This window comes from Haemaphysalis longicornis, unplaced genomic scaffold (genome assembly GCF_048455015.1).
Source record: "Haemaphysalis longicornis isolate Haplotype H1 unplaced genomic scaffold, Haemaphysalis longicornis Haplotype H1 scaffold_5, whole genome shotgun sequence".
Lineage (NCBI taxonomy): Eukaryota > Metazoa > Arthropoda > Arachnida > Ixodida > Ixodidae > Haemaphysalis > Haemaphysalis longicornis.
In genome coordinates this window covers 163,849,125-163,991,583 of record NW_027526385.1, presented here as the reverse complement: position 1 = coordinate 163,991,583, position 142,459 = coordinate 163,849,125, and the positions used below count along the sequence as shown (strand labels likewise).

General features: G+C 47.2%; 4 protein-coding genes and 1 long non-coding RNA gene across 14 annotated transcripts in view; 3 read left to right on the top strand and 2 right to left on the bottom strand.

Moving 5' to 3' along the window:
• LOC144138808 (uncharacterized) overlaps positions 1-1,794 on the top strand; it is a 17,904-nt gene extending 16,110 nt beyond the window's left edge. Inside the window, exon 4 of the mRNA XM_077671284.1 lies at positions 1-1,794. This exon is cut by the window's left edge and continues 596 nt beyond it. Within this exon, the coding sequence (XP_077527410.1) occupies positions 1-665 (665 nt within the window). The 3' untranslated portion in view covers positions 666-1,794.
• A 7,792-nt stretch (positions 1,795-9,586) lies between these two features.
• Positions 9,587-11,475, bottom strand: LOC144139498 (uncharacterized). 2 transcript variants are annotated; one of them, XR_013316233.1, is made up of 5 exons: positions 11,239-11,475; positions 10,171-10,297; positions 10,015-10,094; positions 9,873-9,959; positions 9,587-9,803 (listed from the first exon to the last, which is right to left on the bottom strand). It is a non-coding gene; the product is annotated as an uncharacterized LOC144139498 (long non-coding RNA). The 2 variants fall into 2 exon arrangements; XR_013316232.1 differs by having other exon boundaries at positions 9,873-10,094.
• A 9,159-nt stretch (positions 11,476-20,634) lies between these two features.
• LOC144138806 (uncharacterized) lies at positions 20,635-26,678 on the top strand. The gene is made up of 3 exons (XM_077671283.1): positions 20,635-20,848; positions 22,956-23,063; positions 26,263-26,678. Exons 1-3 carry the CDS (start codon positions 20,751-20,753, stop codon positions 26,471-26,473), a joined length of 417 nt encoding a protein of 138 aa, XP_077527409.1. The 5' UTR covers positions 20,635-20,750; the 3' UTR covers positions 26,474-26,678.
• Positions 26,679-47,587: 20,909 nt separating this feature from the next.
• LOC144138805 (histone H3.3A) lies at positions 47,588-52,397 on the bottom strand. 3 transcript variants are annotated; one of them, XM_077671281.1, is made up of 3 exons: positions 52,261-52,397; positions 50,303-50,616; positions 47,588-48,941 (listed from the first exon to the last, which is right to left on the bottom strand). In XM_077671281.1, the coding sequence occupies exons 2-3, from the start codon at positions 50,582-50,584 to the stop codon at positions 48,813-48,815; spliced, it is 411 nt and encodes a 136-aa protein (XP_077527407.1). In that variant the 5' UTR covers positions 50,585-50,616; positions 52,261-52,397; the 3' UTR covers positions 47,588-48,812. The 3 variants fall into 3 exon arrangements, with proteins under 3 accessions (XP_077527407.1, XP_077527406.1, XP_077527408.1); XM_077671280.1 differs by lacking the exon at positions 52,261-52,397 and adding an exon at positions 51,498-51,653; XM_077671282.1 differs by lacking the exon at positions 52,261-52,397 and adding an exon at positions 51,296-51,410.
• Positions 52,398-52,531: 134 nt separating this feature from the next.
• Cp110 (Centriolar coiled coil protein 110kDa) lies at positions 52,532-141,650 on the top strand. 7 transcript variants are annotated; one of them, XM_077671277.1, is made up of 16 exons: positions 52,667-52,856; positions 53,367-53,576; positions 55,353-55,444; positions 60,570-60,655; positions 65,322-65,396; positions 68,995-69,097; positions 83,395-83,610; positions 87,104-88,361; positions 89,903-90,102; positions 102,539-102,687; positions 108,639-108,755; positions 110,840-110,941; positions 119,777-119,905; positions 127,316-127,377; positions 130,483-130,610; positions 139,200-141,650. In XM_077671277.1, exons 4-16 carry the CDS (start codon positions 60,584-60,586, stop codon positions 139,241-139,243), a joined length of 2,655 nt encoding a protein of 884 aa, XP_077527403.1. In that variant the 5' UTR covers positions 52,667-52,856; positions 53,367-53,576; positions 55,353-55,444; positions 60,570-60,583; the 3' UTR covers positions 139,244-141,650. The 7 variants fall into 7 exon arrangements, with proteins under 7 accessions (XP_077527402.1, XP_077527405.1, XP_077527403.1 ...); XM_077671276.1 differs by lacking the exons at positions 52,667-52,856; positions 53,367-53,576 and adding an exon at positions 52,532-52,615; XM_077671279.1 differs by having other exon boundaries at positions 52,666-53,576; positions 68,998-69,097.
• Positions 141,651-142,459: the final 809 nt, after the last annotated feature.

The following is a 142,459-nucleotide window of genomic DNA, read 5'->3' as shown; positions in this document are numbered from 1 at the left end:
TCTCCCAAAAGAAACACCTCAGAAATCATGTACGGATGCACACTGGTGAGGAACCGTACTCCTGCAGCTTTTGCCAGAAGCGCTTCAGGCATAGATCTTCCCTGACCGTGCACGAAAGAATACACACTGGTGAAAAGCCATATACGTGCAATTTCTGCCCCAAAGCATTTGTGGCCACTCGTGACCTGGCCACACATGAGAGGACGCACAGCGGGGAGAAACCGTACTCATGCAACATATGTCAAAAGCGTTTCAGTAAGAAGGCTTCCATGACTCGCCATACCAGAGTTCACACCAGTGAGCAGCCATTTGAATGCAGTGTTTGTAAGAGGCGCTTCGCTTTCCTAAGCAATTTGAGACACCACGAAAGGGTGCACATAGGGGGGGTGCTTTACGCTTGCGATGTCTGCCCAAAAAAGTTTGTGCGACATCAGACACTGCTTATCCACAGGACAGTGCACAGCGGAGAGATGCCACACAAGTGTGGTGTCTGTCAAAAAGGGTTCTCTCATATAAGGTATCTGCAGAGTCACTGGAGATATCACGCTCAAGAACTGAAATTCCAGTGCACAGCGTGCAAGAAGTGCTTTTGTACCAGCCTTGGCTTGAAGCGTCATCAACTCAAGTGCCACCTCTTCAATACTCCTGCACCATCTAAGTGTTGAAAGTGATGTACCAACATGGCTTCCTTGAGTGCTCGTTTAGACAGTGTTCATGTGGATCTTTGAGAACCCTTGAATTTGAAAGCTTGTTTTCAAGGCCTTGGAAGTCCTGGAATTTCTAGAGAACCAAGAAAGTTCTTGAATTTCAGTAATTTTTCTTTAAAAAAGCAACTTGAAGAAGCTACATAAGGACTGAGTTGAGATTTTTGCTAGGTTCATCTTCTCTAGTGAATAAAGATTTGGATTTTACAACATACTGAAAGGGCTTATCCGTGTAGAAATTTCTCATTGTTTCAAGCCCATATTTTATGTTGCACATCTACCGTAGTTATTTTTGACATTTGAGCTGTTCAAGCTTGAGTTACAGCCGTGCCAAGTGTCACTGAGAAATCGGTGCAGCAAAGTGAAGCGGAGTGAAATGTTGAGGCAAGCAGTGTGAGTGGCGAGGAAGCAGGGAGCCAACGAACAGGTGTGGGGGAGGGGGTGCGCCCTCACTAGCCACACAGGAAAGCTCAAAAAATGGTTTGCTGTGGAAGAAATCCTGCGCTCGCCATGTGTGTTGCTTATGGTGTGGAACGAATTGCTACTGAACCAGCTCACCTTCCCCCCACACGTCTACCTGAGGATGCAGCAGTTGAAACTGATGTCCATAGGCTGCGCCTGTTATGTAGAGGAACGTTTGAGGGGAAAGTAAAGGACCTGTGTTGCTTATTGTTCAGTTATGCTACTTTGTTTTTTTTTTGTTCATGGTACGGATGTGAGTTTTGTTGTATTGGATGTGTTTTATCGTGTATTATTGCTGCAAACTTGCCTCTGTCTCTTAATCTTGCTTTCTTTGCCGAAACGTGGGGCTAGCATTATCCCGCATTTGGTTGTGGCTCATTGTAGGTAGGTTCATTGGCCATCGTTTAGTGAATGCATCAATGGTTTTACATTCCTACCTGTGTGCACCACTCCCTAAAGTCAACTCCTCTTGTATGAAGTTCCTCCCTTTTTTATTTTCACCACAGCACCTGGTAGTGATGAATGCTGCAAGGCTTGTACGAGTGCTAAGTTTTCAAGAAGTCGCTTGGAAGTGTTAGTCATGGTTTCTCCTACTGTACATAAATGCTGTTGGCCACTTTCCTTTTAATGAAGGTAGTCTTCTTGGGCTACTTAAACGCAGAAATTTTGGTCTGTCTGTCTGCAACTCGATTCAGCCACCCGGCCAAAGTGAAACAGAAGCTGGGCAATAGTCATACACACCCATAGCAAAATGTTAACGTCTAAGTCCGGTGTCAATGCTCATGTTGAACAAGAACAAAACATCATGCAAATATAAGGCAGAAAGTCAATACGTAAGTAATATTTGCAGTGTTTTTATTAAAAAATTCATGGATGCTTGGTTTTTGCGATACCAAATGAACCACTACATCAACTTCAGCGAACCGTCGCCTGCAGTTGCCAGCGCTACTGTAGCTCTTGGCAGCATTTAAGAAATTAAATTCAAACTCAATGAAAGGTTCCACTAGATAGGTTCCACGGTCGGCTTGGCACGCCCATGCAGTAGGGTAACGTGGTTCTATACACGTAGTAGGGTGCCTCAATTCACGCTCGTCTCCGCCGTACTACAGTGCTGGCATCGGGGGAGCAGTGGAACATGGTATATTTATGCTGACTTGAGCAAACCTCTAGCATGTTATCTTTGGACGAACGAGACGGGAGAGGAACAGCATGAGAGGTGAGCGGGAAAGATAAGGGAGGCATTTAGTTGGAAGGCATGCCAATTGACTATCGTCTGTTGTCGACATTTGCAACGAGACCATTTTTTTCTCTGTATGTTGTGCATTTGGAGAGTGCCTTTGACTATCCCTTGTTTTAATAAAGACGTTGTGCATTTGCCAGTGTGTCATAATTATAGGTGCACAATTGATTGATTAACCTAAATATTGATGCATTGTTTGCAATTGAGTTTTTTAACCCATGAATCGGTTGAACTCACTTTAGGTGAGTAGTGACAGTGAGGCACCGGCCTCACTACTTCGAGAAATAGCACCAGTTAAATATGCCTTCTTGCCACGTCTGTGCCACACAAGGGTCTGTTCAGCCCACCTGGACACATGCACAATATTGCCTTAGAATGTGAGAATGTATGTGATTTTAACTCGTGTGCTGATGGCCTGATGAGCGGTAACGACATGGAGTGATTTTTGTGAGTGATGCGGCGGGGATCCACAGTTGCTCATCCCAGCCGCTCACTTAGGCAGCCACGTGTGAGCAATCGGTTGAGTGATGGCGAATTGTGATCTCAATATTGCCTAGCAGCGCACAGAGGATTATCAAAGTGCACATGGCCACAAGGTTTTTTTTATGTGTGCATTGTTGCAAATACGAGATCCATTGTATTACTTTTGGATCCCAATCCGTATGGACGTGTGACGCTGCTGTTACCGTGGAGGAAAGGTTGTTGCACAGGCTATTACAGTAATAAATTATGCTAATTTATTACGAGTGAGGTACAAAACAACCCCCGCTTGTAGAAAATGTTCAGTCCACCCGTGTAAACAGGTACAAAATGTCTTCAAAGTTGGAGGTCTTTTCACCTTTTTTCTCAGTTGGTGGTCTTTTCTTACACTCTTTTTCTTTACACCCTTTTCCTTAGTTTCGAACACCCTAATTTGTAGCTTTATACCCTTCTGGGAAAAAAGGTGTTGAAATAATGAACACCCTTTTTGAAGGGTGTTAGGTGGCGGGGAATATTTGTTGGAATTTAATAAAATTCTATAAGATTAGGGAACACAAAAACTACCTCGTAATCAAAAAGCTTTTGCAAATCCACGTGTTAATTTGTACGTTCTCATACTAAAATCCATAGTTCCAAAATTAGCACTAAAATGTCTGTTTTTCGCGACAATCCCACCGACTCGGTCGGGGGGGCTTTCCTCTGCTGGAAAATTCATCATAGAGGGGGACCATAAAAAAGCAAGAAGAGCACATGTACGTATTACTAAGTATGCGCTCGCTGTTCCGCTTGCATCCCCTTGGTTTTCTTGCTCATTCATTTGTGTTCCAAGTGTAACTTGTGCGTATTGACTGTGTTCACATTGCCGCGCGTAGCTGCTGCCCTGGTGGCACCCTTTTTTTAGGGTGTTCACACGGGCACCCTTTTTTCATCCATACACCTTTTTTTTTGCCAAAACACGTTTTGAAGGTGTTCGCCAGGGACAAGATTCCTTTTCGGCCAAAAAGAGTGCAAGAAAGTTTAGTGTGTTGTGAGGCCTGTTGCCTTAGCTCGTAGGTAACTTCAGACTAAGGAAAAAGAACATTAGTTTGTATCCTGGAAGTGTACGAAAATTGTCCAGCGGTGGCATCATATTGACGACGTTCTGAGGATGTACGCTGGACACACAAATGGACCCCGATTGGACTGGCTGAGGATAAGATCTGGACAACCTGAGGATGCTGAAATGTCCAGAGTTGGACATCCTGAGGATTTATGCAGGTTTGTTTTGCGTTATCTGGGCGTGGACCGCCGAGATAAACATGACGCTTCTCAGAGCCGACCGTATGCGCACTGTCTGTCCGAGAGCACCTGGGACCTCACAATCGACGATATTACCGACTCGATACAACAATTTACGTGATATGACAGCACTGAAGGCACGAGCACGGCAGAGAGACAATATCCTTGAGCTAAGTTGTGCTGTGAAACCTTCGTCGTGGTACAATCTCCTGCACCCTCCCAGCTCGCTTGAGCGCGTACACCGAGAGAGAGAGAGACAGAGAGAAAACCTTTATTGGCTGAGGAAGCGACCAAGGAGAATCGAAGTCCTTATGTTGGCGACAGGTAAGGGCTGAACGTCCACCCCGCCAGGACGTCTTCTCCTTGAGTTAGGTGGGCGAGCACGCGGCGACCTCTTCCGCCCTCTTGACCAGGCGTACCTGTAGGTCCGGGTCGGGGCTGCGAAGCGAGGCCTCCCACCTCTCCTCAGAAAGGATTTCGCGGAAAGGGTCTTGGGGGCATGCCCAGATGATGTGGGCCAGGTTGGCATGAGCGCCACGTAAGGGGCACGCCAAGGCTGGGGTGGATATGCGTCATAACGGCCGGATTTGGGAAGACTCCCGTCTGGAGTTGGCGCCAGACGTGGCTTTGTTCTAATGTGAGAGAATTTGCTGCCTGAGGGTAGATCCGGCGGGAGAGAAGATAATAGGTGGTGATGTCGTGGTAACCGATCAGACCTGGCTCCGTGGTAGGGATACGGACTCTGCCCAGCCCGGATGGTAAGTCCTCGGGCTAGGTCATGGGCCGCCTCGTTTCCCTCGAGCCCTGAATGCGCGGGGGTCCAGATCAGTTGTACAGGGGATTTAGGGGGGTTCCTGAGCAAACTTTGGAGCGCCGTTGGGGATATGCGTCCAGCGGCAAAATTTTGGAGAGCGGTTTTAGAATCTAATGATTGTTGCGGGGGTAGGGTTGAGTGAAGGGCCAGCCTCTTCCGCCGGTTCTGGGATGGGCGTCTGGACATCAATGATGCTGCTTTGGGGGTAATTGCAAACAGCAATTGCGGTTAAAGCCTCGTGGTGCCTGTATTCCACTGCATCTACGTACACTACTAACGGGTCGTTTTTGTATGTATTTCTTGTGCAGGGCGCGGGCTCGTTCCCTCCGATCAGTGTGGTACGTGGGATTCATGTTGCGGGGGAGTGGTTTGGCTATGATGTTAGCGTGAATATTATGGGGAATAGTTGTTGCATCCTGATACAGGGTGTGGTATCCTATTCCTAGGTTTTGGAGGATGTGCCTTCCTGTGGGACTGCAAGCGAGGCGTTCGTATTGTCCCATCAGGTGCACTTCGACAAGTTCGCTGGCCTTACTGTGAAGGCCTAACCCTTCCAGTCTGGCAGTTGACGTGCCGGGGGGGAGGCATAGCGCCGCCTTGTAGACGCGTCTAATGAGGACGTCTATTTTGTCCGTTTCTGCCGTTGTAAGCTTAAGGTATGGAATGGAATAAACTATTCGGCTCACGATGAAGGCTTGGAGGAGGCGGACCCTGTCCTGCTCGGTGAGGCCCGAGTGCTTATTGGTGACTCTCTTCAAGAGACTAGTATTTTGGTTTACGTGCCGTTCTATCGTTTTGAGAAAGTTGTTATTCAGTCTGGATGATTGTATCTGAAGCCCAAGGACTTTGAGGGAAGTGACTTCTGGAATCTCTCTCCCTTCGATGTGAACTAGCTTTGATGTTGGGTCTGATTTGATTGATTGATTGTAGGGTTTTAACGCGCCGACGCAGCGCAGGCGATGAGGCGCGCCGTAGTGGAGGGCTCCGGATTAACTTTGACCACCTGCAGGGGATCTTAAACGTGCGCCGAAATCTCGAACACGTGGGCGTTTTTGCTTTTCGCCTCCATCAGGAAAGCAGCCTGAGTTGGGTCTGATTTGTTTTTGTGGCTCAAGGGAATACATAGTAGCTCAGACTTGACCGGGGCGCAGGTCAAGCCCGCTTTCCTCGCCTCCTCCCCACCACTTCTACGCGGCCTCTTTGAAGCGTTTCTTCGATGTGGCCATCACTCCCCCGGTTCATCCAGAGGGTGATGTCGTCTGCGTAGAGGCTATGGTAGAGGTGGGGAATCTGTGCTAGCTTTAGGGGAATATTTATTATTGCTAGATTGAAAAGTAATGGTGACAGGACGACTCCTTGTGGAGTGCCTCGACTGCCTAGCGGGATAGTGTCAGAGACGAGGCTGTAGATGTACGGCGGCTGTCCTGTTCGACAAGAAGTCCTTAATGTAATTGCACGTTCTTTCGAATCGCCTGGATTGACCGATCCTAGACCCGACATTATGGCCTCGTGCGCAACGTTGTCAAATGCTTTGGTCAGGTTCAGGGCCAGTATGGCCGCCGTGTCTAGGCCGCTGGGTTTGATGATTTGATCTGATAATTGTAGTTCTGAAGCCAATCATACTGTAGGGGAATTGTTCAGTGTCGTTCAGGTATGTTGTGAGACAAGCTAAGATTACGTGCTCCATGAGTTTTCCTAAGCATGACGTCAGGGAAATGGGGTGGAGGTGTTCAATCGTGAGTGGTTTGTTTAATGAGGATAACCTTGGCATGTTTCCATGATTCCGGTAATTGCTCTGTTATCCAACATGTGTTGAGAAAAGCTGTTATTGCGGTGATTGATAAGTCGTCGAGGTTTCTTAGTGCCCGGTTCGAGATCTGGTCAGGACCAGGCGCCGAGTTAGATCTAAGTTTGCGAATTGCCAGTCGGACCTCTGCCTCGGTTATATCTCTATCCAATTCAGGATTAGGATGCCCACTGTATGGGGGCAGCGCGATCTTGGGACCTATTGGGAGGTACATGTCTCGGATTCGGGCCGTGAGTTCGTCGTCGGAGCCGAGTACGAGTGAAGGATTTTAGATATGCGGTGTTTCTGTTCTGTTTTGCTCTGATCTGGATCGAGGAGGTGTACGTCTTATAAGCAGCTGCCATGTCTTCTTCATTCCAAGGTTTCCTTTCATCTCGTCGCAAATGTGGCTCCACTGGTTGCGCGCGAGCGATCGCGTGCGTTCCAATCTCCGTTTCCAGTCTGGCCAGTTTCGGCCGCAGTTTTTGGTTGCTCTTGTTTCTACGCCATCGTTTTTGGATCCCTCGTTATGCCTCCCAAAGGTGGTTGAGGCGGGAGTCTACCATATCGGAAGGGATTTCAGGGTCTAGGTCTTTAGTGGCTGCTTTTATGTCTGCAATTAATTGTTGTGTCCATACGTTTATGTCCTTAATGCACTCCGGACTTTCGCGTTCGTCGCCATGTTTGCTGGTGATTTGCCAGAGTGCCCTGAACTCATCCCAGTCGGTCAGAGTTTGCTGTCTGAGGTTTCGATTGAGTTTAAAATTGATTTGGTGTCATCACAATCTCAATTATTATGTGGCCACTGCCAAGCGTTTGTTCAGTGACCCCCCATCTTAGTCTGTTTACGTGTAGGGAGAGGGTGAGGTCTGGGGTAGTGTCGCATTGTGTGCTGTTTCCGATGCGTGTAGGGGCATGCATGCCTGTTTCTAGCGTCAGATGGTGTGTCTGTATTCGTTAATTCCCATAGGTATCTTCCCTTGGCCCGCATTTTGGGTATCCCCAGGCCGTGTGAGGCGCATTGAAGTCGCCAAGTATGAGCAGAGTGTGCGGGCCCACCTCCTTCCTCGTGAGCGAGAATAGTTGATTGAATCGGTCGGCTTTAGATTTGGGGGCGCTGTAGATGTTCAGTATATAAAGTCTTTGCACTCCCCTTTTACGTGGGAGGACAGTAATTAGGTCATGGGGAATTGCAGTGCTGTCGAATTGGCTCCTACTGGCTGGTATATGTCTCTGTACAAGGGCCGCGCCGTTTTGAGGTCCGTCGCACTTTGAAAGGCCTTATAACCGGGTAATTTGACAACGGCATTTGTCTCTTGCAGCGCTATAATTTCTGGGGGGGAGTCTATGCTTTGAAGGTACATGTGTAAATTACGTTTTTTTGCGTTTGTACCCTCGGCAATTCCATGGCCTTAATAGGGTTGTCCTTGCTATTGTTGCTGTAAGCCATTATGTGTTTCGGGTTGAGGAATTAGATTGGGAGCAATACCGAGCCGGCTCATTATATCTTGCATGAAGGCATGCAAACGTTCTGATCTGTAGAGGTTCATTTCCGATCGGAAGGATTCTATGCTGTTCTGCATGGTGTTGATATTTTCGTGCAGGGCACCATTGCTTTTCCCGAGAGCGTCTATTTTACGTTCTAGTTCTTGTTGTTGAGGGGATTCTTCTACTGGGTTGGGGCTTTGTACGGAGGCTACCGCAATCACTCGCTTTTTGGTGCGGGTGAGGTAGATTCTTAGTCTGTGGAATTTGTCTGCGAGCTTGCTGCGTTTTGACTGCGGAGTTTAATAAGTTCTAGCTTGAGGTCATTGTTTTCTCTCCTACCCTAGTAGCACAGAATGTTGCCCGAACATTTCCACAACGTTTCCCCTTAACGTTGCCAAAACGTGGCTAATGTCCGCTTTTTTTAACGTTAGTGCAATGTTTCCCAGAAACATTGCGTCAACATGATTTTAGCATTGCTCCAACATGGGGGCAACGTTTTAAGGGTGTTGTTTTAATGTTTGGATAACGTTGTTTCTGATGTTCGTCAACGTTGCTACACTCTTGGAGCAACCTTCCAGCCACGTGCGGGACACATTTGAACAACGTTATGAGACGTTTTCTGATGACATTGCAGCAACTTTTCAGCTACATTTTCGCAACGTGCATACCACATTTAAGCATATCCCTGTACCATTCGGACGTTGTGATAACATTGCTACAATCTTGCAGCAACTTTAGATCCACACTTTTAACATGAAGTTAGCATACAAAGAACGTTGCTGCAACGTTCAAGCAATGTTTTTATGAAGTTGCAATAACATTCCTACAATTTTGCGGTAACTTGCCAGCTATATTTTTCCAACGTGCGGGTAACATTTAGAAAACGTCGCTGTCATGTTCGAGCGATGCTTCCTACAACGTTACCGCGACTTTACAGATACGTTTTTTCCCCACGAGGGCCGCATCCGCGCACTGTTGATATGACGTTCAAGCAATGTTTCTCTTACGAAGCGATGATATTGCAGCAATGTACAGGTAACTTACAGTTACATGTATCTAATATACATGCAACAATAACTAGATGAAAATATTATAAGTTAACTTTTTCCTAGACAGACGATTGTTGACTGCATGATAAGCGAGCACTTCAAACGTCGTTCTCATAAACTCCTGAAAGGTATAAACTGGCATTTTAGACTGCATGTTTATACATTTGATCCCTACACTGACCAACACACACAATTAAGGCAGTCCGGCAAAATAACAAACTAAGAAATGGCGGAATTTTAAAGCAAGGAACATGCCAGCTAGCGTAAATAACAACACTGACACTCTTTAAGATGAAAGAACATGTGCGTTTTATTTTACCATTAACAATCGATCCGAATACGTATTGTGTTAAAGCAATTGAATTTCGCAAGTACGCTGTTTCAGCCGTTGTCTTCGTTTTTCTCCTCCTGGGCTTGCTTGTTCTTCTGCCTTGACAAGTCAGTTTGATGACATACTTGACGGCCATGAACCCAGTAACATGGGGTTGTTACTGCCACGCTTCTGCGAAATGAAAAAAAGCTGTAGTTTAGGAGAAGTTGCAAAGTTGTTACAGCATAGACTATGTCTCACCTCTCAGAACACCAGGACTTTTGGAATACAATATGGCCTCATCAATTTTCTTGTACTGGCACTTCAAATGAGGTTTGACTGCCATTCCTGGAAAACAAACAAAATGGCATTGCTCTAACACACAGGGTGCTCAGAAGCTCACCTGCAGTTTGGATGACGCTTGCTGCCAGATGAGCTTATTCGTGTGTCAATGTTGTGGTGCTGGTAAATCATAAGGTATTTCTGAAACAAAACAGTGTATAGAAGTGGTTCAGAAAACTGAAGTGAAGCAAATTTTAGCTAATAGAGAAAACCTTACCTTTAGGAAGGAATATTATAGCAAAACAGGCCTCTTCACTTTTCACTTTGTCTTGCTTGTTTAACTTTTTCTAATGCCCGTGCCAACTTTATGACGCACATCGCTTGAGTTGGTTTCTCAAGCATCCCTGGAAAACAGAAAAGGACAAAATACTGAATTATATAAAATACCTTACAGCTTTCTTTCCAGGCCATTGAGTAATTAAGTGAAAAGACTTCGATCAGACAGCTTGCCAGATAATTTTCAATTAAAAAGAGGACGTGGTACGTCGGCAATCCTTGAAAGAGGACGATAATTACCTCAATGGCCATAAACATAAAAACGCAACGAACAAAAATTAGTAAACAGGCAAATGTAAAGAAGGGAAACATTACATGTACAACTAGATGAAATTACAACCGTGTATTTTCTTGGTTGCCTAATTTTACCTTTTGCTCTCGAAAAATGTGCTAAAAACTGGCTTGAGCTGTTTTATTTTCTTATTTTTATTTATTTTTGATCATTTTATTTATTTATTTTTATTTGTCATTTATTTTCTTTATAGTTATAAGCATCGGACGTAGACCAGCCTTTCACATGGAAAATATGTGAATACTACAAAGACGTCAGGCGTTGTTTTACATCGTAAGATGGTTCGCATAAGCAGCTGATAACATATGGCTTAACTGCAACGCTAAATTGTGTTCCGTTACAGCATGCCGCCGAAACTCGCGTGAAATTAAACATAACAAAGTTATATTTATTAGTTGTATTTTTCGCGTTCGTGAGCAGCTGCGGCGAGAAGTAAATTAAAAGCCAATCGTACATATCAAGGTTCTTGCAGAACATATATACACTCGATTTCAGCATCATAACAAAAAATCTACTACTGAGCGCCCACCTGATTTCTCATTATACTCTTTCCATAAAATTTAAGTGAATACGTGTTCCCCTTTTACAACCGTACGCATTCACAAAAGCAAGGATATGCTTAGAAGTTAGAAACGGGAGGGCAATCCTGTTCCCGCTCTTTTACGAAGTAAACTGCATTCGAAAGAACGAGGCGAGCTCAGAAAATCGAGCGCTTACCTTCACTGGTCGGTTGCTATGAACTTTCCGGCCCGCAAATATTCGCCGTAACATGCGGCCACACAACAATATTTCGTATGACGTGGTTCCTTCTCCATTCCGTTTGATTGTCACTATGGCTGCTCCTTTCTGAAAAAAGCGCGCGCATTTCGTCTACTCTTCCCAACCCACCGCCGGCTGCCAGTCGCAAAGGAGCATGAGGGGAGGACCCCTCTGCGAGGGGCGCGCACGTGTGCGCGTGTGAGAGGAGGGTAAGACGCTGGCCAAGGACGAAAGCGTTTTCTTTCTGTCTTTTTTTTTTTTTCGGCCATCCCCAACTCGCGCTCGGCTGCTGAAACTTCCTTCGCGACACACAGAAGGGACGGGACGGGACGGGACGGAGCGTCGACGAAAACAAAAAATAAGGCATGCAGGAAGAAAGGAATGCGCGAGACAGCGTGCCTGATTCCCAGCTGAAGTCTCGGAAAAAGGCGGGGTTCCGAGAACGCCTGGCGCCCTGCTGTATTTCGTTTCGCGCCAAGCAGAACGGGACAAGTGTTCGATGCATTGGAACCTCTTACGAATAAAAATTACACCAGGAAAAATCTGAAGATAGTGTGTGCAATGCTATTGGAAGGGAACAAGAGCAAAAATTTTCAGGTTACTTGGAAGGTTCGTTTGTATAATAAGAAAAGATCCTTGAAATAGGCCAATGAGCTTTCGTACAGGCAGTATCTCCTGGAAAATGGGTGTCACACCAGGGTTAGGTCTTTGTTTTGTTTTATTGTTTCATATATGTTACAATATCATGGCGCTCTGACTTTGGCGCTCGAGGTAGGTGGAATGTCTATGGGGAAGTTGAAATATAAAACAGCCCACTTCATGTTGTCTATTTCAAACAAAGGTGCAAGGTGTGGACTAGTTGGAACGTTCGCTGATCAGAGGGGCTATAACAGTGACTAAATGTCACAAGAAGGGGGCAATTTAAAGTACATGAACTTTGGGCTTGAATCTATTTCATAAATCAACCGTAATTACTGCGGCAATGTATATATGAAGGGAAAACACACGATTGTAATTAGCTGGCGACATGTATACGGCTCGCACACCCATATGATGCACAGAACTTTATATAGCTTGCATATAAAATTTCTCCAGTAAATTAATTTTTTCGAGCAATTATGAGGATCCAGCAACAAGGCAATGTTTGAGCCTTCTATCTAGATTATTTTTGTTTAAGGATATACTGGCGGCAACATAAAACAACCCGGCCATGCATGCTTTAAAGGGGCCATAAATAGGCTTCCGAAGGTCGCCATTGTAATCGCGCAATCGCTAGAATACCCATTCACGGCAACATTTACCAAATATTACACCTATTACACCTAACGAATAAAAACATGAAGCAAAAATTTGGTGTCAGTACTCCTTTAAGAGAGAAACAGTGCGAGTCGCTTGTGAAAACTTAGCAAAATGGAACTGGAAATTTTCCTTGTCGATGCACGATTACCTTTTTATAATGCAACCGTTTACTACCAAAGTAAGGCGCGCAATGTTTTAACAATAGGAAAGGAAAGTTGGGAAGTCATTTCTGGATGCTGTTTTCAGGCAGTTATGAAAGAAATGTGCGCGAACTTCTTAAAGATACGGCCAACACGTCGAATGAAAAACACGGCGTATACCCGATCACTTTGTCTTTCCATATGGTGCACGTTTCCCAAAAGAACACATCTCCATTGTAAAGAGGCCGCGTTAAATTTCGGTATGATGTAATGGTGAAGTGAGCGGCTATGGAACGTAAATGAAGCCAAGTCGGAGTAGATACCATTTGACGATGGCATAAAAAGCTATTTTCTTGTTGAAATTCCAGTTTGTTTATTTATTCAGCAAATAATGATTGCAAGATAACACACGGCAATGAAACCCAAGTTCTCATTCGTGCCTCACGACGTCGAAATGCTGCGCCGTCCGTTTCACGCGCGCGTTGGGTTAATTAGCAGGCGCTGTGCATTTGGTCAGTTTCCTGGATATATGCGGCATGCACATGGACAAAAACGCACCCGAGTGGCATTTGTAAAAGACTCACGAAAACAGCCCGATAGTTGGCCATACGTGACAACGCACAGTTGAGGGTGAAAGCTGCGCGGCTTTATCGGTGCTCAGCAGCTGTGTTTTGCTCTTTAAGTTTAATGATGTGTTAAAATCGCCCTAAAATATCTGATTTGACTGATTATGAGGTTTCATGCGCCGACGCTATACACAGGCGATGAGGCGCACCGTAGTAGAGGGCTCCGGATTAATTTTGACTACCTGGGGATCTAATTAACGTGTACCGAAATCCCGAACACACGGGCATTTCCGCTTCTCGCCTCCACACACACACACACAAAAAGCGGCTGCCGCGGCCTGCAATCGAGCCCGCGTCCTCGGGCTCAATCCTTGGACTCAGCGCTAGCACAACAGCCACTGTGGTGGGTTTCTAGAATAACTAAATCACACTATAAGATGAGACAATCGGTATACCAATTGCATGAGCGACACGGCCTGCAGGGGCTGGTGCGAACCGTTGAGCGCACGGATGTTCCAATAAGAGCGCATTCGCAAAATGGAAAAGTTGGTTTCGTACATCAGTGAAATTCTGCTTAAAACACGTCATTATTTGGGTGTCATTTACACGGATCTAAGTTGATTTACACTGCAGGTATTGATTTTTCAGAGCGTGACTGTCGTGCCTAATTGATTGGCTTTTTACTAGGTGTGGCACAGCGACGCTTCATTGCACACGTTCACAAATTTCGCGGGGACTGGACTTCACGGAAACGCGTCCATAGCCAACAAAAGCGGCCGCTTAGAGTTATTGTAAGTCCAATCTGTCCTCAAGAAACTCATGTGTCAGATGCACGCCGCCAAGAAATTTTTGCGTGTATACGTCGTATGCGTATATACCTTTAGGAAAAGTGAATGAAAAAAAAAAAAAAACGGGTATAGAAATAAGGTGCTTCGTTGTTGAGTCATATCTTCAAATTATTGTGGGCACCTCACCGTAAAAAAGTAAAAATTTGTTCATCAACTCCATAAGAAAAGTGCGACTAGCACGACGAGTATAGAAAAGTCATGATTGCTTTTGAAAGTGACTGTTTTTGAGCGATATTACGAAGGCTGAAGTTCAAATGGGACACATAAATGGAGCAGGGATAAGCAACAAGTAGGGGGCGAGGGGGAACACAAACGTCTTGTTATTGCATGTTTACTGATAAAAACAAATAACGCGCTGCAAAGATTGGCTTAAACTGAGCTTGCTATTCCGTAAAACTAAGAGGAAACATGTAGAATACAGATACAGTAATCCCTCGTTATAGCAAAGTCAGCAAGACGGCGAAAAATTTCGTTATAAGCGGTATATTGATATAAGCAACCACTCGAGAAAAGCTAAACCAGTTTAGCTTATTATACGCCACAGCTGCGAGGAATCAAACCATAATGTATTCACTGAAGCAAAACGTTATTCAGAATAAGCTGTGGTGGCTGTTTCATGTTCTTGCCGGGCGAGAGCAACCCCTGCTACAATTTGACCATTTGACCAAGCAATGCAGGAGGCTATGGTCGCCGCCCACAAAAATTGGCAGCGGCAGTGCCCCTTTTATAGGGGGCGTGCGGGCGTCACGAAACGCTATACGAGAGTTTTGCGCTGAAAAGCGCCGCAGATGCCGTGGCTCGAGACGGAGGTTGTTTGTTGAGCTCAAAAAAAAAAAATAGTAATAATAAAAAGATTAACCGCTAATTGGGCGTACAAAGCACAATCATGAAAACTGATCGGTTTCGCATTAGGGGCATTGCATGATCACTGGGAATTGTTTTCCCGAGTTGTGCAGCCGTGAAGTTTGCAACACAAGAGTTCTTCGGCGCCTCGTTGTCGGCGACACTGCCAATTCTACGGTTCGATTGCCAGTGTTCGCGCACCGTCGTGTCCACGCCCTTGACCAATGTGTTGCGACGAAGTTCAATGACCCTACCACGCATTTGGACCGTTTTGCCCAAAATGGGGGTCACCTGAATCGAGCATGACCGGCTCGAGAAAACCGCCGGCGAAGTACCAGCTTGTGTTGACCTGCCATGTTGACAGCCTGACTCGCCACTGGGTCACCGCGGCACGGCGACGCCTCCGCTCGCCACTTAACCCACACCCGCCATGTTGGAATTAGCTCTTCTGGCGCTTCGAGTAATGCGGCCTAAAATGCATCCGTTTGGGTTGGGACCAGAATAAATTTCGAATGAAGTGATATTTCGAATAAAGCGATTTCGTTATAACGAGTGACTACTGTATTTATATTTATTGGACGTAGTTTTTCGATGATTATAATAATTACGCCTGCGTGACTAATAATAGAAGTTCGATTTCTTACACGTGGAGGAAATCGCCGCGGGCCCATGTGCAACACAAAGAAATGCCACTGCCAACACGATCATTGCGGGGGAATTTGCGGATGACGCGAGCTCACGCACGACACTGATAACTTAGTGAGGCTAGAAAGTATTGGCTATGATCGGGAATCTGCCTGCCTGACCTGTTAAAATTCTGTTCTCCAACGTAAACGAAGCCTGTTAGTGTATTTTTTTAGCTTTACAAAATGATACAGCAATAAATGAGTGTTTTTGTAAGTTTTTCCTGAACAAAAAAATATTTTGTTCGCGCTCAACCTTCAATCGAAGGTGCCATATTTGTGGTATATTTTCATTAACACCAAGAACGGCGATGAGATTTACCCGCTTACTAAAAAAAATGAAATAAAAACGAATTTCATTCATGGAACAGCCGGCGGCCATCTTGAAAAAAATGACCGTCTTAGAACGGTGCAGCACCTGGCTTGTAACGCACGATGCGCGGAATGGCGGTATTATTTTATTCGAGGCTGCATCCACTCTAAGATAATATTGTGTGATCATCCAACAAATGAGGGATAAAATAAACGGATCTGCCGCCGAGTTTGGCTACGCCATCCGTCGGACCGGCACCACGCGTTTCTTTCGTTTTGAGAAACGTTCAAACGTTCACGGTTCCTTTAAGATTTCATGGGGCAATCTACACGCTCAGCGTGACACTTCTCCACATGCATTTCTGCAGTTTTTCGAGAGCTGTGTTTCTAAATGATCACACATCGATGTAGGGTTTTTGCGGTCTGCCTCTGAATTCCCAGCAAACCACGAAAGTCCATAGGATATCCACAAATGGTCACAATATCCAATGTCATTTCAGGACATTCATGTGATGTCCATACAATATGTTTCACCCAAGATCATCTGCTTGTGGACATCCATGCGATATCACTGCAAGTGTGTTATAACATCATTACGCGATATCACTAGGACGTCCACAAATTTACATTTTTTCTTACACTGAGAATTCGCATTCATAGCGTGGTGTATAGGGGCCCCAGCCACACAAAGTGTGTCTTAGTTCAAATCTCCCCTCATCCCCGTCTTTCCAGCTCCAAAATATTTTCTGGCCTGTTTGTAACTCATATTTTAAATGAAGAGCGGGTAGTTATTTGATTTGGAATTTGAGCGACATCTGGTTTGCCTGTATGTTTGATTCGCGAATTGGATTCTATATTTTAGGCTGCTTGATTTATGTGGATGAAGAACAAGTGGGACTGTTGATTTTCTCATTCAGTTGTAGGTGAGCACTGGTACGGAGGCTGCAGTACGGAGCCAGTTACGGAGCCTGCTGAGTAGGCAGGATTCTTGTCACCCAAATTTGATGCTTGGGATGCGAGCGGGTGCATTGCATGATGCAACCCACGCGTATGGGTATTGCTTGTTTGGTTCTTGCGCGATGGAGTGGCGGGCCTCGTCCAGTCTTGTAACGTGGGGGGAGATGAGGGTGACGGCCGAGTAATTTTGCAGCGTTTTACTGCATCGTGAATAGCCTCGTGGCGTAAGCGGTCGAAGGCTTTGCGAATGTTCAAAAGGACGAGAAAGGCCACGGTTTTTGGTAGCCTTCGCGTTTTCTAGTGCAGAGACAAGGTCGGCAATTGAATCCAATGGCACTGCGCTGGCGAGGAAAACCCGTCTGTGGCCCAGGGTTCAAGTTGCAGATTCGTGCATACTTGTAATTCGAGGCGTGCGAGCGCCATGGATTCGAGAATTTTGGAGGCAACGCTCGTGAATGAAATAGGACGAAAAGAGGAGAAAAGTTTGGGAGATTTGTTCTTTTTTAGGATGGGAGGGAGGGACAAGTTGGAGGCTAAATTGAGCAGGGAGGGTGCCGGAAGACAAGTGGAAGTTGCAAAGTCAAGAAGGTGCGAGTGCTGCCTCTCGGCTACGGGCGCACTTTTCCTTTTTGCATTTTGAATGACCCGCACCAGCTCGGCCGCCATGAAAGGAGCTTCAAAAGCCGTGCTCAGGGCGAAGGAGGGAGCCAGCGCGGGGGCGTCAGATTCTTCGTTTTGGGCTGCGGCAGGGTTTGCGCGAGAAGAGAAAGCTCGGCCACGTTTTTTCCCCTTGCGATGGAGCGGGCGAGGAGGGAGGGGGGGGGGGGGGAGGTTGTATGTCGGGGCAGGTCGGGGTCGCGGAGATGGCGCGAAGCAAGTGCCGTGCAAGGAGGAAAGAATACTTTTCTTTCCTGCATGGGTGAGGCCCTCGTCCTGCAGTAGACAGGCTGACGATGGGGATTTCATTTATGTGCGTGCGTGTGCGTGTAAGTGCCGTATTATATGCAGCTAAAGTACAGTAATTAAAGTACACGAGGCGATGGTACAGTGAACCAACATTTTCTAAACCAACCTAATCTAAAAACGTTGCAGTGAACTGTGGCTAAGACGTCCATTGGGCATAACCATTTGAACTTTTATAGGCGACGTAATTTCTCCAAAACATGGGTTAGTGTGGCGTTTCACATAATAAATAAATGGAAAGCTGCTATACATTCAACATTCCTCAATATTGCGGCAACCTAGATAAACATGTACACAGACAATGTTAATTTGAAGGTTTTTCGTGAGCATTGCTAGATATGTAGAAACTCTACGTACGCGTTGATCACTTTTAACCACACTCCCGAAATTAACGTATCCTGTAACTATATCGCAAACATTCAAGTGTGCTGTACGGGATCATTTGAATTTTTAGGCAGCTTATGTAACTCCACGTGAAATCATTTATCATCATAAATATGACATTTGCCGACATTCGGCAACATTGCTGCAACGCGAAAAAAGCGTGTAAATGGCAGTTTCTCATGCGTTGTTTTTAAACGTTACATGAATGTATCCAACGTTGGCCCACATTTGGCAACATTGCTGCAACGCAAGAAAATGTGCATGTGGGCAACATTGCCTATGCGTTAAACGTTGCGTGAATGTTGTTGGATGCGTCCAACACTGATTTTACGTTGGCCCACATTTGGCAACATTGCTGGAACGTGAAAACACGTGCATACGGGCAACGTTGCCCATCCGTTGTTTGTAAACGTTGCATGAATGTTTTTGAATGGGTCCAACGTTGGCCCACGTACATTTGGCAACATTGCTGAAACGTGAAAAAATGTGCATACGGGCAACGTTGCGCATCCGTTGTTTGTAAACGTTGCGTGCATGTTGTTGAATGTCTCCAAAGTTGGCCCACATTTGGCAACATTGCTGTAACGTGAAAAAACGTGCATACGGGCAACATTGCCTATACGTTGTTTGTAAACGTTGCGTGCATGTTGTTGAATGTCTCCAACGTTGGCCCACATTTGGCAACATTGCTGCAACGTGAAAAATGTGCATACGGGCAACGTTGCCTATACGTGGTTTGTAAACGTTGCGGGAATGTTGCTGAATGTGTCCAATGTTGGCCCACATTCGGCAACATTGTCACCACGTTGTGTAACGTTGCCTAACGTTACACAACATTGGCAACACGGCAGAAACGTTGCGGCAACAATTTGTGCTACTAGGGTAGGGGCAGCCATTTCCGCTGTAATGTTAGCTAGCTCAGTTAGTAGTTCTTTGACAGGGGTTTGAGGGGTTGGGTGCGAGGCGCAGGGGTGGGAGGCCCCGCCATCGAAGCTTACCGATTTTCCATTATCGGCTGTTTTCTGTGACGTGATCAGGGGGGGGGGAGGGGGGGGGGGGAGTGGCGCCCCATCTCGTGGCGTTGGCTTTGGCGCTTGGCGCTGCTGGCCGTTGGGGATCTCGACTTGTGCTTCGATTGCGACCTCGACGGGGCTCTTCCTCTTGCTGGGGTCTGGGTCGTGGGAGAGCTGCGTTCTGGCAGGGCGGGCCACTCTTGGTGGTTTTGAGTGCTCGGCGGAGTTCCTCCTTTCGCCTCTCCGCCCCTCGTTGTTTTTGGCGGCGGGCGTAGGGGGCGACAGTTTGCTGTTAGCATGGAGATTGGAACTGCTTTTCCCCGGCAGCTCCGAGGAGCCATGGCTGCACGCACTGGGCATTGCAAAAAGTATCCGCCTAGTCTGGCTGGCACATAGTGTGTTGCGACGGTAATTGGGAGCACTTTAAAAATTTTTCCTGAGCGAACCGCCGCTCTGTTCGTGCTCAAACTTGCCACGAAGATAATTTGGTTGAAACCGGGAACAACGGTAGTACGTACCTGTTTATTCTGAAAATAAATAAAAACGATTTTCGCCTATGGGAAAATGGCGGCGATTTGGACGTGCGAGCCCGAAAACCGGGTTTTCTGATCGTCTGCTAGCTCATTTCTAGGTGCATTTTCTGATCGTATGTTGCACCATTTGGCTCCGTACGTGAATCCCAAACGTGCGTTTCACTCTGCAGGTGGTTCCGTCGTCCCTACATCAACTTGCGCTGGCTCGCACGTGCAAATCAGCCGCCATTTTCCCATAGGCGAAAATCGTTTTTATTTATTTTCAGAATACACAGGTAAGTACCGTCGCTGTTCCCGGTATCAAACAAAATAGACCACAAATTGCGACCTTCGTGGCAAGTTTGAGCGCGAACAGAGCGGCGGTTCGCTCAGAAAAAATTTTTTAAAGTGTTCCAATTATCGTCGCAACAGCCTGTATTTCCCGATGAGCTTGGGCAGTTTATTTCATATGCTATCAACGAAGGCTGCTCTTCTGTGACATGGAGAAACTTCTAATTCGCGAAAACTTTGAAGGTTCATTCCCAGATGTTTATGTTGCTGTTAGATTTTTTCGTGCTTGTGGGTCCCAAATTTCACTGGTGAAGGTCATTCAGCAAGCTGAAATCGATCAAAAACAGCTTTGATCAGCGATGTTTGACAGCTGCCTCAGCGATTTTTCGCTGCTCAGCGTGGGGACGGTAAACCCCGGATAAACGTCTGGAAAGCGGACAAGCGGCGCCACGACGCCTATAGCGGCAGTTTTGTCAAGTAGGGGCGACAGCGCTCACGCGGCTCACGCAGTCAAAATGAACCGATTTAGCCGGCATTGTATATATTGGAGGCTTTGGTACGTGCACGCACATGCATGCATGGCGGCGCCCAGAGAAACGGTGCGTGAAGTGCGCGGTCTGTAGCTCGCAACAACAGTAAACAACTTTCCCGAGTAAACGATGGCCGTCTCGAACTTAAAAAGTGTCCTTCCAAAGGTGCTTCTACTTGAAAACGTCGCCAGGAGAGCCACACCGCCATTGGCGACAAGACTTCAAAGGTATATTACCGGCTCAAAGTCACTTTCTGTTCACTCTGTCGGGAAGGTCAAGCGCATTAGTTTGCCTGGAATCGATAGTTTACGAGCTATTCTCAAATATATACCTCCGTAACGGCACGCTGGTTTCATTAGTAAATGCTGTGCGTAAAGTCATTCAGTAGTAAGTAAACGTTTTCCTGCTTTCAAAGTTGAATGGTTAACTACAGAAACTACATTGAATTTTGGCATAACTGCGTATAACTGAACTTGACTGCATCGTTATTCTCGTGTTATCGTGTAGATTGAGATATGGTGGCCTTATTATGATGAACTGGACGATATGTAGCGCGCCCACAACTGCCAAACGTACTAAAAACATTTGACGCATAACTTCTCTATGCGCGTAACGACGGAGCTGGTCTGGACCAGTGAAACAAACGATTTCTTTTATTCGTCTGTCCAAAACAGTCTGGGCAATCCAAAGTAGCTGTCGGAATTGAAATTCTGTGGCAAAAATAATTGAGCTGCTTCGAAGTTCAAAGTACTCCGAAATGAGAAATAGAAGTGCGTAGCATATACAGCGTGTTACATCGATAAATAGTACACTTTCAAAAATTTTCCTGAGCGAACCGCTGCTCCATTCGCGCTGAAACTTCACAAGAAGGTCGAATTTTGTAGTCTTATTTGTTTGACATTAGGAACAATGATACTTACCTGTTTATTCTGAAAATAAATTAAAAACGACTTTTGTCTATGGAAAACCAGCCGATTTGGACGTGCAAGCTGATCTTGGAACGACGGCGCCACCTGGGATATGCAAAACGAAATGCCCGATGGCGATTCACGGTAGGAAGAATCCAAATTAGGTAGCAGACGATCAGAAAACCTCTTTTTTCGATACTTTATGATGATTGCAAATTAAAATAAAACATCCTCACGGTTAATTACCATCAATACCAGTCATCTGGTTTCAGATTGTCTGTCGTCTGCTCTTCCAGGTTACCCCGCTTTCCGAAATAGCAACAAATGTGAACAAAGAGCCTTATTTCGGAAAGCGGGGTTACCTGGCACAGCAGACAATAGACAATTTGAAACCAGATGACTGGTATTGATGGTAATGAACCGCGAGGATACTTTACAGTGATTCTGTGAGGTCTTGTGCAACTAATTGTGGCCATCATAAACTATCGACAAAAAAGGTTTTCTGATCATAGCAGCGTACACTATTGTGGGGCGGCCTCGCATAGGGTCGTTTTGTGTGCGTTGTAACGAAAAACAACTCACGGGTATCAAGACGTGAGGCGGAGGCAAGTTGAAAAGGGAACATCAACAATAACAAGAAATGCTGGAAACGCAGATGGGCACAGAAAAAACAACAAAAACACGGTTGTCGGTTGTTGCAGCTCTGGCACAGTGCATGCCGGTTTCGGGATTCTGCTGGTCACATGCTGGGAAAAAAAAAAAACGGAAGAAAAAAATTAGAAGTGTTCTTCACAGGTTCAAAAGTGGCCAGGCCAAGATTCAATGCACAAAGCCAAGTGCACCACTCACTGTAGCACTTTATGCCCCACTGTACTCGTAGCTCTAGTGTCTGTGAAGCTCACTGATAATCTTTGAATTTCTGGGCTTCATTTCACGGCTTTGTGCACATTTTTTCATTCCATAGTGTCTTGAGAGTGTATGTTGCGCAAGCATTTCCCCCTCTGAAAATGTTCTGATTGAAAAATACTGACCGTGGGTGTTATTTTTTTTAGATGAGACGCATCTCATTCACTCGCCTTGTCCCTGCATCCATCCGGCGTTGTTGTCGGCATTGTCGGCGTCCACCCCTCCCCCATTCTCCTTGCCACACCAGCTGCGCTCTCCGCCGCTCACCCCCTCTCCTCTCTGATAGCGAACACTCTCTCACGAGGGCCATTGGATTGGATTCGATTGGATTGGCTTGGATTGGAACTCTGCGATGCTTCGCATCACCTCAGGGTTCCTCTCGGGAAGATGGTGTAATTTTATTTGGAGCGCGCAATTGGTACAGAATGATGCAGGCAATCACGGCTGGCTCGTGCCGTGAGCTCCCATTTCAAGCAGCTTAGCCCAATTGTGGGCTCAGTCTTAACTGTCTGCTTCGCAGGCGCTCTGCGACGGGGGAGGCTGGTTCGAGCAAGGACGACGACAAGCCCGTTGCCTACAGCACCAGCAGAGCGGCCACCTGGAAAGCCGAGCAGAGCTTCCGTTCCCCGTACGTATAACGGAACCTTGGGGTGTGGGCTGCGCATGTGACACTCCATTTTTAAAGTGAAGCCTTGTATGTCTAGGCAAAGTGTAAATTTGGCGGTTCTGTGTACGGACAAAACTCCCCCGGTGCAACCACGTGTGCGTGCGTGAAAAAAAAAAAAAAGCAGGTCGGAGAGGAGTTAGACGTAAAAGAAGAGAAATTGGCTCGGTTCATCGATGACATAGCTACCACACTCTCGCATTTATTGACACTGTTTTGAGGGAATTGCGCATCGGAGGGAGCGGAACACACTTGTAAAGATCGGCTGCATGTTGCAGCTTAGCTGCTGGGTAGTCATTTGTACACAGTGCATGTTTTGTAGTAGTAGTTTGTCTTGCCTTGAACCTCTGGCGGAAGATTATTGGTAAGCGCTGGTGGTTTTCGCCGTACTCCACATCGTGTAGCGCAGAGTGTTGTGTCACATCTTTTAAGGGGGCGGCACCTGGGTCCTCTTGCGACCAAAAAAATTGCCCAAAAAAAGCGTTTTTTTAGTGTCACTTTTCACCTGATTTGCACAGTTTTTTCCTCCGAAAATTTCACACGTGGAACAGTACCGGGTACTTAAAAAAGCCACGGAGGCCCGATTTCAACAAAGAAATAATTGTTTTCCCGTAATTCTCCACTTTTTCGCCACCAGTGGTGTGGCAGTGATACGAAGTTCTTCGACAGGTACATCCCAACGTGTAGTGCAGCTAGGAAGATCATTTATTTCGCACTGTGAAGCTGAATGTTTAAAATGTGCGACATGGGAAACAGATTTTGCATTTTGTGTTTCAGTAGTTGTTTAATTGGCGTTATTTTTAATTGGTTAGCAGGAGTACTTCAAACTTAGAAGTTAGCACTGATGTAAACGTGTGTGTGATCGCAAAACAAAAAAAAGACTGCTTCCCATATTTCCTTCTGCACAACTTCTGGTATCTATTCATGTCTTGCTGTTAATCTTTTTTCGAAGTTTTTTTTTTCCTATTGTTCTCAAGAAAAGTCAAGATTGTTTTAATTAACTCAGAAACTAGTTACCTCACATCAAAACTAGTTAGATATTTAAAAGAGCTAAAAAAATTGAACAAGCTCATAAAGTTTCGCCAAAATTGGTTCGAAAGCAAAAAAAAGAAAGTCTAAGACCAGTGTGCCCCCTCAATTACCGATTTGAGTGAGTTGGGAAGAACATCAAATTTGACACCAGGTGGCATTAATGCAAATGCAACTGTTTCGTGGCATGCATGCCTTTGTGTTCGTGCGTGTGTCTGTTGATACTGCTAAAAACAGGCCATAACTCAACAGTCCTTCTTATGTCGATTTCCATTCGATGACATTCCACTGCATGTGTGTATACAAAGCCTTCTGCGGAGCTTCTTATTTCATATAGGACAGGCGATACCAACAATCCATGCTGCGAATTTTTTCGCCATGGTTACCATTGTCTTGTGGACGAAATTCTTTGGTTGGGTATCTCAATGATGGGTCATCACCTATCTCGGCGTTGAAATGAGACCATTAACTCGGTGGTGATGCGGGCAGGGGCAGGGGAGGAAGTGCGGCTCCAATCCGCTTTTCTTGCTCCATCCTGCTCCAAAAGGCAGAATTGCGCCAAAACTGCTCCAAAGCGGCGCCACAAGGTGTGACGCAACTGTGAGATGACGTTCACTGCCAGTCGCATTGAGCATGGAGCCGTAGGCACTCATTCGCTCAGCTGTCATTCACGACGTGGCACACTCCGGTGGACTCCCTAAAGGATCCTCAGAGCTTGGAGTTACTCGGCACGGTTTCTCGGTCGCCAAACGGCGGCGCGGTCTCTCATGACTTGGAGTGACCTTAGGGCGCAGGTGATGCGCGAACTTTGTCCTGAAATGCAACTTCACCACAGAGCGCGCTGCGCCGTGATGCCTGCGTCGGCACCAGCCGTCACTGCAATCTTTCCGTTTACTGTAAAAACCAAAAAGTGAAATAGTTTTATTGTTCAGTTGGACCGTCACACACTCTATCTTATCGAAGACCGCTGGCCATTCTGTAGGTTAGATGCTACCGTGTCCTGTCCACCAGGATGAGATAACAGGCGATGCCATGGCACAAGCGAGAGGGGAGATTCTATTAAGCTAGCTACTGTCTGCAAGTAATCAGCTTTGTAGGTGTTGCCCAACGCTGCCTGTTTCTTGTGGGGGTGGAAGGGGGGGGGGGGGCACGTCCTCACCCCTACTCTCCCTTTGAAAAGCCTGCTGTTTAAGTTAAAAAAAAACAAAAAACAAGTTGATAAACATTGGTACATTCATTTGAATAAACCACAACACTGTCTAAAGTATCGCTTATCTCTAGTTGTTTCTTGGTGATTGTTCTGTCAGCTATGATGCTTTAATTCTGGGAAAGTTTATTTTTCCAACAGTGGTCTGCTCGGTATTAATCAAATATTCAGTAAAAGCCATTTGATTATTTTTTACGCTACCAAAAATGACCCTAAAAATCTGCTCCAAAACAGACTTAAACTGCTCCAATATTCGCCTTTTTGGTGCTCCAAAGCTGCTCCGAAACAGCATTATCTCTGCTCCCTGGGCTGCCCCAAAAGGCTCAAGCCCGCTTCCACCCTTGCAGGGGGGAATTGAAAATTCAGGGGTCAAAGATGGACCCATGCAGCACAGGATAAAAGCGGTTGGACACCTGTGAAGGAGCCCTTCATCCTGGAGTGCACATAGAAATGGAGGTGACGATGATGATGATGACATGCAACCTTTTGAAGCTTTCCTGGGCACTGTGACGTAGCATTACGTTTACAAGTCACTGTAAGCAGGGCACTTCTGGTTTGATGCAGCATAAAACGTGGCGATAGGCTGCTCTCCTAGCTTAAGCTGACGTCAACGATACTAAACCACCCTTATTTATGAAAATAATGTGTAGAACTGATCTAAGGAAGCATATTTCCAATAAGAAAAGCCCAGAAGTTATAAACAAACAGTATAACTGCTTAGGCTCGAGCCCAGGAGGCAAGCGCTAAAAGCTGCGATGCTACCACTAGTCCACTCATTTTAGCAGTTGATCGAGATGATTGCAGCCGTATTCAAAGCTAGCCACTAGACGGCATTGGGTGTAACAGGAAGTGCCCAGCCTGCAGTGCCTTGGAAGCGGAATGTCGCTGCAGCACTTTCAACACCCACGTCGACCGCTTTCCATGCAGGAACTATGACAAAATTCCCGAGGCCCAGCGCTGGTCGGTGCTGGCGAGTCTGTCGGCCTTTCTGCTCTACTTTTTGGTGCTGCGGGAGGAGAACGACTTTGACGAGTACCTAGCGCGACCGCTGACTGAGACGGTGCCGGACATTGAGAAGGTGACCGGCAAGCTGCAGTCGCCACCCCCCGAGTGGGTGCCCCCGGCATGGCGCTCCTAAAGGCACTGCTCTGTTCACCCCCCTTTTCGACTTTTTCACTAAAACCGAAAGAGTTTTGTGGGACGGGCACTCCTAAAAGGAATACCTTGCCCATCTTTTATTTCACTCCCTGTTCACTCTTTTTTTTCACCCCCCCCTTTGCTGACACCCACCAGTTGTGTGGGACAACCTGAAACCAGCAGTACTTCCCTTCTTTTTTTCTTTTTTTGCACAACACAAGCTTTGTCATCTGCAGCGCCTTGCTCTAGTCCTCTGCAAATGCCGACGGGTGTTTGTTGAAATGGAGAAATGTGGTGGTGTGTGTAGCGTGGCAGAAAGGAGAACGAAAAGGTAGTCTGCCTGCAGGCGTGCGTGTTTAAAACGACCGGAGTGTTTCAAGGTGTGAACTGGAGAACGGTGTCCCGTAGGTATTACGCTGACTATCTAGCTAGCTGTAGGAAATTTTGAGCCAGCTGGGGTTCCCAGGGCCTTGGGAAGAGGTTTGGGCAGTTGCAGACCAGTCGGAAGGCTCGGGCATTTCACAAACAAATATCTTGTGTTGTCCAAAGAGCAGTGCAGTTGGAAAAAGGAAAGCAGAGTTCCGTGTAAACAAAATTCAGGTTTTAATAAAGATTGATTGAACATAGAACTGCCTTGCTCGGTTTTCTTTTCTTTCTGCTTACATCTTATGCATGCTTACTTCTGCCATTGTCTCTGCTAAATGCGTGCTTCAAGAAAAGCGGTATGTCTTCCTCGCACTTCAGAAGCTTGGTAACAGTCACTGGTAGTGGTTCTTTAAACTAAGTGAATCTACGGTGTATTTAAGGGGCTGCGAAGGTGAAATGCAAGGTTGGTTCATGAAAAGAGGTGCTTTGCACCAGTAGTGATGCCAATTTTAACCCTTTCAGGCGCTATGTACACAACTGTGTGCATTTCAACCGTGCGGTTTTTTACAAAAAGGAATACCAAAGCTGAAAGTTTTCGCTAGTTCAGCACAATTTTGTATCCTTCGTCTAACAGTGAAGATTTAGGGGTGATCTGGCGGCTAGTAGGACTACTAAGAGCGTAGACAAACAAAAAATGGCGACGCACGCGACAGCTTCAGCGGCGGAGCTTTTTCAACTCTTTCTCCTCGCTTTCTCACAACTTGTGGCCACAAAAAAAAACATTGAAACGATGCATATCACACACATACATGCGTATTTGGAAATACTAAGCGCTACTTGACGCTCCTGACCTCTGTGACGCTATGTACGCAATTCCGTACAAGTCTGGAAAAAAACTGAGATTGTGTTGGGGTCGGTAACCTGCCAATTAATCTAATTTGGTGTGATACAGAGCATAGAAACAACAACAAAAAATTTTTTAGGGGGAAACAGCGAACGGCGTCTGAAAGGGCTAATGCAAACTTCGAAAGAACAATCTAGATATTAGGGAAGACAGATGAAGCAGTAATGACTTCTTGGCCAGTTTCTCGTCCAGCCAAAGCCGCAGCCAATAATTGCGACTGGGCATTTGTAGTATTGCCTTGTAACCCTCAAAACTTTCTTAGTGTTCCTCCTGTTGTGCCAGTGCTGACGTATTGAAAAAATTTTAAAATTTTCCAGTATTTCGTGTCATTTTTTGGTGAAAACCTCTTTGAGGGCTGGAGTGGAGTTATTAAGTGAGTCACCAAAGGCTGGTGTTTTAAAATGGAATCTTTGTTATTGGAGCCACTTTCAGGTGATGGTAGTTTTTTAACCCGAGATGTGATAAGTAGTGTTGCAGTAGGTCACTTAACAGGTATTGTTTGGGAAGAGTGTTACAGCGAAGCTATGTACTGCTAGGCTCTGCTGATTAAACCTGCGTCCGTCAACAGAGCCACTAAAAGACAAATTTCCGCCTCCAGAGCTGCTGTAGGCTGCCCTGTAGCTCCCAGGCTTACGTAGGCATCTCGGAAAAATTATTGTAATGGGCCGCTAGTACGGCACTGTCATTACAACCCACCGCGGTGGCTCGGTGGCTAAGGCGTTGTGCTGCTGAGCACGAGGACGCGGGTTCGATTCCCAGCCGCGGCGGCCGCTTTTCTGATGGAAGCGAAAAGCAAAAACGCCCGTGTGTACGAGATTTCGGCGCACGTTAAAGATCCCCAGGTGGTCGAAATTAATCCGGAGCCCTCCAATATGGCGTGCCTGCATTGGTTCGACGCGCCTACAGGGTGCATTGCGTCGGCGAGTTAAACCCTAGAATCAATCAAATCACTGTCATTACACCCAGTTTAATTTACTTGTCATAGTGAGTCCCCAGTGAAGCTGTAAATGTTACTGAATTCCCATTTGCTGACCTGACCACACAAGGCCACCTACACAGAGAGTATGGTCACAGAAAATGGCTGTAACCCTTGTTTCATCGAAACTATCACGAAAGAAACTACGTGAGAGTTAGTTTAGAATCAATCCTTATTCGATCGATATAGTGCAGCACCATACGTCAGTCAGAGTGGGTTATCCACCAACACCCCTAGTTAGCGTTGCCACCTGACCGGTTTTGGACTGGCCCGACCGGTTTTTTTAGACAGCGGGCCGGTTGCCGGTCTGTACCTAAAACTGGCCAACATTGGCTGGTTTTTTTTGGCCATCGGCCGTGGTTATTTCTTTTTTGGTCTTTTTTAAGCGCCAATACAGCAACTGCAGCGGTAAAGATGCGTCGAGAAGCTGTGCAAAGTTACGCGAGCAGAGAAAATACGCGGCCGAGTGCGATTCCCGAGATGGAAGGGGACCAGAGGGAGGAAGAACACAACGAAATGCCGCCGGCGCGGTCAGAAAGTGAGGTTACTTTTCAGTGAAGCACATTCTTTGAATCTCAATCACTTATAGTACAAACGTTATGTTGATTTTTCTGTATGCAAACGCTACAATAAATGACACTGCATGTCAAAAAAGAAAACGTGGCGCCATTTTTTTAACCCAAATCCAACCTTCTATATAACACGCCCCCCCCCCCCCCCCCCCCCTCTCTCCCTCCACCCGCCCTCGAAGGGCCGGTTTTTTCTCTTCGGGGAAAGGTGGCAACCCTACCTCTAGTCTTCAAAGGGACCGACAACCAATTTTCGTCGAGTATATGTCTTCTGTCCCAAATGAAAGGGCATCCCTTAAAACACCTTAACACGAAACGATTTCGCTGATAGCGCCCTAGAACTTTTTAAATCGAAATTTTAGGGCTACGAGCCATACACGTCCTCCCAAAATAATGCTGGCAACCATGACACACAGTAGTGTGGTAACATACTTTTGTCTGTATGCGAGATGAAAAGCGATACTAAAAAACTTGTCCCCAGCTAAAAAAATGTGAATTGCAGGCTTTCTCATTCCTTTATGTGTTTTAGGCGCCGTAGGAGCTGGGGCTGCCAGCGTCTAATGTCGTCGTCATAACCGTTGTCTCATGTAGTCACAATACTGAATCACCGGGATGCTCTTCAAAGACGCGAGAATTGTACAGCAAAGCTCTCTATAGCTCTACCTCCAAACGGTTTCATCTCCGTGGGCAAACGACGCCAAGGCGCCAAGAATACACTTACGCACTGCATGCTTCGCCCCTTGTCAGGTTTCACATTGGTGTTGATGGCCCGGGATTTTATTTTGATCACCAGAAGCACCCAGTTGCATGTATCGATGGCCTAGTACGACATACTGTATTTTGCACAAAAAGGTGCTGTTGGAATGGATGAGAGGTAGAATGCTGGCTTCGTGTTCAGGAGGTCAGCAGTTCAGGGGGTGTGCTTTTTTTTTTTTTTTTTAAGCTGCGGTTGGCATTTCTCAAAACTGAAGACGAATATTTCGGCAGAAGAAACACCCCTCACTCAGGCCAAATCGTCAAACAACATACAAGACAAGCAGGAAGTTTCTTCACTGGGTCTGTTTACTGAACGCTGCCGTTGATTCTGGGCATGGAGGCTCAGTTAGCCACGCTGAAAGCAACCCAGCGACGGCGGGCAGCGTGTCTTTAAAATTTTTAAAAGAATGTTTAAAAATACATATAGTGTAATCCTTCGTTAAGTCGAACTTGGATATCTCAAAATATCGGTCAAGTCGAAACTCTCTTTCGCCATCCCTCCCATAGGTGCCATGTATTTTCCCCCCCTTTAACTCGAAACTCCGCTTATCTCGGAAGTTTCAGCTGACTTTAGGACTTCGAGTTAACGAGGGGTTACTGTACAATTTAAACTTAAACACATGCTTGTGTTGAAACGTTTTCGATAAGTGAATAAACGTTTCAGCAGTTTCAGCAGCTGCGAGGTTTGCAGGTCACGCGACCAGGACACGTAACGTAGTGTCCCGTCTACACTACATAGTTTCCACGTGTACACTACGAACCGCCGCCTTTCAGGTTTCGGAAAGTTTGGTGCCAAATTAAAATTATTTCCCCCAATTTGTTTATAAATTGCTTGTGGTTGCCCTATCGTATGAAACGCTGGCTTTCGTATGAGCTAGAGAACATATACTCGACAAAAATCGATTGTCTGTCCCTTTGAGCATTTGTTTTGCCGTACGGCATAGGAAAAGCGCTATGATCAGATGATGACTAGGAAAGGTGGCTAGATGAACATGAAGAGGTCGCTTCGCAAATAAAGTCTGGGCGGGAGCGATGATGCGGTCCGTTTATGCATACAATGTAAGCAGAAGCGTCATATACGTGGAGGCCCGTTGCCGCGAGATGTCGCGTCCTTATCGCCAGGCGCGGAGGCTACAACAGAAGGGCCTTCACCGTTCCCACTCCAGCGCTGCATTGAGAGCACCTATGCGGCACCGGAAGTGTTGCTCTCCTGTCAGCAGGACAGTGGCACCATCCAGCTCGAAGGGGGAAGCTGGGGGTGGAACAGCAGCTGGTAAAGAGACTAAGGATGGTGACAGGACAAATACGTGCACAAGTAGTGAAAGTGTTTCGTTATTTTGCACCCAAATCAACCACTTCTTGCATTTTGCAAGCACATGCGGTCAAGACAAGATCACTTGTTATCCGAGTACAGTGCATACACTACTTGCGTGGAGGAGGCGAAAATGTATGTTTTTTTTTTTTCTACCTGGATTATTGAACCAGAAATTCCTTCTGGTTAGAAATATTCTAGCTAGAAATGGCAGAATTTCCAGTTCATTTCCGGCTGGATTGAGATTTGCTTCCAGCTAGCATTTGGCGATCCAGCTAGAAGACAAAAAAACCCCGCAAGCTGGAAATACTCGTATCTAGCTAGACTGAGAATTTGTCTAGTTAGAAGCTGTCGATTCCAGCAAGAATCTAATAATCTGGTCAGAAATGAAGCCGGAAATCGCGATTTCTTGCTAGAAATGCTCTTTCCAATTTTCACGGGGGCGTCAGTACAACCGGTGCAAACATCGGCTCTTCCAAATGAATCTCAAATGCTTGCGATGTCTCTGCATTGTGTAGAGCAGCAAATTTCGGTGCTATCATGGTTTCCAGGAACACACAGTTGGAGTAAGTAGTATCACACTGCCTTTGTGAGAACACACAGACGTGCAAACCAGAGCAACCTTCTCGCATTATAGTTTTTGAGAGGGGAACGTGGCAGCTGGTGGTCTCCACATTTTTGCAGAAGCAACTCAAAAGGTTAACAGTGGAAGACCCGTATAAATTTGAGAATTCGGAAGAAATCGTTGAAGATATGCGGCTTGGGAAGGTTGACGGATGCACGCCATTCGGTGTTGATGTTGTTAACCTGTATTACTCCCTTCCAGAGTGCGAGTTAATGAATTGCGTAAAAGAATGCATAAAAGACAGCAACGGTAAGTTAAAGTTCCAAAACAACTGCGTTCTGGTGTAGAGGCTTTTAGGGAGCTGTTGATGTTTTGTTTGCGGCCGATTCCTATCATGTTGGAGCAAAAAGTGCTGCTACGAAACGTGGGCGTCTGATTGGGTCGAGAGTTGCATCTGTTCTGAGTGATATTGTTATGGGGAAAGAGGACGTTAGGTTGAAAAAGGTGCTTGGAAGCAGGGTGGTCCGTGTTGCCAGATACGTGGACAGTCATTTGGTTCTCGTTCACCAGAATGAAGCGTAACTGAATTGTGAAGTTTTCCTAAGGGCATTTGAAGACAATGGAGCGGGGCTGAAGTTGATCAAAGAGCTTCCCACTGCAGGCAGCCCACAGTTTTAGATGCGACTGCATCTCATTCACTCGCCTTGTCCCTCCATACGGCGTTGTCCGCACCTCCCCCTACACTATAAAAAAAATAATACTTACCGGCGCCCGGTTTCGATCCCACGACCCTGCGGGCGGAACGCGAGGTACATGGTGCTCTTCCCAGACTTACCCATAACGCCGCGTGGAATTCGGTTCTTACCTGAAAAAAATGAGGGCGGTGTGCCGTACGATTTGATCATGCTCCTCAGCCTTCATAGTATATGGAGGACGAGAATGGCGGTGAGGAATGCGGATATAAATGCCCGGCCTGTCAGGGAAAATTTCATTGAAAGCGTACAGTATATACGGGAAGTGTTTCGTGCTGAGGATGATCCCCCTGAGTGGTTGCCTGTGCTTGACGATTTAGTGTGTCTTAGAAAGTTTTAAAGCCAAGTAGTCAGCCAAGTAGGGTTGACAGATCATTACATGACATGATGTGTAATGTACAAATGTCAAAGCAGGCAATAAAAAAAAAAAAAAAAGTGCCACAAAACCGACACAGAATGGAATGCTACGAACGCGCCTTATATCCTTGACTCATTCAAACTACGTCAAGAAGCTACTGATACAACGCATGATGGGGCAATGATTAACACTTGCAATAAAAGAAAAGAAGCTCCCACTTACAGCAACAATGATGGAGTAAAGGTCGTTCCGACAGCGAAGCCCCAAGCATACCACTTAGAGAGATTGACCAAGATTGGCCAATAAAACATAATAATAATCATAAAACATAATAATCATACGCGTTCCCGACACGTTTCACGCGATTTCAGAATCAATCCAACAGAAACACCAAGTGAACCCCACGATGCGTCGCATCTACACAGGGTTCCCCTCGCGGGGAGGTGGGCGCAATTTTTTCTGGACCTAACCATAACGTTGTCGGATAACCACACTTGTTGCAGATACAAACCTGGGTCTGCAAAGCCGCTCCTTAATTACACATCTGGGCTCTCCAGAATAGTTAACAGGGCCATCGCCATGCCTATCTTGGATCCGCAGTGAAGAAGTCGATGGACCTCCACCTTGCCGAAAAGAGATTTCTTGATCAGGTATGCTGCCTTCATGCAGCCGGGTTTCTGAACTCGGTTATTATTTCTCTGCGTAAGAGCTTGGTACGACCGATTAAGCACAGAAAAAAAAAGCAAGCTACAAAAAAGAAAAGAAAAATGGGGGGAAAAGAAATCCCGGGCAATCTCCACTAACCTGAGACCTGGGGAGGGGCAAAGCACGCGGTGTATAAGTGTATTCCTGGAGCCTTGCCGTTTTTTGCCAATGGAGATGAAACCATTGGGGGGTAGAGGTGTACAGCTTTGTTGTAAAAGTCTGTGGTCTTTGAAGCACGAAGCTCTCTAGCGCGAAGTGTAATGGAGTTTCCCGGTGTTTTAGTACCGTGACTACATGAGACGACGATTACGACGACGACAGGAGATGCCAACAGCCCCAGCCCCAAAGGGGTTTTGCCCCTAAAACAGGCGGTCGTGCCCTACATGCACAAAATGGCGCATGGGCTAACAAATGTGGAGTCCCCGTATGGTGGGAGTCCTTTTCTCAGATAAAAAACAAAGTAGGCAGGCTTCGTGTGTTGGTGAACAATAGAAGCATCTGCACGGTGGCAGCCATAACATGTGCAGTGTCAAACATGCGTTCTTCTGGGCCTTGTAAAATGTGTGTCGTTTACTCGATACTGCTGTCTCCTCTAAGAGTGTATGTGGGGCAGATGAGGTGCTGCAGAATATAAGACTGAAAGAGCACCCGGGGATGATGAAAAGATCGCGGGTATGCAAACTGGCCCACACATTGCAAACAGTGTCACGACATGACAAAGACTTGATTGAATCGCCTGCAGTAGGTACCCCGTTGCGGGGATACCTTGACGCGGCCTAACGCCCGTCCTGTGTGGACCCTCTACTCGTCAGCGTCCTCGCTACTCGCCCCCGGGCCAGTCGCCGTTACCCCCAGTGCGCTGACGCCTCGCACCTTTCGCTTGGTCTTTCGAGGGCCTCCAGGATCTGCTGGACGGCCAGGAGTTGGTCTTCCTTGCTATAGCTCCGCGCCGCGTCTTGAATGAAGCCACGGCGGGATCACAGTCTCTGTTTCCACTTCTGCTGGTCTTGCTGCACAGAGCCCTGCGGCACACCTTACACGTGTCATCTGGATACTCTTCTGGGCATGCGTGCTTCATTATGACCGGAGTCAGTAACGAGCCCGTCTGCAGCTATCTAAATAGCGCCGCTTACTCCCTGGTAAGCTGAGGGTGCGGCAGTGCCATTACTCGTCTGTTCATCGGATAATACTTTGTTATTTCGTGGAACGTGCCCATCCTATCTTTAGTTTCCGCCCACAGCTCTGCAGACAGGCTCGTTTCTGCTGCGCGGCCAGATAATCCTCGTGCAACAGAGTTCGCCGTCTCGTTGTGGCTGTCCGCAAGTTCAGACACATCTGTCCACACGTGGGCGGGGAACCACTTCACTGTTACTTTTCTGTCCGGAAACTCCAACGCGGTGAGCACCCACACTGCTCCATGACACAGCCTGCCCTTGGCAAAGTTCCTCACGGCTCCCTTTGAGTCACAGAGGACTGTCTTGGTGTTTGGGTCCGCGATGGCCAAGGCTATGGCCGCTTCTTCGGCGCTCTGCACCCCACATGCTTTAACGCTCGTTGCAGAGACTGTCTCTCCGGTTACGGCGCCGAGCACCACTGCAGTGAAGGCTTCCCGACTATGGTACTCCGCCACGTCGACGTATCGGGTGCCAGGTGCGGTGGCGTGTTGCTCGATCATGGCTTTGGCTCTCGCCTTTCTCCTCTCCTCGTTGTGGATAGGGTCCATGTTCCTGGGGATGGGTTGTACCCGCGTCCCTCTCCTGATGTTAGCCGGTATGTCCTCTTGTCTGTTGAGTGGTCTACCGCTCGTTCCGGGCTCGAGTCCCAGCTTGGCTAAGATGGCTCGACCGCTCTCCATCTGGGCGGCTTGCTGGGCTTCGCTGATTCTCTCGAGCGTGTTGTGCACGCCGAGGTCCATCAGCTTTTCGGTGCTTGCACTGTCGGGAAGACCGAGGGCTGCTCTGTATGCTTTGCGTATAGCTGCATTTAGACGATTGCTTTCCGCCGCTTTCCAGTTGTGGTAGGAAGCGACATACGTTATGTGGCTAACGGAAAACGATTGGATCAGCCGTATCAGGCTGTTCTCCCCCATGCCGGCTTTCCTGTTGGCCACCCGCTTTATGAGGCAAGTGGCCGCTGTGACTTTGGTCAGGAGTCGGCGGACCGTCTCCCCGTTGGTGCGATTCTTTTCGATTTGAAAGCCCAGCGCTCGGATCTGTGTCAATGCACACCCCGTTTTGGTGATACCGTGGTGCCCTTCAAGCATATAAAGTGGATGGTTAGGGAGACAGAAGACACCTTCTATGTTAACCTTTATAAAGATGACTGCGTAAGCCAGACCTCGATTACGCTGCACGAAAAAGAAGGCAAGATTTGTCAGCCCCTCTGCACGCCCCTTCTCATGTGATTTCTCGCCTTTTTAGTGCATTATGGTATGCAGAGCCGCATCGGTCTTTTCTCCTTCCAAATAAACACTAGTTGCGAGTCGGCGCTTGCATTGTGCTTGTCTCTGTCATCCCGTTCTTCTGCGCGCTGTGTTGTTTCCAACAAGCTTGTTAAGGTGAGCGCAAGTGATCCAGTGTTTCTGGTAGAAGACAAAGTTTGTGCTGGCTTACACAGTCACGTCTCGTTAATATGGACCCCGTTAACATGGACACCCCGCATTATGGACGAAATTTTTCGGCGACCGAGCTCTCGCCATGCAGTTCTTCCCCGTTAATAATAAAGAAACCGGCAGTCCGGACTATGGACGGCTATTTTGTGAATGAAACAGGTAAATGCAGGCATTTTTGTCTCGTTATCCTGGACATGGGTGCACAAAGCAACAAATAGGAAAAAAATGACTGGTGACCCCCCGAGGCCCCAGTGTGTACAAAGCCTATTCATTCCTTTATCTCTGAACGCTCTTCCTTCAAGTACCATCGAATTGGATGGTGAGCATTCGTGATGCGGGAACAACACGCTAGGGTAGTAGCAATAGAGTTGACACCCTGTGAACGCCTGGAGCGTGTCGGCGGATCCCCTCAGCAGTCGCATCAACTCGAAGAAACTCGGTGCCGGCAGAATCAGCCGATGAAGAAGACAGACCAACCGTCACTCGACGTGAAGCTCGCCGTGGTTTAGAGGGGTGCGGGGTGGCGCCGACCGCGCACTTCGAGCAGCCGACGTGGTGCGCTTTCTGGACACTGCAGTAGAATCGAAGGCATCACTGCAAACCCACATCTCCTCATTCTTGGCTGAATAAACAGTGCAGTTTTCTGGAACGATTATTCTTTAATGTTTGCGTTTTTGACCTTGATTCGTTATTGTGGATGGCTCACATTATGGGAGATTTTTTGGGGGGAACGGAGGTGTCCATAATAACGAGACATGACTGTATTAGAAAAATTCGAGAGCTTTCAGGGATGTTTCAAGGCTCGCTTTGTGGGTTTTCAAGGATCGCATTGTGTGTTGGAAATCTACAACAGACTGATGATGCTGAGGGGAATAGGGGTGTTTTGAGAGAATGCGACATCGTCGAAAAATGGCAGCAAAGTTGCTGGAGCCAACGTTTTAACAAGTGGACTTGTCCTCAGAGAAGAGAAGACCCCTTGTCGAATCAATGGCTCCAGCGACATCTTATGTCTCTCGACAATCTCTCACCGTTGTTTGTCAATGTTAGTACATGGATAAGCAATTTCAGCGTGTTTCGGCGATGCGACTCCACCTGTATATAAGAAGGACCGAAGAGGCCGGCCAAAAAACAAAACTCTAGCTGGCGATTTTAGCACCGCTACCACGCCCCGGTGAAATCTTTGTCGACAAATTTCTCACCGACGCAGCCTACACAACTGAAGTACACCGTAAATGGTACGTTCCCCATTTACCCCCCCCAAGATGCCCATCCTGTCACACAAGTACCTCAGCAAACCTCACTAATCTCGTGTGGCCATGTCCTGCTTTTGCCAAACACCGAACATTCGCGGCACCACAACTGCACCCTGACGCCCAACAGCTCGGCACAGAAATAATCCACCAAATACAGGCACTTTATTCTCTAAAGAGCGGTCTGGCATGACTGAGGGGTAGAACTCGCCGGTCCTACTCACAGTAGACTATTTTGCCTGGCCCACCAGTAGTTGTGATGGACCCATTTCAAGAGTGAAGCTGGAAAGAACTGAACCCCCATAAGCGTGAACAAGAAGAAGTTATGCAGCGAAAGCCAAGAACTGCACTGCTGCCACAGTGCTATTAGTACTACCCTCTCCCCTTCCTCTGTTTAGACCAGCAGTCTCCCGTTTCAATAGAAGTCGTACTACTACTACTACTACTACTTCAGTGGGTTACAAAACACAAGCTGTTATTTGCTAATGAAGATAAACCAAGCAACAAACATTCTATCAGGCCTTGCATAGCTTCATCGTGCTTTTTAACACTTACGAAAAAGGAAAGTTCCAAGTTCTTGAAGGAGTTTGAAGGGCCAGATAAAATTCCAGGACATTCCAGGCCCTGGAAAACAAGCTTTCCAAATTCACAGGTTTTCAGGAACCCACATGAACCGTGAACTTAAGAAAAAGAGGTTATGGAATGAGGCACATTTGTGATGATTGAAGAGACTTTAAGGGGGACCCTACTATTTGCTGCTGGGTTGAGGGGTGGGAGTGGGTGTGGTGGCTTGATGGGTTTTTAAGCTACCTGCCTCTGGATGGCGAAATGTACAACAAGCGTGAGGGTTAGGGTGTAGGCAATACTGTTACAAGACAAAGAAGTGGGCAGTGGTGCAGTCTCCCGTGAAAGCCCTATTGAAGGCGACGACGCTGGAATGTAAGTAGCCCCGAAGTTCGCTCGTGCTATCATGGCCGCCCATTAAAATGATCCTTTCATCCACCACGGTTAACGCCTAGCGCTAAAATTTCTGTTTTCGTACCTCAGCGACACTGGCTTAATTCAAAAACTTTAAATCTCTTCACTCTGAGACTTTCGCTCTTGCCCTTTTACTTAATTTCGTTGGTCCCTCTCTCAGCTTGCATCTCTCTTCTGCCCTCCTCTCTCTTGGGCCTTTCTTCTTTTTCCCCCTCCCCTAACAGAGTAGCATGAAGGCGATTTTGTACGCCGGCTAAACACTCTGTTTTCTAATAAAGAGCTTCTCTCTCTCTCTCCACCACGGTTCGCATCTGTTGTCCCGCCACCGCATATTAATATTGTGGCTTGTGGGGGCAGTTGATGGGTTGTTTGCTTGTAAGGTGTGAGTTTGGGACATATCCAGGCCACGCGGTGGATATCGTTAATGATAGGCGTAGGACCTCGGAGTCAACAGGGGATGGGGGGCGTACCGTAATCGCAAAGTTTCAGAAGCATCGCTTGCGTTGGTGATGTGTTTATTTTCCAGAGAGGACCGCTCGTAGCCAAGTGACCAGTCGATACGAATGCCGGTGTCAGCTAATTCTGCTGAGGTGTGTTGTGGGCAATTGGTTCTTGCCGATTTGGAGAGCTTCGAAGGAATCGGTGAATTCGGGGCGACATGGCCACTGTAAGGTCATAAATGAGGAATTCAGGTGCCTGGATGATGGCCCAGCTTCGAGAGGAGTGGTGTGTGGTTTGCAGGGAGTTCTTGAGAGCCACAAATGGTTGGAAGGGCCATGCTGTACCGATGATTAATGATGATGATGGCGTCAGTGTGGACATGGATTTTTCTTGGGCTCGCCCGGTCTTGGTGACGCTATTGATTTGATTGGTGCGTGCTTGGGTAATGAACTAATGGTTCTGAGAGTGGTACACTGCAGGGTTGGAAGTCAGTAAGCCTGTGTCCTGTGTGTTATGGTATTAACCGGACTTGCATAGCGTTGCATTTTGGCTTGGCCCGGAATAACTGCCGAAGAAGCAGTGAATGGTATGGAGCAGCGTCTTAGTTATTGAGTTTTCAGTTGGCGGAGGAAAAGTGCAGGGCTGTTTTTGTGCCTGAACGGAATGCCAGACAGTCTGGTAGGCTTTAATCCTGGTTTTTCGGAAGCAAGTTTGAGAATAATAGCAGAAGCCTAGAGTTCTGTTCACATTGCCTCCGGAGATGGGTTTTCATTTGACTCTGCCGATATGGTGATGTCAGTGCAAATTCTAAGGTGGGCTGTGGAATCTCCAAGATTTTGACCAACTGTGGTCATGGATAGATTAAAAGCACCTGGCTCAGAATGGGTCCTTAGGGGACACCTTCGACTGCTTGTGTACGTGTCCGGTACAGCCAGGTTGGGAGAATATGAGTTTCACTAAGAAGCTTTCAGGCAATTCCGGATCCAGCACTGTGCTTGTGCACTGGAATAGGCATGGGCAAACCAACCAAAGACACGTGTCACATAATGCGGATACCGTGTGTGCATCATTGAAGCAGCAGTAAGCATGATAACCAAGTTAATCCTAGACAACCAGGAAAGCTAAGAATAAGGAGCCGAACCTTAGCTCACGCTACGTATATCCTGGCATAGCCTAGCTGACTTCTGGAGATCACGAAAAAAATTCGTTTGCTCAGGGTTGGTTTGGGAGCAGTTCATAATGAAGTGATCGATGTCACCAGTCACACTGCACGAGGGGCACAAAGGGGATGAAACAATGTTGATTTTATGTAGCCAAGCTGGTGTACGGGTTGAGTCTGTTCTTACTCGGTGGAGCAGACAGGCTTCGGCTCTTTTCAGGCCTTTCGTCACGACTGGTTGATGTACTGGTCGCCACAGCTGCCTAAAGTGCTCGCAAACGGTCTGTTTCTGTATGCGTTGGAAATCGCACTGCGTTTGCACCGTCCTTGTAGAAGATAAGGCGTCCTTGGCTAAGCTGTCAGCATGTTCGTTTCTCGCTACACCGACTACACCTACGTGCGACGGGATCCACTGGAATTGCACGGTGAAGCCTTCATGCTACATCGGAGGACATTATTTTTCCTAGGAACCACTGCATTGTGCGAAGAGAGGTGTCTCATCTCCTACTCGGATTCTTGCAGTCCACAGGACTACGTGAGGTGTGGTGACATTGTGTGTCTGTTACGATTAGGCGGAGCAATTGCCGGCAGCTATGCAAGGCTAAGTCCGTCTTATTTCAACAATACTTAGTTACTTACTACTAGCCTAGCTGAGCCACTGCTAATTTTTTCAAGATTTTTTTCTTTTCGGTTAGAAAAACGTAGTCTGTGGCTGGAATGGAGCTCAGTAAGTTACCAAAGGCTGGTTAACTCAAATCGAGCAAGGTTGTATTTTGTTTGCATGACCTCCTTACGAGTTGCATTTTTTTTTTAAATTCTACTCCGATGCTAGCTATGGTTGCTACTACCCCATATAACTGGTTCTTCCCTACATTTTTAAATCAAAGCTGTCTTTTCCTCACTGATGACAACTGTTTACAATACAAAAAATGCTCTGCAGGGAGGTCAACCTAACACAATAAGCGGGCATATGATGATGATGATGATGGGTTTGCACAAAGGCCCAACAAGCGCCTCAGAAGAAAAAAATTCCCGTGATCGAAACTGAACTAGTCCTTCGTGTTACGAAGCCGACGTCTTTCTGATTGCGCCATTCTGACGCGGTTGAGGCAGATTGGATTGCGGATTTCGGCTCGGGTTGCATTAGAGAAAGCTTCTAGTCTAACCATCTTTCTCTTGATGAAGCAAGGGGCTTTGACTTTTAATGCAAAAGCACCAAATAATTGCTACTTGAGCACAAACCTGGCGTCTGTAGCAGAAAAATGGCCCCTGTACAGCTCTACTGGCTGCGATGCAGAATGCACGCCTGCAGAAGTACCAATGCCTTCAGCAGCATCTTCCTGACATTAGGCCCAACTTTCCACTCAGAGGACACCGCTCAACAGCACATACCTGCAAAGGTGGTTTGGCCAATGCTCTCCTGCGACTTTCTAGACATAGGCCTAACAACCCACAGCTTGAGGATCATGTGTTGGACGTTGCTTGGCACGTCATTAGGGGCCGAAACCTACTGGGCGCCAGAAGGTATCCGGCGAGGTTGATTTCCCTAGGGCTACTGAACGTTAAAGGGCCGGCCATGCAGACAAAATACAAGTTGATTTTATTTGAAAGATTTGGTGTTTTGTAGTGGGCCTAGCGGTTTCCGGCACCAAACGATTCACCGAGAAATGGAACAGTTTAAGCCACAATATCGATTCTCCCGCTGAATTGTGTGCATCGTGATGGCATATCCAGAGCCAGTCCTGAAGCAAACGTAAGTATGTGGACTAGGGCTGCAGATAACGGCGGAACGCCTCGTTTTTGCTGTCAGTCCTCCTAGATGGCGCCACCATACTGCTCGGCACCGCTGCCCACCCTCGCGTAAGACAATGTCGCCTACGCCAGTTAGCCAGTGCGAGCTCAACGCGAACGGCTGTGCAGTATGCACTGGCGCTTCTATGCGTTCGTCACTTCCCCATCATTCTTACTGCTATGAAAAGAATATTCTTTACGTTTCAAGTGCAAATAGCTCATTCTGCAAGCTTATAACCTGTTCAATTTGCGTTGGGTTCAGCCGTCTGCAGTCAATCACACAGCTTCCCATAAGTCATAGGTTTGGGCCTGTGTAACCCCATTGGAGGTTACAATTGCCACGTTAGCCTTCAGATAGAAAGTGACAGAGAGAGAGGGGCTGCGTAACACTTCCCTGCGGGCGGCAGACTGATGGCCTCCGCGCTAGTGGGTAGCATGGCCATTCTCTTATTTCCCAATTATGTAGCTTATCCGAGCGAAGTTTGCGTTACAAGTGGTGTCGGGTGTTATTCTAACGAGGCCGCCTCTCGAATGAACCAAACTTGCATTTTGTCTGCAAGGCCCCTTTTTCAGGCTAAACGAGGTTGACATTACTACGTACCCAAGGAGGGGTACTGGACGATTTTCCATTTCGTGGGTGTTCCAATACTCCGGAGACTCCAACCACCTCTACTCATTCGAACTTGGCTGCATTGGATGTAGCCCATATCCAGTAGCCTGCCACTTCTAAATTTGCCCTCACCCACATACAATCTTTGGGTGCACACTTAAAGGAGCCATGAAGAGAAAATACAACTTCGTTTAATTTGAAAGAACTAGGATTCAGTATCTCACTCAGCTCCATTACAGCCACAAAAGATGATTTTTTAACAAAAAAAAAAAAGCAAGTATTTAAAAGCTTTCAAATTTTACACCACAGTGACGTGTTATGAGCAAGAATGACGTCATACGGGCCAACAATAAAACATAATTTTCAGTGCGTTAACTGCACGTTAGCATTCAAGTGATGCGGTCAAATGGAACTAGAGGCCCCATTAGAGACGTCGAGTCACGTGTCGTCGCGACAGGTCAGTTAGGCGGCCGCCAATCGCACAAACAAGGTTCCGTGACGTCATAGAAAAGTTGCGGGAAATTGGCTAGGGGGTCGCGACTGCTTCACATGTTTTCTTTTATATCTCCGTTATTTGTTCGAAGATTGCGATGATATTGGTATCATTGTTATCGGGACTAAGCAGTCTTTCTAATAAACCCAACTTGTATTTTGTCTTCATGGCTCCTTTAACTCAGCCCTCCTACCTTTGTCCCGACCCAACCATGAGGCAGAGATAATTCGAAAGGGTGGAGTGCATGTGACAGGCATTCTCAGATAATGAATGGCAGCCTACCATTGTCCCTGAAGAGAAAAGTGCATGACAGCTGCATCTTACTGGTACTCACCTTGGAGGCTCACTAAGAGGGTTCAACTTAAATTGAGGTCAACTCAGCGAGCAATGGAATGGAAGATGATGGGGGTCAGGGAACAAACGCATGTTGGTTGGATCCTGAAGCCATGACGCGTACCCACGCGGGGGATTGGCCAAGTAGCTGCCTGTAATGATTAGGCTGTGACCCGGTTTATTTTAGAGAGAGAGAAAAAAAAGTGAAGTACAAGAAAAATATTGAGAGAAGAAAAAGAAATCTTTGGATAGAACAGGATTGCCAGGAAGAGAAAAAAAATGCGAATGAAGACACAGCTGGGCATCCGGCCTGTTGCCCCAATAAAGGAGTGAACGGCGATATCACATCTCTGTGGCAATAGCCCAAGATGGAAGCAGCCAGGGAAAGAATAACTGTTAAAGATAAAGGAAGATTCAGCCGATTAAACGTGTACTCAAGGAGCGTGCGTCGCATCGAGGAAAAGCTGCGGCAATTTAAAAGAAAGTGTTCTATAGTTTTGGGGGCCTTGCAGAAAGGGCATTCAGGAGATAGACCAGCTTTGTGTAGATAAAAATTTGAGGATGTATTAGTAGAAATGAAGAAGAAATGGACGTGGGCAGGGCATGTAATGCGAAGGCAAGATAACCGTTGGTCATTAAGGGTAACCGAGTGGATCCCCAGAGAAGGCAAGCGTGGCAGGGGGCGGCAGATTAAAGTTAGATGGGCAGAGGAGACCAGAAGTTAGCGGGGATAAGTTGGGTGCAGTCAGCACAGGACTGGGATAATTGGAGATCCATGGGAGGGGCCCTTGCCTTGCAGGGGGCGTAGATAGGCTGGTGATGATGATTTCCCTTCCCAGCCACTCCTGGTGGCCAGGGCTCAGACAGCTCAATCTCCCGTGGTCTCCTGGCCTGGGGGACCACCCCCACATAAACTGGCTCAAAATAGTTTTTCCACAATGCCACTATGTTACCATACCCACAGAGCAGCCCGTACCATTGAAGCATCTGCATCGTCGGTGACCGGAACCGTGGCGGTAGTGAAAGGTGGCTGTTCACACCAGTACGCTGTGAACAGCTTGCTCGAAAAGATTATGGCCGATGCTTCAGTTGGACCTTCTGCTGTCTGCTGCGGAAATTTGTGGTCACTGTCGTCACCTCACCAGCCGCCACCCCCCCCCCCCCCCCCCAAAACCTCCCTTGCCATCGCCAGGAGCCGGTCTCTTTCTCTGCTGTTAAATTTTGCGGCAGCAACCACCACCTTTTGGCCCTTGACAGCACCCTCCAAAGCTTGTTCTGCTCACTTGGCATTGCCAGGAGTGTCCAACTCACAGGGTGCCTCGCATGTGCACGGTGAAAGAATATAGATAGGAGAGTAAACGACCCATTGTGGCTGGTGCAGACAAGTAAGCAGACGTCGCAATGAAAACCAACGCAGACTACAAAGCCTTGTAGCTGTATCGGCACCCTATGACGCTGCGCAGTGAAATGCTGGTTCCAGTGGCCAGGCAGTTTTTTTTCTACCGCGACAGATGCCGCTAGCTTAACCTAAGCCAAGCACTTTCGACATCGTCTGGCTGTCCTTAGCACAGTTTCCCTTCCTGTGTTGTTCCTGCTCCGCGCAAGTGTGGCACTGTTGTTCCGGTCTCCCGACACCCGATCACTTGGTGCTCCTGCTTTTTGTACCACGCGATTCTCTGTACTTTGCAATGCTCATGCTCTAAGCATGCTCCCAGGCTTTAGCTTCAAACCACTACTTTCCTTCGGCAAAAGATCGTCGGATGCTTTTGCACCCACAACTCTTCAGCATCCTTGGTTTTTCCACAGAGGCTCGTGACGTTTTCGTAATAAAAGTGTCCCATGGGAGTCGCTGGTTGAATGCCAACTGGAAGCGATGTTGCTTTGGGCCTGTGTAAGCCCACTGCTTTTAGAGGGACATTAAAGGATGAATTTTCTGAGCTCTCTCATCAGCTTTTGTTCAACAAGCAATGATACATTTGCCGAAAAATAAGCAAAGCTGGCACTACTTCCACCCGCTTACCTTTCATTTTTTCACGACATAGCCATTCCGCCACAAACTAGGAGTGAAGCACCGGCAGCAACGGTGCGGTCTAGAGCATCAACGCTGGCAACGGTAGCTTTTACGCTTCCCAGCTGTGACAGACTACGGCTCGTTTCTCTGGCCGAGGACTTGATGCTTATGATTTTCCACCGACACAATGAGAAACACTTTTAAAGGTGTCTTAAAAAACCCCATCCTGCCAGCGAAGCCTCTTTTGAGGCAACAAGCACTGTTTCGAATATCAAGTGCGTCTTGGCACCGCTCAGGAAGGCTCCAGTGTGAAATAAACACTCCTCACGACAGCCGTGTCGGCAGTGATTGTAGCCTGCGCTCCCCCTCGCTTAAACGCAACAAGGGCAAAGCAACGTATGCCTTCAGCCGCCGTTGATGATCTGTAAAGTGTACGTCGCTGTGCCCTTATGTTTGAGCAAGAGGGAGCCCAGGCTAAGACTGCCGACGCACGCTTTACGGATTATCGACGGTGGCTCGAAGTGAATGGGTGGTCAATAATCCGGAGCTCTCCACTATGGCGCACCTCATTACCTGTGTAGTTAAACTTCATAATCAATCGAGGCAAACAGGCGGATCAATCAGCTAACCACTCGCACCAAGTTCTCGCGGTGATTGTTAGAACTGGGCGCGCTTTACAGATAGCAACATTTTAACTGAAGTGTTACTCTTCCTACTCTGCACGCAAGCTCAGGCGGCTCGCTTAAAGGCCAACTGCACTCATGCGTAGTAAGTACCCCCAAATAAGCTGCGACACAAGTGGTAGCCCCGTCAAACGCCTCGTTAATCAGTCAGAAGCGCTTAAAAAAGCTCCGCCGCAGACCACTCTGCACCTGCCGGCGGATCGCGTAAACAGCCATGACGCGCCTGTGACGTTCCAGCCGACGGTGGCTTCTCCCTCTGGCCAGCCACGCAGCAGGAGAACCGGTCGAGCTCTGCTGCCCCGTGCGCGCGTAGAGCTTGCGCGCAGACATTCTCCCGAACTGGTGATTGTCCAGCCGCTCGCTGGACGGCTGCAACGTCACTGCAATGGCCGCGCTCTCCTCGGTTTCAAAATCGCCGATTTTTGCTGGCCGCTTGCGGCGTCCACGTGCGTATTTCAGCTGTTGTATTTTGCATGTTGCTTTCTTTTTAAGCAGACTATATGGAAATAGGGTTTTCAAGAAGTCAAAATTTTGAGTGCAGTTGGCCTTTAACCACATGTAGCGCATTTTGTTTCTTCAGCGGATTCCAATGAAGGCACTTTATAGCCGCTTCCTGCTGGGTATATCATTTGCAGAAGCACAGGCACTCATGGTCGTAGGCTGACTTCCCAAATTGCACACCAATGCCTTTCCAAAATGAAACTGAAAGCATGATAGCTGAATGAATAGCGAGGGAAGAAGCATGCCTTCAAGTGTGCAGAAGCTGTACTTTTTAGATACGATGAGTCAACGGAAAAGCTTCGATTTGTTTATTTCATGTGCCTGACCACTTAGAAACAGCTTAGTTTTTCAGGAAAAAGATCTATAGATGCTTCTCCAATGAACTCACCATTCACATTTGTGGTGTGGTGAACCTTAATACCCAAATGCAAACAGGGAGTTGCCCCATTTCTGGCATTTTCTGCCTTATACTACTGCTAGTTACAAGAACAGTGCATTAGGTTCTCCGCAGCGTAACACATCAATACAGGCCTTCAAAAGCATAACCAGAATACACCCCCTCTAGCAATGTTAAATGCAACTGCCTACTTTCGAGGTCCTGCCCATATGCCCTGCAATCCATGGCAAAGGTAGTATTTCAAATTTTTACTTTAATATTAATTTCTAACCATTCCGAGATGGTACAGGCACTCAAGTTCTACCACTCCATTTTAGGGTATGTAGATCCCTCAAAAAAGTTTGTGGGGGTTAATTCACCTCGAACCACAACACCCATTCTTATATGCACTTAACACATACCCTTTAGCACTTTGAATTCCATTCCGTCAGAAGTTTACTTGGGTTGGCCTACAGTTTCCATCTACATAGCTTCGAGTATGAAAAACTTAATCGCATTGCAGTTTGCAAATAGCGATGAGCTCTACATTGGATTTGCACTGTAGCCAGTTAAGGCCCCACAATGCCGCACCAAGTGAACAGAACACACGGCAAGTATTGGAATGTGATGCACTTTATTCCAAGTTTTTTTTTTACTGATAAGACCAGATTCTGAGAAATGTGTCTACACAACCCGCTGCTTTCATAGACTACGGCTACATGCAAGGTGTGTGTTGTGTTGTAAATGGTGGTGACATGAAATAGATATGCAGCACAATCATTAAAAACACGAACCACAATAGTACTAGCCCCTCTTGACACTGTACCAAGGTGTGACAACCTGCCCCGTTGAAGAGGAGCAAAACCAAACCGAGACAATACACAGAGAAGTGGGTTCTGGAAAAAACCTGCAGAAGCGGCTGCAAATTAAAAAAAAAAAAAAACTGATATCATACAAGGTGCCTTTCTTAATCTGGCAGTGGTAAAAAGTTACGAAAAGGCTCAGCTGTGAGGGCGAGATGTAGCCTGATGCACAATTCCTGCAACAAGGTTTAGACACTGAACTAAAAAAAATGAAGCCTGTAGTTGCTTGGCAACGTGAAGTTGATTATTAAGTATGTGCATCTTCTCCAGAGAGGGGCCAGCTCCGACAATGGTGGCAAGGCCCTGCTGTAACCAAAGCCTGTGCTACGAAGGACCCAGCTCAGATCTGGTGAACACAAGCCACGGCAGGGACATACAACGGCTGCTGCTATCAGAAGAATGCAACATCTTCGGGGATGATGGCATGACCCATGACGTGAAAAAGAACCACGAAGAAAACAAAAAGACTGCCAGAAGTAAAAAAGTCGCAATTAACAAATATGGTCTGCGTGTTAAGGAAGTACACATTTACTCAATGCACAAGGAAAGGAAAGAGCAAAAAAATGGCAGAAAGAGGAGGAGAGAGAAAAAAAAGAAAGCACCACGTCCATGGCCCACACTGCACATGACCAAAGGGAGTTCTCCACTCTAGCAACGTCCAGCCACAGCTGTACAGGAGGCTTCTTGGGCAAGCGATCTTCGAAGCACACAGAGCCCCCAAACTGGTTGCGGTGCTGGCAGACTCTTCCCGCCAACGCCACGACAAGGAGCTGCCACTCGCAGGGGAGAACGGCCCAGTGGGCACCGCACGTGATGCTGCCGACGGCAGTGGACTTTTCACCTGTTGTCCTCGCAAGAGGAGACGCAGCAGAACGGGGGGAAGAGGAGGCGCACGATGACGACGACGACAAGACCACAGGGTGCAGCAGAGGAGGAGAGTAGCGGGGGCGGTGGAGACGACTGCAGCAGCGGAGCGACTAGGCCCGCTCACCGCGGATGCGCCTGGCCAGCTGTATGTCCTTGGGCATGATGGTGACCCGCTTGGCGTGGATGGCGCACAGGTTGGTGTCCTCAAACAGGCCCACCAGGTACGCTTCACTCGCCTCCTGCAGGGGGCAGGCAGCACAGCAAAGCACGTTAGCGCACACTGGACATTGCAGGGAAATGACACTGGGTCTCTCATTGCTGCCGACCTAGTACACTGGTCTTTTATTTCCCTCTTCCGAGCAGTACAGGAACTGCAAGTCATGCTTCACGGACCAAGAAAATGAGTCATTTTCATGCAGTTCTGGGCAGCCTAAAATGTCAAGGAAACTCGCAATAGAAACGCAATGTGCTAAACTAACCAAAGCATGCCACCTCCATTTGCAGACCCATTGAAAGTTGGGGAGAAAATGTTGGCCAGAACGGGCATATAGCTGCCAGTCACTCAAATGGGGGCGAAGTGCGCAGCGGAAAAAGGGCGCTGAAGTCTGCGTGGGGAGCTTGAATGCGCAAGCAACTAGGCAAAAGCGAGTCCCCACTGTGCAGGTGGCAGCCCCAGTGCCTACTCTCGATTTCCTTCGTGGGCACCATCGGCAACAATGTAGCCTCCACTGTGCTACATGCAGCTTGTGGTATGAACTATAGTTCAGTTGACTGCCAACATTTGCCATGTCAAAAGTCTGCGCAGGAAAGAAACGTGTACACAAAGTTCACGAGGGACTCAAACCCAGGCCCCCCAGACTGTCCGAGTGAGTCACCCCCTGAATCAAAGTGCACTAAGGATACAAGACTGATGACAAAGTATGGTGGTTCCCTCTGGCAATAACTAATGAAAGCAACAGCCAACTAATGCGCTTGAACTGGAACGCTCAGGTGACGAGGCTGCGCGTTTGCCATAAAAGCACCACCACAAGAATAGCACTCTCTCACCCTTGTGTCTACTCGTGGCAGAGAGCAGACACCACTAGGGACCTTGCATTGCCAAGTGTGGGGTTTTCCAGCTACCACACAAAGTGGCACTCCTGCTTCCGTGGTCGACTGCTCAACTGGCCGAGAAGCTGGTGGTACATCAAACGCCAAAGCATCTTTCACACAGACACTACACAAATCGGCCCCAACAGACTTGCACCGTGAGAGGTCACCAAGGATGGCCGTTACACCCTTAGACTTTAGCCGTGTTGCAAAATGTGCTTAGTGAACAGAACCGGTTTGGCAGGTGGGCCCAAGTGCCCTTAAGATGCAACAGCATTTGTACAACAGACCTTGTAGACACAGCATTGTTATTTTTTATGTTAGGGTAAGTGCTTCACGGCTGATGTGTCTAGGCATACACGCCTTCCCGTCAACAGTTCGAGGGGGGTGTCACGCCCGGCCAAATTACCGCTTGAAATTACCCTACCCGCCACAGTACTCTGCACGCAGTGGGAAAACTAGATGGGCCCGGTTTGCGCAGCATCGCACAAACAGCGGCCCCGATGCGTACCTGAAGAGCCCCTATGGCGGCGCTCTGGAAACGCAGGTCCGTCTTGAAGTCCTGGGCGATCTCACGGACGAGGCGCTGGAAGGGCAGCTTGCGGATCAGCAACTCCGTCGACTTCTGGTAACGACGGATCTCCCTGAGGGCCACGGTACCGGGCCTGTAACGATGCGGCTTCTTCACGCCTCCCGTCGAAGGGGCGCTCTTACGGGCCGCCTTGGTGGCGAGCTGCTTGCGGGGCGCCTTGCCACCGGTGGATTTACGGGCGGTCTGCTTGGTACGGGCCATCGCTGATTAGTATCCTGCTTCGCTCAAGTCACCTGCGGGGAACGGAAAGGAGAGTTCCAGAACAGCATATGCGGAACGGCGTCGAGTCACCAGCCAAAAAAAAAAAATTTCGGTCACAGTAAAAAGCAACGAGGCTAGGACAGAACCCGGAGGCACAAAAAAGGCGGGACAATGAACCGACGCCACTGTCAGCGCACCGCTCAGACAAAACGCGGAATAGATAAGTAGTGGAGAAAAACAGCCCGCTGTGCATAAAGAATAGCACCTAGACCAGGAAACGCGGTTTGAAACGTTAGCTGTATTAAGAAAGTGACGCACAGCACAACTTCGGCAGCCAAGCATTCCCGCCAATGTTCGCGAGGACGCTGAACCTGCAACTCGGATGTCCGCAATCGGAAACGCGACGCAGTAGCAGGGTATCAAGGCAAGAAACCGCAATTCGAACACAAGGGAAATATTGAAGGAGAAATCAAGCCTCGGCGTAGTTTAAAACCAGCTCAGCAAGCGACGCAACCCCCCCCCCCCCCCCCCCTACCTACCAAAAGGGTCAGTTAGGCCTAGCAAGACTGCACCTAACAGACGAGCGAACTGGGCTGAAAGAGCATTACCAGAATACGAAATAAACCTCCGTAAAGACGGCAAAGAATTGTTAAACGGCAGCCTAAGCACACCGCGGTGCGGCAAAACTCGCCGCAACAAGTTCGGGCTTACGTCAACTAGCCAAAGTGAGCCAGGCGCGAAAGCACACAACCGTCGAAAAGCTTTGTTTCAAAATGGCTGCCGCGGGTATTTTGAGAGAGCGGCAACACAATGCCGCCGCCAAGCCCCAGGGGACGTGGCAAAAACGAGCCGAGTTCGGCTGCCGCTACGGCGCAGAACGTGTACCACGAGTTAGACACAAAACACCACGAACCTGATGCCGAGTAAACGAGACACTTTCTCGGGCGCTATGCAGCACGACACACAACACAACAAGCAGGCGTGCACGAAGACTCAAGAAACGCGACAACTGAAAATGGAGGGAAGAGGTGGAGAGAAAAAAAAAACACGCAGCAAAACACCAGAAAAAGAACGCGGTGACAGGCCGCTACGTCACGGCTGCTCAAAGCCGCTACTGGCCGAAACTGACGTCACGTCTCTTTCCATTGGCTCCGACAACGGCGTTTCCCGTTGGTGCTTTCTTCGAGCCACGGAGCGCCGCGATTGGCTGCTTCTGGGGCCTCGTGAATGCTGGATGTGGTACGTTTTTCGCGGCCAGGGCTTTGCCGTAGAACAGCAACAGCAATTTTCCGCAAATTTCAGCGTCGAAGTTTACAATACACGTTGGGCATTTCAAAAGCAAAAGGCCAGAGGAACGTAAAAACGCGGTAGTAGTAGTAATGCGTGAATTCACGGCCCCTCAATTTACTTCCGCAAGCGCTAACCCCGCAAAACAAGCCGGACGTTGAAGCTTCAATACGGCCAAGCACATAGCGTCAAACATTACCGCAGAGGTCCAGAAATGCACGCAAAAGCCCAGTTACACCGTCCGTTTGACGCCCGCTAACTCCGAATGAAATGCTCACCGTCGATAAATGCGTTAACTTGGGTTTTGAGGCGCCTGGTGCACGCACGTTGCCGGTCGTACAACCGCAAGAACGACCAATTCACGCTAAAGACCAAAACGCTTTACTCACCTAAAATCAAACGTGTCTGGAAAAAAGTGCCGCAAACGCAATCTTGCTAACCGCGATATTCGAGGACAGCAACTCTCACGAACGCACGCACAGCTTCCACTGAACTTCTGAATTAGGTCAAATCGACTCCCGCGCCATCTAACCTAAACACACTTTTATGGCATTAGTTAGTGTACAGTAAACTAAATACTTTTTACGTAAAATAATGTATAAAATTCTCTAAATTTTAAAATAAAAGTTTTAAAATTATTTAAGTAGATATTAAATGCATTTTTTTTTCTGCTGTCCGTGTGAACGAGTGCGGGATGACATTTCATGTACAAACTCGTCGAACAATTTCTGCTGCCTTGGCAACGTGAGTAAACAGTTCATTTGTCATCGCCGTTACACATGCCGTTACACAATTGCGTTATCATGTGATCGCTCGCTTCCAATTCTGCGCATCCATCTCCGCGCATGCTAATAACAACAACGTTTGAGCTGGTTTGAGCAGACGGCCGGCGACCGTATCATGGTGGCGGTATCGCGTTTGAGAGGCGCCCTGAAATAACGGCGGCCTTGGACGAGGAGCGCGAAATTTCGACCCCCTGATTCACGTGAGCTCGTAATTCGGGCCAGGTGCCGTTTCCGCTCCTATTCTCAGTCGTGCTGTAGCGGAAGAGCGCGCGGGCATTTACGCTGTTGGTGTCGTTAGTGCCCAGACGACCGTTGCTGCGGTGTGGTGTACTGGAAGTGCTGCAAATCGTTGCTAACTTCGATTCATCGACGCGTCTTCGCCTCAATCTGGCATACACTTAGCTTCAAATCTTCGTTCCCGCTTTATGGTATTTTGAAATATCAACGGCCGATCGCCGCTGCTATCGAGTGTTTGAAGGCTGCGCAGTCCTCCGAGTTCAAAATGTGTGCGACCAATCTACGCGCTTTTGCCGCATTCACAATTGAAGACCCGTAGGGCGTCTAGACTGCGCGTAAACTAGAACGAGCTCTGTTAATAATTCGAGGAAGAGTTCAATGTTTTTCTGTTCACTACAGTAATTGAGCGTTGTGTTTGTCTAGAACTGCATGGCGTTATGGCGAGCTAGTTGGTTTTATGACTCATCACGCAGGCGGCACAGGGCGTTCGCGAACGGAGTGAAATGCGGACAGGGTGAGCGCGTATTTCAAATCTTCTTTTCGGAGTCAGCGCTACTCGATCTACCGCTGCCTGCCATTGAGAAAAAGGTATCGAAAGCACGGCACATCGCAGGCAAGCGGTACAGCCTTGGGTTCATCACACGGTACAGCCTTGGGTTCATCACATCAAAGCCTTGGGTAGAGTGAGTGACACTTTGATATCTGTGGTCAGCCGCACACGTACTGGCGAGGTCTGCCCTTATCCTGGGCTGCGGGGAACTGAGACACCTATGCACATCACTGTCATTTTGAGCAACTTCTTTCATGGCAGCTAATACGCCACTTTACCTTCGTTCGTGCACTGCTTTACCTTGCTGCTGTCGTCTAGGTGCTGAGACAACACAATGCCGTAATGACAATAGAGTTTAAAGCATCCAAGTTCAGCGAACAGTGAAATTGCTTTTGAGTGATGCATCAAAAACGATGTTGTATCGCGCGGCCCAAGGTCTGTAGCATTGAAAGAACATGCGAATCGTTGCTTCTCTTGCTAACTACGTCTTACTTTGTTTCTGGAAAAAAAAAAATGCAATTACCTCTAATTGTTCTGGACATTATTTGAAACCAGCAGTTTTTGAGTTTTTTTTAATAAATAAAATAAATTGCTTTGAGGTGCCCTTTTGAGATTACTAGGTAGAATGCACCAGTGTCGTGTTCACAATTGGAGCTGTTTCTTCTTGATTCCACAGCGAATCAAACGGAGAAGACACGAGTGAGAGGAATTGCCACTTTATTCATTACTTTATCGCAGAGAAATGCCCTTCCGGTGCAGCGAAAACACTCGGAGCAGTAAAAAAAAAAAATCAAAATTTTGGGTTCAAGTGAGAACCTAATTTCCGTTTGGTATCTTTTTACAACCTCATGTGTAACTTGCTTTTGCTGGCCTTCGAAGTCTCCTGGATGTTTTATCAGATGTGTATTAAAAGTTCCTGCGAATCAAAACATTCTTGCTCCTGTAGCAAAAAAATAAACAATGCTATTTACCTTACCCTTTCTTATTGATAAATCTCTGTCTATACATCTAAGGAAATCTGTCCAGCCTATTGGTGTTTCACTCACTGTGGTCAAATTTATGAGTGCGTATTCTTATTTCTCTCTTTGCAGTAACTCTTTTTTCTTTTTACACTCCCTTGTGTTAACCCCCTAGAGCTGGAGGTTACAGCGAAAAACCATGGAAGCCAAAAGACCAATGCCTGAAAAATTTGGGCGTAGAGGAAGAGACCGTGGCTCCTTGTGTTCAAAGCTGCTGCAAAACTGACAAAAATAGTGTTACGGGCTGTATCTGTAAAGGCATGTAATAACCGTGGTTGCTTAAAGGGCAGCACTAAGCTGGAATTAACTCCGGAGGGGAATTTTTCGTTCCAGTGCTCACAAACCCAATTTTTGGATTCTTTTTTTTTTTTTTAATTCGTAAGCTTCGAATCAAATGACCCAAAAAGGAGCTAACCTTGGCGAAAGATTTGGAAGGGGTTGTAAGTCCTGGGTATACGCCCCTGACATGGCATGAGTCGCCCTGGCCAGCACCTATCTTTATTATTATTATTATCATTATTATTATCATCATCATCATCTTTATCCATCTTTAATTCCTGTGTATGTGCATTTACCCGTCGCGGCGACCACTTTTCTGACAGAGGCAGAGAGTGGAGATGACGCTTGTGGGTCGACATTTTGGAGCGCATTAATCTGGAGCCCCCTCCGGAGCCCCCTCACTACAATGCGCCTCGTAGCCCAGGAGTAGCTTCGGCGCGTTCAAAACCCCCCGCAATCAATCAAATCAGTGCACTCGCAGTGTTTTGCACCCTGCCTCCAGCATGCACATGCTTGCGACAACATGCCTCTCCTTCTTTCATTCCCGTTGTGAGCAGTGCCTGTCCAATATCTGACCCCCCCCTGACCTGCTCTTTTCTCTCCTGTTGCAGGCTGAAAATTGCCACCACCAAGGCTGGGCCTTTCGTTGCTGCGGCCCCCAGCCGAGGAACTACATCCTAACCTATTGACACGAAACTGAAAGGTGGGTTTCGTCGGTTGCCACCATCGGCTTTGCCATTTTGGTTTCTTTGCTGCCCTTAGAACAGTACATCCCACACACACTGCGCTCGTCTTGGGTCGTTTTGATGTTTCGTGCCTGTTTCGTGTTTGTGTTCTTTGAAGGGGCTGTGAAGACACAATGCAGCTGTGTTTTTTTTAATTTGAAAGAACTGGCGTTTGATATTATCTACTCGACTCCACTGCAGCCGTGAAAGGGGTTTGTGTGACCAGAAGAAAGGTGGAAGTACTTTCAAATTTCCCGCTTCAGTGATGTATCATGGGCAGGGGGGATGCCAGTATGGGCCAGCACTGCAGGCATCGTGTCAGAGCTGGACGTTAGCACTCAAGTGGTTTGATTGAACGAAACTGGAGGCCCCTCAACAATCACCCGTTCCTGTTCCTTGGTGGTGGTTTGTAGGGGCCGTGCAGACAAAACACAAGTTTGGTTCGTTCGAAAGATTGCCTCATTGGAATCATACGGACAGCACTTTTAAGGTAAACTTCGCTGAAATAGGCTATATAATCAGGAAAAAAAGGAAATGGCCATGCGACCGACTAGCTCATTTCGCAACAGAACCTATGATGTCATACCAGCCAGCTCTGCGATTGGCAGAGGCCTGGGAAAGTAAACGCAAATTAGGCATGGCCTATAAGCTTGCCGAATGAGCTATAGGGCACTTTCTTTTTATAGCAGTAAGAATGGGGGATAAACAGTGGAAGTTACGAAAGCAGACATAAACATAGAAGTACCGATGCGTACTGTTGTTGGTACTGCGTGCACTATGCTTGTTTTAGCTGGACAGTAGTCCGTCGCTTTCGAGTATTCTTACACGCACTGGCTGGTTGGCGCAAGTGACGTTGTCTTACGTGACGCTGTTTGTCAAAGATATTCCACGTTTCACGAAACGATTACTTTCTGCGGTAACAGAAACAAGTCAGATGCAAATACAGTAAAAAAACGAAGCAACGGCAGACAACGGTCCGTGCATGAGTATGGCAGCGCCATCTGGGGAGACTGACGGGAAGCTGCGCTGCTGCCGAACTGGCCCGTGCAAGTTCTTTTTTGTATACGCGCACTTTGTGACTTCATTGCTGACGTCCCGAAAACTCACGATTTGGTGGGAGAATCGAAATTTTAACCTAAATTTATTAATTCCTCAGTGGATACGGCATCACTTGCTGCCGGACAAGTGCAAGGAGCTCTATAAAACACAAAATCTTTCGAATAAAACAAACTCGTATTGTATAAAACAAATCTCGATTATCAGATGGAAGTTTGCGATAAAACTGGTGTGGGACAAAGTGGCGTATTTAAAGGAGCCATGAAGAGAAAACACAAGTTTGGTTCATTCAAAAGATTGTCTCGTTAGAATCATACTGACACCACTTTTAACGTAAACTTCGCTCAAATAAGCTACTTAATTAGGAAAAACGGGAATGGTCATGCGACCCACCAGCTCATTTCCCGCAACAGAACCTATGATGTCACATGAGCTAAGCTTTGCGATTGGCGGAGGCTGGCAGAAGCAGACGCAAATTAGGTAGAGCTTACAAACTAGACGAACGAGCGATTTGCGCTTAAATTTAGGGCACATTCTTTACAAAGCAATAAGAATGATGGGACAAACAGTGGAAGTTACGAAAACACATGTAAACATAGAAGTACTGATGCGTTCTGCTGTTCGTACTGCGCACAGCATGCTTGGTTTAGCTGCACAGCACTACGGGGCTTGGGGTTGCCTCAGACGACACTGGCCGATTGACGCAAGCAACGGTGTCTTACGTGACCCCATTTGTCGAGCGAGCACTGTTTCAGGGAACGAATATTTTCTCCCAGAACAAAAACAAGCCAGGTTTAAATGTGGGCAAAAACAAACCAAACGCTTGCCACGGTATGGTGGCGCCATCTAGGTTACGGAACGTAAAGAAACGCGGGAACAAACCAACACCGCTGTACAGGGTGGAGACAACCTTTGAACGGCCCCGTGCCGCCGCAATTGGGCCAACGGGCTCAACGCGTTATTCTTTTCGTTTCCCACGAGACCTAGCAACGCGAAACAGACAATATGATTCAAACTTCTTCAGTAAACCGCGTTGCGGCGATAATTTTAGCGCGGTTTTGACACAATGACTTGCTTCGGTGGCGAGCGAGCAACCGAAAATGGCGGCGCCAGCGTATACGTGTCTCTACCCTGTACGGCGGATGCGTGAATGAAGGTACTCTAGGCTGCAGAGCGGTCGGTTCCTGTGATGTCATTTGGGACCACAAAAACGCACGATTGAGCGGGAAAATCAAAATTTTAACCTAAATTGTTTAATTTCTCAGTGAATAAAGCACCGTTTGTATCCGGACAAGCGCTGGGGGCACTATAAAACACGAAATCTTTCGAATAAAACCAACTTGCATTTTCTCTTCATGGCTCCTTTAATGACTGATACCCCGGTCACACGGCAGATCTAATGACATTTACAGCAAATGTCATTCGCTCTAAATGCCATTAATTCGGCGCTACACGAGAATACCGAATGACATTCAAGGCGAATGACATTTACCGGCTAACTGAGGTCCCGGACCTCAGTTACACCTCAGTTGGCGGCCGAATGAGTAGCCTCGACAGCAGTAGCGCGTCCCTAGACAGAAAAATTCAGTAACAAACTAAAGAATACTGTTTCTAAACACTGACAGTAAACTTATATTTTCTTTTTTGTATTGTTGTTCTAGTAAAGAAAGACCAGCAAGTACTAACAAAAAAGAAAATCTCGTCCCCAGTGCGCGCGCTACCCTTATCCGGATTTTTTGCAGACTTGTCTCAGCTTGTGATGTCTACTGATGCCACCTAAATCGGTGGTTTTCTTGTTATTATTTAAAAAAAATATTCCTTGGTTACGTTTTTTTTTTAATATTACGCGTGAAAACATTCTAGATGCGCTTGAAATGTAATTTTGCGGTTTTGCGAGCTCACTAATTGTCACCGCTATCACAATCAAATGACATTTGTTCCGCCGTGTAGACCCGCACGGCCGAGCCGAATGTCATTTACAGCTAATGTCATTCAGTTTGAATGACATTAGATTTGCCGTGTGACAGGGGTATGAAACTTTTATGTTGCCTTTATGGCCCCTTCAATGGACGCGTCCCAAGTTGTCCGCTCACATAGAAAATTCTCATAGCCTGCTTAACTCTTTCGTTACCACGCCTATTCAAATCGATCACCGGTAATCGATGATTTATATCGCCTATTTCGACATGTTGTAGTCGTTTCTCGTACACCTAATGCGGCCAGTGGTTAGTCTGGGCACTGCCCTTTTAGAATCAGTTTAAATTTTCCCGCTCCGGCGACATTGAGGTTTTTGGCGGCGTTTTTTGCGAGCTGAGGTGTGTGCGTTTTTGAGGAAGGGGGCGTGGCTGCGTTAATTTCCTCGGCAAAGCCGGAGTGTGTGGGCCACTGGGGTCTAAAAACCTAACACGTGCCACTAGCACAACACGATGGGCCGTAGCCCAGCTGGTGTTTGGTTGTATGACGTGTTGTTCCCATGCCAGCGTGCCATAAATTAGCTAAGCTGGATGGAACAAAAGAAGAATAGAACGAACTACTTAGACGAAAAAAGGATTCAGGTCGTGGTTAGGCTGCATTACCATAATATTTTTTTTTGTCAAAAGGCTCCTGGCAAGTCAGATACCAAATAATGGGGTCAGCTTTGTAATCCGACAGCGTTGAGAGGTGATAATTACTTGAAAATGGCCCCAGCTATTCACTAATGATGTTTGGTTCGGACAAAGGGCAGCTTTATTCTCCCAAAGCTTATTTCTGATGGTCCCCCACATGTCTAGCAAGTGTGCCTGACATTTTCAACCAGTTTCCAGCAGTTTCGGTTTCGTTTTTGCATTGCGAAATTCATATTTGGCGCTACTACGCAGTTACCCAACTACAAGCTCATTTGCCATGGCGCCTCCGTTGCCCGCTAGTGCTCCTGGAAACAAGAATGCTGCTTGTGCTTCCACTTTATCCTTGCCTTGCTTCTGCGATAAGAGCTTCCGCTGAAAGTCATACGATAATACCAAGTCGTCGGGTATCAGTTCAGACGAGAACGCTTCCAATTGGCCTTGAACACCGCCAGCTGTTCACCGGCCAGTTTCGGTTTCATACGAGGGTATTTCCGGAGGTCTAGGGTCGCTTCTTGGTAGTACTGTCTATTCTGACAAAGTCTCCAACAGCCTTGTATTTGTTTCTTTTCGAAATTGTTAGGTGGCGCTGCAATGGAGTAGGCTCAGGCTCGTAGTTCTGAACTCGCTTCACAGCCCGACGGCGGCTTGGTGAAAGCTTGCTGGGCATGATTCTAGTGCATCGTACTTTATTCCTGCAAGCAGGGCTACCATAGTGAGTCAGAACATGATAATAAACCGCAAATGAAAGTTCTGATTGATAAGTGATCATCAGAACGTCAACAAGCATCCACCAAAGAATTTGGTTCTTAACTCCAAGCGGATTTTTCACATTGCTTGCTTGCCTTCAATATGGTGCTGTTCATAATCATTGACAAGGTGTTTTTACATCACGTGGAGGCTAGTTGGGGCCTTTATTAATGTCAAACCACCAGATTTCTTCTAGAGAACCATCCAAAATAGCAACAGTTGAAATAGCGGTTGGGCTTCACCACATGGCATGGGCACCACGTGGGCTAACATTGTCTTTTATATCTGACAAATTGTACTGAGCAACTCAATTTTTTTTCTAGGACGGGTTTGTGAAATGTCTACCTACAAAATGTATATTCTAAATTTTTTCTGCTACTGGTGGTTTATTATAGACAACTTACTTTTTTCTTATTTTCTTCGACGCGTGGACAAAAATTTCGAATTTGATAATTTTTTTCGGAATCATTATTTAGGAAAACATTATTAAAACTGCTATCGTTGGAAAGCGCGTGGAATAGTCTGCATTTTATGGCACTGCAGTGTGTGCCTAACCAATATGTATAGCACAAAAAAATGTTTTGTTAGACCCTTCAAAATTGGTCAATTTCCCGCGGTAACGAAAGAGTTAACCAGCCACCTTTTGGCTGCATGCTCTGACCTGCTCGGGCGTGTTCTTAATTTTGCGGAGCAGGGAAAGGGGCGGCCATGGCTGACGCGGAGAAGCAGCCGTACGTGTCCTGCATCCGGAGCTTTGGCAGGCCCATTCTCCCTCCCCTGGTGAGTGTTGTCGACACTGCGGAGTTTGGTTGGCTTTGAAACGTGGTGGTCCTTATTCGGGCTACTTAAAAGCGAAAATGTTGGTCTGTCCGCCTGTCTGACCCTCCTTGATTCAGCCGCCCCGCAAAAGGTGGAGTGTTCTCGAACGACATGTTTCGAACCATTTCTGAGCTACGGAATCTGGTGACATAACTCTATACTTGTCAACATTTTTGAGTAAAAAGAAAAGATTGGGCGCATATTTCGTGCCAGACATGACTGGTACTAGGCGATGTTCTTTTATTCGAAAATGAGACGTGGGTGTAATTTTTGCAGGACAAAAGAAACGTGTTAAAAACAATGCTCAGGACAGAAAAAGTGCGGAATGGCCGACGTATACATTTGCGCTCCATGATTTTCAGAATGAGGGGTGCTGAAATTCACCTGAGAGTTGGAGCTGAAGGCTGGACAATGGCACAGTCCGTGGATAAAATAATGAAGTGCAGCCATCACACTCCGTAAGCGCACTCGAAGCACGGTGTCATTTCAAGGTTCTGCTAACCCGATGGAAATTTCTGGATTGGTGTTGGGTAGTCCGCAGTTTTTAAAACGGCCATTGTCCGGCCAAGGAAACACAGAATCAATGAAGAAGAAGAAGAAAAAGTATCAGTCCAGTGCAGTACACACCACTGTGCCATTTCCACGTTGCCAGCCATGGAACAGAAGTTGTCGTCCCTTTTTTTTTCATGGCACATTCCTGCCTGGGGGATTGGCCCCAGGATCTCTGCACCTTCAAGGGGCTGCTGTGTCCGATTAAAAAAATTCACAGCACTGTGAACCGGAGAAGTAGAAGTAGAACATTGTGCACTATGTGACACCTGAATGTCGTAGCATGCCAGTAGACGAGCAGAAGCTGGGCAAAATCATTCGCGCCGGATGATTAAAAAACAACGAAGGAAGCGATGAAAATACGGTGTGGCAGTGAAGGAGTTGTTAATACCGTATTTTCTGGTGTATAAGTCGTGTTTTTTTTTTTTTTCTGAAATTTTTGTTGGTGCGTCTTATCCACCGGTGGGACTTGTGTATAAAATAAATCCGGTACGTGGCGGCCGCGCATGATCCATGCTCAAAAAGGTTCCTGTGTGCTGCATGGTGTCAGCGCACGTTCAGAGACAGCTCTATGGTCTGAAAGAATGAATTATTTGTTAGTCTGTGTGTATCTGTGTGATAAGCCATTTTTGAGAAGTTAGTTCTGTCTAGACTTTGAACGGTAGATGAATGTGTCTAGCACTGCTTACGGGGGGATGCGTTCAGAGGCGGTGGCCGCTACAACCATGTACTTTTGTTGCACTTTGTAATGAACTGATCCTCTATGAGTTTACCTGATTAACAAGTGCATTTTGTACACCGGTGCGACTTATATCCATTTTTTTTCCCCAGAAAAACTGCCATTTTGAGGGGAGTGCGACTTATAGACCAGAAAATACGGGAAGTATTGCGTGGCTTTCGCTTTCAAAGCGCATAAGCAGAATCAAGTGATCCGACGAATTTTCGGGTGTGTTTCTTGTTGACTGTGCAGTGAGCATCAAGCTAGACTCATAGAGTTGACTGTTACAAAGAGCTAGTCTCGCTATGCTGCTGGCGTTATAAGCTAGAAGAATGTCGCATGCAACAGCCATTGCAAACTGTGGGAAATGGCACAGAATGAAAAAAAACCCATTGAAGTGCAAGTTTTGTTTGAGATCGTGAAAAGAGCTTCGGGGAATATCATTTTGTTTTTATTTCAAGTACTATTTCAGGAGTGAGGCTGAAGGACTGCAAGCAAGTGATTTTTCTCAGTTTCATTTACACGACTGGAATTAAAAAAAGAAGTTTCTGGAATTTAAAGAAGAAAAATCTCTGCTGTACCCACCCCTTAATTGTGTCCGGACTCTGTAAGCCGAGCTGTGTGCTGCTACATTTCGTTGTATTCTTGGATCTTGTTATTGCCTGGTGCAACCACTATTCTGTAAGCGACTCTGTGTTTACAATCTCAGTATATCACAGATTGAACCTGAAAATTTAAGGGGCCACGGTGACAACATTCAGCTTTGTTTTATTCAAAACATCGGGTGTTTCGCCAAATCCTGAGCAGTTGTTTGTAAGCAAGTGACGCCTTAGTCGCTGAAAAATTTGACACTCTTGGCGAATAAATTCAATTTCCTCGCTGCCTCGCACATTTCTTGGCGTCGGTAGAGAGGGCGGTCGAAGCTTCAGCTCCAGGTTTTGTTCTTGTCTCCGCGAGCGTGTTAGAGGCCCAAAAGATGTAGTGTCACACTTGCCGTTGACTCCTTGGAAATAGCGTTTCGAAATTGTGTTTTCATGGGTGCTCACTTGGCTGTTACGCTTCAAGTGGCAGCAGTGTAGCTTCCAGCTGTTTAGTCCATGTACCCAGCAAGTTGTGCCGTGCAACGTGGTCCACATTATGTCAGTGTGCTAGTTCACTTGTCGCCCCACTGTTTGTTCTGGTTCGATCTCAGTGAGCCTGTTTTCTACGGTCGCATTGCCTTATTTGTGGGGAAAACACTGGTCTTGAGAACATTTTTGTTATTTTTTGACCTATGTGCTTGAGATTTACACAATGAGAGTATTTCAACATCCTGAGTACAGATATGCAGTTAGTTTTTGTGTATGGGGTGTAAGTTTAGAGTTGTGCAAAATGTTATGCCACTCCATTTCGGGCAATTTTTTCATTATCTACCTATGAAATACTTGAACAGCATTTATACTGTCATGGTCTAGAAGGACCAGGGAGTGTAATTATACCACAGCAGTAATTTTACCATTGTTTCTGCAAACGCTGTACACTTCATACGTGGCAGGTCATCAATTTACAATGTTTTTGTAAAACTAACTGCATAAAATCTTGTGGCAGCAAAAAGAAAGTCTATGCTGTTGGGGTTTTATTGCACTGTTCAGTTCGTAAGTCGATTGCAGCAAAAATGATACAAATTGGACCAGTGCATCCCAAGATATTTTACCTGGCAAGTGACCTTATGCAAAAAAAATTTGTTAGAGAAAACAGGGCACGAAGTTTGGAAAAAAAAACGGTCATTCACGCGACTTCAAAGGGCGACAGCTTTGTTAATACTCATGATATAGCTATGATATTTTGCAGGTACATTCTTTGGGACCTGCAGACTGTGAATAAAACTAATACAGAAAGTTGATTTCTTGGCAAATTTTTGGCCCTCAATACCAGTGTCCCCCTTAAAGGGACAGACAACCGATTTTTGTCGCGTATATGTTCTCTAGCTCATATGAAAGCCAGCGTTTTATATAGCCCGGTAACCACAAGCAATTTCTAAACAAACTGGCGGAAATAATTTTAATTTGGCAGCAAACATCCTGAAAACGGAAGGGTGGCGGTTCGTAGTGTCGAAACTTGGAACTACAATATGTGTCCCTGTCACGTGACCTGCAAACCTAGCAGCTACTGTAACTGCTGAAGCGTTTATTTACGTATTGAAAACCTTTTAACACAAGTATTTGTATACGGTTAAATTGTATATGTATTTTTTAGCATTATTTTGAAATTTTTTTTAGACACGCCGCCCGCCGCCGCTGGGTTGCTCTCAGTGTGGCTAACTGAGCCTCCATGCCCAGAATCAACGGCAGTGTTCAGTAAACAGACCCAGTGAAGGAGCTTTGACAATTCTGCCTGAGGCAGAGACGTTTGTTCTGCCAAAATATTTGATTTCAGTTTCCAAATATGCCAACGGCAGCTTAAAAAAAAAAAAAAACGTCGCGCCCGGGGAGAATCGAACTTCCCGCCTCCACAACGTGAAGCCAGATTCTACCTATCGTCTATCTCAACAGATGGCGCATCCATGCAAAATAGACTGTTGCATTAAAAAAAACACATACAGGAACAAGAAAGCCTGCGATTCAAACTTTTTTAGCTGGGAACAAGTTTTTAAATATTGTTTTTTATTTCGCATACAGACAAAAGTATGTTGCCGAGCTACTCTATGTCATGGTTGCCAGCATTAGTTTTAGGAGGGACACATACGGTTCGTAGATAAAAAAATTCGATTTAGAAAGTTGTAGGGCGTTATCAGCAAAACCGTTTCTCGTCAAGGTGCTTTAAGTGATACCCTTTCATTTGGGATAGAGAATATATACTCGACAAAAATCGGTTGTCTGTCCCCTTAAACACGCACGTGACAGCGTAAGAGAGTTGTCTTCCTGGGCAATGGCTGTTGTGCACCCTTTGTCAAAATCTTCTAGGCCTACCCTAAGCCCTCTGGGCCACAAAAATGAGCTTTACATTTAAATGTGACAAAATTATTTCATGGCAGTAAGAAAGAAAGGTGTTTTCTCTAGCTTTGCGGGATGAAACGTTTCATCCTCGCTCAGGATGTAAGCTTGGCGCCTAGAAAATTTTGACAGAGACTGTACATGACGTGTGTCGATGTGTACATGGCTGTTGTATACAAAGGGTGAAGAGTGTGAAAAGGTGGTATTCTTTCGCCACTCTTCCCTTTGGCGGCCTGCAAGGATGCGTGCCGTCTCTGCGCTTTTTCTTTTCGATCTTCTTGCCGCCACGCATCGGCCCCTTTCGGGTTATAACACTGTCAGTAGAGCAGGCAAGCGAAGAAGGAGCTGTTCCTAAGAGTGGTTTCGGCGTCTTGCTTGCGCCTCGCAGATGACGGACGAGAAGCGTCGGCTCATGAGGCACTTCAAGGCGCTGGCCTGCGAACGGGAGGCAGCACGCGAGAAGGTCAGAGAACTCTCCCTTTCCTCCATCCCTTTGTCTCGCTATTCTTTGGGTGAGTTTGTGTAACGAAGCGGAAGGAACGAGGTGAATAGGCCTGTTCCGAGGGAATGAGGCAACGACCTTCCCTTCATCAATGTGGCTTTGGCAGTGTTCATGCTCGCTTGGTATCAACGACTCTGGTTGCTTCATACTGCAGCGCCTCAAAATGCCCTGAAGCATTTTTTTTTTAGTAGAGACGTGTGAACTATGAAATTTCTGGTTTAACTGAAGTTGGATTGATTAGTTTTGTGTAGTAGTTACAGATGACAAAATATCGCAGGGGTGGAACAGCTGCGCCATTTGCGCCGTTGAGCGCCGAACCACCCCTATTGCGCCAAATTATTTTATCAGCGCCGTCCTGCGCCGCAGACCGTGAATTGAGCCGCGAAATACGACTGCTATATCCGCGTGCACTAAAACTCTGCCTAAACAACGTGTTTTTCTTTTTCAGTGCGGTTATGGTTTCGCTTTCATCAAGGCCATGGGCGGGTATGGAAGTTGGCTTTTGCTGAGCTCTAAGGTTTCAGGCACAACGCGGCTTCTCCGCCGTCACTTTGAAAATTTATTTTTGATGCATTAGCGAGGTGTTGTTGGCCAGTGCCGGCCACTGTGCCGCCTCAATCGATGAAAAATGGCCAAAAGTGATTGAAATGTTTTTTGTGTCACATCCCAAACTGATAGGAAAAAACAATAATATTTGCATGAAAAATTCAGTTATTTGGAGGTGAACTTCAATGTAATCGACCATTTTAGACGAGTGTAGCTGCATGTATTGAACAAACAGGTTCTTGGAAGCTTTACCCTTGCTAGTTAATTTTGTTTGCCCTTGTTGTGAGGTAACTATTTATTTTAACCTGTGAGCTTTGGGGTTAGTATGGTACAGCATTAATTATGCCTTCTAACACGGTCATTTGACATAGTCTACGGCGTACGTTGGTCGACTCTCGCAACACCGTGACGGGCGGTGACAAAGGTTCTGATTTGCTCGCACTGGAACCAGCTCAGCTACCCTGCTGCTCATGCCGCTGGTTGCACACACCGAAAAAAAAAAACCACTCCACTGGCACTGGCTTGGCTTGGCTGGGCCAATGACTGAGGTGCCAATGAGGTTACTAGACATAAGAGTTTTGTTGCCAAACTAAACGAAGAAAAAGCACACTGGGTGCTGGCCCCGCGGAAGTCTGCTGGAAGCATTCAGTCGAAACAATTTTCGCCTAAAATTTAGTCTGTTGTAGCCGACAGTCTGCTCTAGCCAGGTCCGTTATGAGCGGAGTGGACTCCATTTAAAATGCATGGGGGCCAGACAAACCAACAGAAAGGGTCTGTTGTAACCGCAAGTCCCGTGTTGCCAGATCTGCTGTAACGAGCGCAGACTGTATCGAGTACTGTAACTATTGCTTCGAGACCACGTTGGAAAATGGAAACTTCAGAATGTGTTCAATCCGAAAGCTGGCAGGTATGCAGCACTTCGATTCAGTTTAATGACTGAAATATATGTTATACTTTCATACTTCTTAAAAAACACCCAAGGTTCTTCCATGTGTGCTGGATATTAGGGAAGGTTTTCAGGCTTCAGTTGAGGCAGTAACAGAAGCTGTGGCAGTTTAAAATTAAACCCTGGGCAGTGTACGTACTACCGGAGCAGTGTATCTGCTGAACAGTGTAGTTTTCTCGAGTCAACTTTTTTTTCTTTTAAATGCAGAGCATTTCAGTAACTCACGATGTCACCCGCGTTGACGTCCGTAGGCGTCCGTAGTCGTAGTTTGCACCCCTCCCCCTACACTATATAAAAAAAAATACTATCCGGCGCCTGGTTTCGATCCCTCGACCCTGCGGGCGGAACGCAATTTACATGGCGCTCTACCCACTGCGCCACAAAGTCGACACAGAATGGGAGGCTACGAACGCGCCTTATATCCTTGACTCATTCAAATCACTGCTGACGAGCGCTCTCTCGTCAGCAGTTGCCACAAGTGCAACAACATTAACGTAACGCAAACTACTTAACGTCGTGCGCCCCTGGAAATGCTCTGCATTTGATCATGCCCCTCGCGAGGGGGATGTTTCACTGCGTCGCCATGCGAACAGTTTGCCATTTTTTGTTTTTGTTTTCAGTTGTGTGTTTCAGGTTATATTTTTGAGAAATCTCTGCGAATAAAGAGCGAGCCCTTTAGACTGAATGTTCTCGTTACATGGCACGTAATGTTTTGCAGCCACCCATTTCTCATTTTAAGTTAGTTTGTCTTCTTCTGTGTCTGGGAAGCTGTACAGCAGCTGTCAATCCTGCAGGCATTCCTGTCAAGGAGTTGGTACCCTTTGCACTGCAAAAAGATGGACAAATTTTTTGGTTGCTTTCAGGAATCGTCTGGCACCGCGCTCTCGGTGTTCAACCCTGGACGTGTCTTTGTAACCCTGAATGGGGCAATGCTGACAAAACGCAAGTTTGGTTCACTCGAAAGATTGCCTCGTTAGACTCATACTGGCACTATTCTCAATGTAAACTTCACTCAAATAAGCTATATAATTAGGACAAAAGGGGAATGGCGACATGACCCACTAGTAGCTCATTTCCCGCAACAGAACCTATGATGTCATATGTGGCAACTTTGCGATTGGCTGGGGCTGGCAAAAATCAAATTAGACAGAGCTTATAAGTTTGCCGAATGAGCTATTTGCGCTCAAATTTGGGGCACATTTAATTTTTATGGCAGTAAGAATGATGGGACAAGCAGTAAAAGTTAGGAAAGCACACGTAATCATAAAAGTACCGATCCGTACTGCTGTTGGTACTGTGTGCACTATGCTTGTTCTAGCTGCACAGCACTGCAGCGCTTTCGGGTTGTGTCAAACGACATTGGCTGAGTGGCATAAGCGTGACCATCTTACGTGAGCATATTTGTCGAGCGAACACCACGTTTCACAAAATGATTATTTTCTACCTTAACAAAAACAGGGCAGGTACAAATGCGGTCAGAAACGAAGCAAAGGCGGAAAATGGCCCACCGTGGTATGGCGGCGCCATCTAGGTTGAGTAACGGTAAACAAGGCTCCACGGCGCACTGGGTTTAGCTTGAAGACCCACTCTTGTGATGTCATTGCAGACGTCAGGAAACACGATTTGGCGGGAGAATAAAAAGTTTTAAGTGAAATTGATTAATTTCGCAGTGAATGAAGCGTCGTTTGCTTCCGGACAAGTCCTGTGGGCACTATAAAACACGAAATCTTTGGAATAAAACAAACTTGTATTTTGTCTGCATGGCCCCTTAATTAAAAGGTCGCTCATCTGAAAATGAGCTCGTGTATAACAAAGTCGTGGCTGCCTGTATTTTTGCAGTGCTTGGGAAACGATAGAAACGAGGTAGGAAATTCCCAATTTTTTTTTTTAGTAATGTCCTCAGGATGTCCTACCGTTTCTTGTGGTAGCGTCAAGCAGCTTTCATGTTGGACGCACTTAGCTTCAAGAATGCTCAGGGACTTTGCAAGAACAGGTGTGCGTAACGTCTGTGCAAACGTGGCAATTGCAATTTTTCTTTCTTTTTTCTTTTTTTACCTCTCACTGCAGAAGAAAGAAGCAGCACTGCCCATTTCGTGTGCGCAAGCCTTGGAACAAGACTGTCGGAAGAACGGTGTCGAAATTCGAGCGACCGATTCGTCTCCACTTCCAGGTAGGCGGCGTTGCATTGCACACCACAGAGGGGTGAAGTCCTATGCCGTGCCCTTGTATGAGCCGTGAAGACGGAATGCGAGTTTGGTTTGTTAAAAGGAGCATTGTCCCGTTAACGCCGCTAGCGATTTCATCGCGAACTTCAAACAAATAAGGGAGATATTAACGGAGACAGACGAAGCAGTGGCCCACTCTCCAGCCACTTTCAGGCGATGTTTCTGCGACGTCTCGGAAATCTTGTTTGTGCGATAAGTCGCCACCAAGAAGCATGACTGCACAGTGATTGTACAGTCGAATCCCACTACAACGAAATTGACGGGACGTGCAAAAAATTTCGTTGAAGCGAAAATTCGTTGAGGCGAAATCTGCCCCAACACAGCACGGAAGGGCAAAGAAAAATAGCACGGTATATTTCCGCATCATTGGCAGCATAATACAATGCTTAGAAAAAAGCGTGACGCACAGTAACGTCGTGTTTAGTCAGATAACAAACATACCAATGGTTATGTTTTTTTACCAGCACGCAAACAGCGTGATACTGAGGAGAAGGGGAGAGGTGAAGAAATGAAGAAATGCAGGCGCAAAGCGTATTGCTGTACAACAAGGCGTTTCCACCGAGCTGATTACTTGCAGATAGCCGCTACACGGTTGGAAGCCGCCCTCTCGCTGGTGGCAGGAACGGCGCCGTTATCTTAATTATCCTCTGACTAGGCACGGCAGCAACTGACCTTGGCAGGCAAGCCGGGCGCGCTTGCATTTATTGCGACCACCCGCTCGCGACTAAGATATGATGACGCGGGCTCAAGACTAAACACGAAAGCATTATTTTTGCTCTTGACTTTGAAGAATTGTAGCAGGAAAACTGCAGGGGCAGCTGAGCTGCTTACAACGCACACATGATGGCGCTGCGGCAGCAGCCATGTCAGCAGCAAAGCACATTCGCGTGATTTCAACTGGATACGGATTGGCTATAGCTCCAGCTTGGCGAACCTGGTTTGCGCCTCGTGCAAAGACGGCCCGCCGCATCGTTATCACCATCACACAATGGCGTCCACCTATGAGTTTTTTTTGTTTTGTTTTGTTTTGTTTTGGGTGGCAGTGTGGGCGCACCGCGCATGTTTTCGGTGAAACTAAGTGTCCTGAACATATAAAAAGTCACAGATAGCTTGCACTATGCTTATTTTATTGTAAAATAATTGTTCAAACCCAGCCCAAATCATCCAAAATTTCGTTGAAGCCAAAGCAAGCCAGACAAATGGTTCATTGTGGCGAGGACTTTGTTGCATTGAATTCTATGGCTAGCTGACGGGGACTTGGAAATATTTCATTGAAGTGGAAATTTCATTGAAGCGGAAGTTGTTGTAGTGGGATTAGACTGTAATGTGAACTCGGTTAATTCGAACTGACGCCGTGGTCCCGGCCAAGCCCTGTGTATTTCAAGGGGGGGGGGGGGGGGGGGGGGGAACTCGCGCTAATTTGAACGCGTTGGTATAAAAAACGGTTCATTCGAACTAGAATCCCCTGGTTTCCATCGCTTCTCGCCGAAGAGGTCAGTCCAGAGCATGGAGCAAGAATATATAGGTGGTGAAACAGCCTGTTGCGGCAAGCACGGGCGAACGACCAGATAATGTCACAATGACGACCAAGGCGGAGTGCCAAGCTTCGCAGCTGTGGCGGCAAAGGAGAGGGTAGCGGCCCCTGGTGGACGAAATGATGGCGGCCTCAATTCATTGCGTGGCTGCGCAGTGCAGGGCCGATCGTTGTGGTGGCCGGGCAGTTTCGTCGCCTGCGGCAGATGCCGCTAGCTTAACTCTTTCGTTACGGCGGAAAAACGGCCAATTTTAAGTGCTTCCACAAAACGTTTTTTTTTCTCTTGAGCTACTGGACACACGTAATCTTGCTATGCATGAAATTGTAGCTTATAGATTGCTCTTCCAAACACAAAGCATCAGTTTTGTTAAAAGTACAATTACTTACAGTTTATTTGTCAAGTAATCAGAAAAAAGCCCCCAAGAAAAGTATACTAAAAACACAAATCGGCACTTTTACCGAGACTAAAAATTATTTCAGGTATTTTAAGATATACAAATTGTTCCTACGTTCCTTGGCTATGATTCAATATATAAATCAACAGTCTACACCAAGTTTTGGATTTTTGAGGGCCCGTCAACCTAGCGCAACTGACGGCTGTGCCACGCCGCGAGGGCACTCAAAGGTGAGTGAGTCTATGTAAAATGTGCATCCAAGTACCGTACTTACCTGATTCTAACGCGCACTTTTTTTCCGGAAAAATAGGTCGAAAAATCACATGCGCGTTAGAATCGGATACGAAACCGAAACCGAAACAGCGAAAATTTCGTCCCACCCATCACCATCGCCATGCCAAGATGGCGCTGAAGCTTTTAGCAACAATTTTTCGCACGCAGGAAGCATAGGCGCCTAGGCTTTTCCATCGGAGTTCATACAAATAGTCAGATCGTTCCACTTGCGCGCTTGATAACACCAATGGCAGCAGCGGCTCTCACGTGTTCAAAACGAGCGGTCGGCTGAAGCGTGCGCCTCTGGAGAAGCTCGCGGGATGGGCGTGTGAGGCGTGGGCCACGATCCCATCGACCATGGTTGAACGTTCGTTCAGAAGTGTGGCATCGCGAACGTGCTTGACGGCACCGAGGACGAGATCTTGTGGTCAGCGGAGAGCGACGAGGAGTGAGATGAGTGAGATTACTTCGGGAAATAAATCACCCGTTTCTATCGCATTTGTTTTTCTTGCTCACACAGTTCCATGCGCGTTACAATCGGAGGTGCAAGTTTTTTCGGTTTTTTGTCAGGAAAATTGGGTGCGCGTTAGAATCAGGTAATTACGGTATACTCTTTTGTGACCTCGCACAAAATCCTTATCAGTTCGGTGGTAAAAAACAAGAAAAAAAAAATCGAGCGCTCTCGACAAGCATCGCACCTGAACCCTGCAGCGCTAATCTGACACGAGCGCAAGGTTATCTTGAAGGTGATAGCGCGATACGGCGCGGTGCATTTGGCAAAATATCCCGCCCGTACGTTCTCGAGACCCTAAACACAAAATCAAAACCGCAGTCGTCAGATAAGAAGCACGTTTTGTTTATAAATACAGCGCGGAGTCACAACGAAATTACCTGCCAGCGCTTGTTGAAGTTCGAGGCACCTGAACCGGAGCTTCGTCTTCCTAACTGAAATCTGAAGATCCCACATCATTGCTTGATCCCTCACTGCTGCTGGAATCAGAAAAATCGACAGCAGGAGCAGCCGAAGTGCTTGCTACAGCAGTCCGACTGTGCGGAGCGCGGTGCGAACCGAACGCCATTTTTCCTCCTCCTCCCCTCCCCCTTCGGTTCAAATTACTCTTGCTACGCCGCCACCACACGAGACACATAAACAAACGAAACCGAAATTGAAAGAGACGTTGCCAATGAACACACCAGATGGCGATAGTTGTCTGTGGAGCGCGGGTTTCAGATTTTGCGGGAGATTTAAAATCATCGGACGCCGGCTTCCGATCGCCTATGGCGCCGTCGTGAAAGAGTTAAAGGAGCCATGAAGAGAATACACAAGTTTGGTTCATTCAAAAGATTGTCTCGTTAGAATCATACTGACACCACTTTTAACGTAAACTTTGCTCAAATAAGCTACATAATTAGGAAAAACGGGAATGGTCATGCGACCCACCAGCTCATTTCCCGCAACAGAACCTATGATGTCACATGAGCTAAGCTCTGCGATTGGCGGAGGCTGGCAGAAGCAGACGCAAATTAGGTAGAGCTTACAAACTAGACGAACGAGCGATTTGCGCTTAAATTTAGGGGCAATAAGAATGATGGGACAAACAGTGGAAGTTACGAACGCACATGTAAACATAGAAGTACTGATGTTTATGCTGTTCGTACAGCGCACAGCATGCTTGGTTTAGCTGCACAGCACTACGGGGCTTGGGGTTGTCTCAGACGACACTGGCCGATTGACGCAAGCAACGGTGTCTTACGTGACCCCATTTGTCGAGCGAGCACTGTTTCAGGGAATGAATATTTTCTCCCAGAACAAAAACAAGCCAGGTTTAAATGCGGGCAAAAACAAACCAAACGCTTGCCACGGTATGGTGGCGCCATCTAGGTTACGGAACGTAAAGAAACGCGGGAACAAACCACCACCGCTGTACAGGGTGGAGACAACCTTTGAACGGTCCCGTGCCGCCGCAATTGGGCCAACGGGCTCAACGCGTTATTCTTTTCGTTTCCCACGAGACCTAGCAACGCGAAACAGACAATATGATTCAAACTTCTTCAGTAAACCACGTTGCGGCGATAATTTTAGCGCGGTTTTGACACAATGACTTGCTTCGGCGGCGAGCGAGCAACCGAAAATGGCGGCGCCAGCGTATACGTGTCTCTACCCTGTACGGCGGATGCGTGAATGAAGGTACTCTAGGCTGCAGAGCGGTCGGTTCCTGTGATGTCATTTGGGACCACGAAAACGCACGATTGAGCAGGAAAATCAAAATTTTAACCTGAATTGTTTAATTTCTCAGTGAATAAAGCACCGTTTGTATCCGGACAAGCGCTGGGGGCACTATAAAACACGAAATCTTTCGAATAAAACCAACTTGCATTTTCTCTTCATGGCTCCTTTAATTAACCTCCAACGAGCGCTTGTGACATCATCTGGCCGTGCTAGGAAGCTTTGTCAGCCCTCCTATCTTATTCTTGCTCCGTGGCCCGGAGTGATTACAATGTTTTGCAAAAACCGAACGGAACCAAATTTACCAGAAAAGCAAAACAATGAAACAGAAAAAAAAACAGCGGAGCACGCGCTGTTCTTTTTCTGTTTCATTGTTTTGAGCTCCGGCCCATTCCGTTGCATGTTTTCTTTGTGCCACGGTCACTGCTCTGCACCTGTGATCACGTGGCGTGTGCAACAAGTTCAGTTGTAGCCTGTGCGGCATACACCAGGCGTCATAGTCCTGCTTTTGTTTCTGCCGCGGTGGGTAACCAGTTCCTGGTGTCACCTCTTTCGTTGCTGCGGTGCTTCGTGAGCGGCACCGCATCGACTGTGCCAGTCATGGCCAGTTGGGACATTTTTTTTTACAATGTCACCTGCCACAAACGTGTAGTAGCGCTTCATTCTCAATAACGAGTCTAGAGCTGGCTTCTTTGTGTTCTGCCTTTTTTCAGTGTGGCGCGATATCCGTTCATTGTAACATCCACTTGCTCATTCGAACTCCGCTTAATTCGAACATTTTTGTGGCCCCCTTCGAGTTCGAATTACCGAGCTTTTACTGTGGTGGGGCCTCTATTTCCATTTAATTCCGTAACTTGAATGCCAACGTGGAGTCGACACAGTGATTACGATGTTTTCAGTGCTGGCGCATGTTGCACCGCTTCTGGCCTCATTATGTCACCGTTGCATGAAATTTGAAAATTTTCTATATTTATTGCATTTTCTAAGTTTAAAAACGTCTTTTCGTGGCCGGAATGACGCAGAGTGAGTCGCTTAGCCCTAGTTCTTTCTTCCAAATTAAATGAAGTTGCATTTTGTCTTCATGCCCCCGTTAACGCTGTGTGGTCCGCTAACACGGTTGTTGCAATCCGTTGTCGCTTTCCACCCGACATGGTAATCAAGGTTAAATTTTGCGGTTTCTCTCACTGTGATGCGCTTGCGTTCTTTGTATACACGATGCGCCATCCCTTGAGGGATAAGTGAAGTTTGTTTGCTGTAGTTTTCTTCTTTTTGCACTAGGCTGCAGCGCGATGTTCAGTGTGGGCTTTCTGGATTCCGGAGTGTTCTCACGTGCACACTGTTTGCTGAGAAGGGTGGCTGCTTTTTCTCACCACGTGTGTTCTGTAGTAATGCACTTAGCGAAAGTGATGATGACTTCAGTGGAGAAGACAATTGCGTGACTTCATCAGTTAGTGATGACTGCGATTCGACTGAAGTGAGTGACGAAGACTGTGACGGCGGTGGAGAGACAGCACCTCTTGGATAATTAGTACCCTTGTGTTGCTCAGAGAGTAGTTATCCTTGCGGATGATTACTATGTGAGCTACAGATTTTGTCGAAAGACAATGAATAATAGGTGGCAAAAGCTTTTTGCCTGGCATCTAGAGGTTTCCATTGCGAATAATTTTATTTAGAAATGCACACAGCTGCAGAATCATGGCAAAAAAGAGCAGGGAAACCTGCAGTACCACCGCAACCTCATCTGATTGATTGTAGGGGTTTAATTAACGCGCCGACGCAATGCAGGCGGTGAGGCACACTGTAGTGGAGGGCTCCGGATTAATTTCGACCACCTGGGGATCTTTAGCGTGCGCCGAAATCTCAAACGCACGGGTGTTTTTGCTTTTTGCCTCTGTCAGAAATGCGGCGGCCGCCGCGGCCGGGAATCGAACCGGTGACCTCGTGCTCAGCAGCGCAACGGCTTAGACACACAGCCACTGCGGCGGGTCGCAACCTCATTTAACACTTGGTGGGTGGTCTGAGGACTCGAGCCAAAAAGCGGAGCCCGTCTGCACACACGCTGTGCGAGGAAAGGCTAGACGGGACGAGCAATTTCGTCTACAAGCTCCGAGGCTGAAGCAACTATGACTGAGCTGTTTGTAGGGACAGAAAAAAAAAATGAGGCAGGAAGGAATCTGTTTTTCTGCAAAAACTGCAGTTTAAAACCCTGGCCTGCACCCAGGAGAATGTTTCGAGCAGTTTCACACGCTGCTCAAATGTTGGTAAAGGAGTTGCAGGCGGAATGCAAAAGAAAAAAAAAATAAATATCCTGCGAGTTTTTCTTGCGCAGTTGAGATTTCTCTTCGCGGCGCCGGAAACTGAAAAAAGGGTTGCTGACCGGAATGGCTGGAAATTGGGCAAAAGGTCCGGACTACATAGGCTTAACTTGCTTTTTCCCCAGCACGAAATTTCCCCATTTTTTTTTCATTGCAGGACACCGAAAATTCACCGCACGATTCCCGCCGTTCATTTAAGGCTGTTTTATTGCAAAATTTTTGCCTCACGCTACTTTGAAAAAGCAGACTGATAATGTGTGCTTCAGAACGCGTTGTTATGGCGGTACGAAAAATTTCTTCACTGGAACTTATGTTTAAAATGGGAAAAGTATGGTAAGCGCGTGACGATGGTGGCAGAATGAAAACAGCTTGGGCCGCAGACCTTGCACCAAAAATTGTCCTGTTTGAATTGGTGTCGGTTACGTGACTCGTTTGTCACCACCAGGAAATTCATTGATTTTTAGGGGTCGAAAAAACATTTTTTTTTTTTGGTGCGTGTAAACATTCTGCGTTTGCAAATGAAGTGTAGGTTACTGAATGCAGGGTTTGTGCGGGTCCTTGAAATCCTTGAAAACCCTTGAATTCAGAAGTAGCATTTTCAAGGGCCTTGAAAGTCCTTGAATTTTTAAAGGTCCTTGAAAACCCTTGATTTTGGACCGAAATTAAGAAAACGGCCACTCTGCGTACGAAGAAATGTATTCCTACTTCGTAAATTTCCGCCACGTTTTTACGAGGAAACCTTTGCGTTTCAATTTTTAAACAGAATACACTTAGCAGATAGTTTTAAACGCCTGGCTGCGCTGAAATCAGTTTCGGTTTTTAAGGGCCTGGCTGCGCTGAGGTCAGTTTCGGTTTCAGAGGGTCTAGCCGGATCCATATCCAATCCCTTCGTGTTTCTTTTGGGAGTTGCGTTGTTCTGTCTCGTAGCTCGAACGTTCGGCGTGGTTTGTGCGGCGTGTAATGTGTGCTGTCGAAATTACTGCACGGAGTAACTGTGAGTTAGGATAATGCCTGGTAAATCCAAGTTTCAATGCTCGTGGCTGAACAACGACAGTTATGCATTGGACCCGGCGAGTCCACATCGGGTGAAATGCAAGCCTTGCGCGAAAACGTTTGACGTCGCTGCTATGGGAGAGTCGGCGCTGAAAAGTCATGCGAGAAGCTCCAATCATGACGGGAACGTGAAGGCAGGAGTGAGTAGCATCATGAAGAACTTTTTGGTGCCCTCGCAAAGCGAGCAGTCCGTGGACCCAACACCTTCACAGTGAAGCGGGCGAAATGGCACTGCGGTGCGCCGGCAGCAGGGCGCAAAGCGCCAAGCAAAGTGACGGGGCGCAGTGCGTGTCGCTTTGAGCGCTGCTGCCAGCGCACCGCAGTGCCATTTCGCCCGCTTCCGCGCCCCTCAAAGCGACAGCCCCAACCCTGGAACACATGCACTTGCATGGCACTGCCCTGTCGTTTCGAAGCGACGGCCCGTCGTTTTAGAGAATTGGGCCCGCTAATGTACTTTTACTGTGTAAAGTGAGAAGCCTCTTAATATGTTTTTTTGTGCAATAAATAATACATCTTGATGCATTGAAACTTGTGTTTTGTGGAAGTAAGGCCCTCAACATGGTCCTTGAAAATAGGCTGGCTGGGCCTTGAAAGTCCTTGAAAACCGTTGAATTTTTTTCTTTGATACCAGCATGAACCCTGGGAATGTCATTTGTAACAAAACTACTCTTTCAAGGGACACTGAAGTGATTTGTAAACATTGCGGGATTACTAGCGCGAATTGTAGTCTGGAGTCCATAGTCCAGGTTTCGACCACTCTGAGCACGTTTACGCGAATTTATTTAGTAGAAAAATCAATTCGAAAATGCTGTCCTCCTCTCTGCACCCTCGCCCACTTTCTGTGGCGTTTTCGTGTGACGTCAGGAGGAGATGAGCTGGCAATTGGCTGCGCTACAGCACGGCTCGCCGACAGAGTCAGTTGGCCCAGCGTTTAGTCTGCCGGCCGCCGACGGGTCGTCCCAATTCGCTCGCTCAGTTGAAACAAAGCCACAACAGGTTTGGGAATGGGAGAATGTGCCTTTCTTTACTTTGTTAGTTTGTACACTGCATCAAGGTCCAAGTCTGGGTCGCTCCATGTAAGCGCTGCACAAGTGCACATGCGACGTTTCGCTGACTAGTACGCCAGTAGGAAAATATAAGGCCTCTTGAAGGCGGGAGAAGAGTCAGCGAAGTCAATATAGGTACTAGGGAAATAAAATCAACTGAAAATTTTATCGTGCAGCGTAAAACCAGGAAGCAGGAAGCACTTTTTTGCGCTGGGTGAACAAGCGCAGCGGTCAGCAGCACGACCACACATCTGCGAACACTTTTCCATCTAAGAAATGCAATTTGCTAGACGTGAGATATTGTGGAAGTTTGGGGGACGTTTACTGAACGAGCGCTATACAACAAATAGTCACCTAAAGTACTTGAAACGCTAAAAATAAATAAAAGTGTAAACTCGTTATACATTATATACCTTATATATCCGAATACGGCAGTGATGGCTCGTGGCCGAGTGGTCTAAGGCGCTAGTAATTTTGTTTTACAACTCGCAAGTTCGAATCCCCGAGGGTGAATGCTTTTTTTTTTTTTGTAAGTTGATTTTTTCGTGTGCGGCCGATGTTTTCTAAACTGAGTTCACCATTTTTAGGCCGTAACGTTCACTGCTCCACGAGCGAGTTCGCAGAACGCGCGCAGACTGACACTGATGCGCAAGCGAGTTCTCATTGGCGTGCTGCTGCCATAAGCACCGACTGCTTCCGGGCAGTGGGCACAGGCCAGAATCAGCAGACCCTTGGCCTGATGTGAACACGCTTTTTACGATACAGGCACGAGCCAGGCAAGCTCCAAAGGTGGGGGAAAAGCACATCGCATTTGAGCGTCTGTGGTGACGCGGAGGGCGTTCATCCACTGCGTAGGCTTCGGCTAGTGATTGTTATGATTCCAAGCCGTACTGGGAGTCTTATCTTAGGCATTTTACAGCCGACAACATGGCAGAAACGCGGAACGACGATTACTGAGATATCGAGAATTCCTATCCAACGATGCCGTCGGATGTCAAGCATGTTGTTTTACAGAACCGAAATCGAAACTTGTTTGAATGCTAACCTTGGACATCGTCCAATCACGGTGGCACCTCCTCCTGTCGGCACAGCCTTTAGTTGGTGCGGCCGCCACAGACCGCGCATGGTAGTTTTTCTTCTTTCCCGCTTTATAAAATAATTACCGACTTATCAACTGGATAAACGATGAAAGTGTGGTAATTTGAGCTAGTCTACGCAGTGCAAGCAAAACCGGGAGCTTGACAAATTCACTTCAGTGTCCCTTTAAAAACCCCGATTGTATAATGCCCGGGCGCACGCGGTTCGCTTCATACGACGGACGCTTGTGGAAGTGAACTAGTAGTGTTTTTCCACCGTTCATGCCGCTTCGCCACCACATCCAGACCTTTATTTCGTAACTCCCGTTTGACGCTGCTCGACATGCAAAAGTAAACAGTCTGCAGTGGGTCCAGCCACTTGCTGGACAGGTTCGAGCAAGCAGGCGGGTACTGGCGGGCGGAAGTGTTTGACGGCCCCACATGGCAGCAGAGTGCCAACGCTCCAACCGCGAGAAGTCAAAGTCCAGGTAGCCTGCAGATCACCAATTTGAAGCTCCCATCGAGCTGAGGAATGTCAAAACACAGCGTTGCGTAATACCCCCTGGCAATCACCAAACTTCCGCTTTCCTCGCCCGGTTGCCCTCATTTGCATAATTTGCCGGTGGCCTTAATCGCACCGTCCCCTTTTCCTCTCTTGTATTGCTCGGCCAGATTGGCTTATATTGGCTCGGTTGGCTTATATTGGCCAGATTGGCTTATATTGGCTCGGTTGGCTTATATTGGCCGGATTGGCTTACATTGGCTCGGTTTGGTTATATTGGCCAGATTGGCTTATATTGGCTAGATTGGCCAGATTGGCTCAGCCAGATTGGCTTATATTGCAGGGCTGGCGGGCTAGTGCAGAAGCCGCGGAAGGGGAGAAGGCACAAAATATGCTTTTTTTTTTTTTTTTTGGAATATGGGATTTCACTTAGGGGTTTGCAAATTACCCAAGAAGGCAGTAGATAAGTAGTTTAAGTAAGTTCTTCGCCCACCTGTTGAGTGAGACGGTCCACTAGGGCGGCATTTACCGGTACCCCGGTTGTACGACGCTTTTGTGTGGTCCCTTGAAAGTTATATTATCAGGGTTTCACTGCAGTTAGAAGGGCTTGGAAGTCTGAAAGTGCAAATAGGCACTCTCTCATACCTGTCAGGGAGACTCCCGAGTTCTGATGGTTTTGTACAAGTGTACGATCGAAACAAAAATCTCTCGATTACACACCAAACCTTTCTCCCAGTCTGGCCACGTTGCGCCGGAGCTACCTGATGTGGCAGTCAAATCCAATCCTACACCAATTGACATCGTTAGCGGGGGAGAGCTTAGAAAGCATAGTTGGCCATTCGCACAACTTGAACTCACCAGTACCACAGAAATGCTGAGTGTGAGAGGCAGTTCAGCATACTGAAGGCAAATTGCACCCAGTTTCGAGCACCCACGTCTGATGCAACCTCTTCAGTTGCATTCTTGGGGCGAAGTGTCACAGGAGCGAACATTGTTACGCTCGACAGTATTCCCAGGACATTTTGGAAAGGGGGGCGTCAGCCGCCTTCAAGATCTAACAAGTGACCAGTGGTGTAGCTTGTTAGTAGCAGCTTGTACGAGACGGTTCAGTTCCTGCCTTGTTGTGACTAAATTAAAAATGCGCTTAAATTGTTCCATTCTCTTCCTACTGATTAGCCCCAGTCAGATCTCGCTAATGCCGTCCCGGCGGACCTGGCAGGTACCGTATTTTCGCGCGCATAACCCGCACCAAAACTGCAAAAATTGTAGGTGTGAAGTGGAGGTGCAGATTATATGCGAAATATTTACTTTTGTGTAGCTGCTATGCCTCTAAAGCCGTAACAGTGACTAAGCCACTGTTATCCCGTGACAGTGCTTATTTTGCACACACAGCTTAGCAAAAATACTGACCTGAAAAAATGTATGCGGCAAGTCATCTACAGTGGAATCCCGGTCATACGAATCTCAAGGGGCGGCAAAAATATTCGTACCACCCGAAAATTCGTATCATCAGAAAACGAGAAAAAATGGAAATGTGCCGCGCATGCGGCAGGCGGCGGCAACATGGCGTCGGCTCTTGCCGTGAAGAGCTGCAGGTAGCTTCAGCGACCGCTTCTAACCTTTAAAACGCAGGTCAAGATGTAAACTAACTTGCTCATGCGGCAAAAAGGAGCTGACAGTGTTGGAGAAAACTGCACTATAAAATATCATCCGCGTCAAATATCCGCCGCGGAGGTGGCCCAGCCAGCTGCTGCGCGCGCTTTCAAACTGCCGTCGTGAAGAGCGCGCCTTCCCATTGGCGCAAGTTGGCAGGCTCCTCCCACTGCCACGCATCATTTTCCGAGCGAGGTAGAATCAGTAGAATCTGACACAAGCGACACAGGGGCGAAATCGTCGAAGAACGTGCGCTCATCGCCGACGCGACGCACGCACACCAACTCAAGTGAACGCGTTGCACGTGCGTTATTTTCACGCCTGCATCGACGATTTCGCCCCTGCGTCAGATTCTACCTCGCTCGGAAAATGATGCGTGACGTGCGTGGCAATGGGGGTAGCCTGCCGACTTGCTCCATTGGGGAGGTGCGCTTTTCACGGCGGCAGTTTGAAAGCGCTCCGGACAGCCCGCTGGCCCCGCCGGAGATGTTTAGGCTTACCACGGTGGCGGATATTTGATCGGTGCTTTCCCTAACCGCGCGGACGATGCTTTGTAGTGTCGTTTTCGCCCGCATTATCAGCTCCTTTACTGTACAAGCGACTTCATTTGTTTCTTAAGTGGCATCTTAAAGAGCGATCAGAAGCGGTCGGTCGAGCTACCCGCACCACTTCGCGGCCGGTGACGCCGCCATGTTGCCGCCGCGCGCAGCATGCGGGTGGTATTGGCGGCGGCATGTTTCCGTGAGCAGAAAACGCACCATACGGTTCACGCTTCAACATAATCGACGCACAAGTGGCGCAGGCAACACGGCAAGGCGACAACAAGATAGGTAGAGCGCGGGGCATAGACGGAAGCAAGGAATGCGGTGAAGGCAAAATGGCGAGGGTATTCGCCGTCAGAAATGAGGGAACGCTTGATTGCCGCGGTTTATTCAAGAAGTATAATACAAACAAAAAAAAGGAAGCTAGAGGCCAGAGCTGCAGCCAGCGGAAACGAAAGGTACTGAGATAAGAGATTGCAGTGGGAAAGAAGGGAGGGAGAAATAACAGGCGTAGAGAGGGCGAAACGTTCGGTTCGTTCGGAACAGCACCTCCCCACGAGGAGGATTACCGTCAATGGGGGAGGACTAATGCTTTTGTGCCCGCGCACAACCAAGGCCGCACGGCCGCACCAACACTCACGCCTCCCGTCCACGCCGCAGTCGTCTGCTCGCACGTTCGTATCACCCGCACCGGAGTGATAAATGCGTACGGATCATCCGAATTTTTCTACGTTGCATTTTGGCCGGGGAATTTCGAAAATTCGTATCACAACGAAATTCGTATCAACCGAATTCGTATCACCGAGATTCCACTGTAGTTACGGAGTCAGCTAGGCAAGTTTTTTTGCATAAACAAATGTGCTATGTTGCTTGAGTAGTATAAAATATGCGGACAATACGTAGGGATATAGGGTTTTTTTTTATTCGTCGACGGAAAGTGGGGTTGTGGGTTGTATGAAGGGGTGGGTTATACGCGCGGAAATACCGTATGCTTTCTGACAGTGGCAGTGGGCTTTCCCCCAATGCACCGGTGATGTGCAGCCAAACGGCAACACAAAGGGGCGCTGTTGGGCATTGGGACAACTCCACGCTTGTCAGTCTTGTCATCATTGCTGCTTTTCCCCCACTGATTTCAAATGTGGCATTATTTTTTAAATCGGTCAATTAGTTCCCGAGATAATTGGAGATAATGAGCCATTTTTGGAGGATCAATAGGCAACACAGTGTTGTTGGCCATGAAACTGTAATCTTTACATTTCCCAGTACTATGAACCCCGGTGAGTGCAGTAAGAGAATCGGTTTTTTGATGGATCGCTTGGAACTAATTTTACACCTCATGAAACTTTGGTGGCACCAGTGGCAAGGAACCATTTTGAGTAGCCACTTCAAACACCATTTCAAACTGGCTAGGGGACTCGGGGACCGCATCAGTATGCGGCTGGGCTTCCTTATCAGGAGAGCGCTGACTGAGGCAGCTTGAGTGCTGCCATGTTGCCAGGGCAGAAATAGACGTCCTTCATCACGCATCCTGATAAAGTGGGGGGATGCTGGAGCTTGCTTTAGGTGTGGTGAGATTGTTCCTCCACAGTCCCTCGCGTGAACTCGTCTCCATCCCGTGTTTCGCAGAGTTGCTCCCCTCTCCTCCGCCGTCTCCCCCCTGCCGCCAGCTGCTACGGCCCTCGGCGCTGCTTCTGCGAACCGCTTCGTCGAGCACTGTGGAGACCGGTTCTTCAACCACCCTGGTCCCCAGCAGCCCGGAAGACTCGCAGGAGGGAGACGACGGAACCAGCATTGTGACGGACTCTTCGGAGAGGAGGCTGCTGAGCGACAGGGAAGAACCCGGTGGGTTTTTGGATTGTGAGCCCGTGCGTCTCGAGGGTGCAGCCACACGTTTACAACAGGGTCTGGGCTATAGGGTTGCCACCTTTCCCCGAAAAAAACCCCGGCCTTTCGGGGAGGGGGAAGGGGGTGGTATATAGAATGATTAATTTGTGTCGAAAAAAAGACGCCATGTTTTTGACATGCAGTGCCATTTATTGTGCTGTTTTCTTAGAGAGAAATCAACATGACGTTTGTACGGAAAGTGATTGAGAGCGTGGTTACATGTGCTTCACTGAAAAGTAACCGCAATTGCTGACCGCGGCAGCAGCATTTCGTTGTTTTGTTCCTCCACCTCAGGCAGCGCGCTCGCCCGCGTATTTTGCCTGCTCGGGTGTCTTTTCGCAGCTTGCCGACACATATTTATCATCTTAGTTGTTGAATTGATGCTTACAAAACGCCAAACTGGACATAACCATGGCACAAGGGCCAAAAAAACGGCCAATGGCGGCCGGTTTTAAGTATGGACCGGCAACCGGCCCGCTGTTTAAAAAAACCGGTCGGACCGGTCCAAAACCGGGCGGGTGGCAACCCTACTGGGCTAGCGCTCACAAATCCCCAATTACCCCAAGTCCCCATTACCACTTATCTGTTGTAATGTCGCCCTCAACACCAGAGACACAATAAGTCATCGCCAGTTATCTTTAAAGGGGGACATGGCTATTGAAACAGCTTCCATTAATTGTACAGTAAACGCTGTGAAACTTGCCAGTACTGCTGCTTTTCCCCCACTGATTTCAAATATGCCACTATTTCTTGAATGTATCAGTTAGTTCCCAAGATGACTTGAGATAATTAGTCATTTTTGGTGGAACAATAGACAAAACAGTGCAAGTCACAGAACTGTAATCTTTACATTTTACAATACTACGAAGCGTGGTGAATGCAACGAGAGGATCGGTTTTTTGATGCACCACTTGGAGCTAATTTTGCAGCTCATTAAACATTGGTGTTTGAAATGCTCGAAATGGTTCCTTGCCACTGGTGCCACCAAAGTTTGATGAGCTGTAAAATTAGTTCCAAGTAGTGCATCAAAAAAAACCGATCCTCTTATTGCATTCACCACACTTCGTAGTATTGTAAAATGTAAAGATTATACTTTTATGACCAACACTGTTTTGTCTCTTCCACCAAAAATGACTAATTATCTCAAGTCATCTTGGGAACTAACTGATACATTCAAGAATATAGTGGCATATTTGAAATCAGTGGGGGAAAAGCAGCAATACTGGCAAGTTTCACAGCGTTTACTGTACAATTAAAGGAAGGTGCTGTAAGAGCAGTGTCCCCGTTAAGCAATTACCGATCATCATCAAGCCGATGGGCAAGTTTTCGCAAACTCCATGCGAGATGTATTTTGTAGCAGAGCGGTTCCTCTGCTTTGGGGTGCAATTCTCCGTTCCAACGTTTTTTTGAGACAAGGTTCTTGGAGACATTTGTGTGCGTTTTTGATTTTCGAAGTTCTTCGATGATATTCTGAGCTACCCTATAGTTCGACCCAATGCCTTGTTTGCTTCGAAGGTTGAAAGTTTCAAATGCTCGCACGTCCCTTAAATTGGCAGCCAGGGTTGATCTTGTAGATAGGTTTGTTGGCGGAACTGAAAGAGCTGGCGGGCATCTGTCTGCAAATAAACAAGACGGGAGACATCCAGACAGGCTGTCGTCGTCATGCAGACAATTTTTTTAGTTTTTCGTAGAACGTGTTCTGTACAACGCTTGTTCAGCTGTTTTTATAATAATATGCACACACCACGACAATTTTAGCTTATGAGTGATCTAAGCAAACCACGAAGTAATAATGGAATTGGTATAAAAGATATGCACCTTGTCTTCCGTGTTTCTTTGTTGGATCTAGAGCCGCTAGTGAAGCTGGAAATTTTGTGTATGCTTGCATCCTTAGGGAAATCAGTTGGCTACTGTGTCGTCTCCCTCTTAAGCCTATCTGAATGTTCACTTGGGAGGTGGTTTCCATAGTTAAGGTGCCCTGCTACACTTCTTGAGCAGTGCAAGTAAGCCGGCGCAACATTTGGATTACACTGCCAGGAATACCTGAGCCAAATATTACACATGCACGTGAAGCAGTGAGTGCACAAATTGCTGTGAAAGATGCGGAAAAACCAACCGCGCTCTCTTCAGTTCTCCTCATTATGCACCCCTGGCATGGCCTAAGCGACGTCACATTGGCCATGGCTGCCCGATCAGCGGTCACTGGCCAACTTCGCGGCTAGATTCTCCCATTTCCGCCGTCCTCATCGCTGTGTACCAACCTCTTCTATGCCTGAGCCTGTACTCAGTTTTGACGTTTCTTTTGTGTTATGAGTGCATGTGTAGTTTGAGTGACGAACTTAATACTGCCGTTTCGGCCAGATCACATGACAACAAACGTTTACTGCTTCAAAAACACCCTACCAGCCCGAGCGCACGCTTGTGAGCAGGCACCCATGCCTGCCTTTTTGTGGCACCAGACCGGAATTCGGCGCCTTCACGTTGCGGAGAAAAGGAGAAAACTCCCCGGCCTCTGATATATCGAAGGCCGCCGAAGAGAATGCCACACCCCTCTCCAGGAGAGAGTGCGCAGCTTTTGTTGTTTTGTCCGCGGTCTAGTTGAGAGGGAACAATTATGCCGGATCTCTCGTTGCGTGTAGCTTCGGTTATAGTGAACGGATTTTCTAAATTCTTGCGGGAGGAGAAATACATTTTGAGTAGTCAATGGTAAGTGCTGCAGGGTCCCTTTAAGGTGCTGTGACACCCTGCAGGTTTAATGGTCCTGAAGCCATTTTCGTTATTATTTAACTTGTGCATCTGAAAATTTTGCATTCGCTGAGCTTTGGCATGCATTACAAATAACTAATCAATTTTTGTCTTTGTGGCACAAGCTTGAAGTGATGCAGCATATATGTGAAATAATGACGCAGTGATTATTGCAGCGCTCCCATCTGGCTTGCAATATGCCACGTATGCCCTTCAAGGACCAGAGAGGGAAGCTATACCAAAGATCGAATAGGACGTAGAATATTATTGATACTCTGGGCGAATCATACTTGCTGTACATATAAAGCTTGCTAGCACAAATGTTTATATATAATTTCAATTTTATATTGGTCCAGCCAGTTTAGCGGATTTCAAATGCAGGGAGAAATGTGCATATCTGATGAGCACATTCAATGTACTTGGGCAACAGTTGACCTCATGTTCAAAGAGAAAAACAGTTCTGCGAAAAAAAAGCTGGTAGAAAAAGGCAATACTGATCACTTGAGCAGCGAGAGCTGAAGAAATGGTGTAGACTAAATGGTACTATTTCACGAGCATTTTTTTTCAATTGCTGATAACAAATCGAAATGCTTTTTGGGCTGGGGTTTCTCCTTAAAAGGAGCTGAACATTGCTCTAGCTGGCAAGTACCCTCGAGAGACTTTCATTCACACAAGGAACTGATTCCCCAGTTTTTTCTCTGCCTAGGTGTCCGAGAGGAGAAAAACGGAGAACCCTATTCAGAAGGAGACTCCTCGCTCTCAACCGCTCAGACCACGCCAGCGACAACGCCAATCACGGAGGACCGCTTCTTCACCAAGGTGTCGGTGCCGTCACTGTGCCGGTCCCGGTCCTTCGTGGTCGAGCGACCCTCCCTCGCTCTGTTGCTGCGCAAGGGGCTCGGTCAGGACCGCACCGCCGACGGCGTCAACGTCAAGGTAGTCAAGCCTTGGAAGTCGCCCAACAAGTCGCCGCTTGAGGATCCTCAGACCTCTTTTACAGGAGCACCCAAACAAGCTGCCACGTTGGAGAGCACCGGCGTCTCGGAGACGTTTGTCAAGGAAGGTGTTGGTGGTTGTGGTGATGCGGCCAGTGTTGCGGACTCGTCGGAGTGTGCTTCCGACGATGGTGCAAAGCAGCAGAATGGGGACGTCGGACTGCACCGTGAATTGGGCGCTACATTTCTTCGCAGTGAGGGACAACCAATGGCTATGCCCAGTACTAGTTTCCTCAATGCTTGCGCACTCCTGGACCGGAATTCACGGTTCTCTGGACAACTCGTCTCCGAATCTGGAGGCAGCTGTGTGTCCGAGTCACCCGAGCGGAGGATTGGCTTCTTGGAAGGTGAAAGGAAGAGCAGCAGTTTGCCTTTCGTTCCTCGTGCCTTGAACGAGGCCGCGAAGGATGCTTTTGAGAGGCCTGCCAAAGACCTCAGAGTTCCAGGAGATGGCATCGCGCTGAAGACGAATCCGAATCCGCCCTGCGGGTCGTTAGGGCTTCCCTTTGCCGGCAGGGAAGCGGCTTTTAGAGACAACGCAGCCGTGACGGACGAGACATTGAACGACGTTTCGAACTTTCAGAAAGATGAGGATGAAACTGTTGCGGACGACGTTTTCGCCGACGCCTTGGATGACAACGGTGTTTTGTCGAACACGGAAGACCTGGCGAAGTTTGGTGAGACGTTTGTGAGTCCTTGGGACCATAGAGGTGCCCGTTTCGCGCCGGCATCTACGAGCTCTGTGAGGCACTCGATGAGCTCACCCGTGGGCAGTGTGCAGTCGTCGGGAGGGGAGTCCGAGGTTCTGGCGATTCCGCTGGATGCCTCGTGGGATGCGGAAGAGGAGGAACAGTACGAAGATGCGAGCGAGGTCTGTGGCTCTCCGGATAGTGGTGCCGGTGGTCGTGGCGACTTAACGGAGGATCCTGAACGGTCGTATGGTGCGAGTCCTGGCTGTGACCGACGCAAGTAAGGGGGAGTCTTTGTTCTTTGTTTTGCGCGGAGTGTGTTTGAGTCCATTTTCAGCGAGGCTGGCTTAGTGTCATGCAAACTGGCAGAGCAGTGGAGGCAAGGGTTTGGGCAAAGACCTCTATTTAAAGGGGCCGGCCATGCAGACGAAACGCAAGTTCGGTTAATTCGAAAGATTGCCTCGTTCGAATCCTACTGACACCACTCTTAACGTGCACTTTGCTCCAATAAGCTATATAATGAGAAAAAAGGGAATGGCCATGCGACCCACTAGCCCATTTCCTGCAACAGAACGTGTGATGTCATATGTGCCCAGCTGCGGCGATTGGCTGAGGCCGGCTAAAGCAGCTCAAATTAAGCACGGCTTATAAGCTTGCCGAACGAGCTATTTGTGCCTAAATGTAACGCACATTCATTTTACAGCAGTACGAATGGTGCGGTAAACAGTGAAAGTTACGAAAATACACGTAAGCACAGAAGTACTGATGCGCCCTGCTGTTGGTACTGGGTGCACTATGGTTTTTTTAGCACCACAGCAGCCCGCCGCTTTGGAGTTGTACATAACACTGGCCGATTGGCGTAAGCGATGTTGTCTTGCGTGACCCTGTTTGTCGAGCATACCCCACCCATGTTTCACGAAACGATTACTTTCTACTGTAACAACAACACGCCAGGTGCAAATGCGGTCAAAAACAAAGAAACTGTTGGCTGACTATTGTAGCGCCATCTGGGAGGACTGACGGTAAGCAAAGCTGCAGAGCCTAATGACGCAGTGGAAGTTCGTTTGAATACGCGAACTTATGACTTCATCGTTGACGTCCCGGAAACACACGATTTGGCGGGAGAATCAAAATTTTAACTTAAATTGATTAATTCCTCAGTGAATGCGGCATCGTTTGCTGCCGGACATTTGCTGCTGCTGGGGGCATTCGAATGAAATAAACTTGTATTTTGTCCGCATGGCTCCTTTAATTAAGCACTCCTGGATCTTGCATGGCGTGGGTTTCTAGGCCATCTGGGATAATTCTGCTGAAAGCTAGCATAATATTCTTGCAGTGTATTAGGCCTGACTGCCTAATACATGCGGGCTGACCCGATGGTTTGCTTTGACTCACTGCATTTGGAGAGGTTTTGGTGGGCACACTAGTTCACTGTTTCCTGCCCTTGCATTTTTATGCACTGAGAGAGAGAGCGAGAGACAAAGATTTGAATTGTACTTCTAGAAATGAGCGTCATTGTGTACTTTTTCCAACAATTTTTGATCCTTGAAATGTAACCAATTGAGTTACTGTACCATTTTTTTTTTTACCCATTGCCCACATTATGAAGATTTTACTGTTCCCACGAATTCTTAAAAATTGGGTTTAAACTGGGCATGTTTCGTTTATCTGAGGATATAGGAAAACTCTTGGCGGGCAGTTTGTCCAGCCGTCGCCAGCCCTAATGAAAACCACTGGTGTGCTACACTTCTCCAGCCCTTTTCGCATGCTGTGTGACTTACGTGGACGTTGCGCACCGCCTTCCACCCCTCTCGACACCAGGTCTGGTGAGGGGATGCTGTCGGCAGACGACCTGTTTGCTGCCCACGACCGCAAGATGCACGCGTTCCGCCGCTCGCTGATGCAAGAGTACGCCCTCTGGGGCCCTTCCAGCGCGCCACCAGTGGCCGGCGAGCACGACGGGATGAACACGGGCACGGCATCGCTGGAAACGTCCGGAGGACGTCCCACGTCTCCCACCAGTGAGTGTGGGACCCTTTGTGGGAGGAGGTAATTCTTCTTATGGGGGCTGTCGTGGTCGCTTCGAAGGGAAAAAAAACGTCCGTGTGTGGAGATTTTGGCGCACGTTAAAGCTCCCTAGGTGGTCGTAGTTAAAGGGGGACGCTGCTCTTAAAACAGCTCCTTTTAATTTTGAACTGAACTCTGTGAAACTTATCAGTCTTGCTGCTTTCCCCTCCCCCACTGATTTCAAATATGCCACTATTTCTTGAGTAACTCAATTAGTTACCTAGATAGTAAGAGGTAATTAGCCATTTTTGGAGGAAAAATAGACAAAACAGTGTTGGCCATGAGACTGTAATCTTTATATTTTCCAATGCTATGAACCCTGGTGAGTGCAGTAAGAGAATAGTTTTTTTATGCATTGCTTGCAACTAATTACATCTCATTAAACAATGGTGTTTGAAATGGACATTAAAAATGGATCCTTGCCACTAGTGCCACCAACGTTTGGTGAGCTGTAAAATTAGTCCCAAGTGATGCATAAAAAAATCAACTCTTTTATTGCACTCACCAGGCTTCATATTGGAAAATGTAGAGATTACAGTTTTATGACCCACACTGTTTTGTCCGTTGTTCCTCCAAAAGTGGCTATTTACCTCTAATTAAATTGGGAACTAATTGGCTGACTAAAAAAATAAAGCCATATTTGAAATCAGCGGGAAAAAAGCAGCAAGACTGGCAAGTTTCACAGAGTTTACTTAACAATTAAAGGAAACTGTTTTAAGAGCAGTGTCCCCCCTTAAATCCGTAGTTCTCCACTATGGTGTGCCTCGGAGCCTGGGTGTAGCTTTGGCTCATCAAATCCGCAAAATTTTGGCAATACAGTCGAACACGGATATATCGAACACGGGTATATCGAATTATTGTCTATATCGAACTCATAAATTATCCCCTTGAAAATTATGTGTAAAAGTATAGGAATTCGTACGTTTATATCGAACTGAATTTTTCCCAACATTGGGTATATCGAACGCCGCGCGAGCTGGAAGGTGGTCTTCAGCGGTCGCTGCACCCCCGATTGAGGTTGAGGAGGATGTGGAGGAATGCGTGGGCATGGCGGAGACTGGCTCGCGGAACTAATTCCCCCTACCGGAACGAATTTGCGCTTGTCCAGTCGGGCCCCGCTACCGGCAGCCGTAGCGTTAGCGGACGGAGCCCGGTATGCTACAGAAGCCCGAACGCTCGGAAAATGTGTGCGAGGTAGGGATGCCCCGACTGCCCACGTCCCCCCCTTTTTTTTTTTTTTTTTTTTTTCGGCTGCGTGCGTTCCTCGGCTTGCCGAAAAAGAGTTTGTTTTTCTCTCTCTCTGGATCTGTCTTCCCCCGATGTCGTCTCGGGAAAGGGAAGAGGGAACGAAGGCGCTGGCTGCTTCCTCCTTCTTTTGCATTTTGCTGCTGTTGCTGCTGTTTGGCGAGTTGTACCGCACCTTTCGGAGATCACTGTTTCTCTCGGAGATGACCATCGCAAGCCCTTTGTTGGAGTCCGTTCAGAGAGCCTTGGCATTGTTACCTTCAAAGTTATTGTGGTACGTGCGCGCTGTTCTTCTTTTGCGTGCGTGTTGTGCATGATGTGCGAAGGCGCAGCGTACTGCTGGAATTTCTTAGTTGTGCAGCATCGATAAGATCGAGACCAGCGTCTTTAATTTCATTTCCTGGACGAAGAAGCAGGCTAAGATCAGCGATTTTTTTTAACGGAAATAAAGCGTCCTGTTGCGTCGTGAGTGCGGAATTAGTTGTCATTCTTAAATGCGACGATCGGTAAGTGATCGTCCGCCATAAGTGAGGTCTCAGAGCCCATATTTTTTATATCGAATTTTTCATATATCGAATTAATTCGTGATCCCCTTGGAGTTCGATATATCCGTGTTCGACTGTACTGACAATGTCTGGGAAGCACGGCAGGTTTGGATACCTGGCTGGGGAAGAACTTGTGTGTTTCTGTGTGTAGGTAAGTGATTGGGATGAGGGATCATTCAAAGTTCTCCGGGCCACGTCTGGCCTTTTTGGCCAATCACTTGCTAGGGTGCCTGCCACTTCATACGCAATGCTGGTAATTTTAGCCATGAGACTGCGTTCTGTCGTCAAGGCCATTGTGGGTTCGTGCATGACAAAGCATTGCCATGTCAGGCACGAGCATGAATTCTGCACTGGAGGGCTCTCGCTCATCAGTAGAAGGTCTAGAAATTCTTTCATCAGGGGTGGAACAGCTGCGTCATTTGCGCCATTGAGCGCCAAACTTGCTTACCTGCGCCATCCTGCGCCAAAATTTGAGCTGCGAGATACAACCGCAACGGTGTTCCGTGTCCAGGAACTTGGCTGAAACATCGGGTTCTCAGTTTCATCAAGGTGGTTGTGTGTTTCGGTTTCATCAAGGCTATGAACGGCTGACGAAGTTAGCTTTGGTTTAGCCCATCAGGCCGCCGGCACTGCGCTCCTTCTCCGCTTTACTGCGCGGTCTCTTTGGATTTCTTTGTGCTGCGTTAGCGTGGCTTTGTTTGCCGGTGCCACCCGCTTCGCCACAATAGCTGGAAAATGACTAATGTAACTGGAATGATTTTGTGTCTCATCGCAAGCTGATATTAGAAAACAGATAGAATGTTACTCGCATGAAACGGTGTAGTTCATTGGGGGTGAGGTTCAGTTTAGTCGACCATTTTTGACAATTCTAGCTTTGCGGCGCCCAACTTTCCGTTGGTGCATATTTTGAACGAAGAGGGCCTTGGTAGCTTTGCAGTTTGCTTTGGTTGTTGCACCTGTGAACTTTGGGGTTACCTAGCTTTGCTTATGGGGAAGGACGGTCCAACAATAATTATGCCTTCGCTCTAGTGACGTATGTCTACGAAGGTTTCGGGTTCGATTCCCGGCCGCCGCGGCCGCTTTTCTGATGCAGGCGAAAAGCGAAAACGCCCGTGCGTGCGAGATTTCGCCGCACGTTAAAGATCCCCAGGTAGTCAAAATCAATCCGGAGCCCTCCACTACGGCGCGCCTCATCGCCTGCATTGCGTCGGCGCTTTAAACCCTACACTCAATCGATCAATCATGCGTCTACGGGGTACGTTCGGCGACTCTCGCAACCCCGTGACGGGCAAAGACCAAGCTATATTCAACTTCACACGCACTGAAACCACTGTTCGATGGGAAAATGCAAGCAAGTGCTTTGTTTTACGTAGCGCCGCTGTGAGTTTGCTTAAATACTGCCGTTTCCCGGACAAAAACGAGGCCTATTATCTGATGCCCTTCAATTCTGTGCGTGAGGTTTGACCTTTGAACGGTGACCTTTGAGAGAGAGAGAGAGAGAGAGATGGAACTTTATTCAGGCATCCGGCGTGCAAAGGACACGATTCCCGGCCACGCAGGGCTCGGTCGCGTCCCCTCTATCTAACCACCCTAAGTCGCAAAAGTCCTAGGGCGTCGGGCTTAGACCCCAAGGCGGTTGGTCTCGGCGTCCGCTCGAGCTACTCGGAGCGCTCCCGGCCGCCACCGTCGGCCCCCGACCCCCACCTCCCGCATGGGAGGGCGGAGTGCCGGGAGGGACGGGCGGGCGCGGGGCCCCCTTTCACCTTTGCAGAGCCAGAGCCGCCTCGAGCCGCTGGATGGCCCTCCTCTGTTGTTGGGGCTCCGCAGAGCCCACGCATTCGCGCACGTCCGGTGGGTACGGGTCCTGTGGGTCCTGTCTATCCCCCCCACCGTCGCGCACTGCACACTCACAGCCCCACATGATATGGGTCAGAGTCGCAGTTTCGCGTTCACACACACTGCACCGAGCACTCTCGTAGAGGTCCGGACACACGTGCCGCGCGAGCGCCGGCGTCAGAACAGTCTCTGTCTGTAATTGCCTGAGCTTCACCGCCTCCGCCCGAGACAGGTCCCGGTGCGGGAGCGGAAAAGCACGCCTCTGGTCCCGATGCCAACGAAGCACCCCGCCGTAGTCGGTGAGGGGCTCCGCTTCTTCGTCGTCGTCGATGTCAGTTGTTTCACCGCAGTCCTCGAGGGATGACGACAGCGGACGGGATGTCGCGACCCGGCACGTGGCGAGACCACGGGCCGCAGCGTCTGCCTCCTCGTTGCGGTTGCATAGTCCGGGTGCCAGCTCCCGGCCCGCGTGGGCTGGGAACCACTTGATGATCGTAGTCTTCGTGACCCCCTGCGCTGCAGCCCCCGTCGTCCGCCAGGACTCCAGGAGCCGCGCAGTGCCACCACACACCACGCCGCGAGCAAAGTTGCGGATGGCTGTCTTTGAGTCACTGAGCACCGTGCGCACACCGGGCAGGCCCAGGGCCAAGGCGATCGCCGCCTCCTCTGCCTGGCTCGCCGACCGGGCGCACACGCTGCCCGCCGTCAGTAGTTCACCGGTGGAGGCCCGCGCGGCCACCGCCACGAACGTGCACGGTCGCCCACGGCACTTGGCCGCGTCCACAAACACCGCACCGTCGTCCTCGCTGTACTGGTGAGCCAGCGCGCGCGCGCGCGCGGCCCGTCTGCCGGCGTCCCTCTCCGGGTCCACGTTCCTCGGGAGCGGGTACACGATCAAACTTCTGGCGATCTCGTCCCGAAGGGGGACCAGCTCGTCCGCCTCCGAAACGCCGCCGACAGCCGATGATGCCGTGGGCCCTCCGCAGCCACCCGTGTCAGGAGGCTGTAGGCCCGCTCGTGCCAGGATACGGCGTCCCACGGCAGTGCTGCCCAGGCGCGCCAGTTGCGATGCTCGTTGCGCCTCGCTAATCTCCGACAGGGTGTTGTGCACCCCCAGAGACAGCAAGGCCGACGTCTTCGTGCCGTTCAGGAGCCCCAAGGCCCCCGTGTAGGCCTTGCGGATGGCCGCGTCGATGCGCTGCCGCTCCCCCTTGGTCCAGCGGTGAAAGGCCCCCGCGTACGCCGCGTGGCTGACCACGAAGGCCTGCAGCAGCCGCAGGAGACTCGCCTCCCGCATGCCTCGCGAGCGGGAAGACACCCGCTTCACCAGGCGCGTCGCGATGCCCATCTTCGTCACGATGTGCTTGACCGCCGTGCCGTTGGTCCGGTGCGCGTCCACGAACATGCCCAGGACCCGAAGGCCCGAGACGTGCGGGATTGGCGCCCCATCGCCGGCACGAACCACGATGGTGCGTTCCGCCTCCTCGGCGGCCCGCTTCCTCCACCGACCGGGCGGGGGCAGGATCAGGAGCTGCGACTTCTGCGGCGAACACCGAAGGCCCGTGCCTGAGAGCGCGGCCTCCACGGCGTCCACCGCCGACTGCAGCCCGGCCTCGACGTCGCCGTCGCTGCCGCCCGTTGCCCAGATAGTCACGTCGTCCGCGTAGATGCAGTACTTGATGGCCGGCCCGAGCTCCTCCAGTCGCCGCGCCACCTCGATCATGACTAGATTGAAGAGGAGCGGCGAAATCACCGAGCCTTGCGGGGTCCCCACGCTGCCCAGCTCGCGCTCCTCCAGCTTCGCTCCGCCGACCTCCAGCCGCGCTGTTCGCCGGGACAGGAACGAACGGATGTACTCGTAGGAACGGCGCCCCAGACCGAGGCGCGACGCCTGAGCCAGGATCGCAGAGTGCCGCACCTTGTCGAAGGCGCTCTGCAGGTCCAGGCCCAGAATCGCACGATTGTCCTTCTTCGGGAGTCCCCCGGGGGGCTCCAGGACCTCCCGCTGTAGCAGTAACATGGCATCCTGGGTGCCAAGCTTCGCGCGGAAGTCCAGCATCGCGTCCTGGTACAACTCCTCTTGCTCCAGGTACCTTTGAACGGTGACCTTTGAACAGTGACCTTTGAACGGTGACCTATGAGCGGGGACCTTTGAAGGTAGATAACGCTGCATGATGTAAACCTCCAGATATATAGTTCAGCATGTGCGTTCCTGGTTCGGAGTAGGTTCTTATGCGCGGCGGAACGCCCGATATAGATAAATAAAACGTAATTTGCAGGGTGCTGGCAGTGACATGTAGGGAGGCTAGGTAGGCACCATAACGTCGGGAAATGGTGTTACATCTGCTCCAAACGGCCTTTCTGGCTGCTCCAAACCTGCTCCACAAGGCCATTCTGACTGCTCCAAACCTGCTACAGAAGGCACTTTTGCCTGCTCCTGAACTGCTCCCGAACCCATGGACCCTGTTCCACCCCTGTTTTTTATTGCTCTATTGCTACTAAATTCTCCTTCGCTACAGTGGTGTGATGACTGAGAATGGGCTGCTTTTTTAAAGTATTTCTGCATCGACAAACTATGCGTGAATACATCATGTCGCTGACCTCCTTCATGTTTTTTTGGTGAAATTTGTGCCATGAAGCAAGAGTGTGTGTTAAAAGCTATTTTCTTTTTCTCCGAGAATAGTGCTGGGAGGCAACCTAGAGGAAGTGGCAAATTACACCACAGTCGTGTGGTCCTGTGGAAGTGCAAGAGTTGGTAAAAATTCACGAGTAAACAGGCCATTATTAAACGCACCTTTCGAACCCAAAAACTAAAAAAGGAATTTAGGCCATAGTTGGTTGCTAATAAAGTGTGTTCTTGGAAAAAGAACGGCATCGCATAACAACAAAAAAACTTTCCTTTCCAGTGTCGCGGTGCATGGCTGTTTCCAGTTACATATTAGTGGCTCCCTTGAATGCACCAAAAATGCCTTTGTGTCGTGATCGAACAAGCTATCACAAGTTAGGTAGAACCATCGGGAAAGGGAAAATTTCGAGTACCTGTGGGCTGGAACACTTTTTTTTTTTTTTTTTTTTTCATTTCTATACAAGAGTCAATAGCAGGAAAAGAGGTCAGGAAGACGATACAGGTAGAGGAAAAGATCTCGCATGTAAACTCACACAGAATTCAAACTTTGATGGCAAAAGCAACAGGGGAGTTCACTGTAAAGTGTTTCAGGCCAACGTCAAAAACTGAGTATGCTCACCTGTTAACTCTTTGGCTGCCACGGGAAACTGATCGATTTTTAGGGGTCTAAAAAAACATTTTTTCTGTTCTGAAGATAGTGGTTAGGCATGTATTGCAGTGATATATATAATGCAGATGATCCAATACCCTTTCCAACAATAACAGTTTTAACATTTTTTTCATACATACTATATTCGATTATAAGACAAGGATGCAGTTTGGAGAGTCAAAATAATTGCTATTTGTATATATACTAAGCTTCGAATATAAGGCGGGGTATGACTTTCAGACTAGGGATTTTGGAAAAAGCCTCGCCTTATATTTGAATAAATACGGTAATGTTTGGGAAAAAATGACCAAATTCAAAATTCTTCTCCAGGCATCAGACAAAGTAAAAAAAAAGGAAGTTGTGCATAACAAACTGCCAGTAGTAGGAAAAATTTAGAATATACGTTTTGTAGGTAAACATTTTCAAGTACGCATTCTAGGAAAAAATTGATTTTCTCAGAACAATTTGCCAGGTATGAAAAAAAATGCTAGCACGCATGGTGCCCACGCCTTGAGGTGAAGCCCAACCTCTATTTCAGACTTTGCAAATTTGGATGGTTGTCTGGAAGAAATCTGGTGGCTTGACATTATTAAAGACGCCAGTTAGTCCTCGCGTGATGTAAAAACACCTTGTAAATGATTACGGCCAGCACAAGATTCAAGGCAAGCAAGCGACGCCAAGAAATCCACTTGGGAGTTGAAAACCGAACTCTGTGGAGGATGCTTGTTCTCGTTCTGATCATCATTTATTTCTCACAACTTTCATTTGCAGTTTAATAGCATCTACTGACTCACTATGGTAGCCCTACTTGCAGGAATAAGATTCGATGCTCAAGGATCATGGCCAGCAAGCTTTCATTAAGCAGCTGTCACTCTATTAAGAGTGACATTGCAGCGCCACCTAACATTTTTGAACAGAAACAATATCAAGCCTGTTGGAGACTTTGTCAAAATAGACAGTTTTACTCGGAAGCAACACTAGACTTCTGGAAATACCCTTGTACGGAAACGAACCTGGCCGGTGAACAGCTCGCCCTGTTCAAGGCCGATTGGAAGTGCTCCCCTCGTCTGAATTAATATCCAACGACTTGGTGTTATCTTTAGACTTTCAGCTGAAGCTGTTATCACAGAAGTAAGGTGTGGGTAAAGTGGAATCACGAGGAGCATGCTTTTTTCAAGGAACAGTAGCGGGTGACAGAGGCGCCATGGCAAATCGGCTTGAAGTTGGGTAACTGCGCAGTAGCGCCAAATATGAAATTTCGCAACGCAAGACCGAAACCGAAACTGCTGGAAACTGGATGAAAATGCCAGGCACACTTGTTGGACACGCGGGGGACCTTCAGAAATATTTTTTGGCAAAATAACGCTGCCCTTTTTCCGAACCAAAGCTCACTAGTGAATAGCTGGTGTCATTTTCAGGTAATTGTCACCTCTCAGCGCTGTCGGATTACCAAGCTGACAACACGATTTGGTATTTGACTTCTGATAAAAAAAAAAATTGACGGTTATGCAGCATAACCACGCGTGGCATGCTTTTTTGTCAAGTGCAGCTGCCATGCCACCTTTCACAAAACCACACGTACCTAAGCTGGCAAGAAACGCCATCAAAAATGGCAATGTCACTGGAGGGGGAAAATTTAAACTGATTGTAAAAATGCAGTGCTTAGACTAACCACTGGGGGCGCATTAGGTGCACGAGAAACGACTACGATATGTCGAAATCGGCAATATAAAGCGTCGTTCACCGGTGATCGATTTGAGTAGGTGTGGTAACGAAAGAGTTTAATTGGAGGCCTTTTCTCGCGGTTTGGGGCTCTGAAAGCTGTTCTCACTTTACTGTACAACACGGTCAAACGCATACCTTCCTTGAAAATGACCAGTGGTCTTGGAGCATGGAATATTGTTCGATAATCATCATTGAATTCGGGAACAAATTGCCATTGTTGAAATCAGTATTTCAGTGGGGAAGCAACGCGTATTTTTCGAAAAGATTCCAAGTGTTGCTCAGCTGGTGAAAGTGAAAATTCATTAGTTATGACATATGCAGTGCGCGTTGAAAAATGTGCCCTTTGAATCTGGGAAAGAGAGCTGCTGTTTAGTGGTATTCCCGCTCGTGTAGTGCTGGCAGACTTTAATTAAGGGGGGATGCTGGTCTTGAGGACATTTTAGATGCGACTGCATCTCATTCACTCGCCTTGTCCCTCCATACGGCGTTGTCCGTCCACACCCCTCCCCTTCACTATAAAAAAAAATAATAGCGTCGCCCGGTTTCGATCCCACGACCCTGTGGGCGGAACGCGAGGTACATGGTGCTCTTCCCACTGCGCCACAAAACCGAGACAGAATCAAATGCTATGAACGCGCCTTACACCCTCGACTCATTCAAACTACGTCAAGTTGCTACTGATACAACGCATGATGGGGCAATGATTAACACTTGCAATAAAAGAAAAGAAGCTCCCACTTACAGCAACAATGATGGGGTAAAGGCCGTTGCGACAGCGAAGCCCCAAGCATACCACTTAGAGAGATTGACCAAGATTGGCCAATAAAACATAATAATAATAATAATCATAAAACATAATAATCATACGCGTTCCCGACACGTTTCACGCGATTTCAGAATCAATCCAACAGAAACACCACGTGAACCCCACGATGCGTCGCATCTACACAGGGTTCCCCTCGCGGGGAGGTGGGCGCAATTTTTTGTTATTTTTTAACCTATGCGTTAGAGCTTTACACGTTGAGTGTGTTTTAACATCCTGAACACAGATGTGCAGTCAGTTTTCGTCTTATGTCATGCCACTCCGTTTTGGGATTATCTAGCTATGAAATACTCAAATAGCTTTTTTTATCCCTTTGTGCTCTAGAAGGACCAGGGAGTGCAGCTATACCACTGCAGTAATTTTAGCCTTGTTTCTGCAAACGCTGTAGACTTCATAAATGTCGGGTCATCAATCACCAATGTTTTTTTGTAAAACTAAGTGCATAAGATCTTGTTCCAGCAAAAAGGAATACCAGGGTGTCTACCAACCTGGAAAACAGGGAAAACCTGGAATTCTCAGGGATTTTGAGCAGTCTGGAAAAACTCAGGGAAAACTCATGGAATTTGTCCTTCTATCAGGGAAAATTAGCTGTACTTTATAAAGGAAAATTCACGGTAATGCTGGCTCAAGTAACAGCACGTCAAAAGTGGAGAGCCCTCTGGGGCCGTCGCTGATGGCGCCGTCTGAAGTCTTTGGTTCCAGTGAGAACTAGCTTCATACAGCTTGCGAGTCACTTCCCCCCCCCCTTCCCCCTTCTGACCCCCTGTACGCTCCCCTTGTGTTCTGGCATGTTTCCCAGATTCCTGAAAGGCGGAAGAAAATGTTGCACGCCGCGATAGCTTGTTGGGGCAGCGTAAGGGAGTCTGCAGGGGCAGGGGCAATAGTAGCTTTCAATCCTATGCTGGAACACCCTGGCACCATCTACTGTGGTTTCTAGTTAGTTGACGCACGTTGTGAATCTTTGAGATGTGGATCTGGCGTCATAATAAAAACACATTTCTCTTAATTTCCAACTTTAAAAGATCGCAGCTGTGTTCAAAATACTTTAAGTATCAAATATAGACATTGTACCCTGTTTTAAGAGTTACCTTTAACTGCAAGCCAGCACTATATTTCGCTGCATGCCAAAAGAACTTTACACTGAGTCACAATAGTGGGGTGTAGTTGAGGTGTTTCTGATTTCCAATGTGAATCCCAAATACTCCTCCCACTTATCCTGCGCAGTGCTTTGATGCTAGAAGTATGGGGGCATTTAAGGACACCTAATGTGATGGTATTTAAGATGCAGGTGTCCCTCATCCAAACCAAAAAAAACTCTTTGAAGCAGTGAAATACAGCACTGAGGCATTGAGTGTGAGCTGAGAACATGGCAGTACGGTTTTACCTTTTTTTTTTCTTCATTATTTCATTCACTGTGAATTTTCCTACCACTCTGTTATGTTTTCTTTTCGAATGAGATAAACGTTACTGGTTAGCATTCACACTTTATTATGTTATAGTATTTTATTTTGTAAGGCGCTTTTTAGAGGGTAACAGCAACCGGTGAAGGGGTGTCAGCCCGTGTTGACGTTAGAGTTCTGTGTCACTCAGGGAATTTATCAAAAAGACTCGGGGAAAACCTGGAAAACTCAGGGAATTTCAAAACGTCAACTTGGTAGACACCCTGAATACTATAGTTTTGTGGTTTTGCTGCACTGTTCAGTTCATAAGCTTTCAAATGCAGCGAAAAATGACACAAATCAAAGCAGGACATCCCTAGGTATTTTACCCGGCAGCTGACCTCGTGGGGAAAAAAATGGTTCTGAGAAAACAGGGCACGAAGTTTTCAAACATAGGCAAAATTGTCTTTTTGGCGACTTCAAAGGGCGACAGCTTTGCAAATACTTATGATACAGATACAATATTTTGCAGGTTCATTCTTTGGGACGTGTACACTGCAAATAAAATTATTTACAAAAAATTGATTTTTTTAGCAAATTTTCAGTCCTCAAGACCAGTGTCGTCCCCCCTTAAAAGACTTTAACTCTACAGTGCTGCAGAATCTTGCTAACACCTACTAACCGACATTAAAAAGCGCGCATCGCGAGAACTGTGCAGTTCTGAAGAGCTTTGCTGTAGTGGTTCCACGGAAGTGTCGACGGGATCGAGACCAGCTCTATTGTGTGGTGCTGTTACGTCAAACTCTGGAGGAACATAGATGTAGCGGTGTGTTGAAGCTCAGGATGGGCCTGCTTACCTTGAAGCAGTTGTGGTTGTGTGAGGGACCCTCGGGGCTTGCACTATGTTTGGCAGAGTGGCTATACCGGGGTGGAAGAGCCAAGTAGTATACAGAAAAGTGGCTTATGTTGTGCTTTAGGGGTAAGAACCGACCATTCTTGGGGAACAAAATTGTAAGACGGTCCATCCAAAATCGAGGTGCTAGCTTTAAAAGGGAGGAGCGGTTGAAGGGAGATTTGTTGGGACATGCAAGGGATAGGAAGGACGTGGAGTTTCAGACACGAAAGGAGAGAGCCCCTCTCTCTTTTACCTCAAGTCAGCACTCGCCAATCACTTTTATTACCTGGGCCGTGGCGGCCGCTTTTCTGATGGAGGCGGAAAGCGAAAACAACTGTGTGTTTGAGATTTCGGCGCACGAATTCGGAGCCCTCCCTCCACTATGGTGCGCTTTATCGCCTGCGTTGCGTCGGCGCGTTAAACCTCACAATCAATCAATCAATCAATCAATCAAACACTTTTATTGACTCTTCCTTCTTTGTTATGTACTTTTTCTTTTTCTTCTTTTATTACCACTCCTCTCTGTGAAGTTTGAAGAGACCTGATGTTAAGTGAATGAGATGAAATGAAAAGAGTGAGGCCAACATGCTTGATGCTGCTCTGAGCTAAGTGAGCGCGATCACTGTGTTGCAAGACTCTGTTGCACGTATGGCGCTTTGCGTTGCAGGCTGGGGTGTCTCCTTTGTGGACAACAGCAGCAATAGCCTGCCAGCTGACCTGTCATCTGTGGCGAGCCGCTCGGAGCAGTCCGCGAGGCTTCAAGACACCTCCCTGGCCAGCTCCATCCACCTGGACTTGCTGTCGGAAACCCGGCAGGTGAGGAGCAGGGGAGATGGGCTCCCTAGGAAGTGGAGGACAAGGGCTCAGTGAATGAAATGTGGAAGAATTTGTCTGTCCAGTCGCACGGTAATGTCGTAACAGACGGGGTGACCATCGCAAACATTGGAAGGCATGAGGGTGCAACTAATGGCATTTAGGCAGGTGGTGCAGCGTTCAGAATTAAACTTCGTCCACCCCCCTCTCTCCCTCTCTTTTTAAGGAAAAGCAGTGAAGAGCACTTGTAGCGGGGTGGCAAGGCTGGCATCCCGTACACCGTTCGAAGTCACGAATTTGTGTTTGGGGAGAGGGGCTTTACACAATGCTGGGTTGCCAGTTGCAGCTGCCACGAATGCAGTCCCGACCACTTACGAGGAAGCAGCCAAGGCCGCTTTTTGAGAGCTGGTTGTGGCTGTCAGCCATGGTGGGCCTGCGACTAGAGTCGGCGGTGCGGTGATTGTGGTTAATTTGTGGTGCTGCTTTGCTGTAGGCACGCATATGCACATGTATGCTGCCCAAGCAGCAGTGCTATTTTCTATATTATGGTGGTTCGGGGCGTCATTTATATTATGAAGGATGCCATGCTGATCACAGCCTCTGTTTGAAGCATTCAATTGATGCAACGGTTGGCGCCCTGCCTTAGATATCAACGCCCGCAATCATCGCGGGTCAAGCCACACAAGGCAGGCAGCTTGGGTAACGCCATTGAAACCAAAACTGAGAGAAACGAATAGTTTGAGTGGTGCAAGGGAAAAGCCGGTAGTCGCTGGTACAGTAAAGTAATCCTCATCCTACAGTACTAAATCCTGCAGCACTAAGTCCTCATTACAAGAGACACTTGGAGGCACGTGGTTACAAGAGACATTTGATGATGATGATGATGATTGTGGCGTTTAACGCGCCGACGCAACGCAGGCGATGAGGCGCGCCGTAGTGGAGGGCTCCGGATTAATTTTGACCACCTGGGGATCTTTAACGTGCGCCGAAATCTCGTACACACGGGCGTTTTTGCTTTTCGCCTCCATCAGAAAAGCGACCACCGCGGCCGGGAATTGAACCCGCGACCTCGTGCTGGGCGGCATAAGAGACATTTGAGTGAAAGCAGTTTGGTTGGTTTTCCTGTGTTCGCCATGTCAGCAAAATTGCATGCAAAGGACCCTGGTTATAAGAGACATGTTTCCCAGGCCTTTTGAGTGTCTCTTGTAGCGAGTTTTTTGTCTACTGCAACCGACCAATCGTGTTGCAGATAATAAAAAGGGCGGGGAGAAACCAGTGCGTTCGTCACGGTCCTTCATGCCTAGTCTCAGTGTAGGCCCCGTAGACCGTTGACATGGCACGCTGCGGTATGCGGGTGATAGCGGATTGAGTAATTGCCACCCGTTTATCGATGCCCTAGCGTGCGCTACGGCGGCTTTATTAGGAAAGGTGCTGTGCTCACAGTGGTATCTGCCCAGTGTAGGGTGCCTGTGGACTTTATCTTCGTTGACAATTGCTGCGTTTTTCACAGCACCAAGAATCAGGTCCAGACAGGCACAGGCTCTGGTACTAGTACATAAGTACATCATTTGACATTGTGAGTGCTGTATGTTGCCGCGACAGCCGTGTTCATTTCTTCACCACCAATCGCCTTTGGGCGAATTGAGGGCGCGGCCGTAATATTAGTGAGCTTAACTTGAAGATTGACTGCCATAGCACCAGCTGATGGCTAACAAGAGCCGCTTCCAGCTTTCTGCAAGCGGGGAAGATGCTTGCCTTTTTTTTTTTTCTTTCTTTACTCGCGCTCACAAGGTTTCCTGGACGGTTGGTGCTGGTCAGACATCACATGCGGTTTAGTAGGGGGAGATTCTAGCGCAATATTGTTCTACCACGGGAAAAGCTTGAAAAAAGTTTACCCGCAGTAGGCAGTGTTATCATGCATAGCCCTCACAAGCATAAATGAACTCAAGAAAGGAGGAGAATCGGAGCGCTTCTACCCTGTGAAGTGGGATGTCCAGAGAATCTGTTGTTCTGGTAGGATTAGCTGTAGTGGGGATTTGCTTTGTTGCATCATAAAGACAGTGGCACTATCTCTACGTCACGCACAAAGGACACACGCGATTGGTAGGTAGAGGCAGTGACACCTCTATACTCGGCGAGGACAACTTTCTGTGGCAATGAAGAGAAATTTTGAAAGGGGGAGCTAACTGCTTTGTGCTACTGCGCCGAAGTAGTTCCTGATAAACTGGTTTTGGTTTCAGTTTCACCGTGACAGGTACGCCTTTGCTGTAATTAATTTCTTCGCATTAGCTCCATGGTTGAGTGTGCAAGCAAGTTTGTGTCTGCTTCCCTGCACTTCCTCCTTTGGTTCTCAACACAAACCAACTTTGGCTGGAGAACTCCAGAGGACTTTAGTGTACTGCTCAGAATCTATGCCTTGAACGGTGCAACGGTACGCTCGCTTACGCCGGCAGGCTGGTTAACCGAACAAAATGCGGAAATGACGGAAAGTCCCGTTTGCGTCGGTCTCACTAGGGCGTATACAAGTTGCACGCCACTTGCTTCGTTGGTTTTGATAGCTTTTTTGCTTCTCAAGCTTCTTGAAAATCCCGTGCGGTGAATGAAGTGCCGAGCTGTCAAAAGCGGTCAACGAGGACAAAACGCCATGTTTTTTCGGAAGAGAACCGTTTCGATGGCAGGGGTGGCAGCCACAACCAAAAAAAAAATCAAAAAATATAAAAAATATGGCTCTCTGTTTCACATGGCCGTGCTGCACTGTGCCACGTACACTGGGGGAAGCCAGCTTACAAAATATATTGGTCCCTTAAAGGAGCCATGAAGACAAAATACGAGTTGGGTTTATTTTCTTAGAAAGACTGCTCAGTCCCGATAACAATGATACCAATATCGTCGCAATCTTCTAACAAATAACGGAGATATTAAAGAAAACGTGCGAAGCAGTCGCGACCCCCTAGCCAACTTTCTGCAACTTTTCGATGACGTCACGGAACCTTGTTTGTGCGATTGGCGGCAGCCTAACTGACCTGTCGTGACGACACGTGACTCGACGTCTCTAACGGGGCCTCTAGTTCCATTTGACCGCATCACTTGAATGCTAACGTGCCGTTAACGCACTGAAAAATTATGTTTTATTGTTGGCCCGTGTGACGTCATTCTTGCTCATAACACGTCACTGTGGCGCAAAATTTGAAAGTTTTCAAATACTTCTTGCCTTTTTTTTCGTTAAAAAACATCTTTTGTGGCTCAAATGGAACTGAGTGAGATACTGAATCCTAGTTCTTTCAAATTAAACAAAGTTGTATTTTCTCTCCAATGGCTCCTTTAAGGGAGGACACTGCTCTTAAAACAGCTACGTTTAATTTCGAAGTGAACTCTGTGATACTTGCCAGTCTTGCTGCTTTTTCCCCACTGATTTCAAATATGCCATTATTTCTTCAGTTGGTCAATCGCTTCCCGAGTTAGTTAGAGATAATCAGCCATTTTTGGAGGAACCGTCGAATTAAATTGAGAACACTGGTGATCAAGGAACAGCATTCTAGCCTAGTGGCGACAGGGCAGTGCAGTCTCCCTATCAAACAAGATAACCCGTGCGGCATACAAAAACAGAGGGAAAAGAACACGCACTTCACTTCGAGCACAGATGAGACAGCTGGGTGGACTCAGATGCAGGCAACAAAACACAAAAGTGAACAAAACGGAGGGCAGGGTTTGTGGTAGTATCATGGCAGACGTGACAGCACAACAGAAGGCGATGTCACTCCTAGATATGATGTTGCCGTAAGAGGTATCACCACATGTAGCGTAATCAGTAATCATGTGGCCAAAATTTGTGAGTGCGTAGCCTGTAGTACTGTCGTTAGCAAATTGACCCTGAAGTCATTTCTTGGGCGGTGTCATCACTGCGTAAGCAACCAGGCAGACTCAATGTACAGACAGTGCGTAGATTTGTTGGTAGGCAGTTCTCACCAAACTGTTTACATGATTGGCAATGTTTGTCAGTCATTTTGTGGAGGTGCAGTTGAATCTGCAGTTTTATTCAAGGGCAGTATTTATGCGTTGTCACCTTAATCTTGGTGTATATATTTATGGAATCCCAACCGAATCTACAAATTTGGTCCCATTTCCCGGTCAGGTTACATTTTAATCCATGACGGACCTAAATACAGTTGAATCCCTTTATAAGAGACACGTACCGGGGAGCAGTTTCTGTCTCTTATACGAGATGTCTCTTATAAGCAGGGTACCATGTTTTCACTTACTAATCAGACCCTAGTTCAATGTGGGCACCCTATGACTAAAACAAGCTCAAAAGAATGCTACAGCATGTTTCAAAAGATTCATTCTAATTTATGTTTCGCCCCCAGAATTTATGAAACAGTTCTGAATCTTTGTTTGCTTCATGACTGTATTTACACTGGATATTTTACAACCGATTCTGCAAGCTTTTTTTTCTTTCCTCATTTGTGGAAGATGAATCGTACATGTTGAGTTCACAAGCCTGATGAATAGGCAGAGCGCACAGCTTCTTCCGCTGTGTACTCAGGCTATTCATTATGCTTGCAGGACTCAACATCTGCGATGCTTTTTGATTGGGAGCTATGCCAGTGGGAGAACCCGCATGTGCGATCGCGCTCCATCCAATGGATGGCAGTAAGCTTCAACCACTTCTGTAAGTTGCATTTCCATTGGCAGGGCTTCTCATCGTCATTTCATAGCTGACTGAACCACTGTGTGTTTGCTGAAGTTATAATAAATAGAGACTGCAGGCGTCTGTCGTCCACCTGTGCTTCCAGGATGGAAGCAACTGCAATTAGTGACTGGTGGCACTGCGTCTGAAGTTAAAATGTCTATTACAAGCGAGATTATTGATTAAAGTTCAAGGATGACTTGTCCCTTATAACCAATCTTCTACATCCGATGTCTGTTATAAAAGAGGTCGATTTAATGGGAAAGATAGGGCAGCCAACCATGTGGGTCAATAGTGTCTCTTATACCCATTTGTCTCTTACATCAGTGTCTCTTATAACGACGTTCAGCTGTAATAGTCAAGCGATGGTCGAGGTTGATGCAACTGCTCTCTCGCTTTCTCTCTTTCTTCTGTGATTAATTTTTACAATTCTGCAGAGGAAATTTTTTAGGTCCGGTACACACCCACCGCAGTGGCCCAGTGGCTAAGGTGTTGTGCTGCTGAGCACGAGGACGCGGGTTCGATTCCCGGCCGCGGCGGCCGCTTTTCTGATGGAGGCGAAAAGCAAAAACGCCCGTGTGTACGAGATGTCGGCGCACGTTAAAGATCCCCAGGTGGTCAGAATTAATCCTGAGCCATCCACTACGGCGCACAAATCAATCAATCAATCAATCAATCAATCAATCAATCAATCAATCAAAATTAGTCCCTGTACACCCCTGTACACCTGCACTTCACTGTGCATTCAATTTAGGTACCGCCACTCTAGTGTATTTTTTTACGCAGCTGACTAGGACTCGTGACAACTACGTACACTATACTCGGTGACAACTTAAAAAAAAAACGGCACCGGAAGTTGCCACTGTGCCTTATCACCGTAGCTGGATGTTTCTCCACGCGGCGCAAGTAGGGCGTTACTGGGAATATTTTGAACATGGCGTGAGTCGTTCCCGTGATTTTTTGGACTTACTGTGCTTATAAACGACTCCAGTGACGACAAACAAACTGCGCGAGACAAGGCCGACGATATCACGCATTCATAGCAAACCCCTTTCAAAACGCGCGCGCACCGACGTCACGGGTCCGGTGCTTTGGCGGAGTGATACACTACATGAGGTGGTGCCGTTCTTGAGTTGTAACCGAGTATAGTTTGTGGTGGTGGTGTTGAAGCGAATGTGGTTTTATGTCCCAGTGCTTTTAAGTGAGTGTGTGTGAACAGCGGTTTTGTTAGAAAAAGCGCACCATTTTGACCGTGTCTCTTTTACAGTCTCTGCACCCCAGGTGGCGTCGCTGCTTCGACCGGCTGACGGCCATGGCACGCGGCCACCTGACGCGGCGGCTGATGAAGACCCAGCGCGTGCAGTCCATCATCCAGACCATCAGGGTCGGTCCTCTCACTTCCTGTATTCACTTCCTCTCTTGCTTCTTCTTACTTCCTTTTTTACTTCCTCTAGTAGTTGACGAGCATTGTTGGGTTTGCTGTGTTTCGGTAATAAGGATGAGACGAAGAAAAGTTGTCCTTTCTCGGCCATTCGGAATAGTGGTCGCATTGCAGAACATGAAAGCAGATGAACACTGTTTCTCTTTTATGTTATTTTTTACAAGCAGCCATTTTCTTTCTCTTTTGCTCACGTTTGTACAGACAGTGTTTGCTTTTCTCTAGATTACAATTGCTGTTTTTTTGTTGTGATAGCTCCTTAGCTGGAACTGGTGTTACATGTTTGTGGAAAATTATTGTCCTCCCACCCCTGTAACAGCCTCCCCGCAAGGACTAACAGTATTGGAAATAAATAAATAAACAAATGAATAAACAAACAAACAAATAAATAAAATTGAGCACTTACTAAAAAAAAAATCTTTTAACTCTTTGCGCAGTGGCAATCTTGCCTCATTCGCCTAATTACCGTACAACTTTTATATCTAGTGAAGCTCTTAGGGCTGTTGAAAAACTTCACTCCCTCAGTTCTTATCTGTGTCAATTTACGAGGTTTTTGACTGTCCTGATTGTTTAGGAATTCGTTTTGAAAGCAGTCCACTTCAGGGACTGCAAATTCCTTTTAATTGTTGCACTAACTGAACACAACAAGGTGTGATTAAGACCCCACTTGCTGGTTCGATGCAATCAACATACGGCACATTATTGCAGTCACCAGTTCTTACTTAGCAAAGCCTCGCCATATGAAAGGTAGAGCCCTATTCCAAAAAAAAAAAAAAAAAAAAACACTGTCGAAGTTTGCACTGAGCCGCGCAAGGCTTGAGCCATAGCGAAGCTGGAGGATTTCTTTCTATGTAAGCACTGAAGGACACACCCCCACACACTAAAAAAGGCAGGAAATTGTTTATTTACATGTTACGTCGTTGCTTTTTCGCCGTGGTATAGAAGTAATCGTCGCCTTCCTCATGCGTGACTTGTGGGCCCGGATCGTTTTGTCCGCAGGCTTCCGCATTTCTTCCAAAGTGGATCGCGTTGGCATGTGCTAGAACCGGCGCCAACTGGCTTCGCGAACTGGGCGTCTGTAGACACAGGCGCACGTGAACCGTTTTCTTGGTATTTTTCTGTGAGCGCCACGCTAGAAAGCTTTGGTACCTTCACAGAGTGGAATCTCTCTCTCTCTCTCTCTCTCTCTCTCTCTCTCTCTCTCTCTCTCTCTCTCTCTCTCTCTCTCTCTCCCTCCCTCCCTCCCTCCTTCCCTCCGTCCAAGAGTAGCCTGTCTACTCGAAGCAACACACTCCTCTTGGTCTCTTGCAAAGAGCACCATTTTCCTGCTTGCAATTAATGCCCTCATTATCTGAGACGCTGACCTGTAGGAATTGAATCCTAAGGTGGCACTTCCAGAGAACAGGTGCAAATCAGAAGAGCGGAGCAAAGAAGTGGACAGTGCAGTGTTTGGATGTTGTGGTGTTGCTTTGAATGCAATAGCGGTACGATTCTGGGAGAGAGATCGTTGAAGTGGGAAGCTTTCTCCGACACAAGGGTGAACTCCCTACTCCGATCAGCCAAAGTCCACACATGTGACAGTGCTGAGCTAACCTAGTCTGGTGTTGTGGTTTCCTACCTATGAGTTTGTGATCGGGTCACCTGAACGCTCTGATTTGGTTAGCTCAGCCTTGTCCTTGATTTGGGCTTCCCATTGGTCCGGTGTGTGGTGGGATCAACGTGCTGTCTGTGCGCCTGTTAGAGAAAGCTTTCATCATCATCATCGCTAAACCGCTTGTGCCCTTGTGGAAGCCCATTGTGTAGAGTTGGCTGTGCTGCAGTTGGTTTTTCCGACAACACCACAAGTGAGACATATAAGCTTCGCTTTAATAAACACGCAGCGCGGTGTCTCCACTTAGTAAACAAGAATTGCTTCTCCCCCCCCCCAACTGCTGTCAGTTTCTTTAAGTAAGAGGTGGAAAAGTGTGATGGGTTGGGTCGCATGTGGAAGTTGTGCAGCAGTTCATGCTCTGTGCTGCCGGTCTCTGCAGGACACCCTAGAGTGCGCCCTGCGCCTCCACGGGGAGCCACACATCCGGAGCGGGCTGGTGACTCCGCAGGACGTCGAACTGCACCAGCGGCTCATCACCCAGGTGAGGGGGAGGGTGAGGGGTGAGAGGCGCTTTTGTTCTAAATGTTCTACCAGCTTTCAGTTTCTCCGGCCATGTCGTGAAGTGCAGTGTCTACCTTGTTACGTGTGCAGCATGCTTTCGGCTTAGCTACGGATCATCTAAATGCAACTAGATGAACTGAAACGACGTAGAAATAGGGGGTACTTAGCTGCAAAAAAAAAAAAAAAAAGATGAACGAAGCTTACACTAACGTGCAAGACTTGAAGGTAGCGAAGCTCTTTGCAGCCTTCACAACCATCAGGAAGGTTTAAGTCCACGATTGCGGCCGATTTGCTTCTTCTTTGCGGCCTCAACGACCTTTACTCCATCGTTGTTGCTATAAGTGTGAGCTTCCTTCATTTTTTTTGTAAGTGGTAGTCATGGGACATCACCTTGGAGGGGGCATACGCAGTGACGTGTCTCTCTCATTCTGACCAACTGCTGCCACGATTACGACAAACACTGCAGTTTTGAATTTTGTTTTTTGGCCAATCTCGCCCACACACAAGCGCTGGGAATTTTCTTGGTTTTATTAGCTGCCAGGGGGCCGCACTGTCTGCTGGAGATGGTTCTGGTGCAGTTGTTGTGAGGTGGACCAAGGAACAGCCCGCATTGACGCATACTGGACCTTGGCGGGCTGTGTTCTTTGCTGTGTGTGCCCTCAAAAATCTAAACAGCGCTGCTTGAGGTGTCTGCTGCAAGTAAGCCAGCTGTGTGAGGATTGTGTTTGGAAAATGTTCGGATAATCTGTTCCCCCTGGCCGTTTCCCGGTGGAGTGAAATCGAGAGATATGCGGGGCGTTAATGCATGCGGGGGCAGAGCGGTTGTCAGTTGCATTTTAGGCCAAACCACAAATCGAGCAAGTTTGTATCAGTTCGTAGCGAAAAACTGCGGGAAAAGACACACACTTTAGAAAAGTTTGAGGAACGTTAACGCTTGCTTTTCGCTTTTGGTGTACTGGTTTATCGGTGTTTTTTGCCATGCTCTTTAATATATTTGTTCGTTTCAATAAAAACTGTAGCTGATAGTCTGTTTTTTTTTGTTGTTGTTGAAATGCTTTCATGCAGTTGTGTTTTATGCATGCGAAATTAAGAAGTAGAGCCGCCATTTTCTTCCACTAGTTGGATTCACTTGAACTTGTCGGACTCACTTGGTGTGCAGTTTAGAACCTAAGGGGGCACGAAGTGTGCGGGCCTGTATGGGTAGGTTGCAGCTTAGAATACAAATGCAGTGGAGCCCTGATGATATGTTCCTTGGTCTTATGACAACCCGCTTCCTACGACAAGTGACCACGGTCCTGGCAAACTCCCCATAGAAACAGTGCACAGGGGTGGAACTGCTGCGCCAATTGCGCCATTGTGCGCCAATTTGCCCTGCTGCGCCAAGCTGCGCAAAAACGGCAATTTGCGCGATTATTGTCCATTGAGAGCATACAACGCCAAATTTAGCCGAGTCTTGTCGTGGTCCGGGCAACACTGAGCGATGGCTGCACAATAGACGCAGCTGCATCCACGTTGCATCAATAGCCGCGGCAGTTCGGTGCACTCGTGGTTCCCTGTGGAACGTTGTAATCGCTGCGACTTTCCCGGAAGGCTGTCACCAGCATGAGTAAAAGTACCTTGAACAGTTATCTAGGGGTATAACTTGAGGCATAGCCTCAGGAATTTGCAGCTGCTCGAAGTAAGACGAACGACCTGTTTGCACATCCTTCGCATCAGTAGTTTTTTATTATTATTATATTGCGCGAGTGCGCAGTTACTGTGGTGATTGAAGTCTAATTTTTCGGGACCTGCGCGAACCGAGAACTGCGAAGCCGCTGCGCGCGTGGGCTATTATATACTGAGCGCATGCGCACGACGACGCGATCTTGCGCGCAAAGGGCTCTTCTACGATACTGAGCGCATGCGCACGCTCCTCTAGAGTGTTGCGGCGGCCGCTATCACTTTCCTTTCCGCTGTCGAGTGGGTATTGTGGGTAGTTCGAGAGCTGCGCGACACGTGCGCGAGCGTTCCTCGGTGGGAGTTTTCGGCGCGCACGAACCCCGAACTTACGGCCAGTAACAACATCTCCGCCCACTTTCGCCTTCGCGTCCACCACGGAATGAGGCGTCGTGAAATCGCCATCTTCGTTCGCTGCCTGCCTTCTCGGTCGACGCGGCGGCGGCAGCTTGCTGCGAATACGGCATCATATTGTACGGCGCCCGTCTTCGTGTTGGGGAATATTGATGCGAGACGATGCGCGCTTGGCGGCTAGGGCACGTTCAGGACGCCAGATTTTACGGTTGCGGCGACGGAGGCAGCGGGGCGGCGCACTGCACGCGATTGGTTTAGCTCGAAACTACTTTAAGGGGGCAGTTGGGTCTTTGGGGCCGAAAAACGGTCAAAAAAAGCGTTTTCTCAAAAACGTCATTTTTGGCCTCCACGGCCATTTTTTATCAGTCTGTAAATTTCCTCATCAAAAGGCACCATATTTTGTTGTTATTATATTATAACAGCATTTTAAAGTGCACTCTACAGCTCAGTAAGCGCAGAATTTGATGGTGAAACGGCACTTTTCTTGCAATGCAAAGCTAGCATTTCATCCTCAGATATCTTGGCACCCAGAGCAGGTACAACTTTAATTCCTTTTGCTTCTGATAACGAAATGTGTGGAGAATACAATGTTGGAAACAAATTTTTCAAATGGAGGCTTTGGAAAATTATTATTGTGTTCAATTGGCACCACCTGCGAGCGATTTCTGGCAGAGCACGGGAGAAGTGAAGTTCCCTGTGTTGTAAAACGACCAAAAATAGCTGAATCAAAAAAAGTACTTCCTATGTTGTATTCTTTAGTCATTTGTCTGCCTAGCCACGTGGTAATTGCCATTCTGTATGGAGTGGTTATTTTGTAACTGTGACCCAAAATAATGGCAATTAATCATTAATTAACTCAAAATATCATCAACTTACAAAAGATTTAATGGAAGATTTGAAATCAGCACAAAAAACTCTATAATGTAGTGCAGTTTCATTAAAATTGGTTGGTAAATAAAAAAAATAGCTCTAAGACCAGTCTGCCCCCTTAACAAAAAAAAAAAAAAAAAACCGGCCACCGTTAATAACATAGTGCTGATTATTATACAAATAAAAGCCAAAAAGTCGCTACATTTAAAGGAATTGGCAAAAAGCAGGTTTCAGTCTCGAGTAAAGGGTAATATCAAGGTGCCAGCTCCTATTTGATTAATTGCGCTCCTTCTAAATAATCCTGCCAAATTCTATTTTTCATGCAGTTTTTGGATTAGTTGGTCTTAAAAGTGCGCTCAGCCGCATTGTTTAAGACCATCAGTGTGCTCCAAAAGTGCTCCAAAATAGCCCCTAAATTGCTCCAAACCTGCTCCAAAATGGGATTTTTGCTGCTCCAAAGCTGCTCCAAAATAAGACTTTTGCTGCTCCTGTGCCTGCTCCAAAAAGCTAGACCCTGCTTCCACCCCTGAGTGCATTATAAACTCCCATTACACAACGCTCGAGTGCACGCAGTTCGCTTCACACGACAGACCCTGGTGGGGGTAAACCAGAGGAAATCTTTTACACCACTTCTTCGTCCCGACCTTAGTGAGTTTGTCAAGCTCCTGTTTTTGCGTAGTCTGGCTCAAATGAACACACTTTTCATCGTTTATCCGGGCGATAAGGCGGTATTTCTTTTATAAAGCCTAAAAAAAAGAAAAACTACCATGCGTGGTCTGTGGCGGCTGCACCAACTAACCACAGTGATGTCAGGTAAAGGTGCTACGTAATTGGACGATGACCAAGATTAGCATTCAAACAAGTTTCGGTTTCGATTCTGTGAAACAACATGCTCGGCATCCGACATTATCGTTGGATGGGCATTCTTGATATCTCAGTAATTGTCGTACCGCGCTTCTGCTATGTTGTCGGCTGTAAAACACATGAGATAAGCCTACCAGGACGGCTTGGCATCGGAGAAATCACTAGCCGAGGCCTACGCAGCGGATGAACGCCCTCCGTGTCACCGCAGACGCTCAAATGCGATGAGCTTTTCCCCATCCTTGGAGCTTGCCTTTCTCGTTCCTGTCTCGTGAGAGGCATGTTCACACCAGGCCAAAGGTCAGCTGATTCAGGACTGTGGCCGCAAGCAGTCGGTGCTTATGACGTTACCACGCCAAACGAGAACTCGCCAGCGCGTCAGTGTCAGTCTGCATGTGTTCTGTGAACTCGCTCGTGGAGCAATGAACGTTACAGCACAAAAATGGTGAATTCCGTACAGAAAACATTGCTCAAACACAAATAAATCAAATTAAAAAAAAAAGAAAACATGCATTATTAGGGATTTAAACTTGACTTGCAAAAAGAACATGGCTAGTGCACCAGACCGCTCGGCCATAGGCCAGCAACTCTATGGGTGCAAATATAAAGTATATATAGTATAACCAGTTTACATTTTTATTTACTTTTAGCATTTTAAGCAGCTCACATGGCTAGTATTTCTTGTGTAGTGCTTGTGCAGTACGCGCCCCCCAATTTCCCACAATATTTCATGTCTAATGATTGCATTTCGTAGACGGAAACCCATTCACAGGTGTGTGGTCGTGCTGCTGACTTCTGTGCTTCTTCCCAGCACAAAAAGTGCTTCCCAAACCTTAATTTTACACTGTACGATAAAAGTTTCGGTTGATTTCATTTGTTAGCACCTATATTAACTTTGCTGACTCTTCTCGTGCCTTCGATTGGCCTTACATTTTTCATATAGTGTACCAGTCAGCAAAGCATCGCATGTGTGGCTGTGTGGAGCTACTTGGGCTTCATAGAATTTAATACGCTTGATACAGCGTACGGACACAAAAGGCACGTTCTTCCAGGCACAAACATGTCGTGGTTTTGTTTCAACTGGGCGAATGAATTTCGACGACCTGACGGCGGCCAGCCGACTAAACGCTGGGTTAACTGATTCTGTCAGAAAGTCGGCGAGCCATGCAGCAGCGCAGTCAAGTCAAGCCATCTCGTGGCATCATAGGAAACCGGGTAGGAGGATGCAGAGAGGGTAGCACTTTCGAATTGATTGGTCGTCTACTGAATAAAGTCGCGTAAACACGGCAGGAGGGGTCGAAACATGGCCTCAAGACTCCAGACTACAGTTAGCGCTGTTAATCCTGCAGTGTTTACAAATCTCTTCAGTGTCTCTTTAACCCTCGTTTGACGCTGCTTGATGTGAACAGGGCTGCAGGTGGGCCAGAGCACTTGTTGAACAGATGCAAGCAAGCAGGCGGGTACTGGCGGACAGGAGTTAAACTTCAACGGCCCCGCATGGCAGTAGAATGCCAACGCCCCAACCGTGGGAAGGCAGTCCAGGTGGCCAGCAGATTGTACACAGTTCACGGAAACCAACCCCCCTACTTGAATCATTTCCTACCCTTTTTACTGAACGGAACGGGAACGATGCGTGCGTGGGAATAATAAAGACCGAACTTCACTGAACCAGAGTTCTTTATTACATAAAAAAACTGTGACGAGGGCAGACTCACCTCCGGGTGCACCACTTGGCGTATTCGATAGCGCTGTTGTTCAATCTCAGCGGAGTCGTGTTTATCGGCAACGGCCTTGTTCTTGACGGTCGAGCGGACCATCTGCTTAGACAGGCCTGTACTTATGGTGATGTCGGCCTGTTTTCCCCCATGTTCGGCAGCGTTAATTACGCTTAATTTATCCGACAGTGAAATCGGCTGCCCTGCCATGCCGCTGGTCACACACACACACACACACACAAAAAAAAAAATGCCACTGGCACTGGCATGGCTGCATGAACGAGCCGACTGCCAACAATGTTGCCAGACATAATAGTTTTTTTGCCAAAATAAACAAAGGAAAACCATATTGGGTGCTGGCCCCATGAAAGTCCGCTAGAAGCATTCAGGCGAAACAATTTTCGCTTAAAATATAGTCTGTTGTAGCCGATAGTGTGCTTTAGCCGGGTCCGTTATGAGCGGAGTGGGCTCCATTTGAAATGCATGGAGACCAGACAAACCAACAATAATGGTCTGTTGTAACCGGAAGTCCATTGTTGCCGGATCCGCTGTAACGAGCGTAGACTGTAGCAGGCACCCCTGTATTCGGTGCTCTTAATTAAGCGCATTTGCAATGCTGCACACTTCGAGGGCCTGTGCTGAAGCTTTTTTCTGGGATGCCATCTTAGTTTTGTCTTGAAACCTCTTCCGGCACGACGTTATTGTCGAATCGCCACCGTGCCTGGAGGTTCGACAAGCCCTTGGCCAGCACAACTTTTCCTCCAAAGGCGGCACTGTAGGGACACCGCTATCGATGTAGTGGCATTAGGTAGTTAGAATTTTGGTGGCCAACCCAATACAGAACGCTGCTGCGCAAGCATGATGAAAATGGGCGCATGTCACTTGTGCTTCGGTTGGCTACGACTGCGGATACGAGTGGATACTGGTCTGTTTTTAGCGGACTTCTTGGTGGCACTAACTGTGTGCTGCTTCCTGGGTTTGAATTAGTGGTGCGTGGCGCATTTGAATGTGAACACTTGAATCCAAGTCAACCCCATGACATTGGTATCCCGCTTTTATTTTAAAAAAAAATGCATTGAGTAAATATGGTCGGGGACAGGTTGGTATGGTTAGCAGTGCCTACCACAGCAGCTCACTGCACAAAAGTTTGAAGTGTGCATGCATTGCAAAGCAGCTTGCGGTGACATTGCGTAGGCTACTAGAAAAAGTTACAAGGACATCTAAGCACTCCTTATGGCGTAATGATTGCGGAAGCATCAGTGTCCCATTGACACATCCTCCCATCGTCATTATCCTTTTCCCTTCCATCCTTTTTGTTCTTCTGTGAGTTGCCATGATTCAGCACATACCTGCATTGCCACTGCCAGGCAAGACGAACTGTTAGTGTGAACATGCTTGGTTATTGACCTAGTTGACCCTTAGGTTCAATAGCACCCTCATGAAGTCCTTCGTGCACGTCCCTAGCATGTGTTTCTGAGTCGGCTAGGTTGTCATTTTAGTCAGGTAGATTTGCCGAGCTGTGGTGACGTTGGATTCGCGTGCTTGTATCGCGTTCTCGTGAGTCCTTGTGCAAGTCCTGCCCAGGTCCTGAGTTTACCTGGGTTTCTTTTCATGACAATTACCAAATTTTCTTTGGTATTATTTGTGATGTGGGCCATATTGTGCCTTGTCTTGTTCCATAGAGTGTCATACTACTGCAGTGGAATCTCGATGATGCGATTCGTGGTGATACATATTTCGGGATGATACGAATTTTGTGAGAAGCCCTGGCGAAACTGAATTGTTTGCAATGGAAAAATTTCCGGCTGTTGCGAACGGATCTGCGCGGCCAGGTGGATGATAACGAACGATCCGGCGAAGCACCCTACTGCTGAGCGAGCAAGCAACTACGACGTGCAGGCTCTCTCCCCCTTCTTTGTCGCTCTTTCTCCAGGAACGTCTGGGCTGTTGTTTTCTGCTCGTGAAAACGCGCCGCGCACGCCCTAAGTGCACTGACCTCGTTGCAAAACCACCCGCACGCTGCACGCGGCGCGGCCAGCAGCTGCAACATGGTGACGGCTTCGGCCACGAAGTGATCGGGCGCTCGAGCGACCGCTTCTAACCACTCTTTAAAATGCCGCTCAACGTACACACAAAGTTGCTTGTGTGGTAAAGGAGCTGATAATGTGGACGAAAACGGTACTATAAAATATCATCCGCGCTGCTAGTGAAAGCGTCCATGCAATATCGGCTGGGGTAGTAAGCGTAAACATCTCTAGTGGAGCCAGCCGGCTGTCTCGAGTGCTTTGAAATTGCCGCCATGAGGCACGTGCCTCCCCATTGGTGCAAGTCGTCAGGCTCCTCCCACTGCCGTCGGCGTTGAATCGTCGATGCGGGCATGAAAAAATCATGCACGCAACGCCGACGCACACGAATCGCATGTGGAAACGCACCATGTGGTTCGCACCTTGACTGTTGCGGCGTGTAGTGAGCTTGGGCACCGTGAGTGACGAAATGAAAGTGCAGAAACGACTGCTAGGCTGTAATCTTTTTTTTTTTTTTTTCCCTGCATTTTTAGGGATGGGCGAATAGTGACTTGGCCGAATAATTTTGAATCAAATAGTTCGAATAGTACACATCACAAATTACAAAGAAAAATGAGCGAATGATGACTTCGACTAGGAATTAGAACTCACGCAGGCACAGAATTTTGAGAAACCATCACCATTTGATTATTTCTTTGGAATTTACACGCACACTTTTCGTTTACCGTATTCACAAGTTTAGGTGATAGAAGAGTGACACGCAGTTGGCTCCAGAGTTTTTAGCTCTACCTAGAAGCTTCGTTAAAAAAAAAGAGTATTGTAGCCACTAGTATCCGTGGCCGTAGCCAACCAAAGCGCATGTTACCTGTTGCCATTTCGAACAGTGTTCCGCTTATTATGGATCGAATCGGCAGTCAAGTGCACCGGCTTGGTGCCGCTATGTTGGCGGTGGTATCGTTTCAGTTACGCCTTTGAACAGAAAGTGTGATGGCAGCCGGGAGCTCATTGAACCTCTGGGCAGTGCAGCAATTTGGTGCTGATGATAGAAGTGCCCACATTGGTGGGTGGGATCTTGCCACAATCCTGGCATGACATCTTGAAAGGCTTGACCGAAACGCTTTTCCTTCGGCTGCCTATTCAGGAGCACTGAATAATTAGAAAATATCGAGTACCTGCAATCGGGTCGAAGTCAATAACAAATAGAGAGAAATTCGTTCGAATTTCTCTCTACCTAATATTCCCCATTCATTGTCTTCTTCGCCTTGTGCACTGCAGCTGACGTCCGCATGCCACGAGCTTCACGACGTCTTCTTCAACATCCCGGTCGCAGAGAGGATGCAGCTGATTGGCCAGCTGCGCTCGCAGAGGAAGACCCGTGCGGCCTTGGATGGCGGAGGGCGCCAGGTGCGTTCGGGGTTGGCTCTGAGACTTCTCAAATCAGGAAGCATTGAATCAGACAACACTTGCTTATGTCCCCAGGGTTTTTCCTTTATGACCTGCAAGCACTTGAGTACAACTTCAACTCAATGCCGACAGATGGCAGGCTAGTCCACCTGCCCCTCTTTGGCCAAGAGGGTCAATCGTATACTGCTCTTTGAAATGTGGGGCCTTTGGGGAGTTTTGCAACTAGTGCATATTGAGTAACTCTGGGTTGTTGTTGGCTGCTTTGATTTAGTCCTGGTGGGAACCACGGTAGTTGGAGAGTTATAGCAAAGCGGATAACCGGTTGTGGTATGGTACCCGGTGAGTGACCGGTGCCACTACGCTGTCATGCGAAGAAATCATATGACCACAGGAAACATTACTCCAAGAAGAAAACACTTTAAACTCAGCAAGAAGATGACAAAGAAAACGACGTGAGGCACGCGGCGCCAAGGTCATTGCCTGGGCTCCGGCGATGAGCGCTTGAGATTAGAGCACGAGCTTGCTCCGGACGCGGGCCAATCGGAAGCGGCCAACGAGGGCGGCGGGCGGCAGAGGGGAGCCAGAGAAGAACTCCGAAGTGTGGAGAGTGACTGGGGGCTTGGCGGTCGGGCGACCGGACCCATGCTGTGCCCCAAAAGGTCCTCCACAAATGTATTCCCAAGACACCTCCGCGCACAAGTCGTCACGCCGGGCCTCAGTGAAAGAACGCGACGCCCCAAGGCAGCTGCGTCGGCCACTACGCCACGGGAGCTGGGAGCGCACTTGACAACCGCCGCCACGACATCACCTGGACGTTTCAAGACTGCAACACCACTACTGGGACGTGAGGTAGGAGAACCCCGTTCCCGCAGCGAAGACATATTTTGGACATTTCATCCCCGTACTTAGTCCTCGTCCTTGACTTCCGGACTGTGACTATTCCCCGTTTGCTTGAACTCTTTACCGTGTTCCATACCGCTTTTTCACCGCTATTCAGTATTTATTAGTTCCCGCTGTTCTTTAGTTTATCTCTGTTTGCTGTGTGTATTTGTTCGGGTTTCGGGTTACATAAACAGAAAGTCTCGTTTCCACAGTTTATTATATTTTTATTATTGTCCCGAACCTGACATACGCATGTGCTGAGGTGGAAAAATCTGGTGCACATGTGCAGGCATACCACGTACCGTACCGGGACCGTTTCTCCGCTCTGCTATAACTCGCTATTAGATTTGGACCCTTGCAGCGCCAGTAAGCTAGGTTGAAGTTAATTTTGAGATCGCATTATCCAAGTCGACCGTATTGTGGCTCTTTTTTGTTGTTGTTGTTGTTGTTGTTGCTAGTTTGGTGGAAAGCGAGCGCAACAGTTTGTCTAGACATTTTTCTTTTAGTCTACCGAGCCCATATTGTTCATGTGCTGTGCTCTTTATATATTTTTTAAAACTGGGCAGCAATGCAAAAAGTTGTGCTTGATGCGAACGTCGCGCATCTACAACCGTTGTTTTGTGATCGCAATGCGCATTTTGTTGCCAAAACTGCACGATTCCACAACAGGGTAAAAGTGCCCAATGTGGAAAACAAAACAAAACATAAAAAAAAGTTGAAAAGGCGAGTACCCTTGAAATAAGCTGTACATTAGGCGTTATCCCCTGTAAAAGCAAGCGGTAAGGAAGAAAAGTTGTAAAAACACAAAGCTGAAATTGAACAATTCGAAGCTTAATAATTACAGGAAGCAAGCGTACTTTGCTTTAGAAATGGAAAAAATGTATAGTACATATCTGCTTTGTAGAGCATGTGTAATATCTAACTGCCAGGCACCGCACCTTTGACGTTGTGGCTGGCACAAATTGTTTAGAAACTTAACCTTGCTGAAGAGTTAGCTTTGGGGAAAAAAGGAAAGGAGAAAAAAGGTTGCAAGCCGTGGGAATTTCTGGAGAACTTTCTTAAAATAATATTCGATTAACCCATGGGTGCAATCAGAGTGGAGTTTTTTTTGTTTTAGCATGCTAGCATCAAGAATGTAAAGGTGGTTCATTTGATTTCACAGAAAGAGAAGACACAACGCATTGACGGCAATGTGGAACTTTATTCGTAAGCAATTCCGATGGTGGTGACAGGTTACGTTCATATCTGAGGCACACTTCGTTGTGGATGGTCGCATGCATGCTTTCATGTGAGCCTAGAGAGAGCGTTCTAAAGCGGAACTGGCAGATAGACAAAGTTGTCGTGTGGGCTCTTGCATCTGCGTAAACCGTACCGCATGGAGACGCTAAGATCTGGGAATGTTGGGGATTTCATTCAAGGCCTGTTGGAGGGACAGACCTTTTGTGGCATGTGTAGAAAGTTGAAAAAGTGGCACGCAGTTGGCTCCGGGGCTTTTAGCGCCACCTGAAAGCTCAGCTAGGGAACAGTTTTGTAGCCACTAGTATCCGCAGCCGTAGCCAACCAAGGCGCAAATTACAGACTGCTGTTTCGAACTGCGTTCCGCTCATTCCGTATCGAATCAGGAGAACAGGTTCACCGGCTTAATGCAGCTATGTTCGCAGCGTTTCCGTTTCAGTGCCGCCTTCGCTTTGAGTGAAAAGTGGGATGGCGCCCGAGAGCTTCTTGAACGTGGATAGAAATGTCCGCGTTGGCGTGGTCTTGCAACTAGCCTGGGTTGACATCTCCGAAGACTTGCCTGAAAAGCTTGGCTTTTGGCTGCCTGTTCAGAAGCATTGAATGATTCGGAAATGACAAATAGACAGCCATTCGATGGAATATTAACAACACCGAATATTTTCCCATCCCTAGAAAAAAATGTAAAAAATACTGAAAAACTTGAAAATTTTTTCACTACACTGGTGTAATATGGAAAGAAGTGACTTAACATGAGTCAGAAACAAAGATGTAGGTAATAGCATGTTGAATGCACATTAGCATTCAAGTGATACAATCACACGGAACTACAGGCCCTTAGTCATGTTATCAGGGTGTCTATTAACCTGGAAAACTGGGAATTCTCGGGGATTTTGAATAGTCTTGAAAAACTCGGGGAAAACTCGGGGAATTTGTACATCTATCAGGGAAAATTAGCTGTACTTTATAACTTTATGTACTTTATGTACTGTAATGCTGGCTCGAGTAACAGTGAGTCGAAAGTGGACAGCCCTCCGGCGCCGTCGCTGATGGCGCCGATTGAAGTCACTGGTCCCAGTGAAAACTTGCTTCGTACAGCTTGCGAGTCACCCCTCCCCTCCACACCCCCCCCCCCCCCCCCTCCAATCTCCTGTACGCTCCCCTCGTGTTCTGGCATATTTCCTAGATTGTAGACTCCTGAAAGGCGCCAGAAAACGTTGTGTTCTGCGATAACATGTTGTGGCAGCGTAAGGGAGCCTACATGGGCAGGGGCAGTAGTAGATTTCAATCCTATGGTGAAACACCTGGCCCCCCGGGGCTTCTAGTTAGTTAGTTGACGCATGTTGCGAAGCATTGAGTTGTGAATCTTGGCATAATAGAAAAAAAACACATTTCACTTAATTTTCAACTTTAGAAGGTGGCGGTTGTGTTAAAAATATGCCTTAAGTATCGAATATACTCTGTTCAAGAGCTACTTTTAAGTGCAAGCTGGAGCTATAATCCTCTGCATAGGAAGGCAAGGGCGTGTTTCGGCTCCGTAGGTTTCACTGAGCGCCAAAAGAACTTTATGCGGAGACACCCTGGCGGGCTGTAGTTGAGGTGTTTCTGATTTCCGATGTGAATCCCAAATGAACTCTGCTCGTCTTATGCAACGCTTTGATGCTACAAGTATCACAGCGTTTAGGGGCAGTTAAAATGATGGTGTTTGAGATGCAGGTGCCCCTTATTTGAACCAAAATAAACTCTTTGAAGTAGTGAAATGCAGCACTGAGGTATTGAGTGCCAGCTGAGAACATCCCGGCACAGTTTTACTACAGTTAAACCTCGATATAACGAAGTCGTACTTGGGGCCGCAAATTTCGTTAAATCGAGAATTTCGTAAAATCGAGGTTTCGATTTTACAGTTCATTTAACCAGTTATTGGGGTTTTAACACGTTGGCCCTCGCCAGGCAACTGCTATGTAGTTACCTCTCCAATTAAAGCGAAATTTGTACTAAAACTGGCCGCGAAAATTGTGTGAATTAAGAGTTTCAACACTTGGGCAATGGAATTCGGATAGCCGACGGTAGTTCATGTGTCATCGTAAAACCGGTGCTTTTTCCGCAACGCCTCATTAAATATGATAGCAGACTAGGTTTCCACTTTTTCTTTTTTCATTTCGGTCACTACTAAATGCCGCTGTTAGTCAATTGAACCCGCGTCCATGTCCCGTGAACTTCCCGCCGAGGTGCTCGTTCGAAGTTACGCCTCTTTTCGTCCATTCAGTGGTAGGCTTAGGCGCGGCGGGCCAATAGCGGAAGGCTGCTATGAAACTTTCGAAAGACTTTTTTCATGTACAAGGGCTCCGCTGTATGGGCGCGTGATTCAACCACAACACTCGAGATAAAACCATGATTGCGAGTTGAGCGGAGTACACGCGGACCGCTTCACTGTGTGGAGCAGCGCTTACGTGATCCGGAAAGCGGAAAGCTTACATTAAAAATCTTCCGGCCAAATTCGATTAAGCAATTACTTTTATGCCCACTGAGCCCTTACGAAACTGATTTCTCCGCACCGCAGCTGTCTAATGAACGCTGGTGAAACGAAGATGACCACGTTCAAAGAGAGCAATTTATTGCCACCAGCACTCGATGTTCAAGCCGTAGTGAAGAAGTCCGTAAGCAGTGCTTGGCGTTTCTTGACCAGGGCGGGCTTTACGTGACGCTCGTATGCTGACAGCGCTAACAAGGTCTTAAACATTCGTGTGCACCTGCGTGCCTCCGCAGAACATCGATGCCATCCATCACACTTCGGTGGCTGTCAGTTTCACCGAGCTTCCTCAGGCTCTTATTCGGAACACTTTTCTTTCTCTTGGAGTGCTCATGCTGCTTACAAGACTCACCTAACGATGCACGAACAAAATATTAATTTGGTTATCAGCGAGCACAACCTAGCGCAGCAGCAGCGTGGGCAATGACGCGTAGAAAAAAAAAAGCTTGAAGTAGGCTTCGGTAGCCTAAGCATAGAGGGCGCTGGCGTAGGCAACGATGGAGACTTCAAAATAGTGGGTGCACTATTAAACCGTCTATGACCGCTAGCGGTTTGTGCAGCTTCGTTCTTCGCTTTTAATTGTTGTTAACCGTAGATTTCACCGCTTTTCTTTCATTTTAGCCTTCAAGAGTCAATTTGAGTACTGAATTTTTTCAATGTAGGGCCTGAGAGGCAAAATAAAACGTGCCTCGACCGGAATTTCGTTCTTCCTTTCTTGCCGTGACTTCGTTAAATCGAAAGCGCCGCACAAAATTACTTCGTAAAATCGAGACAAAAATACATGCATTTAGCAAAATTTTGTTAGAAAACTTGAAAAAATTCGTTATATCGCGAATTTCGTTAAATCGAGGTTCGTTATATCGAGGTTCAACTGTATTATTTTCGATATTTTATCCACTGTGAATGTTACTACCACTCTATTATGTTTTCTTTCTGAATGCAATAAAAGTTACTGGTTAGCATTCAAACTCTATTAGGTCATATTTTATTTTATAACATGCATTTTTGGAGGATTACAGCAACTGGCAACATCGTGTCAGCCCGTCTTGACCTAAAATAATGTTCTGTGTGGGAATTTATCAAAAGGACTCGGGGAATTTAAAAAAATTCCCTCGCACTTCCCCGAGGGGGAGAGTGTGTAAGTGGGAATGCACGGTTGTTGATTGCGCGATTACGGTGGATATCGTGATCTTAATGAGTAGTCGAGAGATTACACACACGCACACAACTACAAAGAAAGATATTTCACTCGTTATTGCTGGTACCATTGCCCGGTCCGCCATCATCGTTATGAGATGCAGGACCAGCGACCGCTCTCGACGACGGCGCGCGCTCGACTAATGCCCTCCCGCGCCACGCGGCCGCTCCACGAGCGCCCTCACGCGTCGGAATGTGGAGCGCCCGCTACGCAAGCGAGAGCTCTCCCGCCCGAAGTGGAGAGGAGGCGCCCAACACCCGCAGTCACTGAGCGGAGAGAGGAGGAGGAGAGTAGCGCGCGCCCATCTCCCCCCGTTGCTAGGGAAGACGAGGAGCGCGCGCACCCGCAGCTGTTGCTATGCGGACGACGGCGGCGGACGATTCAGGCTCGCTTAAGAAGTGCATTCGCACTTAAAATATCAACTTTGTAGACATCCTGTGTTTGTTGCTGGTAGCTTAGTTCTGTGGCTGCTAATTGCACAAACAAGATCCTGTGATATAATCATAGGGAAATTGCCCGGAAGTGACTGGGGAGCCACACCCCTTCTTCATCTGTCTTCTTTAAGTCTCGGTTATTTGCTAAGTTCGCGATAAAGCGGGCAGAATCGCTATCGGGACGGGACAGTCTTTTTAATAAAACGAGCTCGTATTTCATCTCCGTGGCCCCCTTTGGAAACAGGCAAGCAGCAAGTGTAGGTGTTCAAACTGAAACCCTGCGACTTCCCCTTTTTTTCGTCTATCCCTTTTTCCTGTCTTCAAGGAAATAGGGCGTTGTGACAGCGGCTTAAAATTCAAAAGTCGGCAAGGGGAAGTTCACGAGACGGTACACGGAGAGCGTGGAAAACTAACTTGGCGGCCACCACTTCCACTTTTACTACATCTTTTTTCTCTGAAGAAGGAAGTGCATGACAGCTGCACCTTACTGGTACTCCCCTACGGGGCAAAAACGTGGAGGCTCACTAAGAGGGTCTAACTTAAATTAAGGACCACTCAGCGGGCAACGGAGCGGAAAATGATAGGTGTAACATTAAGGGACAAGAAGAGAGCGGAGCAGGTCAGGGAAGAAACGCGTGTTAAGGACATATTAGTAGAACGTAAGAAGAAGAAACGGATGTGGGCAGGGCACGTAATGCGAAGGCAAGATAACCATTGCTCATTAAGGGTAACAGAGTGGATTCCTAGAGAAGGCAAGCGTGGCAGGGGGTGGCATATTAAAGTTAGATAGGCAGATGAGATCCAGAAGTTTGCGGGGATAAATCGGTCACAGTTGGCACAGGACCGGGATAGTTGGAGATCCATGGGAGAGGCCTTTGTCCGGCAGTGGGCATAGACAGGCTGGTGATGATGATGATGATGGTGATGAATTTCTCTGCACAAATCTGAGATGAACGCTTCATGAGTCCTTCTCAAAGGGGAAAGGGTCTGTGGAAGCGTAGCTTCTCTTGTTTTTCCACAAGACGGGTTTGCCGCGCTGTCGTGCTCTGTGCGCACCGACCTGCCTGTCTTAAAATTTTGCTGCTAAGAGGGAAAAACTGCAATCTCGCTGACAAGCTCTCTGTTGCTCGCAGGAGGCTGGAGGGGGCAGGATTTCGTCAGCCACGCAGAAAGTGCTGGAGAGACGCCTTTCCAAGTGAGTACCAGTATTCACAGCATCCTCGACCTTGCACGTGTTCTTACACGTGATCATTTCGCAGCCTAGGAGGGAGTTGTTCAAAGTGCGAGAGATGCGACTTTCTCGGCCACGTGGTGAGCATTGCAGTCGCCTTTGGGAAGGGTAACCCTTTCAGTTTGCTGCTCTTCTTAGAAGGGGGAGGATAGCCATACTGCAGGAAGAAGGTTTTCTGGTGGGGATAACAATAGTCCGGGCGGGTGCCAAAAAAAATTAGCGGCGGTGCTGTAGTCGACAACGGCTGAAAGAGGCTGCGTGCCACACAGCTGCCAGTGTTGAAGGAAGGCGGCCTGTAAAAGCTGCCGCCCCTTTCTCCGCTTAATGCGTAAAAAATTTTTTTGCGCAAGAAGCGAGTTTACGACCAGCGAGTACGCTAAATTTGAGATTGAAAACGATCGTATTTTATAATGAACTGTGATGGCATCCTCCTCGTCGCTCTAGTGTCTTCATTTTGAAAAAAAAAAAAAAAAAAGAAAGAAAGAAAGAAAAAAAGGCAGAGAACTTACTCCCACATTTTCAAGCCTTCATTTTCTCACAAACGTGCTAGGTGCGTTTTCACGCCTTTATTTACCCCTCAGTTGGTGAACATGGTTCCTATTTCGAACCAGAAAAAATGCAGCTGTAAGCGGCCTCTGCTCTTTTGCCTTTCTGGCTGTGTGCTTTCGAACACCTTTTTTTTTGTGCCGCACAAATATGGCCGCCTTCGAACCATGGGTACAGGCTTATAGTGAAGATGAAGGTAGCGTAGCTCTGTACATCGCAAGCATTTTACATTATATTACGTTACATTACGTTACATTACGTTTGTAATGGCACAAGAAGCTAGCTATTCAGCCCGGTTTAAAAGTGTGAAAACCTAAGCATGCTGGATATTGCAGATGTCTGCATATGGCTTACATTGCCTAGAAAAGTGCATTTGTTCAGTAGCTGACAAGGTAAGTCAGCACCCCTTTATTTCCGCTCGCCTGGTAGAGAAACTTTTTACGAATCTTGAAATGCACCGGATAAATCTAAAATCAAAAGAGGCAAAAAAAAAAAAAAGGTCAATGAAACTGGGTGCAAACGCGCGCACACAAAAATTTAAATGGGCAGAGGTATGACACAATTTTGAGTACAAGTGTGAATATGTGCATGAGGAGACATACTTGGCTCGCGTACTTGACCCTCGAGAGCTCGACCCTGCGTACTTGAGGGGGCTGTGCCGAGAAAATAGGTGCACCACTCGCGGTAGCGGTGGTTCGTTAATAGTGCCAGAACAACGTAATCCAGAAGTGTGACTACCGGTATCGCTGCCCTGGTACATTTTTTGGCACTTTGATTTGTGACGTCGCAAAGTGCGAGGGAGGACAAAATGGGGTCGTTGCAGCGTGTTGAGCTCCTTTTTTGTGGAAAAGTGTGAGGTAGGATTGCGTTTATGTGGAATAAATGTATCCTTAGCTGTTAACATTTTCAGGAAGACCCGAGGTGAAGTTTAGTACCGTACTTACCCGATTCTAACGCGCACTTTTTTTCCGGAAAAATAGGCCGAAAAATCGCGTGCTTTTTTTCCGGAAAAATAGGCCAAAAAATCGCGTGCACGTTAGAATCGGATACGAAACGGAAACTGCTGAAACTGGAAATTTCGTCCCACCCATCGCCATTGCCATCTCAAGATGGCGCCAAAGCTTTTAGCAACAATTTTTCGGACGCAGGAAGCATATGCGCCTATGCTTTTCTATCGGCGTTCACACAAATCGTCAAATCGTTCCACTTGCGCGATTGATAACAGCAATGGTAGCAGCGGCTCTCATGTGTTCAAAACGAGCGGTCGGCTGAAGCGTGCGCCTCTGGAGAAGCTCGCGGGATGGGCGTGCGAGGCGTGGGCCACGATCCCATCGACAATGGTTGAACGTTAGTTCAGAAGTGTGCCATAGCGAACGCACTTGAAGGCACCAAGGACGAGATGTTGAGGTCAGTGGAGAGCGACGAGGAGTGAGATGAGTGAGATTACTTCGGGAAATAAATCACCCGTTTTTCTCGCATTCGTTTTTCTTGCTCACAAAGTTCCGTGCACGTTACAATCGTGGGTGCAAGTTTTCTCTTTTTTTTTTCCCCCTGGAAAATTGGGTGCCCGTTAGAATCGGGGAAGTACGGTAAGCATCGCAAGACAGGCAGCTTCACTATCTCATGAGAAGTTTATGGGGAGGTGAACTGGCCGTCACAGAAAACGGCGCTGTGTTTCAAGCTGTGCTAAAATTTGGTTTCGATCTGTGGGCAGTTACGTTATAAGTCGTCTTCACCACGCCCGCAAGTTGACTTGATTATGGGGGGTTATTTGAGTGACTAAACGTGCGTTACAGTGGGAGGCGCCGTTGTTTTTTCACGACCACACACCTTATATAGGCGGCCACATATTTGAGAGGGGGCAGCGAAACACCAATTCCCAGAATTCCCTACAGTGATCTGATGAGTGGCTAATCAGAATAGCAGAAAACAAAGCAGTTATGGGGGGTCGTTTTCGTGGACAAATTTGGTATGATGTGCCTGATAAAAGTAATACTAGCAGCGTCACCCTAACCTTGACAAGCGTCCAAGCCTTTTGCACGCGCATGCACATGTGTTTGAACATTGTTTTCGATTTGCCAAGGGAATTTCACGCCCGTTGAAGAAGTTTAAGACCATCTAAGAACGTCTTCAAGCAATCCACCTTTTATTTGAGTCTTCACAAATCAGCATCACTGGGAGTGTGCATTGGGAGGAAATAGTAGCTTGTTTGCATTTTTATGATTTTAAATTCGCTGCCAAATGCTGACGCATACTTGGTGGCAGCTAATGTACCGTATTTACTCGAATATAAGGCTAGGTTTCTTTTCCCCCAAAATCCATAGTCTCGAAGTTGTACCTCGCCTTATAATCGAATAATTACGGTAATCGTGGCCCTTAGTATGTTTAGTTCAGAACAAGCAGGTCTGCTATCTTTGGGAACTTGTGGCCCGTGGCCTGCGTAGAAATCTTTCTCCACAGGAGCGTGATAGTCATTAGAATGACCGCACAGTGATGTTGCAACTGCCGGTCGCTCTGTTCCAGGCTGACCGGACGAAACCAGGGCGGCCGGGGGAGTGCCAACCGGCCGACGGCCATCGTCCGGTCTCAGACCTTCGTTGCGACGGTTGCCCCAGTGGACACGTGTCGCGCTGCCGGTGGGGCGCCGTCTGGTGAGAGGACACTTGTTTTATTCTTGCCGGCATAGAGGGGCCGTGAAAACAAAATGCGAGTTTAGTTCGTTCATTAAAGACGCTGCTCTATCCGGGTAACCGTGATGCCAGTGTTTTATCCTAGCAAGCTTCAAGCAAAATAATGGAAATAGGAACAGACAAAGCAGTGGCGACTTCCAGGCACCAACTATGATAACTATAAAGCTAACTATAATAACTGTGTTTCAGTGCGGGCCCATATATTGTTGCTCCTGCACGTACAGTAATCCCTCGTTATTATGAAGTCAGCGGGATGGCGAAAAAATTCGTTATAAGTGGTATTTCGATATAAGTGACCTTCGGAGAAGAGCTAAAGTAGTTAAACTTTCATTGCTCCACAACTACAAGGAATCAAAACACAATGTATTCAGTGAAGCAAAACTTTATTCGGGTGCAAAACAGGCAGTGAGCTCTGGCTGTTTCATGTTCTTGTGGGGGCGAGCAACCCCTGCTCCAATTTGACCAAGCAGTGACTGGTGTCTGAACGCCTTGCAGACTGCACAGCGAATGAGGAGGAGAAGGCAGTGGCCACTTTTATGGGGCTGGGCGTTTGACGCAGGCTTCACTGAACACTACGAGGGTTTCGCGCTGGAAAGCGTCGCAGATTCCGTGGCTCGAGTCCGAGGTTGTTTTTGCCGAGTTAAAAAAACAGCGGTTAACCGGTCATTGTCGGTACACAGCGCAATCGTGAAAACTGACCGGTTTTGCACTAGGGTTTTTGCATGATCTCTGGGAAATTTTCTGTCCCGAGCTGTGCAGCCGTGAAGTTTGCAAAACAAACGTTTTTCGGCGCCCCGCTGTCGACGACAGTGCTATTTCTACGCTTGGAGTGTCAGTGTTCGCGCACCGTCGCGTCCACGCCATTGACCCATGTCTAGGAACAAAATTCAATGACCCTGCCACGCATTCGTACCGTTTTGTCTAAAGTCGGATGGCATGAATCGAGCATGACCGGCTCGAGAAAATCGCCGAGGAAACATCAGCGTGTTAACCCACCATTTTGACCGCCTGACTTGCCGCTGGGTCGCCACCGCTCGGCGACGCCTCTGCTCGCCGCTTCGCTCTAAGCGGGTCCAGCTCTTCGTGCGCATTGAGTAATGCGGCCTAATAGGCATGTGTTTGGGTTGGGACCAGAAGAAATTTCGAATGGAGCAATATTTCGAGTAAGGCTAGTTCATTATAACGAGGGATTACTGTACTATGTCACTGCAGAACAAAATTTGAAGGTTGTGGGATTCTACTTTTCACACACTACTGATTTCCCACCCCGCAGCCATCCGCGCTCAGCAAACATGCCTTGCGAGCATTGGCTGCGGACGGGTCCGTTGTTTGCGGAGACAGACAAAGGCAGGAGGCGGCGAGGGCAAAACATCAGTGACAGCATTTATTGCAAAGTGCAAATCGAATATACTGCATACAGACTAATCGTAGGCCATTACGGGTTCGCGTGAAAGTCGCGATCCCCACAAGGTTTGTCAATATTACCGGCCCTTTTCCAGTTAAGCAAACGTGTTTCATGGCTGGAATGGAGTGAATTTTGAAGGCCAGTTCTTTCAAAACTGAACACAGTTGTGTTTTGTCTTCATTGCCCCTTAAACTTGGGGCGGTGTTCGGATGGGTGCTTTCAACTGCAACTGTTGAATGCACCTTTGTGAGTGAAGTGTGGAGGTGAACAAGGGGCTGGATTTGTACCGTTCCGTTTGCCTATCGAGATAGCTGCAATGTTTGAACGAGTGAAAAAGCTACTAGCAGGGATGTGGTAGCTGTGCCAAGCTGCGGCACAAAGCGAAAGGTGCTACATCTTGCAACTTTTATGGCAACCTGTGGCAAATTTGGGCCAAATCTTGCTTTTTGTGACCCGTACAGATGAAACAAGAACCTGAGCCTGTAGTTCTTTTGCAGTCAAGAGCAACTTTGTTGAGTGCTTGTCGTGCTTAGCCCTTCCTCCATCATGTCCGCTTATTGGATAAGTTGTAGTGGGAAATAGAAGTCTTTTTTCTTTTTTTTTTTTGGTTGTGCATTTCTTCGCACTAGCTCAGAGAAATGCAGTCGAATGCTGCAGGTTGTGAAGACAGCTGCTATCTCTCATGCACTGCTCTCACGGGTCTTTCTCTGCCCAGTGCACATCTTACCGTATTTTCGCGCGTATAACCAGCCCCTGCATATAATCCGCACCCCCAATTTCAGCCTGTCGGAGAAGAAAAAAAAATTCTCACATATTGCCCGCACATTTCATACAGGAAAGGCTGCACCAAAGCTACTACTCAAGCAACACATCACGTACTATGTAGACAGAAAAAGCGTTTATGTAGCAAGTAGAATACACTGACTGCAAGGCGAAAGTCACAGTTCACTGATAAAATTCAGTTGTGAGGGTGCGCTCCTCCTTGTTTTTTCTTCCTTGTCCTTGTATGTTTCGCGCAATCGCTGCCATGGAAGGCTTAGTCAGTGTCACTGCATAGGAGCTTCACAGCACAATCCGCATTGCCGTGAAGCTGCACTAAAGGAAAAACCCCGTGTATTATCCACGCCCATACTTTGCCGCTGAAATTTTCGCCATTTTGGTGCGGGTTATACGCGTGAAAATACGGTATTTGATTCCCGTCGATGCAGTTGTGTCGACCCTTGAACGTTAGCAGCGTGCAAATCAGCAAGGGGGGGGAATGTTGATACATTTGCATAGAGGAAAAAACTTCAGGTGGAGCACAGTGCCAGTTTTTCTAAGTTGTCCCAGAGACCTTCGAGTTTTGATGTTTTCGTATGATTGTATGACCGAAAGAAAATTCTCCTGGATGCGAACCCGTGTTTGGCCAAACCTTTCTCCCAGTCTGGCCGCATTGCACCAGAGCTACACTGACAATCCCGATCCAATGCTACACCAGTTCACATTGTTAGCAGTGAAGAGCTTAAAAAGCATAGTCGGCCATGCGTGAAAGAACTGGTCAGTACCACAGAAACGCTGAATGTGAGAGGCGGTTCAGCATAGTAAGCAAAAATCAGGGCATCCATGTCTGAAGCAGCCCTCAGTCGCGTTCTTTTGGCGAATTCTTGCAGGGGCGAATGTTGTTACGCGTGACAGTATTCGCAGGACTCCCTGAAAAGGGGGGCGTCAGCCACATCAAAAGTCTAGCAACTGACCAGTGGTAGCTTGTTAGTAGCAGCTTGTACAGGACGGTTCAGTTCCTGCTCTGTTGTGTCTGAATTAAAAACGCCTGTAAGTTATTCCTTTGTGGCTGCGCTAATTTTTCTACCCCTCACCACCCCCGTTCCCCCAGTCAGATCTCCCTAATACCATCCCAGCAAACCTGGAAGGTGTGAAACTGCTTTTCGTGGTTTTGAGTGCGTTCCGATGCAAGGTAGATCTCCCAGTGCAGTAAGCTGTCTGGTTCTGGCATGTCTACTAGAATGCGATGTCTTGGCAAGCAATTGGGAAATGCGTGGTGCAAGGGGGCAGACGAAGTTGGCGTGGTGAAAAAAAAAAAGGAGGGGGGGGGGAGGATTCGAGAGGGAAAGAGAATTACCTTCCATATTAAACGTCTCCCTTTGTATTCATATTCACCCATTTGGGAAGCGGGGAGGTGGACGTGCTCTCAGAATGTTTGTAAACATTGTGTTTGTTTCACTGCGTGCCCGGAAAAAGTGAAGCGCATGTATCAGCTCTCCTTGAAACTGTTGAGGACACGTATGGGGGAATCGTTGTGGAAGTGTGCAGCAACTCTGAGGAGTATGCGTGCTAAGATTAGGGTGCGTGCGCGTGTTAATTCTAGCAGCCTCCTATAAGGACATTTGACACCACACCGCCAAATGTGGTTTAACTGCAGGAATATCTCGTTTCCATGATTTACTGCGATAACTAAACAAAAAAAAAAGCTTCTTGTGGCTCATTTTATGCCGTAGCAAGACAAGGGCTGATGTCTTTCTTCAGGGAAGTTATCGTTGGAGCATGAAGCTGCTATGGTGATGGCAGGCGCATTTAACATGCATCATTGTTCCTTTCGTCTTGCATCAAAGCTGTTTACATGTCGGTTTCCACGTATTGTGTCCCACAGCAAAATCGCGTATTACTGAAATGTTTTTGTCTCCACGGCTAATGTTTTGGGTTGCCTTTTAGGAGGGCTCCTGGAGCAACACTTTAACCGGTGTTTTTCCAGTTCAGATACGAGCACCTTGAAGGGTTCTTCGAGTGGCGTTTCGGCCGGTGTCGTTCACGTCTAAGCACACGCACATCACCGGTTGCCGGTTATGTGTACATGGGTGGGGGTGGAGGTAGCCTTCCTCCACACGCAGGCAGGCTTCATGCCCTCACTGATGAAATACCAGTCCTGGTGGCAGGAGATTTGAACGTCCATGTCTTACGGCCCAATGCGAGATGTCGGCTGTCCTCCGTGGTCAACTGATTTTGATAGGTCACAAACCACAGACAGTCAGGTGCCCACGACACAAAAGGGAAACAAACAGCCCCATGCAAAAGTCGAGATTTACAGTAGCTGGCCATTTTTTTGGACTCCAAAAATTCAGACTTGCTGGATATTCCGGACCTTCCCGAGGAACTGCCAGTTTTCCCGTAGGAGTAATGACTCGCAGATTTTTTGGACTGCTCCTTTATTCGGACTATTTTTCGTTCCCTTCCAGGTCCGAAGAATTGGTTGGCTACTGTGTCCTCTAGAATAAAGCTGGAGTCCTTCCAGGTTTCATTCAGCAAATTAATAAATAGCAAGAATGTATGCTCAGTCGCAAATGGCAAACAAGCGTGTTTTGTTTCATCTAGGATCCTTGCGAGGATGAGCAGCTTTGCTGGTCATTCTTCTTCGCAGAATGCAAAGGCACTGACCTGTTTTTTGTTAAGGGGGGACACTGCTCTTAAAACAATTTCTTTTAATTTTTAAATAAACTCTGTGAAACTTGTGTCTTGCTGCTTTTCCCCCACTGATATCAAATATGCCACTATTTTTTTAATGTGTCAGTTATTTTTCAAGATAATTAGAGATAATTAGTCATTTTTGGAGGAGCAATAGGCAAAACAGTGCTAGAGCTAAGACTGTAATCTTTTATGTTTTCCGATACTATGAACCCTGGTGAGTGCAATAAGAGAATTGGTTTTTTGATGCACTGCTTGGAACTAATTTTACAGCTCGTTAAACTTGGTGGCACCCAATGGCAACGAATCATTTTAAGTGCCCATTTTAAACACCAAGGTTTAATGAGCTGTAAAATTAGTTCCAAGCGGTGCATAAAAATCCAATTCTCCTATTGCCCTCACCAGGGTTCATAGTATCGGAAAACATAAAAGATTACAGTTTTAGCTCTAGCACTGTTTTGCCTATTGCTCCTCCAAAAATGACTAATTATCTCTAATTATCTTGAAAAATAACTGACACATTAAAAAAATAGTGGCATATTTGATATCAGTGGGGGAAAAGCAGCAAGACTGAAGCTTCCCAGTGTTTATTTAAAAATTAAAAGAAATTGTTTTAAGAGCCATCTCCCCCCTTTAAGGCTGGGAGGCAAGTTTTCTCAAATCTGCAGGGAACTGTTTGAAACCCACAAGGCATTATACAAAATCTACAAAGTCGGTTCTCCCATTGTTCAAAGTTGCCTCAATTTAGTTTCATACGACAAGCGTCGGACACTAAGCTGTAAGTGGTTGTTACATGTTGCAGTTTAGTGCAGTTGGAAATTTGCATGACTGCCATGGTGGCCGTGGCCACAAGAGTAAGCGCTTCAAATGCTTGCAGGCATAGGTTGTTCAGTATGGGTAGTACTACTTTGTAGCCCCACCTAGTACAACTCAGTTGTCCGAGAGTCGCACCACACGGACATTCAAGCTGCACGCGCATTTCTGGCCTTGAGAACGACTGCGATTTCACATTTTTCAGCAAACTCGCTTCCCGTGTGCATGTACGTTCGGCTTCTGTTCACGCCCGGCCAATCACACGCATGAATATTCGCCACGCGCAAGTATGTGTGTTCGTAACTATTTGCACCACACCAGCAAAACCAAGCTTGACTTGTTTTGTTCTGAGTTCACTGACGGTTTGCGATGCAACGTGTTTACGGTGAGAGCCATATTGCGAACTTGTTGCGGAATCTGGAATACTACTAGCTACACCCTATGCACAGGGACCACTTGGGAATACTTGTAAAGTGGAACTCTGATAATGCAGCTCCATCGGGAACGCCTGAAAAAGTCACACGATATAAACTTGGCAGCACCGGTGTCGTACCCTCTCCCGTCTGCTGTCCCTATTTTTTGCGTTGCGCACTTCAGTCGGATACGAACTGCCAACAGGCCGAAGCATTCATTCTATCTGCGTAAATCCCACTTTGTATGTTGTCTCGAGCGACGGGCTCAGAATTCGAACAAGCTTTATTGTGTTAAAACCTTGTTTCTACAGTGGAGCTGTTATGCAGAGGCTAGCTGAGAATTTGCGCAAACTGTCTCATCAGGTTGCAATCCCTTATGAAATTTCAGATTCAACAAAAAAAGAAAAAGAATGATATTTTCACACCTCTGTGCTGTTGTGTGTTAGTCCATGCTCTCACGAGATAAGCCAACATGACCAAAAGCAAGGCAAGGGGGATGTGAATTTTAAGGATGCAAGATCTTATCACCAAGCGTCGATGTTGTTTGTTTTTGTGGCAGAGGTGGTAAGGGTGCACACTGGTCTTAGAAACTGTTTTTTGCTTTCCAATCACTTTTGATGAAACTTCATGGGCTTGTTCAGTTTTTTTAGCTGATGTCTAATTAGTTTTGATGTGAGGTAACTAGTTTCCGAGTTAATTAAAAATTTTCATTGATTGTAGTTAAGAACAGTAGAAAAAAAACTATTCAACAAAAGATCACCAGGAAGACATGAATAGATACCAGAAGTTGTGGAGAATGAAATGTGGGAAGCAGTTTTTGTGTTTTGCAATCACATACACGTTTACATCAATTCTAACTTTTAGGTTTGAACAACCCCTGCTAACCAATTAAAAATAATGCCAATTAAACAACTACTGAAACACAAAATGCAAGATCTGCTTCTTGCATTGCATGGTTTAAACATTCATCTTCACAGTGTGAAAGAAGTTATCTTCCTAGCCGCACCACATACTGGGATGTGCAGAGGGATTAAAAGAAATGCAAACAACGGAGCGCACAGCCCCCGACACATGCTGCACCATCTGGCTGCAAAGTCAGTAAACTGCGCGCATGCGCACTTCTTCGAGAGCGTTTGAGAGTGTGGCCTACGTTTAATGGAAAGGCTTCATCAAGAAGAAACGCCGATCGTTTATATTGAGGCGCCTTTTCCCGCTGCGTCGCCACTAAGCAGGACGATCGTTGAAGGGCATCAAGCTAGCAACAATCCGTCCGCTGCGCGCTTGTCTGCCGAATGTAGTAGACAACAGGACGCTCAGTGGCGACAGAGAATAAAAGGACGCTTTAAAATAAATAACCCACATCGCTTCTTTATCAAGCATTTCCCCTAACAGTAGGTCGCACTCTCAAACGCTCGCAAAGAACTACGCATGCGCGCAGTTTACCGACAGTGCAGCCAGGCGGTGCGGCATGCGTCGGAGGCTGTGTGCTCCGTTGTTCGCATTTTTTTTAATCCCCCCTGTACCTCTCGAGAATTTTGTATCCCTGCGATACCACTTGTGGTGATGAAGTGGGGGAATAATGGAAAAATTGCTATTTCTTTGTTGAAATCAGGCCTCTGTGGCTTTTATAAGTACTTTGTACTGTTCCATGTACAAAATTTTTGGAGGAAAAACTGTGGAAATCAAGAGAAAAGTGATACCTAAAAGTTGCTTTTTTGAGCAACTTTTCGCTCCCAAAGACCCACGTGCCCCCTTCAAGAGCAAGTTGTCCCGTGTGTGACAGAAGCTACACCTTCGAGCAATGCTCTCCAATGGCAAAACAGAAGCACATGTGGGTACTGACGGGGAAGTTCACGCAATAAGCAGAGAGAAAGAAATAAAAGAAAAGTTTGACAAAGAGGCAAGAAGAACAAATGCAGACAGACTCATGCAGAACGGGAAGCAAAACAAATGGCAGGACGGTGCAGAATAAAAAGAGACATCAGAGGTGCCGATAGTGGAGAGTAGTTTGTGCATTTGGGGCTCTGTGAAGGAAAGGGTACGTAACGAACATTTTCAGATTGCCGCTGGATTCCGTAATTTTCTAGCAACATCTGAGGACAAAAGCGAATCTGGGCGACTATTTCTAGTTTGGTTTTTCTCGTAGTGCAGAGTGCTGCCGTATCAGCTTCGCTATTAGTACTTTGTCAATGATACGCTCAAACACCAAGGGCAAAGTACCGTAGTATGAGGATGACAAGCGGAGTGCTGTGAGTGCACCACGAGAAGTTTGAATCGCCGTTAGCGTGCTGGACTTCCGCAGGCAATAGCGCAAACATGAATGCATTTAACTGGTGGTGAAAGTAGTTGTGGCGTCGTGGGAAGAACTAGAAAAAAAAAAAGTGGCCGTGGATGTTTGCTGTTGCAGAAGATTTGCTTTGTACTGAACGACTTTGTTCGCTTTGCCTTCTCTCCACTCTGACACAGGGACCACACGCAAGATCTGCCGCCTGCCCATGTACAAAGTCTGACCACAAGGAGCTTCTACTGAAAGGTGTCTTATTTTTGGAGCTGCATCGTGGAAGAGACGTTTTCCCTTCGACGGACCGTCTGCATGTGCGCTCTGTCCAGCTTTTCTGCCGCAAGAACCAAAGTATCGCTCAGTGAGAAACCAAAGTTTTGGGGAAATTTTAGAGAGCTCCGAGTTGCTTGTACACAAACAAAAAGAGGGAAAATTGCCAGTGTATATTAACACTTTTAAAGTCGTCAGTAATAGGGTATGACACCAAATGTACGAGCTGATTGGATGTTTCATGCCATAGTCTGATAAAATGCTTCCTTATAATCAAAGACATTAGGAACAAACAATGTTGCTTGGTCTGGTGATATGCAAAAACATGCTTTTTAACATCATATAGCGTGTGTGCCCAGCAAATAAAATAACAAGACATGGAAAAAGTTCCTGTTACCTTTCCCATCTTAGAGGGATTTGTTGGCACAAAAGAGTTCGCATTCGAAAACTGCTTGTTTAGATCTGTGCCTTGTGAACGCTTATCGAGCTACTGCCGTGAACAACAACAAGATCAACTACTACTGCGGCCGCCTGAACTTTCTTTACAATTTCAAAGTGCTCGCTTATGTTGTTTCGGCATTTTTTGCTCGGAACAAAGGCTATAGAGTTGGTCGCTTGTGTTGTGTCGTACGCAGTCAACGACGTTCAACCCTGTTCAACGACGTTTTTACATTGATGTTGGCACTGTTGCTAACCAGTCTTTTGCAGCGCTTGTCCCGTCATTTTCATGCTCCTATAGCCAAAAAACCCCTCGTTAATTAAGGGTGGACACTTCTCCTAAAACAGCTTCCTTTAAGCTAATTGAACTCTGCGAAACTTGCTGCTTTTTCCCCACTGATTTCAAATATGCCATTAGTTACCGACATAATTAGGCATTTTTGGAGGAACAATAGGCAAAACTGTGTTGGCAATGAAACTGTAATCTTCATATTGTCCAATACTACGAACCCTGGTGAGTGCAATAAGAGCATCGGTTTTTTTGATGCACTGCTTGGAACTAATTTTACAGCTCATTAAACCTTGGTGGCACCAGTGGCAAGAAACCATTTTGAACGCCCCTTTCAAACACCAAAGTTTAATGAGCTGTAAAATTAGTTCCAAGCTATGCATCAAAAGACTGCTTCGATTGTTGCATTCCCCAGTGTTCGTAGTACTGGAAAATATCGAGATGACAGTTTTATGACCAACACTGTTTTGTCTGTTGTTTGACCAAAAATGACCAATTATCTCTAATTGTCTTCGGAAGTAATTGACTGACTCAAGAAATAATTGAATATTTGAAATCAGTTGGAAAAAAGCAGCAATTCTGACAAGCTTCACAAAGTTGTTTACTTGAAAATTAAAAGACGTTGTTTCGAGAGCCATGTCCCCTCTTATACAAACGAGGCAAGGAAAGAGTGTTCTGACTGAGACAATGTTTTGGTAAAGAAGAGCGAGTTCCTGTGCTGTGCAAAGTTACCAGTCTCCACTGATAAAGAATAAAAGCAGCTGCGGCATTGGGAAATTACAAACTGTGGACAGGGAGAGACAACAAACAAACAAGAGTGAGAACAAATGGTGCTATTGTATATTTGTGTGCTTGTTTTGTTTCTTTCCGTTATTTGTGGGGTTTTGAGTTTTGCATTTGACGAATTCTGGTGTGTTCCCACTTTTTTTGAGCATTCTCTCTTTCCATACTTTGACTGTGGCCAATTTTGTGCCGCTGTTTTATTTGTTCTTAAATGTGACGTGGCGTTCGTTTGCTCAGTTTTTGCATTTATTGTGCACTATTGTGAACCCCAATTTTGTTATCTTTTAGTGCCTTACGAGTTTCTTGCTCACGTGTGCCTTTTAGTGTCGTGGCAGACATACGTGTCTTGGGCTGTTTCTTGCGGCCTCTGGTTTTTTTAAAGTCATTTTGACAGGGGTAAGTGTACTGAGGCGAAAAGTGAATCTTTCATAGCAGTTTAGTTTTTTTTAATAATAGACATGTTGGAAAGAAGCTTTTTATGAGGTATTGTAGTTGGTTCGCGGCATCACTGTATTTATTTTGTTGTTTTCGTTAGGCCTTCTTTTTTTTTTTTCATTTTATCCCATGTTTTGATGTGCTGGTTGTATCTTATTTATTCTTCCTGCATGTGGATTCTTGTGAACTGGGCTGAGCAACAATACTGTAAAGAGAACTTTACATTTCTCTTTTACAAGTCTAAAGTGCATTTCTTCTGTTTTTGTGTGATCAAAGTATTGGGTAGAAAAAATATGTTGTGATGTAGATGCCTGTAAGTGACAAGCCCTGAACAATATATTGAGTGTGGCTTGGTTGTCCTCTCTGGTCTTTCAATAAAGCCTCAAGAAATGCAATTTGCGCGTGTAATTAGTGTGCTCATTATTGGAAATTTGGACGCAATACCTTGACATGACGGAATAAATTACGTAACACCTCTTTTGCGTGGGCAAAAATTGTTCATATATCACGTTATGAGCACATACAATTTGAAATGCAAAATTCCAGTGGCGACAGAAGTAGCAGGGACTATGAAGAAAAAATACAAGTCCCACTCAAAAGACTGCCATGTCTAAGCTAGATTTTATGAAAACCGATTAATTCTTTGATGCCCGAAACTTTTAATTCTTTGCTTAAGATTGCGAAAACATTTTTACCTGTAAGGGCGTCTGGCATCACAAATATAAAGTCGGACAATAACGTCAGACAATAAAATATAATAATATAATAACGTCAGACAATAACGTAAAGTTTGTATGGCTGTCAATTGTGACAGGAACAAAATTGCACAATTCCGGTTACCTGTCGCTAGCCCATTGAGCCACCCGGGCTCAATGCGAGTTGACACATGCAAATAAGACCTTTTTCAGCAGACGGAAGTATGTGCTGCCCTCTCTTCTTTTTTTGAATTTTTGAAGGTCAGGGAACCTTTGTCTGTAAATTGAGGATGTTAAATGTAAAATAAAAAAAAAAACAAAGTGCGAGGGAAAAAAATTGAGTTGTTGCGCCTGAGAAACATTGGGCATCAAAGTTTAAGCAGTGGCAGCTTCCCAGCCCTTAGGATGCTGCAGGGAATTGTTTGTGGGACTGGCAGCCACCGATCAAGGCAACTCACCCCCGAGAAACACGAGTGGGTGGTGGTTGTAGTGAGGGCACTCTAGTTCTATTTGACCATCATACTAACTGAGTGGT

Bases quoted from the DNA above. Each gene is read 5' to 3' on its own strand.
- Cp110 (XM_077671276.1), top strand. From the start codon at position 60,584: ATGGCTGACGCGGAGAAGCAGCCGTACGTGTCCTGCATCCGGAGCTTT. The intron at 60,656-65,321 runs GTGAGTGTTGTC...TGCGCCTCGCAG, and splicing joins GGCCCATTCTCCCTCCCCTG to ATGACGGACGAGAAGCGTCG. The intron at 108,756-110,839 runs GTCGGTCCTCTC...CGGTCTCTGCAG, and splicing joins CCATCATCCAGACCATCAGG to GACACCCTAGAGTGCGCCCT.
- LOC144138806 (XM_077671283.1), top strand. From the start codon at position 20,751: ATGGCCGTCTCGAACTTAAAAAGTGTCCTTCCAAAGGTGCTTCTACTT. The intron at 20,849-22,955 runs GTATATTACCGG...TCTGCTTCGCAG, and splicing joins TTGGCGACAAGACTTCAAAG to GCGCTCTGCGACGGGGGAGG. The intron at 23,064-26,262 runs GTACGTATAACG...CTTTCCATGCAG, and splicing joins GAGCAGAGCTTCCGTTCCCC to GAACTATGACAAAATTCCCG.
- LOC144138805 (XM_077671281.1), bottom strand. From the start codon at position 50,584: ATGGCCCGTACCAAGCAGACCGCCCGTAAATCCACCGGTGGCAAGGCG. The intron at 48,942-50,302 runs GTACGCATCGGG...TGCCCCCTGCAG, and splicing joins CCGCCATAGGGGCTCTTCAG to GAGGCGAGTGAAGCGTACCT.